The 144,179-nt window shown below is 45.1% G+C and overlaps 2 protein-coding genes across 3 annotated transcripts; one reads left to right on the top strand and one right to left on the bottom strand.

The window, feature by feature from the left end:
* The first annotated feature begins 49,150 nt into the window (after positions 1-49,150).
* Positions 49,151-55,053, top strand: rpp38 (ribonuclease P/MRP 38 subunit). The gene is made up of 2 exons (XM_070880059.1): positions 49,151-49,245; positions 53,843-55,053. The coding sequence occupies exon 2, from the start codon at positions 53,891-53,893 to the stop codon at positions 54,830-54,832; it is 942 nt and encodes a 313-aa protein (XP_070736160.1). The 5' UTR covers positions 49,151-49,245; positions 53,843-53,890; the 3' UTR covers positions 54,833-55,053.
* A 3,832-nt stretch (positions 55,054-58,885) lies between these two features.
* Positions 58,886-125,018, bottom strand: nmt2 (N-myristoyltransferase 2). 2 transcript variants are annotated; one of them, XM_070881334.1, is made up of 12 exons: positions 124,900-125,018; positions 103,506-103,644; positions 96,362-96,506; positions 83,539-83,657; positions 81,984-82,075; positions 81,770-81,886; positions 79,843-80,013; positions 74,933-75,041; positions 74,338-74,508; positions 65,004-65,171; positions 63,299-63,436; positions 58,886-60,573 (listed from the first exon to the last, which is right to left on the bottom strand). In XM_070881334.1, exons 1-12 carry the CDS (start codon positions 125,010-125,012, stop codon positions 60,553-60,555), a joined length of 1,503 nt encoding a protein of 500 aa, XP_070737435.1. In that variant the 5' UTR covers positions 125,013-125,018; the 3' UTR covers positions 58,886-60,552. The 2 variants fall into 2 exon arrangements, with proteins under 2 accessions (XP_070737435.1, XP_070737436.1); XM_070881335.1 differs by having other exon boundaries at positions 103,506-103,641.
* Between the last annotated feature and the right edge of the window lie 19,161 nt (positions 125,019-144,179).

Here is a 144,179-nt window from a genome sequence, read left to right as displayed (position 1 = left end):
CTCCCTTTTCCAAATCTGCCACCATTCAGATAATATTCTGTCTTTGTGTTTTTGCCCCCAAAGTGGATAACCTCACATTTATTCACATTATACTGCATCTGCCATGTATTTGCCCACTCACCTAACCTGTCTAAGTCATCCTGCAGCCTCTCAGCGTCCCCCTCACAGTTCACACCACCACTCAGTTTAGTGTCATCTGCAAACTTGGAGATATTACACTCAATTCCTTCATCCAAATCATTGATGTATATTATAAAGAGCTGGGGTTCCAGCACTGAGCCCTGTGGCACTCCACTAGTCACTGCCTGCCATTTTGAAAAGGACCTGTTTATCCCGACTCTCTGCTTCCTGTCTGCCAACTAGTTCTCTATCCACATCAGCATATTACCCACAATACCATGTGCTTTGAATTTGCACATCAATCTCTTGTGTGGGACCTTGTCAAAAGCCTTTTGAAAGTCCAAATACACCACATCCACTGGTTCTCCCTTGTCCACTCTACTAGATACACCCTCAAAAAATTCCAGAAGATTTGTCAAGCATGATTTCCCCTTCATAAATGCATGCTGACTTGGACCAATCCTGCCACTGCTTTCCAAATGCACTGCTATTTCATCCTTAATAATTGATTCCAACATTTTCCCCACCACTGATGTCAGGCTAACCGGTCTATAATTACCTGCTTTCTCTCTCCCCTTTTAAAAAGTGGTGTTACATTAGCTACCCTCCAGTCCATAGGAACTGATCCCGAGTCGATAGACTGTTGGAAAATGATCACCAATGCATCCACTATTTCTAGGGCCACTTCCTTAAGTACTCTGGGATGCAGACTATCATGCCCTGGGGATTTATCGGCCTTCAATCCCATCAATTTCCCAAACACAATTTCCCGCCTAATAAGGATATCCTTCAGTTCCTCCTTCTCATTAGACCTTGGTCCGGTTATTTGTGTCTTCCTTCTTGAAGACAGAACCAAAGTATTTGTTCAATTGGTCTGCCATTTCTTTGTTCCCCATCATAAATTCACCTGAATCCGACTGCAAGGGACCTACATTTGTCTTCACATATCTATAGAAACTTTTTCAGTCAGTTTTTATGTTCCCGGCAAGCTTCTTCTCATACTCTATTTTCCCCCTCTTAATTAAACCCTTTGTCCTCCTCTGCTGAATTCTAAATTTCTCCCAATCCTCAGGTTTGCTGTTTTTTCTGGCCAATTTATATGCCTCTTCCTTGGATTTAACACTATCCTTAATTTCCCTTGTTAGCCACGGTTGAGCCACCTTCCCCGTTTTATTTTTACTCCAGACAGGGATGTACAATTGCCGAAGTTCATTCATGTGATCTTTAAATGTTTTCCATTGCCTATTCACCGTCAACCCTTTAAGTATCATTTGCCAGTCTATTCTAGCCATTCACGCCTCAAACCATTGAAGTTACCTTTCCTTAAGTTCAGGATCCTAGTTTCTGAATTAACTGTGTCACTCTCCATCCTAATAAAGAATTCTACCATGTTATGGTCACTCTTCCCCAAGGGGTCTCGCACAACAAGATTGCTAATTAGTCCTTTATCATTACACATCACCCAGCCTAGGATGGCCAGCTCCCTGGTTGGTTCCTCGACATATTGGTCTAGAAAACCATCCCTAATACACTCCAGGAAATCCTCCTCCACCACATTGCTACCGGTTTGGTTAGCCCAATAGATTAAAGCCACCCATGATAACTGCTGTACCTTTATTGCATGTATCCCTAATTTCTTGTTTGATGCTGTCCCCAACCTCGCTACTACTGTTTGGTGGTCTGTACACAACTCCCACTAGCGTTTTCTGCACTTTGGTATTTCGCAGCTCCAACCATACCGACTCCACATCATCCAAGCTAATGTCCTTTCTTACTATTGCATTAATTTCCTCTTTAACCAGCAATGCCACCCCGCCTCCTTTTCCTTTCTGTCTATCCTTCCTAAATGTTGAATACCCCTGGATGTTGAGTTCCCAGCCTTGGTCGCCCTGGAGCCATGTCTCCATGATGCCAATTACATCATACCCGTTAACTTCTATCTGCGCAGTTAATTCGTCCACCTTATTACGAATACTCCACGCATTGAGGCACAGAGCTTTCAGGCTTGTCTTTCTAACCCCTTTAGAATTTTGCTGCAATGTGGCCCCTTTTGCTTTTTGCCTTAGGTTTCTCTGCCCTCCACTTTTACTTTTCTTTTTTTTATCTTTTGCTTCTGCCCCCATTCTACTTCCCTCTTGTCTCACTGCATCGGTTCCCATCCCCCTGCCATATTAGTTTAACTACTCCCCAACAGCGCTAGCAAACACTCCCCCTCGGACATTGGTTCCGGTCCTGCCCAGGTGCAGACCATCCGGTTTGTACTGGTCCCACCTCCCCCAGAACCGGTTCCAATATCCCAGGAATTTGAATCCCTCCCTGCTGCACCACTCCTCAAGCTACGCATTCATCTGAGCTATCCTGCGATTCCTACTCTGACTAGCACGTGGCACTGGTAGCAATCCTGAGATTACTACTTTTGAGGTCCTACTTATTAATTTAGCTTCTAGCTCCCTAAATTCGTCTTGTAGGACCTCATCCCTTTTTTTAACCTATATCGTTGGTACCTATATGCAGCATGACAACTGGCTGTTCATCCTCCCTTTTCAGAATGCCCTGCACCCACTCCAAGACATCCTTGACCCTTGCACCAGGGAGGCAACATACCATCCTGGAGTCTCAGTTGCGGCCGCAAAAACATCTATCTGTTCCCCTTACAATGGAATCCCTTATCACTATAGCTCTCCCACTCTTTTTCCTGCCCTCCTATGCAGCACAGCCACCCATGGTGCCATGAACTTGGCTGCTGCTGCCCTCCCCTGATGAGTCATCCACCCCACAACAGTACCCAAAGCGGTGTATCTGTTTTGCAGGGGGATGACTGCAGGGGACCCCTGCACTACCTTCCTTGCACTGCTCTTTCTGTTGGTCACCCATTCTCTATCTGGCTATGTACCCTTTTCCTGCAGTAAGACCTACTCACTGAACATGCTATTCACGTCATTCTCAGTATCTTGCATGCTCCAGAGTGAATCTACCCGCAGCTCCAGCGCCGCAATGCGGTCCGTCAGGAGCTGCAGCCGGACACACTTCCCGCACACGTAGTCGTCAGAGACGCTGGAAGCATCCCTGACTTCCCACATAGTACAGGAGGAGTATAACATGTGTCTGAGCTCTCCTGCCATGACTTAACCACTAGATAAACTTAATTTGGCAACAACAAGGCTAAAAGATTACTTACTGATAAAGAAAAAGAAAAACTACTTACCAATCACCAGCCAATCACTTATCCCCTTGGCTGTGATGTTCACCTTTCGATTTCTTTCTAATTCTTTTTTGCCTTCTCTCCTTGCTGCAGCTGCACCAGTTGGCCTTTATAGGCCGCTCTGACGTCCCCGGAATCCCTGCTGCTCGCACTCCCGCCTCTCCTCTCCAACGTTGGGCCTCTTGTAGGCCTCAACGACGTCCCCGGACTCCCTGCTGCTCGCACTCCCGCCTCTCCAATGCGCTGGGCCTCTTGTAGGCCTCACCGACGTCCTCGAACTCCCTGCTGCTCGCACTCCCGCCTCTCCTCTCCAACATTGGGCCTCTTGTAGGCCTCACCGACGTCACCGGACAGTGAGGGTGAGGTTTTGCTCTTGAATTTGAATAACCTCATTTGCTTCCTATCTGCCACATATCTGTTATTTTCAGTGGGACTGAGATTCTCAGTGTATTTCGGACATTTCTGTTGAAGTCAGAGTCCAAGTTCACATTCCTGGAGTAGGCAGTGTTAATTGAATCCCAAAGAATTAATCTTAGTATTTATGAATCTGATTCTAAGAAGTGTAATAGTTTGTACGTCCTTCTGAACTCCATATTGCACCTCCACCACCAAGTTATGATGTCGTGTTGTCTAGAATTTGTTAGCATAAATAATGTGCTTTGTTGAGCCAATTCATTTTAATAATTCCAATTAACTTCCAATTGAGTGTTTCAATTTGTGCAAATGTTTATCAGAAATTGGAATGTTCAACCTGTGGTGTTAAATGTCGGAATTTACTGCTGAATTATTGTTTTACGACTAGTATGATGAAATCACTCTTGCTGCTCCTTTGAAAGTGTCTCTCAGTCATCTTTTAGAATTCGATCCCTTTTATTAACAATTCAACTTGCTCACCAGCACAAATTCCTGAAATTTTCTCTAATTGTCCTCTCTTGTCGACACCAATTTAAAGTAAAGTATGGTTCCATGAGCTATGGCCCTCTAGCCCCTCATCCAAATGGTGATTTCCTGGTGTCAAGCTGCACAGTCAGTCTGCACCAGGCATCAACATGTACACAATTGAGCACATGCCACTAGTTAGCAATTAGAAATGGAATCCAGCCTTTTTTTTCTCATCCCATCACAGCCAGTGACTTCATATACACATTCAAGTACCTGCCACGGGGCAGTAGTCAGTGAACCTGGCATTTTTTTCTTCTCCTCTAACCCATCATCATCATCATAGGCAGTCCCTCTAAATCGAGGAAGACTTGCTTCCACTCAAAGTGTATTTTCAGGTGACTGTACAGGCCAATACAGGAATTCCAGTCTTTGTCACAGGTGGGACAGTCGTTGAAGGAAAGGGTGAATGGGGAGTCTGGTTTGCCGCACGCTCCTTCAGCTGCCTGTGCTCTGCATGATCTCGGTGACGAAACTCGAGGTGCTCAGCGTCCTCCCGGATGCTCTTCCTCCACTTAGGATGGTGTTTGGCCAGGAATTCCCAGGTGTCAGTGGGGATGTTGCACTTTTATCAAGGGAGCTTTGAGGGTGTCCTTGAAACGTTGCCTCTGCCCACCTGGGGATTGCTTGCTGTGTAGGAGATCCGAGTAGAGCACTTGCTTAGGAAATCTTGTGTCGTGCATGCGGACGATGTGGACTGCCCAACGGAGCTGGTCGAGTGTGGTCAGTGCTTCGATGCTGGGGATGTTGGCCTGATTGAGAACACTGACGTTGGTGCATCTATCCTCCCAGGGGATTTGTAGGATCTTGCGGAGACAGCATTTGTCATGTATTCAACTGTCATTGTAACCCATGTATAAACTGACCTAAGTTGTGCACTGTGAGAACATTGACCACTAGGTGGTGAACTTGTGGGAGACATTCCTAACCTGGACTTTCAGGTATAAAAGAGGAAGCTCCACCCACCTTCATCACTTCAGTGCTGGTTAATAAAGGTTACTGGTCACAGAGTGACCTTCTCTCAAGTCTGGGCCTCGTGTGCATTTATACTGTATAGTAAGGACATATTATTGGCGACGAGAAACTGGGATTTAAACCACGCGAGCATGGCCACTAGCAGCACAGACAAGAGGTACTGTGTTGGTGATGATTGGGACGATTTTATTGAGAGACTACAGCAAAGTTTCGTCACTAAGGAATGGCTGGGACAGGATTCGGCCGACAAACGCAGGGCTCATCTCCTGACGGTTTGTGGATCCAGGACGTACTCCCTGATGAAGGACCTTCTAGTGCAAGAGAAGCCGGCAGACAAGACTTTTGAAGAGCTCAGTAAATTGATCGGGGAACACTTTAAACCGGCGAGCAGCATGCACATGGTGAGACACCGGTTTTACACGCACCGGCGGCGAGAAGGGCAAAGCTTTCCAGACTTCGTTGCAAACCTCTGGAGACGGGCAAACCTATGTAAGTTCCCAGATGCATGCAGAGCGGAGAAGCTGTGAGACTTTTTTATTGAAGGAATCGGGCACGCTGGGGTTTTCAGGAAACTGATTGAGACCAAAGACTTGACCCTGGAAACAGCAGCTTTGATGGCCCAGTCATTTATCTCAGGGGAGGAAGAGACCAGAATGATGTTTGACAAAAATCTTGGTTTAAATGCAGCAAATGGACAGGAAGTCAACATTGTTAACGTGGCACACAGTTCTCCAGGCAGACAGGGGCAATCGGACATGCCCGAGCATGTAGTCGAACCCAAAGGGGGAATTCAACAGAGACATGGCTCGCTGAACGGTGGTTCATGCTATCGCAAGGGACAATGCGGCCAGTAATGGGGCCATCAACACCTGTTAATGGTGTGCTTAAGGACAGTTACAGAAATAGTCAGAGATGATCGACTGGTAATGGACCTTTTGTTTCCAACAACGGCTCATGTTGGAGATGTGGAGGGAAACACACAGCCAGAGTTTGCAGCTATCAGCAATATACCTGCAGAATCTGCAACGTCAGTGGTCACTTGGCATGTATGTGCAGGAAGCCTACAGCCAGGTTGATGTATGAGGAGAACAGGGACGATGTAAGCCCTACAAGGCCAAATGGACACCGGGGGAAATCGCTGGAAGCTGAAGTTCAGCGAGTTCATGTGGAGCACATATACAGTTCATACACCAGGACGCCACCGATAATGATGAAAGTGCTCCTCAATGGCATCTCAGTAACAATGAAGCTAGACACAGGGGCCAGCCAGTCCCTGATGAGTATCAAACACTTCGACAAGTTGTGGGCGTCCAAGGCCAGGAGGCCAAAATTATTGCCGATTGACCCACAGCTACGGACATACACAAAGGAGAGCATTCCGGTGCTAGGCAGCGCCATGGTAGTAATGACCCACAAAGATTCGGAGAACAGGTTGCCACTCTGGATTGTCCCAGGGGATGGTCCTGCACTGCTGGGGAGGAGTTGGCTGGCTGTCGTGAACGGGAAATGGGGCGATGTCAATGCAATTTCTTATGTGGAGCGAATATCATGCTCACAGGTCTTAGACAAATTTGACTCACTATTTCAGCCCGGCATTGGCACTTTCATGGGGACCAAGGTAGTGATTCACATAAACCTGGATGCCAGGCCAGCACAGCACAAGGCCAGAGCGGTGCCGTACGTGATGCCGGAAAAGATAGAAGGCGAATTGGACCGCCTGCTGAGGGAAGGCATCATCTCGCCAGTCAAATTCAGTGACTGGGCGAGCCCGATTGTGCCAGTGCTCAAGGCGGATGGGTCGGTCAGGATATGTGGTGATTACAAGGTCACCATCAATCGGGTGTCACTCCAAGACCAGTACCCGCTACCAAGAGCGGAGGACCTCTTTGCGACGCTATCCGGTGGCAAACTTTTTTCAAAATTGGACGTGACCTCAGCTTACATGACCCAGGAGCTGGCGAGTGAGTCGAAGAAGCTGACCACCATCACGACACACAAGGGGTTGTTTGAGTACAACAGATGTCCGTTCGGGATTCGCTCGGCCGTCGCGATCTTCCAACGAAATATGGAAAGCCTCCTCAAGTCGATTCCAAGGACAGTGGTTTTTCAAGACGACATCCTCATCACGGGTTGTGAAACTGAAGAACACCTCCACGACCTGGAGGAGTGCTACACAGACTGGACTGGGTAGGTCTGCGACTGAAAAAGGCGAAGTGCATCTTCCTAGCTCCAGAGGTAGAATTCCTGGGGATGAGGGTAGCAGCCCTACTGCGTCCAAAACAGAAGCGATCCAGAGAGCACCGAGACCCCGTAACACGACGGAGCTGCGTTCGTTCCTGGGGCTCCTGAACTATTTTGGTAACTTTCTTCCCAAATTGAGCACGCTACTGCAGCCGCGACACGTGCTCCTATGCAAAGGTCGCGAATGGGTCTGGGGGGGACAGCCAGGAAAGGACTTTTGATAGAGCATGAAATTTGTTATGCTCCAACAATCTGTTAACGCTATATGACCCATGTAAGAAATTTGTTTTAACGTGCGACGCTTCGTCCTATGGGGTCGGATGTGTGTTGCAGCATGTTAATACCAAGGGTCAGTTACAGCCGGTAGCTTATGTCTCCAGAAGTCTGTCCCAGGCAGAACGGGGCTACGGGATGGTAGAAAAGGAAGCGCTTGCATGTGTATATGCTGTAAAAAAAATGCACTGGTACCTGTTTGGCAGGAAATTTGAGCTGGAGACAGATCACAAACCCCTAACGTCCCTTTTGACCGACAACAAGGCCATAAATGCAAATGCATCGGCCCGCATACAGAGGTGGGCACTCACGTTAGCCGCCTATGACTATACAATTCGGCACAGACCGGGCACTGAAAACTGCGCCGATGCACTCAGCAGGCTCCCACTCGCCATCACCGAGGGGGCAATCGAGCATGCTGCTAAGATGGTCATGGCTGTTGAAGTTTTCAAAAGCGAAGGCTCACCCGTGACAGCCCGTCAGATTAAAATCTGGACAAATAGAGACCCGCTACTCTCTTTAGTCAAGAAATGTGTCCTTAATGGGGACTGGGCAGCCACATACGGGGCATGCCCTGAGGAATTCAAACCATTTCACAGGCGCAAGGATGAACTCTCGATTCAGGCCGATTGCCTACTATGGGGAAACCAAGTAGTCATGCCCCAGATGAGCAGAGACATGTTCCTCAGAGAACTCCACAATGAGCACCCGGGCATTGTCATGATGAAGGCAATTGCCAGGTCACACGTTTGGTGGCCAGGGATAGATGCAGACCTGGAACTTTGTGTTTGCAGGTGCAACACGTGTGTCCAGCTGGACAATGTGCCCAGGGAAGCCACCCTTAGCCCCTGGTCCTGGCCCGCCAAGCCATGGTCACGCATCCATGTTGACTATGCAGGTCCTTTCATGAGAAAAATGTTTTTGGTTGTAGTAGATACCTACTCCAAATAGATCGAGTGTGACATTCTTAATTCAAGCACATCCTCTGCCACGGTAGAAAGTCTACGGGCAATGTTCGCCACCCATGGTCTACCGGACATCTTGGTCAGCGACAATGGCCCATGCTTTACAAGCATTGACTTCCAGGACTTCATGGCAGGAAATGGTATCAACCATGTCAGAATGGCACCGTTCAAGCCGGCCTCAAACGGCCAGAAGGAACGAGCAGTGCAGATAATCAAACAGGGGATGCTCAGAATCCAAGGGGGTTCCCTACAAAGCCGCTTATCACGCCTCCTGTTGGCCAATAGATCTCGACCACACTCGCTCACAGGGGTCCCAGCCGCAGAGCTGCTAATGAAAAGGACGCTCAAAACCAGGTTATCCCTTATACACCCCACCATGAAAGAAATTGTTGAGAGCAGGCACCAGTCACTGTGACTACCATGACGGGAATGCGAGGGTGTGATGTATTGATGTCAATGACCCTGTCTTTGTCCTCAACAATGCTGCAGGGCCTAAATGGCTCGCAGGCACTGTGATTGCCAAAGAGGGGAATAAGATTCTGGTAGTTAAACTTACCAATGGACAAATCTGCTGCAAACACGTGGATCAAACAAAAAGGAGGTTCAGCAACCCCACAGAAGAAGCAGAGGAAGAACACGATGTAGAGTTCACTACTCCACAGGTGACCGAACACCGGAACCAAGCGGAGGAGAGCCCAGTCACTGTGGGCAGTCCGGACAGGCCAGCACCCAACAACCGGAGCCCCAATTCAGGTGCTCTACAAGGGAGCGTAAACCACCAGAGAGCCTTAACCTATGATCCCAATAAGACTTTGGGGGGGAGGTGATGTAATGTATTCAACTGTCATTGTAACCCATGTATAAACTGACCTAAGTTGTACACTGTGAGAACATTGACCACTAGGTGGTGAACTTGTGGGAGACACTCCTAACCTGGACTTTCCGGTATAAAAGGGGAAGCTCCACCTACCTTCATCACTTCAGTGCTAGTTACTGGTCACAGAGTGACCTTCTCTCAAATATGAGCCTCGTGTGCATTTATACTGTATAGTAAGGACATATTAGCATTGGTGGTATTTCTCCAGCAATTTGAGGTGTCTACTGTATATGGTCCCCATCTCTGAGCCATCTAGGAGGGCGGGTATTACTACAGTCCTGTAGACCATAAGCTTGGTGCCAGATTTGAGGTCCTGGTCTTCGAATAATCTCTTTCTCAGGTGACCGAAGGCTGCACTGGCGCACTGGAGACAATGTTGGACCTCATCATCGATGTCTGCCCTTGCTGATAGTAAGCTCCCGAGATATGGAAAGTGGTCCACGTTGTCCAAGTCCGCACGTTGGATTTTGATGACCGGGGGGCAGTACTGTGTGGCGGGGTCAGGTTGGTGGAGCACCTTTGTCTTACGGATGTTTAGTGTAAGGCCCATGATTTCGTACACCTCAGTGAAGATGTTGATGATGGCTTGGAGTTCAGTCTCTGAATGTGCGCAGTCGCAAGCGTCGTCCATGTACTGTAGTTCAATGACAGAGGATGGGACGTCTTGGATCTGGCCTGGAGACGACGAAGGTTGAACAGTTTCTCGGTTCTATAGTTTAGTTCCACTCCAACAGGGAGCATCTCGAGCGTGAGATGGAGCATTGCAGCGTGGAAGATCCTCTAACCCAAGGGTATTGAAGCCAACTGTAATGCCCCTACTGCCTCTCCAACTGTAGAACAGGCCAAGGATCAAATCTGGAACCTTCCTTCTCTGCATAGCTCAGTACCCCCTGATGCAGTGCATTTTGAAGATAGTCATTGCAAGTAGAGAGAGATATCTAAATTAAGTTTGTCTAAGAAAAAAAGTCACTTTTTAAAGAAAAACTTGCATTTCTGGCCTCAAGATGGCAGATGGGATAGCAGCTCCCTAGGGAACTCTCCCCGAACAAACCTTCCTCTGGCCATCTGCTGCCATCCTTCACCTCTTTATCCCTCAACACCCACCCCCCCCCCCCCAACACTGTCTAAGCACCCTCTGGCCCTAACTTCGACCCCAAAAGTATTTTTCCTACCTCTAAAACCCATGCTGCAAGGGTTCACTGCCCATCTCCCAATCTCGACTAACCTTCCAGGTTGACCTCCCTACTACAAGTCCCTCCAACTGGAACCTCACTTCTTGCTCCCCATTGGCCAATTCAGCTGCTCCAACCGACCCTCAGCGATCTCAACGAAGGTGGGCCTCCGACCAGCTTCAACTACAGGTTTGGGCCCAACCTTTACTCCTTCACTCCTCGCCCTCACGCACAAACCTTTCCTCCAGCAATGTTCGGGCCTTCACTCCACCGGCGACGTTCGGGCCTTCAACCCTCTGCCGACGTTTGGGCCTTCATTTTTATAGCATTTTTTATGACCTCAAGACATCCCAAAACACTTTGCAGCCAATGAAATATTTTTGAAGTGTAGTCATTGTTGTAATGTAGAAAACATGGTAGCCAATTCGTGCACAGCAAATTTTATACCTGTACTGGAAATTATGCATATTTGATAAAACATAGATTTGTTTTATATTGAATTTGAAATCATGGTACATTGGTGAAATCTGAACATGACAGCCCTTAGCTAGATGCTTTTAAGGACATTGAGAGTCTAATAGCACATCATAAGTTCTGAGACGTAGACATCTTCCATTAACTCCATCAATCAAAATGTATTAAGCCGTATACAGAGTACCAGTGTCCTACTAAACCCTAGACCAGTGTCTGACTGTGAGCTTTATACCACTATGGTACAACAGTAACAGCTTACATTTAAATAATGAAGAAAAAAAGTGTCATAAAAAGGCAATCATGAAAGCTCGGTGCCTCAATGCAAGGAGTATTCAGAACTCAGGAGAGGGCTCTGAGCTAGTTAGAGTGGGTGAGAACTCAGATGAACAGGACTCCAAGAAAGAATGCAAAAGGCAGGAGGCAACAGAGCAGAGTAGCACTGGGGTAAGTGTAAACCACAAGGTGACAGGAAGGGACAATATGTATGAATATAAAGGGGCTGCAGAAGGAGTCAAAACTAAAAATCACGGTTTAAAAACTAGTATTAAAACACTCTACCTAAACGCACGCAGCATTCGAAATAAATGAGTTGACGACACAAATCATTACAAATGGGTATGATTTGGTGGCCATTACAGAAACGTGGTTGCAGGGGGGCCAAGACTGGGAATTAAACATACAGCGGTATCTGACAATTCGGAAAGATAGACAAGAAGGGAAAGGAGGTGGGGTAGCTCTGTTAATAAAGAAAGATATCAGGGCAGTTGTGAGAGACGATATTGGCTTTAATGAACAAAATGTTGAATCATTGTGGGTGGAGATTAGAGATAGTAAGGGGAAAAAGTCACTGGTGGGCGTAGTTTATAGGCCCCCAAATAATAACTTCATGGGGCGGGCAATAGTCAAGGGAATAATGGAGGCATGTGAAAAAGGAACGGCAGTAATCATGGGGGATTTTAACCTACATATCGATTGGTCAAATCAAATCGCACCTTGAGGAGGAATTCATAGAATGCATATGGGATTGTTTCTTGGAACAGTATGTTACAGAACCTACAAGGGAGCAAGCTATTTTAGATCTGGTCCTGTGTAATGAGACAGGAATAATAAACGATATCCTAGTAAAAGATCCTCTCGGAATGAGTGATCACAGTATGGTTGAATTTGTAATACAGATTGAGGGTGAGGAAGCAGTGTCTCAAACGAGTGTACTATACTTAAACAAAGGGGACTACAGTGAGATGAAGGCAGAGTTGGCTAAAGTAGACTGGAAATACAGACTAAACGGTGGCACAATTGAGGAACAGTGGAGGACTTTTAAGGAGCTCTTTCATAGCGCTCAACAAAAATATATTCCAGTGAAAAGTAAGGACGGTAATCGAAGGGATAACCAGCCGTGGATAACCAAGGAAATAAAGTAGAGTACCAAATTAAAAAGCAATGAGTATAAGGTGGCCAAGGTCAGTGGGAAACTAGAAGATTGGGAAAATTTTAAACGACAGCAAAGAATGACTAAGAAAGCAATAAAGAAAGGAAAGATAGATTATGAAAGTAAACTTGCGCAAAACATAAAAACAGATAGTAAAAGCTTTTACCGATATATAAAACGGAAAAGAGTGACTAAAGTAAATGTTGGTCCCTTAGAAGATGAGAAGGGGGATTTAATAATGGGAAATGTGGAAATAGCTGAGACCTTAAACAATTATTTTGCTTCGGTCTTCACAGTGGAAGACACAAAAACCATGCCAAAAATTGCTGGTCACAGGAATGTGGGAAGGGAGGATCTTCAGATAATCACTATCACTAGGGGGGTAGTGCTGGATAGGCTAATGGGACTCCTCAAGGTAGACAAGTCCCCTGGTCCGGATGAAATGAATCCCAGGGTATTAAAAGAGATGGCGGAAGTTATAGCAGATGCATTCGTTATAATCTACCAAAATTCCCTGGACTCTGGGGAGGTACCAACGGATTGGAAAGCAGCTAATGTAACGCCTCTGTTTAAAAAAGGGGGCAGACAAAAGGCAGGTAACTATAGGCCGGTTAGTTTAACATCTGTAGTGGGGAAAATGCTTGAAGCTATCATTAAAGAAGAAATAGCGGGACATCGAGATGGGAATCGTGCAATCAAGCAGACGTAACATGGATTCATGAAGGGGAAATCATGTTTAACCAATTTACTGGAATTCTTTGAGGATATAACGAGCATGGTGGATAGAGGTGTACCAATGGATATGGTGTATTTAGATTTCCAAAAGGCATTCGATAAGGTGCCACACAAAAGGTTACTGCAGAAGATAAAGGTACGTGGAGTCAGAGGAAATGTATTAGCATGGATCGAGAATTGGCTGGCTAACAGAAAGCAGAGAGTCAGGATAAATGGGTCCTTTTCGGGTTGGAAATCAGTGGTTAGTGGTGTGCCACAGGGATCGGGGCTGGGATCACAACTGTTTACAATATACATAGATGACCTGGAAGAGGGGACAGAGTGTAGTGTAGCAAAATTTGCAGATGACACAAAGATTTGTGGGAAAGCGGGTTGTGTAGAGGACACAGAGAGGCTGCAAAGAGATTTAGATAGGTTAAGCGAATGGGCTAAGGTTTGGCAGATGGAATACAATGTCGGAAAGTGTGAGGTCATTACCTTGGGAAAAAAAACAGTAAAAGGGAATATTATTTGAATGGGGAGAAATTACAACATGCTGCGGTGCAGAGGGACCTGGGGGTCCTTGTGCATGAATCCCAAAAAGTTAGTTTGCAGGTGCAGCAGGTAATCAGGAAGGCGAATGGAATGTTGGCCTTCATTGTGAGAGGGATGGAGTACAAAAGCAGGGAGGTTACTGTGTGCAGTTTTGGTCACCTTACTTAAGGAAGGACATACTAGCTTTGGAGGGGGTACAGAGACGATTCACTCGGCTGATTCCGGAGATGAGAGGGTTACCTTATGATGATAGATTGAGCAGACTGGGTCTTTACTCGTTGGAGTTCAGAAGGATGAGGGGTGATCTTATAGAAACATTTAAAATAATGAAAGGGATAGACAAGATCGAGGCAGAGAGGTTGTTTCCACTGGTCGGGGAGACTAGAACAAGGGGACACAGCCTCAAAATACGGGGGAGCCAATTTAAAACCGAGTTGAGAAGGAATTTCTTCTCCCAGAGGGTTGTGAATCTGTGGAATTCTCTGCCCAAGGAAGCAGTTGAGGCTAGCTCATTGAATGTATTCAAATCACAGATAGATAGATTTTTAACCAATAAGGGAATTAAGGGTTACGGGGAGCGGGCGGGAAAGTGGAGCTGAGTCCACGGCCAGATCAACCATGATCTTGTTGAATGGCGGAGCAGGCTCGAGGGGCTAGATGGCCTACTCCTGTTCCTAATTCTTATGTTCTTATGTAAAAAAGAAAGAAATCCAATAATTTATAAAGTACCTTTCATGAGCTCAGGGTATCCCAAGCACTTTGCAGACAATTAAGTATTTTGAAATGTAGTCACTGTTGTAATGTAGGAAATGCAGCCGCCAATTTTTGCACCACAAGGTCCCACAAACAGCACTTCGATAATGATCAGAAAATCTCTTTTAGTGGTTGAAGGATCAATATTGTCTGGGATACCGAGAACATAAGAACATAAGAAATAGGAGCAGGAGTAGGCCATTTGGCCCCTCGAGCCTGCTCCACCATTTAATAAGATCATAGCTGATCTGATCATGGACTCAGCTCCACTTCCCTGCCCGATCCCCATAACCCTTCACTCCTTTATCACTCAAAAATCTGTCTATCTCCGCCTTAAATATATTCAATGAACCCAGTCTCCACAGCTCTCTGGGGCAGAGAATTCCACAGATTTTCAACCCTCTGAGAGAAGAAATTCCTCCTCGTCTCAGTTTTAAATGAGTGGCCCCTTATTCTGAGACTATGCCTCCTAGTTCTAGTTTCCCCTGTGAGTGGAAATATCCTCTCTGCATCCACCTTGTCGAGCCCCCTCATTATCTTATATGTTTCGATAAGATTACCTCTCATTCTTCTGAACTCCAATGAGTATAGGCCCAACCTACTCAACCTATCTTCATAAGCCAACCCCCCTCAACTCCGGAATCAACCTAGTGAACCTTCTCTGAACTGCCTCCAATGTAAGTATATCCTTCCTTAAATACGGAGACCAAAACTGAATGCAGTACTCTAGGTGTGGCCTCACCAATACCCTGTACAGTTGTAGCAGGACTTCTTTGCTTTATACTTCATCCCCCTTGCAATAAAGGCCAACATTCCATTTGGCTTCCTGATTACTTGCTGTACCTGCATACTAACTTTTTGTGTTTCATGTACTAGTACCCCAGGTCCCTCTGTACTGCAGTACTTTGCAATTTTTCTCCATTAGTAATTTGCTTTTCTATTTTTTCTGCAAAAGTGGATAACCTCACATTTTCACCCATTATACTCCATCTGCCAAATTTATGCCCACTCATTTAGCCTGTCTATATCCCTTTACAGATTTTTTGTGTCCTCCTCACAACTTGCTTTCCCACCCATCTTTGTATCATCAGCAAACTTGGCTACATTACACTCGGTCCCTTCATCCATGTCATTAATATAGATTGTAAATAGTTGAGGCCCCAGCATCGATCCCTGTGGCACCCCACTAGTTACTGTTTGCCAAACGGAAAATGACCTGTTTATCCCAACTCTCTGTTTTCTGTTAGTTAGCCAATCCTCTATCCATGCTAATATATTACCCCCAACCCCATGTACTTTTATCTTGTGCAGTAACCTTTTATGTGGCACCTTATCGAATGCCTTCTGGAAATCCAAATATACTATATCCACTGGTTTCCCCTTATCCACCCTGCTTGTTACATCCTCAAAGAAGAACTCGCCTGCTCTTTGAAAGGGCAGGCTTGGTTTAACATCTCATCTGAAAGACGGCACCTCCAACAGTGCAGCATTCCCTCAATACAGCCTATATTTATGTTCAAGTCTCTGGAGTGACACTTGAACACACAACCTTCTGACTCAGTGGGGAGGGAATGCACAAGAGGCTAGTCAGAGAGACGGTGAGTTCGGGAGGGGATTGGAGGAGATTTCAGAGATAGGGAAGGACAAGGCCATGGTGGGATTTTAACACAAGGATGAAAATTTTAACTTTTAGACATTGGGGAACTGGAAGCCAATGTTGATCAGCCAGAATGGGTGTGATGGGTGATCATTACTTGATGTGGGATAGAATATGAGCAGCAGAATTTTGTGCAGGCACAACAAAACTTATGCCACAATCAGAATAATTAAACATACCACTGTGATCTTAAAACAATGTTTCCAATATGCCAATCGAATGAGGAGGATTGTACAGTACTAACCTCCCCCAGGATCTCACAAATAATTGTCCTCTACTGCATTCTCCATAACTTCACCCTGAAAAATGATGGCAGCGGTGAGATTGAAGAATCGGATGGGAAAGACATGGCAGGGCAGGAGGTTGAAGATGATGAGGAATTAGCTGCCAAACCAGCAATGCAGCAAGAAAGACTAGTGCACAAGCACTAGTTCAAGAAGCCTTCCAATGAATGGCAGGTCTCACCACTTTTTCAACTCCAGAGGTAAGTTGTGTGTAAGTCTAACATGCTGTACTCGTTTTGGTTCTGTGTGAATTTCTTTCTGGAAGTAATGTTCAGCCTGAACCATATGGTCAGACAGCGTGATGTTTTTCCAACTACTGAAGAAGTCAGAAGCTCCCTGTTCGAGATTGAGAAATAGTAAGGGAAACCAGTTGACCCGAATGAATCATAGAATTGTTACCGCACAGTAGGGGGTCATTTGGCCCAGTGAGCCCGTGCTAGTTCTCTGCAACAGCATTTTAGCTAGTCCTAATTCCCCTGCAATTTTTTTTCCCTTCAGGTACTTATCCAATTCTCCTTTGGAAGCCATGATTTAATCTGCCTCCACTACCCTTTCAGGCACTGCATAACCATTCGCCACGTAAAAAAGTTTTCCCTCATGTCGCCTTTGGATCTTCTGCCAATCACCTTAAATCTGTGTCCTCTGGTTCTTGATCCTTCCATCAATGGGAACACTTTCTCTCTATCTACTCTGTATAGACCCCTAATGATTTTGAACACCTCTATCAAATGTCCTTTTAATCTTCTCTGCTCTAAGGAGAACAACCCCAGCATCTCCAGTCTATCCACATAACTGAAGTCATTCGTCCCCGGAAGCATTCTTGTAAATCTTTTCTGCACCCTCTCTAAGGCCTTCAAATCCTCCCGAACGTGTGGTGCACAGAATTGGACACAATATTTCAGTTGTGGCCGAACCAGTGTTTTATAAAGATTCATCATAACTTCCTTGCTTTTGTTCTCTTATGCCTCTATTTATGCTTTTTTAACCGTTTTCTCCCCCTGTCCTGCCACCTTCAACGATTTGTGCACATATACGCCCAGGTCTCTCTGTTCATGCACCCGCTTTAGAATTGTACTCTTTAGTTTATATTGCCTCTCCTTGCTCTTCCTACCAAAATGTATCACTTCGCACATTCCTACGTTAAACTTCATCTGCCACGTGTCCGCCCATTCCACCAGCCTGTCTATGTCTTCTTGAAGTCTATCCCTATCCTCCTCACTGTTCACTATCCTTCCAAGTTTTGTGTCATCAGCAAATTTTGAAATAGTGCCCTGCACACCTATGTCCAACTCATTAATATATAGCAAGAAAAGCAGTGGTCCCAGTACCGACCCCTGGGGAACACCACAGTATACCTTCCTCCAGTCCGAAAAGCAACCGTTCAGCGCTACACTTTGTTTCATGTCACTTAGCCAATTTTGTGTCCATGTTGCCACTGTCCTTTTTATTCCATGGGCTTCAACTTATGTGGCACTTTATCAAACGCCTTTTAGAAGTCCATGTTAGCTGCATTGCCCTCATCAACCCTCCCTGTTATCTCAGCAAGCTCAGGGATTTACTGTCACAGCAGAAGAACCTGTTGCCTCTTAAGAATCACTTATGGTCGGTTCCATTTTGTATTCTGTAATTGAATCTTAGAATTAAAGATTGCAAAAGCAACTAACAGTACAAAGTCTGTACATGGGGGCACTATCAAAGTTCAGCTAGCGCACATTTATATTTAGATTCACTTTATCACTCCAAACTGTAGACTTTGTCTTGGCTCCTTCTGTGTCATGTGCCAAAAACACGAATGTTTTTCTGTGTAACTCAAGATCAAAGGTTATAAGAACATAAGAAATGGGAGCAGGAGTAGGCCATTTGGCCCCTCGAGCCTGCTCCACCATTTAATAAGATCATGGCTGATCTGATCATGGACTCAGCTCCACTTCCCTGCCCACTCCCCATAACACTTTATTCCCTTATCATTCAAAAATCTGTCTATCTCCGTCTTAAATATATTCAATGACCCAGCCTCCACAGCTCTGGGGCAGAGAATTCCATAGATTTACAACCCTCTGAGAGAAGAAATTACTCCTCATCTCAGTTTTAAATGGGCAGCCCCTTATACTGAGGCTATGTCCCCTATGTTATGCAATACAGATGCCTATCGAGTAGTGCAGCTAGAAACAGTATAAATGAAGTGACATCATAACCATAGGTTGGGAGGTAAAGAAAGGAGACAGCTGGAGGGTTGAACTCATCCAACTGTAATGTGTGTATCTTCTGTGACAAAGCATCCTTTGCAACCTCGGTGTTGGTTGTGAATACAGTATGTTCAGGTTGATTTGACCAAGCGTTTTATTGTATGTTGAATTCATCCTTGGAATATTAACACAGGACTGCAGCCTTTTGTCTATATTATTACAAAATTCACATTCCCAACACTCAAAATGAGTATGCTAGGCAACTTCCAGGGGAAACAAATCTCAATAAAAGGGTAGATTATTAATCCTGACACACACTTACTCCATTCACTCCGTGAATTTGGGTCTGCCTATGGTAACTGAATAAATTGAGTGTTTGAGAAATAGCCTGATTTGTGGCAGTCTTTACTAGGATGGATAATACCAACTATCCAATTTCTGTAGCACACACAATATGATGGAGGATTTAATGTAAGTGCAGCAGAAGTACTTGACAAGTTAGGAGGAGCTAAACCAAAAAGTAAGTGCTGAATGCCAGCAAAGTTACTAATCTGAGATTTGCTGGAAGCATGAGTAGTTTTAAATAGGTAAGTCAATAGTAAAATAAAATAAATAGTTATGTCAAAAGAAAACTGTCAGTTAAATTAAATGTTGTTAAGTTAATTAAAATGCTGCAATGGGTGGGGGGTGAGGAGGGGGATTGCGTTTTTCTCACTGTCATCAAGCTCAGGCATTTAATGTCACAGCTAAAGAACCTGCTGACAAGTGGTGTAAAAAGAAAAGCAGCAGTTCCATATCCCCTCTGGTGGAAGGAGTGCCAGAATTGCTGTTAAACAGTAAAGAAAGAAAGACTTGGATTTATATAGTACCTTTCATGAGTACTGGACATCTCAAAGCGCTTCACAGCCAATGAAGTACTTTTGGAGTGTAGTCATTCTTGTAATGTGGGAAATGCGGCAGCCAACTTGCGCACAGCAACTCCCACAAACAGCAATGTGATAATGACCAGATGATCTGTTTTTGTTATGTTGATTGAGGGATAAATATTAGCCAGGACACCAGGGATAACTCCCCTGCTCTTCTTCGAAATAGTGCCATGGGATCTTTTACGTCCAGCTGAGAGAGCAGACGGGGCCTCGGTTTAAGGCTGCGTCTGAACTAACTGAAAGACAGCCGTTTCTCTGATTGGCTCTCCATGTTCACATAAATTATTGCTGATTGGCCCCCTTGGAGGATAAGCCATACTCTGAAGTTCTTCTGGAATGTGTAACTGAAACCACCCAGCCACGTTCTGATTGACTTTCCAATTTGTCATTTGATCCATTTTGACTTCAGAGGCACAGAGGATAGATCTCCCCAAAAGCCACCAAGTTCCAGCCGAAGTCCATTACCCCAGCGTAAGTGTATCCCTCTGCCACTGAAGTCCCTTATCCCAGCACATGTGCTGCCTCCCACAGCCGAAGTCCCTTACCCCAACGCAAGTGCATCCCTCCCCCAGCTGAAGTCCCTTACCCCTCCCCCCAATCCCATCGATGGGGAATTTTGTGGGGATTGTTAACAGTTTATTGGGTACAAAGTGAATAGTGACAGTATCGTGTCTTCTGGATTTCATCTGCCACAACGATGTCCCTTGTAACAGACGCATCGAGCTAGCACGCACCAGGGGGTTGGAAGAAAATGATCCGTCTTCCCTGAGATCCCTCTCTCTCCCTGGTGCTGCAGCAGGCTCGGGGCTTGGCGGCTTAGTAGAGGCAACGTGGTGTTGGACGCATGTGCAGAAAAGGGTTAGTAGGAGGGGGGCAGAGTCAGTGATATTTGTCTTAACTCACGCAGAAGGGAAACTTAGCACAAATAGTTACTCCATCTGTTTAACATCTCATCTGAGAGACAGCACCTCTGACATGGGAGTGTAGATTTATGTGCTCAAATTCCTGGAGTGGGACTTGAACCAATAACCTTCTGACCCAGAGGCGAGCATGCTACCCACTGAGCCACAGCTAACATAATTATAAAGCCAAATTCATTAAGGGTAAACACAATTTAGAACAGCAGTGATTTTTAAAAAATGTTGTGGGGATAACTATAATATTTTGTACCAAAGCAGGTTAAGTGTCACCTTGGCTCAGTTGTTAGCATTCTCATCTCTGATATCTGATCATTGTGGGTTCAAATCCCACTCCACGACTTCAGCACAAAATCTAAGCAGATGCTTCAGTGGAGTATTGAGGGAGTGCTGCCTTGTTGGATGTCGACAAAAAATTGAACAGACTCCCTTCGAAGTTATTTTTTATTCATTTTCAAAATGTTGACGTCTCTAGCAAGGCCAGCATTTATAGGCTTGATCTTTGTACTTGTATACTAGGCACCGCCATTATTGAGAATGGAGATATTCATGGCGCCTCCTCCTCACGTTAGTTGTTTAATTGTCTACCACTATTCACGACTGGATGTGACAGGACTGCAGAGCTTTGATCTGATCTGTTGATTGTGGGATCGCTTAGCTCTGTTTAAAGCATGCAGCCTCCACAGATTAGCATGCATGTAGTCCTGTGTTGGAGCTTCCCCAGATTGGCACCTCATTTTTAGGTTTGCTTGGTGCTGCTCCTGGCATGCTCTTCTGAATTCCTCATTGAACCAGGGTTGGGCCCCTGGCTTGATGGTAATGGTAGAGTGAGGGATATGTCTTGTATTTCCCCTCTGATCCCTCCTATTTCTGAACTACTCATTATTCTAATGCTGTTTGTCTCTCCCAGTCTTTGTACACCTTATTTATGTACACCCGGAGATGAGGGGATTGACTTATAAGGAAAGATTGAGGAGGTTGGGCCTCTACTCATTGGAACTCAGAAGAATGAGAGGTGATCTTTGTAGTGTATGAAATGATACAATGAACTCCGTACTGTGAGCCAGTGACCAGGTATAACCTGGTCAGTCTTTAATGGCTTCCAGAAGTGAACATTCTGAAACGGGAGGGTGAACAGCCAGTTGTCATGGTGCACATTGGTACCAACGATATAGGTAAAAAAAGGGATGAGGTCCTTGTCGAGACGAATTTAAGGAGCTAGGAGCTAAATTAAAACGTAGGACCTCAAAAGTAGTAATTTCAGGATTGCTACCAGTGCCACGAGCTAGTCAGAGTAGGAATCGCAGGATAGCTCAGATGAATACGTGGCTTGAGCAGTGGTGCAGCAGGGAGGGATTCAAATTCCTGGGGCATTAGAACCGGTTCTGGGGGAGGTGGGACCAGTACAAACCGGACGGTCTGCACCTGGGCAGGACCGGAACCAATGTCCTAGGGGGAGTGTTTGCTAGTGCTATTGGGGAGGAGTTAAACGAATATGGCAGGGGGATGGGAACCAATGCAGGGAGACAGAGGGAAACAAAATGGAGACAAAAGCAAAAGACAGAGGCGTTACATTAGCTGCTTTCCAATCCGCTGGTACCTCCCCAGAATCCAGAGAATTTTGGTAGATTATAACAAATGCATCTGCTATAACTTCCGCCATCTCTTTTAATACCCTGGGATACATTTCATCCGGACCAGGGGACTTGTCTACCTTGAGTCCCATTAGCCTATCCAGCACTACCCCACTAGTGATAGTGATTGTCTCAAGGTCCTCCCTTCCCACATTCCTGTGACCAGCAATTTTTGGCATGGTTTTTGTGTCTTCCACTGTGAAGACCGAAGCAAAATAATTGTTTAATGTCTCAGCCATTTCCACATTTCCCATTATTAAATCCCCTTTCTCATCTTCTAAGGGACCAACATTTACTTTAGTCACTCTTTACCGTTTTATATATCGGTAAAAGCTTTTACGATCTGTTTTTATGTTTTGCGCAAGTTTACTTTCGTAATCTATCTTTCCTTTCTTTATTGCTTTCTTAGTCATTCTTTGCTGTTGTTTAAAATTTTCCCAATCTTCTAGTTTCCCTCTAACCTTGGCCACCTTATACGCATTGGTTTTTAATTTGATACTCTCCCTTATTTCCTTGGTTATCCATGGCTGGTTATCCCTTCTCTTACCATCCTTCTTTTTCACTGGAATATATTTTTGTTGAGCACTATGAAAGAGCTCCTTAAAAGCCCTCCACTGTTCCTCAATTGTGCCACCATTTAGTCTGTGTTTCCAGTCTACTTTAGCCAACTCTGCCCTCATCCCACTGTAGTCCCCTTATCCCAGGGTATTAAAAGAGATGACGGAAGTTATAGCAGATGCATTCGTTATAATCTACCAAAATTCTCTGGACTCTGGGGAGGTACCAGTGGATTGGAAAGCAGCTAATGTAACGCCTCTGTTTAAAAAGGGGGCAGACAAAAGGCAGGTAACTATAGGCCGGTTAGTTTAACATCTGTAGTGGGAAAAATGCTTGAAACTATCATTAAGGAAGAAATAGTGGGACATCTAGATAGGAATAGTGCAATCAAGCAGATGCAACATGGATTCATGAAGGGGAAATCATGTTTAACTAATTTACTGGAATTCTTTGAGGATATAACGAGCATGGTGGATAGAGGTGTACCGATGGATGTGGTGTATTTAGATTTCCAAAAGGCATTCGATAAGGTGCCACACAAAAGGTTACTGCAGAAGATAAAGGTACGTGGAGTCAGAGGAATTGTATTAGCATGGATCGAGAATTGGCTGGCTAACAGAAAGCAGAGAGTCAGGATAAATGGGTCCTTTTCGGGTTGGAAATCAGTGGTTAGTGGTGTGCCACAGGGATCGGGGCTGGGATCACAACTGTTTACAATATACATAGATGACCTGGAAGAGGGGACAGAGTGTAGTGTAACAAAATTTGCAGATGACACAAAGATTAGTGGGAAAGCGGGTTGTGTAGAGGACACAGAGAGGCTGCAAAGAGATTTAGATAGGTTAAGCGAATGGGCTAAGGTTTGGCAGATGGAATATAATGTCGGAAAATGTGAGGTCATCCACCTTGGGAAAAAAAACAGTAAAAGGGAATATTATTTGAATGGGGAGAAATTACAACAAGCTGCGGTGCAGAGGGACCTGGGGGTCCTTGTGCATGAATCCCAAAAAGTTAGTTTGCAGGTCCAGCAGGTAATCAGGAAGGCGAATGGAATGTTGGCCTTCATTGCGAGAGGGATGGAGTACAAAAGCAGGGAGGTCCTGCTGCAACTGTACAGGGTATTGGTGAGGCCGCACCTGGAGTACTGCGTGCAGTTTTGGTCACCTTACTTAAGGAAGGACATACTAGCCTTGGAGGGGGCACAAAGATGATTCACTCGGCTGATTCCGGAGATGAGAGGGTTACCTTATGATGATAGATTGAGTAGATTGGGTCTTTACTCATTGGAGTTCAGAAGGATGAGGGGTGATCTTATAGAAACATTTAAAATAATGAAAGGGATAGACAAGATAGAGGCAGAGAGGTTGTTTCCACTGGTAGGGGAGACTAGAACTAGGGGGCACAGCCTCAAAATACGGGGGAGCCAATTTAAAACCGAGTTGAAAAGGAATTTCTTCTCCCAGAGGGTTGTGAATCTGTGGAATTCTCTGCCCAAGGAAGCAGTTGAGACTAGCTCATTGAATGTATTCAAATCACAGATAGATAGATATTTAACCAATAAGGGTTACGGGGAGCGGGCGGGTAAGTGGAGCTGAGTCCACGGCCAGATCAGCCATGATCTTGTTGAATGGCGGAGCAGGTTCGAGGGGCTAGATGGCCTACTCCTGTTCCTAATTCTTATGTTCTTATGTTCTAAGATACAAAGGTGAAGTTCAGGTTATATACCAGGCCCAGCACGAGTGTACCTCCGATGGTAGTGCCCCCCTGGTGGTGGGCAGACCTGATGTACATACATTACATAATTTCCCCCCCCCTCCACAATTCTTGGCACAAGTCCATATTACAAGGTCAGACGGTCCAGAGCCCTTCGCTCCCTGGTTGACCGTCTCAGTACAATCCCAGTGCTTTCCGAGTCTCTCACGACTTGGGGCTGGGCATTGACCACAGTGGGTTCTTCTGATGGCTGGAAGTGAGTTGATTGGTCATGGTGTCTTCTTTCAACTGTTCCAGTTCGTCAGTGTGTCTTAGCTTGATTTGATCAATGTGTTTCCTGCACATCTTCCCATTCTTGAGCTTAATCATAGACACCCGGTTACCTTCCTTATCAGTAACATTGCCCGGGAGCCACTTGGGTCCTTGACCGTGGTTAAGTACATACACTGGGTCATTTACAGATATGTCACGTGACACTGGTCGTGATACCACTGCAGGCGTTGACATCGGGTTTCGACATGATCGTTAAGGTCAGGATGGACTAGAGAGAGCCTGGTTTTGAGGCCTCTCTTCATCAATAGTTCCACAGGCGGGACCCCGGTGAGCGTGTGTGGCCTTGTCTTGTAACTGAGCAGTATGCGTGACAGGTGTGTCTGCAAGGAACCGTGAGTTACGCGTTTCAGGCTCTGCTTGATGGTTTGAACTGCCCGCTCCGCTTGACCATTGGAGGTGGGTTTGAACGGGACTGACCTCGCGTGTTTTATGCCATTGCGTTTCATGAACTCTTGAAACTCCAGGCTCGTGAAACGCGGTCCGTTGTCGCTGACAACGATGTCTGGCAGACCATGTGTGGCAAATATGGCTCTCAGGTTCTCAATGGTGGCAGTGGAAGTGCTGAATGACATGATCACGCATTCTATCCATTTGGAGTATCCATCCACTGTCATGTATGTAACCACAATGTAACACCACTGTATTACTGTATACACACAACCTAGATGCACACCTTGACCACAAGAGGTAAACTTGTGGGAGACACTCCTTACCTGATCTCACAGGTATAAAAAGGGAGGTCACACGCAGGGTCATCGTCTTTGGAGTGCTGTGAACAAAGAGTTAAGGGCACAGGGTGACCTTGTCCCCAGAATGTGCCTTGTGTGGTTTCATACTATAGAGTAAGGACTTTACATTGGCGACGAGAAACGGGAATTCATGACCCACGAGAATGGCCACCAGTAATACAGAGGAACGGTACTGTGTTGGGGAAGACTGGGACGATTTTGTCGAGAGGCTTCAGCAAAGCTTCGTTACGAAAGAATGGCTGGGGGATGCAGCGGCCGACAAGCGAAGGGCTCATCTTTTGACCAGCTGCGGACCAAAGACTTACGCACTCATGAAGGACTTACTAGCACCCGAAAAGCCGGCGGACAAAACTTTGAAGAACTTACCAAACTGATCGGGGAGCACCTCAAACCGGCGAGTAGCACACATATGGCCCGACACAGATTCTACACCCACCGACGTCGTGAAAGACAGAGCATACCGGATTTCGTAGCGGACCTCCGGCATTTGGCCAGCCTCTAAGTTCACAGACGCCTGCAGTGGGGAGATGCTAAGGGACTTCTTTATCAAGGGCATCGGTCATGTGGGAATTTTCCACAAATTAATTGAGACCAAGGATTTGACCTTGGAAGCGGCGGCGTTGATAGCTCAAACTTTCATGGCGGGGGAGGAAGAGACGAAAATAATATACGCGCGCAATTCTGCCTCTAACGCGGCGATGGGTCAGGGAGTCAACATCATCAATGCAACTCAGAGCCCCGCAGGCAGGCAGGGGCAGTCCGACATTCCCCAGGCAGCAATAGACCCCAGAGTAGGACTCCAACAGAGACAATGGCAGGCTGTACGGACATTCACGCCTTCACAGCGGACAATGCGGCCCGGGATGGGGCCATTGACACCCACTAATAGGGTACTTAAGAACAGTCAAAGGGACAGTCAGCACGGAATGCTTGGCCATAGTCCCTTTGTCCCCAACAATGGAAACTTTAACTCATGCTGGAGGTGTGGGGGAAAACACTCAGCCAGATCTTGCAGATTTCAAAAGTTTGTCTGCAGAAACTGCAATCTCAGTGGCCATTTAGCTCGAATGTGCAGGAAACCTGCAACCAGACTAATATATGAGGCGGATGCATCAGAAGAGGGTCCTTTGAGGCAGGATGAATTTTGGGGCAAATCATTGGATGCCGAGGTTCAGCGGGTCCATGCGGCGAACAGTTCATACACCAAAACGCCACCAATGATGATGAGGGTCTAATTAAACCGCATCCCAGTTCGCATGGAGCTGGACACTGGGGCCAGCCAGTCACTCATGGGCATTCAGCAATTCGAGAAGCTATGGCCACTTAAAGCCAGAAGACCCAAATTAGCACATATTGAGACACAATTACGGACGTACACTAAAGAAATCATTCCGGTGCTAGGCAGTGCAATGTTGGCTGTCACACACAATGGGTTAGTGAATCGGCTGCTGCTCTGGATTGTCCCGGGTAATGGTCCCGCACTGTTGGGGAGGAGCTGGTTAGCCGAGATGAACTGGAAATGGGGGAATGTTCACGCAATGTCATCTGTGGAGCGAAGTTCGTGCTCACAAGTCCTACAACAATTCGATTCACTATTCCAACCTGGCGTCGGGACTTTCAAAGGCACCAAAGTAATAATACACAGCACCCTGGACGCCAGGCTAGTGCACCACAACGCCAGAGCAGTCATGTATTTCACCATCTTGCAATGACAATAGTTATGTAACTAAAACTCATGCACACTGTACCTGTACCCTTGAAATGCACACCCTGACCACAGGGGTTGAGCTTGCAGGAGACACTCCTTACCTGGGTTTCCAGGTATAAAAGGGGAAGTCCCACCCAGGGTCAGCACTCCTTGGTCCTGGGAATAAAGTGAAGGTCACAGAGTGACCATGTCTGATATATCCATGCCTCGTGTGAGTTTATAACAAGGTGCGGAGACACTACATTTCGCGACGAGGAACGGGAATCACCGAACCACGAGGATGGCCACCGGTGGCACAGAGGAACGCTATTGTGTGGGTGAGGACTGGGATGACTTTGTGGAAAGACTCCAGCAGAGCTTTGTCACAAAGGACTGGCTGGAAAAGACAGCGGCTGACAAGCGGAGGGCGCATCTACTGACCAGCTGTGGTCCACAGATGTGTGCGCTGATGAAAGACCTGCTCGCACCCCAAAAGCCAGCAGACAAGTCCTTCGAAGAGCTCAGCCAGCTGATCAGTAAGCATCTCAAGCCGGCAAGTAACGTACACATGGCCCGGCACCGGTTCTACTCTCACCGGCGTAGGGAGGGTCAAAACATCTCGGACTTCATGGCGGAACTGTGGTGTTTGGCCAGTCTCTGTAAGTTCTCTGATGCCTGCAGGGGGGAGATGTTAAGGGACTTTTTCATCGAGGGCATTAATCATGCCGGCATTTTCAGGAAGCACATAAAGACCAAGGACCTGACTTTAGAAGGGGCGGCGTTGATAGCTCAGACCTTAATGGCAGGGGAAGAGGAGACCAAGCTAATTTACGCACGCAGCCCTGGTTTTAACGTTGCGATGAACCAGGGAGTTAATGTTGTAAAAGTGATACAGAACCCCGCAGGCAGGCAAGGGCAATTCGACACCGCCCAGGCAGGCAGGCAAGGGCAATTCGACACCGCCCAGGCAGTAACAAGCTCCAGGGTGGGCCCGCAACAGGGACAATGAAAAGCGGATCGGCAATTCATGCCATCACGAGGAACAATGCATCCCGTGATGGGACCAATAACACCTTCCATCAGAGTGCTTAGAAACAGCCAAACGGGCCATCAGAGAGGAATGCCTGGGAATAGTCCTTTTGTTAACAGCAATCTGAGCTCATGCTGGCGTTGTGGGGGTAGACACACTACCAAAAGCTGCAGGTTCCAGCTTTACACCTGTAGGATTTGTAATGTCAGTGGACACTTGGGCCAGGATGTGCAAAAAGGCAGTAGCGAGGCTAGTGTGCGAGACAGAGGAACCAGACGAGGGGTCTGCAATGCAGGATGAGGTCTGGGGAACAACCATGGATGCTGAAGTTCAGAGAGTTCATGTGGCTGACGTCCACAGCTCATACACTAAAACGCCACCCATGATGATGAAAGTCTTACTGAATGGCATCCCGGTGCACATGGAGCTGGATACGGGAGCTAGTCAGTCCCTCATGAGTGGCCAACAGTTTGAGAAACTATGGCCACACAGAGCTAGCAGGCCCAAAATGGAATGCATTGAGACGCAGCTACGTACGTACACCAAAGAGATAATCTCAGTGCTGGGCAGTGCAAACTTGGTGGTAACGCATAATGGATTACAGAACCGGCTGCCACTCTGGATTGTTCCGGGAAATGGCCCCGCGCTCTTGGGGAGGAGTTGGCTAGCTGAGATGAATTGGAAATGGGGGGATGTGCAGGCCATTTCATCCGTGGAGCGAAGTTCATGCTCGCAGGTATTGCAAAAATTCGAGTTACTCTTTCAACCCGGTGTCGGAACGTTCAAGGGCACTAAAGTAGTGATACGCATCACTCCGAACACCAGACCAGTGCACCACAAAGCCAGAGTGGTGCCGTACGTGATGCGTGAGAAAATTGAAAGTGAACTGGACAGGCTGCTCAGAGAGGGCATAATTTCGGCCATTGAATTCAGCGACTGGGCAAGTCCCATCGTTCCCGTCGTCAAAGCAGATGGCTCGGTTAGGATTTGTGGCGACTACAAAACCATCATCAACCAAGTGTCGCTGCAAGACCAATACCCGCTTCCGAGAGCGAAGGATCTTTTTGCCACGCTGGCAGGTGGAAAGCTATTCACGAAGCTGGACCTCACTTTAGCCTACATGACTCAGGTACTGGCAGAAGATTCCAAGCTTCTGACCACATCACGACGCACAAAAGATTATTTGTCTACAACAGGTGCCCATTTGGCATTCGTTCGGCGGCGGCTATCTTTCAACGAAACATGGAAAGCTTGCTCAAGTCCATCCCTGGGACGGTCGTATTCCAAGACGACATCCTTATAACGGGTCGAGACACTAAGGAACACCTCCACAACCTGGAGGAGGTGCTACGCTGATTGGATCAGGTAGGCTTGCGGCTGAAAAAGGCCAAGTGCGTGTTTTTGGCCCCAGAGGTCGAGTTCCTGGGCAGGAGGGTTGCCGCAGACAGGATCCAGCCCACTGAATCAAAACTGAGGCGATTTGCCGGGCGCCCAGGCCCGGCAACACGTCGGAGTTGCGATCATTCCTGGGACTTTTGAACTATTTTGGGAACTTTCTGCCGAACTTAAGCACATTACACATGCTCCTCCGTAAAGGTTGTGATTGGTTTTGGGGGGATTGTCAAGAACGGGCTATCAATAAGGCGAGGAACCTGCTGTGTTCCAACAAACTGTTGACTTTGTATGACCCCTGTAAAAAACTGGTTTTAACATGCGATGCGTCATCCTACGGGGTTGGGTGTGTGTTGCAGCAGGGTAACGATGACGGCCGACTCCAACCGGTGGCTTACGCCTCCAGGTCGCTCTCCCAGGCAGAGCGTGGACACGGCATGGTCGAGAAGGAGACACTCGCGTGTGTGTATGGTGTGAAAAAGATGCACCAGTACCTTTTCGGTAGACAGTTCAAGCTAGAGACGGACCACAAGCCGTTAACATCCCTGTTGTCCGACAGCAAGGCTGTCAGCGCTAACGTGTCAGCTCGCATACAGCGATGGGCCCTCACGCTGGCTGCGTATGACTACACCATACGGCACCTGCCAGGCACAAAAAATTGCGCTGACGCACTCAGCAGGCTCCCACTGGCCACCACCGAGGGGGCGTCGGAGCAGAGCGCCGAGATGGTCATGGCCTCTGAGGCTTTTGACACTGCGGCTCCCCCATCACAGCCCGACAGATCAAACTCTGGACCAACAGGGACCCCCTCCTATCCATGATAAAGAAATGTGTCCTGACTGGGAATTGGGTGCCCGCACACAGGGCGTGTCCCGAGGAAGTCAGGCCATTTCAGAGACGGATGGATGAACTCTCCATCCAAGCCGACTGCCTGTTATCAGGCAGACGGTAAGTCATGCCCCAGAAAGGAAGGGAAGCGTTCATCAGGGAACTCCACAGCGAGCACCCTGGCATCGTGTTAATGAAGGCCATTGCCCGGTCACATGTATGGTGGCCGGGGATTGAGTCAGACCTGGAACACTGGGTTCGCAGGTGCACGACGTGTGCCCAGCTGGGCAATGCCCCCAGGCCATGGTCACGTATTCACGTGGACTATGCGGGCCCGTTCATGGGGAAAATGTTCCTGATCGTTGTCGATGCATACTCGAAGTGGATCGAGTGCATCATATTAAACTCGTGCATGACATCCATCACTGTGGAGAGTCTGCGTACGGTTTTCACGACCCACGGCTTGCCGGACATCCTGGTCAGCGACAATGACCCGTGTTTTACCAGCCATGAATTCCAGGAGTTTATGTCGGGCAATGGGATCAAGCACGTCCGGACAGCGCCGTTCAAGCCGGCCTCCAATGGCCAGGCGGAACGGGCAGTCCAAGTCATAAAGCAGGGCATGCTACGTATCCAAGGACCCCCCACTTCAGTACCGCCTATCGTGCCTCCTGCTGGCCTACAGGTCCCGGCCGCACTCGCTCACGGGAGTCCCGCCAGCGTAACTCCTCATGAAACGCACGCTCAAGACGCGGCTGTCCCTCATTCATCCAGACCTGGCAGACATTGTTGAGGGCAAGCGCCAGTCCCAAACCGAGCTCCATGATCGAGGCTCAAGGGGGAGGTGTATAGAAATAGATGACCCGGTATTTGTTCTTAACCATGCTTTGGGACCCAAATAGCTTGAGGGCACTGTAATCGGCAAAGAAGGAAACAGGTCCATGGTGGTCAGACTTATCAATGGGCAGATATGCCGCAAACACTTGGACCAAGTAAAGACAAGGTTCAGTGCAGACACGGAGGAACCGGAAGAAGAGCATGATGAGATAGCACCCACACCACTGCCAGCGTACGAGCCCTCAGCGTGCACAGTCCCTGCGGCCAGCCCGGACAGGCCGGAATCACCTCAAGTGACAGGGACACGTGTTGAGGCTCAGCCACCAGAGCCACAACTGCGGCGCTCCACGAGAGAGCGTCGACCACCCGATAGACTTAACCTCTGAAACTAAAAGACTTAAGGGGGGAGGTGATGTCATGTATTTCACCATCTTGCATTGACAATAGTTATGTAACTGTAACTCATGCACACTGTACCTGTACCTTTGAAATGCACACCCTGACCACAGTGGATGAGCTTGTGGGAGACACTCCTCACCTGGGTTTCCAGGTATAAAAGGGGAGATCCCACACAGAGTCAGCACTGTTTGGTCCTGGGAATCAAGTGAAGGTCACAGAGTGACCGTGTCTGATATATACATTCCTCGTGTGAGTTTGTAACAAGGTGCAGAGACACTACAAGAGCGGTGCCGTATGTGGTGCAGACACCATCAATCGGGTGTCCCTACAAGATCAATACCCGCTCCCGAGAGCGGAGGACCTTTTCGCCACGCTGGCAGGCGGCAAGCTGTTCACCAAGTTGGACCTCACCTCAGCCTATATGACCCAGGAGCTGGCCGACGAATCTAAACTACTGACCACCATCACTACGCACAAGGGACTGTTCGTTTATAACAGGTGCCCGTTTGGCATTCGATCAGCGGCCGCAATTTTTCAACGAAACATGGAAAGCCTGCTTAAATCCATTCCTGGAACGATCGTATTCCAGGACGACATCCTCATCACCGGTCAAGACACTGAGGAACACCTCCACAACCTGGAGGAGGTGCTACGTCGACTGGACCAGTAGGCCTGCGACTCAAGAAGTCAAGATTTGGATTCAGCCCACCGAATCCAAATCAGAGGCGATTCAACGAGCACCCAGGCCCTGCAACATATCGGAGCTGCGTTCATTTCTGGGACTGTTGAACTATTTCGGGAACTTTCTGCCGAACTTGAGCACGTTGTTGGAGCCGCTACATGTGCTCCTGCGTAAGGGTTGCGATTGGTTTTGGGAGGACTGTCAGGAACGGGCTTTTGATCGGGCGTGAAACCTACTTTGTTCAAACAAGTTGTTGACCCTGTACGACCCCTGTAAAAAATTGGTTCTGACATGTGATGCATCGTCCTATGGAGTTGGGTGCGTGTTGCAGCAGGGCAATGCGGAGGGTCAACTACAACCTGTGGCTTAAGCCTCCAGGTCGCTCTCTCAAGCAGAACGGGGATATGGGTCGAGAAAGAAGCGCTCGCATGTGTCTATGGTGTAAAAAAAATGCATCAGTACCTCTTTGGTAGGAAGTTTGAATTAGAGATGGGCCACAAGCCATTAACATCCCTGTTGTCAGACAGCAAGGCTGTCAATGCCAACGCATCAGCTCGCATACAGCGATGGGCTCTCACGCTGGCTGCTTATGACTACTCCATCCGGCACCGGCCCGGCACTGAAAATTGCGCTGATGCACTCAGCTGGCTTCCACTGGCCACCACTGAGGGTGCAGCGGAGCAAAGCGCTGAGATTGTCATGGCTGTCGATGCCCTTGACAGCGCAGGCTCCCCCATCACAGCCCGCTAGATCAAAATCTGGACAAACAGAGTTCCCCTCCTATCCCTGATTAAGAAATGTGTCCTGACTGGGGATTGGGCGCCCGCACACGGAGCATGCCCTGAGGAGGTCAGACCGTTCCACAGACGGATGGATGAGCTCTCCATCCAAGCCGACTGCCTACTATGGGGCAGCCGGGTAGTTATGCCCCAGAAGGGCAGGGAGGCCTTCATCAGGGAACTCGACAGCGAGCACCCGGACATTGTGCTGATGAAGGCCATTGCCCGGTCACACGTTTGGTGGCCTGGAATTGATTCAGACCTGGAACACTGTGTTCGCAGGTGCACGACGCGTGCCCAGCTGGGTAATGCCCCCAGGGAGCCCCAGCTCAGCCCGTGGCCCTGGCCCACCAGGCCATGGTCATGCATTCATGTTGACTACGCGGGCCCGTTCATGGGAAAGATGTTCCTTATTGTTGTAGATGTGTACTCAAAATGATCGAGTGCATCATTCTGAATTCATGCACGTCATCCACCACCGTGGAAAGCAGTCATGCGATCTTTGCAACCCATGGCTTGCCGGACATCCTGGTTAGTGATAATGGTCCATGCTTCACAAGCTACAAATTCCGGGAGTTTATGTCGGGCAATGGCATCAACCACATCAGGACTGCCTCCAAAGGCCAGGCGGAATGTGCGGTCCAAATCATTAAGCAAGGTATGCTCAGGATTCAAGGACCCTCCCTACAATGCCGCCCATCGCGCTTCCTGCTGGCCTATAGATCCCGACCGCACTCGCTCACAGGAGTCCCGCCCACAGAGCTACTTATGAAACGGACACTCAAAACCCGGTTGTCCCTCATTCACCCAGTCCTAACCGACATAGTTGAGGGCAAGCGCAAGTCACAAAACGAGTACCATGACCGCAATTCGAGGGGGAGATGTATAGAAATAAATGATCCTGTATTCGTCCTCAATCATGCCATGGGGCCCAAATGGCTTGAGGGCACTGTAATTGACAAAGAGGGGAATAGGGTCATCGTGGTAAAATTCAACAATTGTCAGATATGCCGTAAGCATCTGGACCAAGTAAAACAGCATCGACACGGAGGTACCTGAAGAAGACCATGAGATGGAGCTCACACCACACCGCCAGTGAACGAGCAACAAGAGCAATCAGAAGAATGCACAGTCCCCGCGGTCAGCCCAGACAGGCCGGAATCACTCATGTCAATATCCAACAACCAGAGCCCCAACTGCGGCGCTCCATGAGGGAGCGTAGACCACCTGAAAGACTAAACCTATGATCCTAACAAGACTTTGGGGGCGGGGGAAGATGATGTCATGTATGTAACCACAATGTGACACTACTGTATTACTGTATACACACAACCTAGATGCACACCTTGACCACAAGAGGTGAACTTGTGGGAGACAATCCTTACCTGATCTCCCAGGTATATAAAGGGAGGTCCCATACAGAGTGATCACTTGTGGAGTGTTGTGAATAAAGAGTTGAGGTCACAGAGTGACCTTGTCCCCAGAATGTGCCTCGTGTGGTTTCATGCTGTAGAGTAAGGACTTTACATCCACCACCACAAAAAATATTTTACCGAGGAAGGGGCCCAACTGGATGGAAAGCTCATCTTTGCGATGGCTGTACGGTTTGGTTTCATCACCCATTTCCTTGGTGATGGTCAACCAGCCCCGTTAAGAACGCAACGTTTTACAACCGATAGGGTCGGATCCTGGTTGGTCCAGGTCTTAACTTGTTGAGCAGTGACAGGCGACCCTTCACTCTCAAAGACATCCATGACCATGAGTAGCTCTGCGGGCATTGGCGTTTCCACCTCCGGTGTGGGCAACGGTAACAGGCTCAATGCATTAGCGCAGTTGTCGTTGCCTGGTCTATGGCAAATTTCATAATCATAGGCAGATAATGTCAGCCCCACCTCTGGATGCGGGATGACACGTTGGTATTGATACCTTTTATGTTCCGAGAACAACGATATAAGCGGTTTTTGATCGGTTTCCAGCTCGAAGCGAAGCCCAAACAGGTATTGGTGCATTTTTTTTTACCCCATAAACACATGCTGAAGCCTCTTTCTCTACCATGCCATAGGCTTGGATAGGCATCGAGACGCGTATGCAACTGGTTGTAGTTTGCCTGACTCACTGGCTTGCTGACCCCCTAGGATGATGCACCACAGGCCAAAACTAGACGCTTGCATGGGTCATTCCGTACCAGTAGCTTGTGGGAACACAACAAATTTCTAGCCTTCTCAAAGGCTCTGTCTTGAATTTCACCCCACACCCAGTCATCTCCTTTCCTGAGCAGCTTGTGCAAAGGCTCTAATACTGTGCTCAATTTGAGTAAGAAGTTACCGAAGTAGTTGAGAAGACCCAGGAACGAACGCAGCTCCGTGACATTCTGGGGCCTGGGCGCATATTTGATGCCTCTGTTTTCGCGTCTGTGGGCCTGATTCCATCTGCAGCAATGCTTCGTCCAAGGAATTTGACCTCTGGTGCCATGAAAACGCACTTCGAATGTTTCAGCTTGAGTCCCACTTTGTCCAGACGACACAGAACCTCTTCCAGATTGTGCAGGTGCTCGGCGGTGTCACGACCTGTGACTAGGATGTCACCTTGGAATACCACGGTCCTGGAGACGGATTTCAATAGGCTCTCCATGTTTCTCTGAAATACCACCGAACGATTGCCAAAAGGGCACCTGTTGTAAATAAACAGTCCTTTGTATGTGTTGATGCATGTAAGTTTCTTTGATGATTCAACCAGTTCCTGTGTCAGGTAGGCCGACGTTAGATCCAATTTGGTGAACGATTTTCCCCCGGCTAGCGTTGCAAACAGGTCATCAGCTTTCGGTGGCGGGTAATGACCTTGCTTCAAAACTTGGTTGATCGTGACCTTGTAGTCTCCACAAATCCTGACCGTGCCGTCGCTCTTTAACACCGGAACAATGGGACGGGCCCATTCATTAAATTCGATCAGTGAGATGACCCCTTCGCGTTATAGCCTGGCCAATTCAAGCTCGACCTTTTCTCTCATCATGTGCGGGGCCGCCCTGGCTTTGTGATGGATGGACCTTGCGTCTGGGCCTAGGTGAATCAGCCCCTTGGCTCCCTTGAAGCTGCCAATTCCCGGTTCAAACAGTGAGGGAAATTTGCTCAGCACTAGAGCACACAAATCATCATCCGCTGATGACAAAGCTTTGATATCATACCATTTCCATTTTATTTTCTCGAGCCAACTCCTGCCGAATAACGATGGGTCGTTGTCTGGGATAATCCATAACAGTAGATCATGAACCACTCCCTCATACGACACTCTTACTACTGCACTACCGATCACTGGTATGAGCTGTTTGGTGTAGGTACCCAACTTCGCATTTATCGGACTTAGCTTGCCTTGGTCTCCCACAGCTTTTCGAAAATCCTCTGGCTCATTATCGATTGACTCGCACCCGTGTCTAATTCCATGGATACCGGCACGCTGTTTAATTTTACCTCCATCATTATTGGTTGGCTCTTTGTTAGGAACGCACGTACGCTATACACTTCCTCCTCAGAGCTCTCAAATGCCTCGGGCTGCATCACCAGATCCACACTGAATTAATCATCATCCACGTGGTGTGTCGCAGCTCGCTTGCTCTGCTATGGACACATTCGCTGAAGATGCCCCGTCTTCCCACACCCTCTGCATACATGCTGCCTGAAGCGGCACAGATGGGGTCGGTGATTGCCCCCACAACGCAAACAATGTTGAGCTCGGATTTGCGCCTGATGGCGAACTTTGAGCGGCTCCCGTTCTCGCATACGCAGTCGAGTAGACCCTCGATGGCGAACTTTGAGCGGCTCCCGTTCTCGCATACGCAGTCGAGTAGACCCTCGATGGTAAACTTTGAGCGGCTCCCGATCTTGCAGACGCAGTCGAGTAGGCCCTGCCATTTGCAGCTCTGCCAGCCGTCGATACAATTTTGTACACAGTACTTGCCGTGGAGTTCCTGTTTTGTCACAATATCTGCTTCGTGCTTGTCTGCGTGGACATGCAAGCCTGGGCGATGGTGATGACTTTGCTGAGGTCCACCATCTTCGCAGCCAGCAGCTTACTTAAGATCACCTCATGGTTGACCCTGATCACGAAAAAGTCACGCAGCATGTTTTCCAACGCAGGCCCAAATTTGCAAGGTCCTGCAAGACGTCTCAGGTCGGCAACAAATGCCACTACGCCCTGGCCTTCTGGACGAACATGCGTATAGAAGCTATATCTGGATATGAGGATTCCTTCCGTGGGTTTAAGGTGTTCCCGAACTAGAGCACACAATTCTTTGTAATCCTTTTCTGTAGGAAGAGTGGGTGAGAGCAGATTCTTGATGAGTACATAGATCGTGGGGCCACAGACGGTGAGAAGAACTGCCCTGCGTTTCTCTGCATCCTCATCTTTGTTTAGGTCGTTTGCCACGAAATACTGGTCAAGACGATCCATGAAATTTCCCCACTCCTCTCCCTCATTGAATCTCTCGAGAATTCCAATAGTACTCAATCGTGCTATGCTCACCATACTTTTGCGTGGGTTCGTATTTGCCTCGTCGCCAGTTGTAGTATATGAAATGATACAATGAACTCCGTACTGTGAGCCAGTGACCAGGTTAATCTGGTTAGTCTTTAATGGCTTCCAGAAGTGAGGATACAAAGGTGAAGTTCAGGTTATATACCGGGCTCAGCATGAGTGTACCTATGACCCTAGGACCTCCGACGGTAATGCCACCTGGTGGTGGGCAGACCTTATGTACATACATTACAATCGTATCGAAACATATAAGACTATGAGGGGGCTTGACAAGGTGGGTGCAGAGAGGATGTTTCCACTGATGGGGGAGACTAGAACTTGGGGCATAATCTTAGAATAAGGGGTCGCCCATTTAAAACTGAGATAAGGAGGAATTTCTTCTCTCAGAGGGTTGTAAATCTGTGGAATTCGCTGCCTCTCTCTGTGGAAGCTGGGTCATTGAATAAATTTAAGACAGAGATTGACAGTTTCTTAATCGATAAAGAGAATAAGGGGTTATGGGGAGCGGACAGGGAAGTGGACCTGAGTCCATGATCGGATCAGCCATGATCGTATTAAATGGTGGAGCAGGCTCGAGGGGCCAACTTGTGTTTCATGCACAAGTACTCCCAGGTCCCACTGTACTGCAGCACTTGGCCTACTCCTGCTCCTATTTCTTATGTTCTTATGTTCTTATTTCTCCTCTCTAATGCTTCATCCTGGTGCCCCTCCCCCTGTCAAATTAGTCTAAAACCTTCCCCCGACTACGAGATAACCTCCCGCAAGGAGATTGTTCCCAGCTCTGTTGAGGTGCAACCTATCGATCTTGTACAGGTCCCTCCTGCCCCAACTGGTCCCAATGCTCCAGGCATCTGAAGCCCTCCTTCCTGCACCATTTTTCCAGCCTTTCATTAACCTGCCTTATCTTACTGCTCCTATACTCACACGTGGCATTGGGAGTAATCCAACTATTATCACCTTTGAGGCCCTGTTGTTTAACTTCCTCCGTAGCTCCTGAAGCTCTGTCTACAGGACCTCAAACCTTTTCCATCCTATGTCATTGGTTCCAACATGGACCATGACTTGTCTAAATGCACGTAGCATTTGTAACAAAATAGATGAGTTGACCGCACAAATTGAGACAAATGGGTATGATCTGATAGCCATTACAGAGAAGTGGTTGCAAGGTGACCAGGACTGGGAATTAAATATTCCAGGGTATTTGACAATCCGGAAGGACAGACAGAAAGGAAAAGGAGGTGGGGTAGCTCTATTGATAAAGGATGGAATCACTGCAATAGTGAGAAATGATATTGGCTCCAATGATAAGGATGTTGAAACAGTTTTGGGTGGAGATAAGGAACAATAAGGGGAAAAAGTTACTGGTGGGCGTAGTCTATAGGCCCCCTAACAGTAGCAACTCTGTTGGTCGGAGCATAAACCAGGAAATAGTGGGGGCTTGTAAAAAGGGAACAGCAATAATCATGAGTGATTTTAACCTCCATATTGATTGGACAAATCAAATTGGTCAGGGGAGCCTTGAGGAGGAGTTCATAGAGTGCATAAGGGACGGGTTCCTTGAGCAATAGTAACGGAACCAACCAGGGGGCAGGCTTTCTTGGATTTGATCCAGTGTAATGAGGCAAGATTAATAAACAATCTCCTAGTAAAGGATCCCCTTGGAATGAATGATCATAGCATGATTGAATTTCAAATTCAGATGGAGGGTGAGAAAGTTGGATCTCTAACCACCGTACTAAGCTTAAATAAAGGAGACGATGAAGGTTGGCGAAAGTGGATTGGGAAAATAGATTAAAATGTAGGACGGTTGATGAACAGTGGTGTACATTTAAGGAGATATTTCACAACTCTCAAGAAAAATATATTCCAGTGAGGAGGAAAGGGTTAAGAGAAAAGCTAGCAATCCATGGCTAACTAAAGAAATAAAGGACGGTATCCAATTAAAAACAAGGGCATACAAAGTGGCCAAAACTAGTGGGAGGACAGAAGACTGGGAAGCTTTTAAAAGCCAGCAAAGAGTGACTAAAAAAATGATTAGAAAAGGGAAGATAGACTATGAACGTAAACTAGCACGAAATATAAAAACAGATAGCAAGAGTTTCTATAGGTATATAAAAAGGAAGAGAGTGGCTAAAGTAAATGTTGGTCCCTTAGAGGACGAGACCGGGGAATTAGTAATGGGGAACATGGAGATGGCAGAAACTCTGAACAAATATTTTATATCAGTCTTTACAGTAGAGGACACTAACAATATTCCAACAGTGGACAGTCAAGGGGCTATAGGAAGGGAGGAACTTAACACAATCACAATCACTAAGGAGGTGGTACTCAGTAAGATAATGGGACTAAAGGCAGATAAATCCCCTGGACATGATGGCTTGCATCCTAGGGTCTTGAGAGAAGTAGCAGCAGGAATAGTGGATGCATTGGTTGTAATTTACCAAAATTCCCTGGATTCTGGGGAGGTCCCAGAAGATTGGAAAACTGCAAATGGGATGCCTTTATTTAAAAAGGAGGCAGATAAAAAGCCGGAAACTATAGACCAGTTAGCCTAACATCTGTGGTTGGGAAAATGTTGGAGTCCATTATTAAAGAAGCAGTAACAGGACATTTGAAAAAGCAAAATTCGGTCAGGCAGGGTCAGCATGGATTTATGAAGGGGAAGTCATGTTTGACAAATATGCTGGAATTCTTTGAGGATGTAACAAACAGGGTGGATGAAAGGGAACCAGTATTCGGTGTATTTGGACTTCCAGAAGGCATTTGACAAGGTGCCACATAAAAGGTTACTGCACAAGATAAAAGTTCACAGGGTTGGGGGTAATATATTAGCATGGATAGAGAATTGGCTAACTAACAGAAAACAGAGAGTTGGGATAAATGGTTCATTCTCTAGTTGGCAACCAGTAAATAGTGGGGTTCAGGGATCAGCACTGGGACCTCAACTATTTACAATCTATATTAACGACTTGGAAGAAGGGACTGAGTGTAACGTAGCCAAGTTTGCTGACGATACAAAGTTGGGTGGAAAAGCAATGTGTGAGGAGGACACAAAAAATCTGCAAAAGGACATAGACAGGCTAAGTGAGTGGGCAAAAATTTGGCAGATGGAGTATAATGTTGGAAAGTGCAAGGTCATGCATTTTGGCAGAAAAAAAATCAAAGAGCAAGTTATTATTTAAATGGAGAAAGATTGCAAAGTGCTGCAGTACAGTGGGACCTGGGGGTACTTGTGCATGAAACACAAAAGGATAGTATGCAGCTACAGCAAGTGATCAGGAAGGCCAATGGAATCTTGGCCTTTATTGAAAAGGGATGCAAGTAGGTATAAAAGCAGGGAAGTCTTGCTACAGCTATACAGGGTATTGGTGAGGCCACACCTGGAATACTGCGTGCAATTTTGGTTTCCATATTTACGAAAGGATATACTTGCTTTAGAAGCAGTTCAGAGAAGATTCACTAGGTTGATTCTAGAGATGAAGGGGTTGACTTATGAGGAAAGGTTGAGTAGGTTGGGCCTCTACTCATTGGAATTCAGAAGAATGAGAGGCGATCTTATCGAAACGTATAGGATTATGAGGGGGCTTGACGAGGTGGATGCAGAGAGGATGTTTCCACTGATGGGGGAGACTAGAACTAGAGGGCATGATTTTAGAATAATGGACCACCCATTTAAAACAGAGATGAGGAGAAATTTATTCTCTCAGAGGGTTGTAAATCTGTGGGATTCGCTGCCTCAGAGAGCTGTGGAAGCTGGGACATTGAATAAATTTAAGACAGAAATAGACAGTTTCTTAAATGATAAGGGGTTAAGGGGTTATGGGGAGCAGGTGAGGAGGTGGAGCTGAGTCCATGATCAGATCAGCCATGATCTTGTTGAATGGCGGAGCATGCTCGAGGGGCCGTATGGCCTACTCCTGTTCCTATTTCTTATGTTCTTATTTTCTGGTTGTTGCGCTTCCCCTGCAGAATATTCTGCACCTGTTCCCTGATATCCGTTACCCTGTAATTGGGGAGATAACGCACCATGCAAGACTCACGTCGGTGGTTGCAGAAACACCTGTCTGTCCAGAAAATAACATACTTTCCCTGATTCTCCAGATCACTGAAAGAGATTGGATGTCTGATATGTATGCAATAAAGGTTCAAACAGAGTACTGTTTAACTAAGCAAGGTACAACCTTGCTTCTGCTTTATTTAGGACCAAAGTGCCTGACTCACAAAATGGCTGTCCTTTTACCAGAGCAGCACCATGTGCGTGCTGCTCAGTGGCCTCCAACAATGACACCATCTGGTGGCTACAAACAGCATGTACAAACAAGACAATACCCTCCTCTGAGATCTTATCACAGTTTTTCACAGATTGAGATGGTCCAGCGCTTTACGCTCCCGGCTTGATCGTCTCAGTTTGATTCCGGCCTTGGGTGAATGTGCGGAGTCTGTTGTGGCTGGTGGCTGGATAACTGACTTGTTGGGGGTGGCAGTGGCCATGTCAGGAATTGCAAGTCCATTTTTATTGAACAAGTCCGCGATGGAAATTCCGGGTTCACTGATGACCCTTGAGTCCACTGAAGGCTGCTGGTAGGTGGGTTGGTCATCGACAGTTTCTTCGTCCGACTGCTCTGGCTCGTCTGTGTGCCTCAGCTTTGTGTGATCCATGTGTTTCCTGCTAGTTTGCCCATTCTTGAGCTTAATAACAAATGCTCTGTTGCCCTCCTTGGCCATGGCCATACCAGTGACCCATTTGGGACCCTGACCATAATTCAACACATATACAGGATCATTAACAGAAATCTCGCGTGACACAGTTGCGCGATCATGGTACCCTTGTTGACTCTGTCTTCCGTATTCAACGTGATTCTTAAAGCCGGGTGTACAAGAGATAACTTGGTCTTAAGACCTCTTTTCAGCATGAGTTCAGCAAGCGAGACCCCTGTGAGTGTGTGGGGTCTTGTCCTGTAACTCAGCAGTATGCAAGACAAGCGGGTTTGAACTGACCCTTGGGTTACTGTCCTGATGCTTTGCTTGATAATTTGTACTGCATGTTCTGCTTGCCTGTTGGACACAGGGTTGAACGGTGCTGACCTTACATGTTTTATGCCGTTAAGTTTTACAAACTCCTAAAACTCCTGACTGGTGAAGCACGACCCATTGTCGCTCACCACTATGTCAGGCAGACCATGTGTTGCGAACATGACATTGAGATTCTCTGTGGTTGCCGTGGACGTACTGGATGACATGATTATGTATTCTATCTCCTTCGAGTAAGCATCCACTACCACTAAAAATATCTTACCTAGGAAGGGACCTGCAAAATCTACGTGGATCCTGGACCAAGGTTTGGATGGCCATGACCACAAACTCAGCGGCGATTCCACTGGTGCTTTGCTGAGCTGCATGCAGGTGTTGCACTGATGCACGCATGCTTCCAGCTCAGAATCAATTCTTGGCCACCATATGTGGGACCTGGCGATGGCCTTTATCATCACTATACCAGGATGTGTGCTGTGTAACTCATGCACAAACTTCTCTCTCCCTTTCTTAGGCATTACAACTCGATTGCCCCACAATATGCAATCTGCTTGAATAGACAGTTCGTCCTTGCGACGAATGTACGGTTTGACCTCCTCGCACATTTGCTTAGGTATAGCAGACCAATCCCCTTTGAGGATGCAACCCTTTACCACTGATAATATCGGGTCCTGGCTAGTCCAGGTCTTAACTTGTTGAGCCGTGACAGGGGTTCCTTCGCTCTCAAAAGCATCCATGATTAACATTAGATCTGCCAGTTGTGGCGTTTCCACCTCAGGTGTGGGCAACGGCAACTGGCTCAAAGCATCGGCACAATTCTCTGTGCCAGGTCCGTGGCGAATGACATAATCATAGGCAGATAATGTCAGCGCCCACCTTTGGATGCGGGATGAAGTGTCGGAATGGACACCTTTGCTCTCGGAAAACAACGAAATGAGCGGCTTGTGATCGGTCTCTAATTCGAACCTGAGACCGAACAGGTATTGATGCATCTTTTTAACACCGTACACACACGCTAAAGCTTCTTTTTCTACCATACTGTAGGCTCTTTCTGCTTTAGACAAACTTTTGGATGTATACGCGATAGGTTGAAGTTTCCCCGACTCATTGACTTGTTGTAACAGGCAACCAATTCCATAGGACGATGCATCACAGGCCAAAACTAAATATTTACATGGGTCATAATGCACCAACAGCTTGTTCGAGCAAAGCAGATCGGTGGCTCTCTTGAAAGCTCTGTCTTGCAATGCGCCCCACACCCAGTTGTTGCCTTTTCTCAATAGCATGTGCAGTGGTTCAAGTAAGGTGCTCAATTTAGATAGGAAGTTACCAAAGTAGTTGAGTAGACCCAGGCTCTATCATGTTCTGCAGCTTGGATGCATTCTTGATGGCTTTGGTTTTCACGTCAGTAGGTCTGATGCCATCAGCGGCAATTTTCCTCCCGAGGAATTTGACCTCCGATGCCATGAAGACGCAGTTCGAGCGTTTAAGTATGAGTCCCACTCTGTCCAAACGCAGTAGAACCTCTTCCAGGTTGTTCAGATGTTCCTCGGAATCACAACCAGTGATCAGGATGTCATCTTGGAACACGACTGTTCTGGGAACAGACTTCAGTAGACTTTCCATATTCCTCTGGAATATTATTGCAGCCGAGCGAATTCCAAATGGGCACCTGTGGTAAATAAACAGTCCTTTATGTGTGTTAATGCAAGTAAATCTCTTCTACGTCTCGACGAACTCCTGCATCATATATGCCGACGTCAAGTCCAGTTTTGTGAACGACTTCCCTCCGGCTGGCATCGCAAACAAGTCATTAGCCTTCGGTAATGGGTACTGATCTTGTTTTGAAACCCTGTTGATCGTAGCCTTGTAGTCTCCACAGATTCTGACTGTGCCATCACTTTTCAGCACAGGAACAATGGGGCTGGCCCATTCATCAAATTTGACCGGTGGTATGATCCTTTCACTCTGGAGTCTGTCCAGTTCAATTTCGACCTTCTCCCTCATCATATACGGCATTGCCTGAGCTTTATGATGGACGGGTCTTGCATCTGAGTCCACGTGGATCTGCATCTTGGCTCCCGTGAAGTTGCCGATACCCGGTTCGAACAGCGAGGGGAACTTGCTCAATACTTGGACACATGTATCTTCCTCCAACGACAATGCCTTTATGTCGTTCCAGTTGCATCTGATTTTCTCCAACCAGCTCCTGCCGAGCAGCGTTGGGCCATTGCCTGGAACAATCCACAGCAGTAACTCGTGAACCACACCGTTATACGACACATTAATTTGTGCACTGCCAATCACCTTTCTCAGTTCTTTGGTGTACGTGCGCAGTTTGCCGTTAACAGGGCTCAGCCTGGGCCTCACAGTCTTAGTATCCCACAGCTTATTAAATGACCTCTCGTTCATGATCGATTGACTCGCCCCGTGTCCAGTTCCATCAATGCCCGTATCCCGTTAAACTTCACGTTAATCAAAATTGGTTTACTCTTGGTTATGAAAGAGTACAGTCCATACACTTTTTTCTCTGGCATCTCAGATTGTGTATCCGGATCTATGCTAGTCTGACTCTCATCCTCCACATGGTGTGTCGCAGCTCACTTGCTCATCTGCGGACACATGCGCTAGAGATGCCCCACTCTCAGACGGTCTTTGCAACTATATTGCTTAAATCGGCACTGCTGGTGCCGATGATTTCCCCTACAACGCCAACACGGAGAAGTCGATACATTCCCGCTGCAGACTTTGGGCAGCCACAGTTTTCGTGAATGTAGCTGGATAGGCCCTGCCATGTGCCGCTCTACCGAACGCCGAATCAATCGCATTTACAGTACTTGCCGAGGTTCGGTTCTTCACCGCTATTTGCTTTAGACTCTGTCCGTCGTCATACATGATTGAGCGATCTGGATGGCCCTTTTTAAATCCAACTCTTCCATCGCCAGTAGTTTGCGCAGGATCACCTCGTGGTTGACGCCGATAACAAATAAGTCCCGCAGCATGTCTGCCAACACCGTCCTGAACTTGCACGGTCCCGCTAGACGTCTTAGGTCGGCAACGAATTCCACCACGCTCTGGCCCTCCGATCGAACGTGTGTATAAAACCTGTATCTCGAAATGATGATGCCGTCATCTGGCTTGAGGTGCTCCCATACCAATGTACACAACTCCTCGTACGTTTTCTCTGTTGGATCACTAGGTATGAGTAGATTCTTTATCAGACCGTAGATCTTTGAACCGCACACAGTGAGGAACACAGCCCGGCACCGATCTGCATCGTCGACCCCCTTCATTTTGTTGGCCACAAAGTACTGGTTCAAATGGCTCACAAAGTCTGACCAATCTTTTCCCTCCTCGAATCGCACTAAAAATCCAAGCGTGTTTATTTTGCAAACAAATGTTCTTGTATTCTCGTCGCCAAATGTTATGTATGCAATAAAGGTTCAATCTGATTACTGTTTAACTAAGCAAGGTACAACCTTGCTTCTGCTTTATTTAGGCCCAAAGTGCCTGACTCACAAAATGGCTGGCCTTTTATACCAGAGCAGCACCATGAGCGTGCTGCTCAGTGGCCTCCAACAATGACACCATCTGGTGGCTACAAACAGTGTACATACATGACAATGTCCAAGTACATGACTGATCTAAACTCAGTTCTAATGTTGAGTAAGTTCAGGCAACACCAGAAACTATTTTCATTTTACAAATCAAGGAAAATTAGAAAGAAATTAAATAACACTGAGACCTTGAAAAAAGATACCCAGAAAGAATTGAGGATCCCAAATGTAAAAAAAAATTAAAAGAACATTTTCAATCAATCATTTTAACAAAAAAGTATTAATTAATTTATGACAGAAAACAATCTAAGGTACTTCACAGAAAAAAAATGGACATTGAGCAAGAGTGTGAGGTTTTAAAGACAGAAAAAAGATAGCAAGATGGAGGGGTTTAGGGAGGACGTTTCAAAAGTAGTGATAAGACATTTAGGGGCTGAAATTCAGGGTCTAGTTAAGACCCGTTACCGCCCGTTTGCGGCAGCCATGTGGCGGAATCCCATGGCTGCCGCTTTGCCATCAACTGGCCGCTGCGACAGAAATTAGGCCCGGAAGGTTTTACGGCAGTGTGGACCTCCGCCCCGATAGATGGACTTTCATGGCAGTATAGGGCTTGTGGCAGTGGTGACGCGATCAAAGTGCACACCACTGCCGCTCTGTCCCCGAACCCATTTTCAGTTTTAAAAAGCCGGTCCTTTTACTGACAGTGCCCCCGCCAGCTTTTTTAGTCGGTGAACTTTTACACAACGGGCTCGTTCCAGTCTGCAAGTGCAGACACCTCCAACATTTCCCAACTCTCCGCCATCGCTCCATCCAGCAGGTCACCAGTGCACTGTACAAACGAAGAGTGCAATATATCTCCTTACCCATGACCAGGGAAAAACAGGTGGACCACCAGGCTGGCTTTGTCCGGATTGCAGGGTACCCCAGGATGCAGGGAACCATCGACTGCACACACATTGGCCTGAGGGCGTCACAACACCATCCCGAACTGTTTATCAACAGAAAAGGGTACTACTCCCTGAATGTTCAGTTGGTGTGCGACCACCAGCGAAGGATCCTGGCAGTTGATGCCAGAAATCCAGGCAGCAGCCATGATGCCTTCATCCTGTGCCAGAGCAGTGTGCCCCCCTCTTCACCAGGACTGCGAGTGGCTGCTTGGGGATAAGGGATATTCCCTATCCACTTAGCTGCTCACTCCACTTTGCAACCCCAGAACTGCGGCCGAGCATGCCTATAACGACATTCATTCTGGGACCAAGTGCATCATTGAGCACTGCATTGGGATGCTTAAACAAAGGTTCCATTGCCTTGACCGCTCTGGTGGCGCCTTGCAGTACTTGCCTGAACGGGTCTCCATCTTTATGATCGTCTGCTGCAGACTGCAGAGATTGTGGATAGTTGTAATCTAGCAAAATTCCCTGGATTCTGGGCGGTCCCAGCAGATTGGAAAACCGCAAATGTAACACCCCTATTTAAAAAAGGAGGCAGACAAAAAGCGGGAAACTATAGACCAGTTAACCTAACATCTGTCGTTGGGAAGATACTGGAGTCCATTATTAAAGAAGCAGAGCGGGACAATTGGAAGAGCATGGTTCAATCAAGCAGAGTCAGCATAGTTTTATGAAAGGAAAACCATGTTTGACAAATTTTCTGGAGTTCCTTAAAGATGTAACGAACAGGGTGGTTAAGGGGGAGCCAGTGGATGTGGTGTATTTGGATTTCCAGAAGGCATTCGATAAGGTGCCACATAAGAGGTTACTGCACAAGATAAAAGCTCACGGGGTTGGAGGTAATATATTAGCATGGATAGAGGATTGGCTAACTAACAGAAAGCAGAGAGTCGGGATAAATGGGTCATTTTCCGGTTGGCAAACAGTGACTAGTGAGGCAGGGATCGGTGCTGGGGCCTCAACTATTTACAATCTATATTAATGTCTTGGATGAAGGGATCGAGTGTAATGTAGCCACGTTTGCTGATTATACAAAGATGGGTGGTAAAGCAATTTGTGAGAACACAAAAAATCTGTAAAGGGATATAGACAGGCTAAGTGAGTAGGCAAAAATTTGGCAGACGGGAGTATAATCTGGGAAACTGTGAGGAGTCAGAGAATCAAAGGGTTATGTGAGCCCAAACCACGGAGAAATTTGTGAGATTGAGGATTTTATATTTAGTATGTTGTAGAACAAGGATCTAATGGACATTGATGACGGACAGCGTAAGAGGAGAGAAGACCTTAGTGCAGACAGGATACGAGTGACGGAGTTTTGGATGAGTGTGTGTAGGCTGAAGCTTGGTAAACTGGCATTTGGTTTGATTCTCATTTTAATTGTCTGTTTAACATTGCATGTTAATATGCCAAATTCTTCCCTTACACATTGGGCATCTTTTGTATTTGGAATTGTGAAAACCGTAACACAACAGTATGGCAAATAAGTGTTTTTTTCAATGAAAATATAAGGTAATTTTAATATCTATGTTTAATATGATTTTAAATATTGTAATTCTGATTTTCCAGCTTGTAGTTTGAGGTTTGTTTCTCACCAGAAAAGTTAGTCCTAACTGAGATGCTGCACATTTTAATTTCAAATTTGCAGTTTTTCTTTTTTGTAGTTGTTCTTTTTCTTGGGTTGTGGGTGTTAAAGAAGGCTGGACTGGAGCACAGAGCAGGCCTTGCACACCTCATTGTCATTGCGCGGTGCCAGCCAACGTGAGGCTGCGCATGCGTCGGTGTCAGCCTTTGACCCCTGATGCTGGATGGAACGCTGTGTCGGCGGGCGGGCGGGCGCGCGCGGTCCGGGAGGAGATGGCGCCCCTGACTGATCGCGGAGCCGGTTTGTGTATCCCGGCCGGTGAGTGATAGACCGCGAAGCGAGCCGCAAACAGCAGCGTTTAGGGAGAGGCTCCCGACCCGCGAGGATTTAAAAAAAAACACGGAAACAGATTATTCCTGCTTGTGGGAGCTTGCTGTGCACAATTTGGCGGCCACGTTTCCCATAATACAACAGTGACTACACTTCAAAAGTACTTCATTGGCTGAAAAGCGCTTTGAGATATCCGGTGCTCGTGAAAGGCGCTATATAGATGCAAGTCTTTAATATTGCACAGTAAATTACATCTGGGGTGTTAGGGATGACTGCAATATATTTAATACCTCTGGAGAACAAAGTGTTACTTGAAAAGAACCTGCAAAACCACATTATGGAAATATCAACTTTTGTTGGCTATGCTCACATTGATATTTTATAATCTAATATGTTAAATTTCAACATCATTTGCAGTTCATTGTATAGGAAGGTGTAGGTACAAAATGTATCATCGTTTAAGCAAGGCTAAGGATGGAGGGAGGACCTTTTTTATTCTATGGGACTTAAACTTGTGGTATTTGATCTGAGGTTAATGTGCATCTGTAAACTGGAAATGCATTGCTTTCTGTTGACCGTGTTGGTGTTTGTCTCTATCCAGGCCCCCACAAATCTAAGGCATAAGTCCTCCCTATTCTCTCCTGCATGTTGCATGACTTCCACTACTACTTAGACTAGAGCACCCCTGGCCTGGGCCCTGAACAATTGCCCTGGTGCTTGCCCCAAAAGCTGGTAGTGCCTGTTGAGAAAGGGGTTAGAAAGTTATTCTGGGTAGACATCACTAATGATTAAAATAAAATCGAAGCTGCACTTGGGGTAAGCTATAGATTATGTTAAGCACAATAATAAGTCACTAACAGAAACAAAGTAGACAGTTTGCACAAAGTAAGGTATCACAAGCAACAAGGTAAATAACTAATCTGTATTTTGGATAATTGTTAGCCAGGACACATTAAGAATTCCCTGCTCCTCTTTGAATACAGCCATTGGATCTTTTTTATATCCACCCGAGAGATTGGTTTAAAGTCTTATTCGAAAGACTGTAATCCCTCAGTGCTGCACTGAAGTGTTAGCCTAGATTATGTGCTCAAGACACGAGTGGGCCTTGAACCCATGACCTTCTGCCTCAAAGGTGAGTATGCTGTTACTAAGCCAAGGCTCACAAAGGTGTGATCCGAGGAGCAAAGAAAAATCTGGAAAAAGGTATAGTAGCTGCAGCTAAGGATAATGAAAAGATTATTTCAGTACCACAACAGCAAGAGGGCAGTCAGAGAAGATGTGGTAATCATGATGCAAATAGATGTGATACTGAGGTTGAGCACAAAATAATAAATATTCTGAATGACTACTTCCATGTAAGATGTGAGCAATATGCACTTACCAGACAAAAATATCCCAATTAAAATTAATTACTTTGGCCATTTCATTTATAACAATCATAGATAAATCCCCAGGGAATTTGGTGTTTAATTGATACTGAGAAGGAGATTTGTGATGCATTAATGATCATTATGAGGGAGTCATTAAATACAGGGGTGGTACCAGAAGATTGGAAACTGGCTAATGTGGAGCCCATATTCAAAAATGGGGATAAAACAAACACCTACCGACCCACTAATTTTACTTCAATTCAATATAAAATAATGGAATCAATTATCAAAAATAAACATGATCATCTACATTAATGACCTAAATAACATGGTTATTGAAGGTGAAGATTCTGCTTGACCCTGGAGGTGATGAGTTAAGTAGATTGTGGTAAGCCCTATGCTATGGTTACCTTGACTTCCAAAAGGCTTTTAACAAAGTTCCCCACAAAAGGCTATTAGTTAAACTCAAAGCTGTGAAGATTATGGATAAATCCTGGGAATGGATAAGAAACTACCTGAAGGTTATTAGCTACTCTTGCGAAAGGAGTTATGTCCGGGGGTGGAAATACTGAGTGGGTTGGGACTGCTGCTGTTTCTAATTTACATAAATGACGATTCAGGAACTTGATGCAAAGTGATCACATTTGCAAATGATACCAATCTTTGGAAGGGCAGTGGAATTGGAAGAAGCAGCTCAGAACTTAAGATATGTAAGTGGGCAAAAGAATGGCAGATGAAATTTAATGCAGATAAGTGTAAAGTGCTACACACAGGAAATAAGTAATAGGTGACACTCCATGAATTGTGTTGTAAGAGTCTTGGTGAACTTAATACTAAATATATCCAACCAGTGCAGAGGAACAATCAACAAAGCTCATAGGATGTTGAACTGCATTGACAAATCAGTAGAATATCCATTAGAGGATATAAATTCTATTGTGCTTGAATAGCATATCTAGTTCTAGACTTCAAGAAACGAGAGAGACATTCAAGCTCTGAAGACAGTGCAGAGAAGAGCCACAGGGCTGATACCCAGTGTCGGGGCTATGAGTTATGAGGAGAAACTGGGGAATCTTGGGCTTTTTAGCTTGGAAAGAAGGTATCGGAGAGACGATCTTGGAGGTGTAAAAAATTAAAGAAGCAGTAGCAGGACATTTGGAAAAGCAACATTCGGTCAGGCAGAGTCAACATGGATTTAAATTGCTGAGGATGTAATGACAAGGTGAATAAAGGGGAACCAGTGGATGTGGTGTATTTGGGCTTCCAGAAGGCATTTGACTAGGTGCCACATAAAAGGTTACTGCACAAGATAAAAGTTCACGGGATTGGGGGTAATATATTAGCATGGATAGAGGATTGGCTAACTGACAGAGAACAGAGAGTTGGGATAAATGATTCATTCTCTGGTTGGCAACCAGTAACTAGTGGGGTGCCATAGGGACCAGTGCTGGGACCCCAACTATTTACAATCTATATTAACGACTTGGAAGAAGGGACTGAGTGTAACGTAGCCAAGTTTGCTGAAGATACAAAGATGGGAGGAAAAGCAATGTGTGAGAACACAAAAAATCTGCAAAAGGACATAGACAGGCTAAGTGACTGGGCAAAAATTTGGCAGATGGAATATAATGTTGGAAAGTGCGAGGTCATGCACTTTGGCAGAAAAAAAATCGAAGAACAAGTTATTTAAATGGAGAAAGATTGCAAAGTACAGCGGGACCTGGGGGTACTTGTGCACAAAACACAAAAGGATAGTATGCAGCTACAGCAAGTGATCAGGAAGGCCAATGGTATCTTGGTCTTTATTGCAAAGGGGATGGAGTATAAAAGCAGGGAAGACTTGCTACAGCTATATAAGGTATTGGTGAGGCCGCACCTGGAATACTGCGTGCAGTTTTGGTTTCCATATTTACGAAAGGATATACTTGCTTTGGAGGCAGTTCAGAGAAGGTTCACTAGGTTGATTCCGGAGATGAGGAGGTTGACTTATGAGGAAAGGTTAAGTAGGTTGGGCCTCTACTCATTGGAATTCAGAAGAATGAGAGGTGATCTTAGCGAAGCATATAAGATTGAGAGGGTTTGACAAGGTGAATGCAGAGAGGATGTTTCCACTGATGGGGGAGACTAGAACTAGAGGGCGTGATCTTAGAATAAGGGGCCGTCCATTTAAAACAGAGATGAGGAGAAATTTATTCTCTCAGGTTTGTAAATGTGTGGAATTTGCTGCCTCCGAGAGCTGTGGAAGCTGGGATATTGAATACATTTAAGACAGAAATAGTTTCTTAAACGATAAGGGGATAAGGGATTATGGGGAGCGAGTGGAGAAGTGGAGCTGAGTCCATGATCAGATCAGCCATGATCTTATTGAATGGTGGAGCAGGCTCGAGGGGCCGTATGCCCTACTCCTGTTCCTAATTCTTATTTTCTTATTTTCAAGGATATAGACAAAGCTTGCATTAAATTGCTGGAGTAAAAGTAGGGGACAAGTTTAAACTCATGTAATTTTAGGACGGATGTCGGGAAGTTCTTCAGAGAGAAAAATCAGAGGCAAAAACCATGGAATAATGTAAAAAAACAATTAACTGCTACAAAGGCAGGGGTGTTTTGTGCATTCTCACAGCTGCAACTTGCTCTGCACTGCTGGCAGATAATGCAGGCTAATAGCCTGGGTGCAACTGTAAGTGTCAGCTGTGGCTCAGTGGGTAGCACACTCACCTCTAAGTCAGAAGGTTGTGGGTTCAAGTCTGACTCCAGGGACTGGAGCACATAAATCTAGGCTGACACTCCATTGCAGTGCTGAGGGAGTGCTGCACTGTCTTTCGGATGAGATGTTAAACTGACGCTCTCTCAAGTGGACATAAAAGTGGCATTATTTCGAAGAAGAGAGCAGGGGAGTTATCCCTGGTGTCCTGGCCAATATTTATCCCTCAGTCAATATAACAAAAAAAAACTTACCTGGTCATTATCACATTGCTGTTTGTGGGAGCTTGCTCTGTGCAGATTGGTTGCCACGTTTCCCACATTACAACAGTGACTACACTTCAAAAGTACTTCATTGGCTGTAAAGCACTTTGAGCTGTCTGGTAGTCGTGAAAGGTGCTATATAAATCCAAGTCTTTCTTTTTTTCTTTATCTATGAATCCAGTTTGGTTAGTCAAAATATTGGTGCTTTAATTTCCTTGCTTCTATAATGCACTCAAGTATCTTTTTTACAGGTTAGCAAGATTTTTGTACATTGTATCATATTCACGTTAAATCAAAACATGGAAAGTCCAGCACAAGTTGGGAAAGGAGGCGGCGTACGGAAAACAAGACCTCCGCCTGCGAAGACGTCTTTCAACAACCCTTACAGTATAGGGTGGAGACCTTTGGACGGGGAAAGCATGGCATTTGTTTTGCAGAAGTTACAGGAAACGTTTCAACAGACTGGCTTGTGTAAAATAGAACCTACTCAAAGGCCCAGGAAACCAAGGGCTTCCAAGGCACCAAAAGATCAGGAAAAGAGGGATACAGCAGGGAATGTCAAAGAAATCGAAGATGACCAAAAGAAGGCTGAGGAACTCAAAGAAGTGAAGGAAGACCGTACAATGATCAATATTCAAGAGTCTAAACAAGGATGGACTAATGTAGAACTTAGGAAACAGCTGGCTATTGGAATCAATGAAGTTACTCGGGCTTTGGAGAAAGACGAATTGTGTTTGGTTTTGGTGTGCAAGTCGGTGAAACCTACATTGATGACTCACCATCTCATTCAACTGAGCGTGAGTCGGGCAGTACCTGCCTGTCAAGTTCCCCGTCTGAGTGAAACTGTGGCACCTGTGCTGGGGTTAAAATCTACACTTGCACTGGGATTTAAAAAGAATTCAGAAACTTTTATTGAGACCGTTAACTCCATTACCCCACAAGTACCTCCTTTAAATATTCCATGGATGCAGCAAAGTAAGCAAATTGAGAGTGATGAAGGATTGGAGCCAAAGGAGCAAGAAGGCACCAGTGAAATGCCAAAGACTGAATTGGCAGATGCTGTGTTTCCACAAAGTCACAAGCGTAAATTCAATGATGTAGCATCTAGTGACTTTCCTTTAGAATTAGATAGTGCAAAAAGCACAAAACTAGGAGTGACATTGCTGCCTCTAAAAATAAAGAAGGTCGTTCCAAATCCAAATAAAATTCGGAAGCCAAAAAAGAATAAGAAAAAGAAATAAAAATCAGATGGATATCTGAAACAAAACCAGAAAATACTGGAAACACTCTCAGTTAGTATCTGATTAAACAGTTCAGTTAAAGGTTCGGGTGTAGATCTTTTGTCAGAATTGGAATAAATTGCAGATTAAAAAGGAACAGAACAAAGGGGAGAAGGGGAAAATAGTTTCCCAGTATTTTGTAATTTTGTTTTTTAAAAATAAATATTTCATGCAATAACTCATTCAAATCTTAAATTCATTTTCTTATCTGTACAGTGGATAGATTTTAAAATCACATGCTCAGGGATACTATTAGATGGTTGTTTATCAAATGATTGAATTTTTCAAGACTGGTATATTCAATTAAACTATTTTGTCTGAATATATTCAATAACACAGATATCACCACAGTGAGAAGCACAGGTAAGCAGAAAACATGAGATTTTTCATCATTTAATGAGTGAAATTGCTCTGATTTGTAGAGTGGCTTTCCTCTATCAATGTTTTATTTTACATGACAGTGGGTTATTTACCTAGCTTTCACATTTTTGAACTTGTTGGAAGTTTTTTTTAAAAACAGGAATTAAATTAGTTTTTGAATTTCCTCACTTTTCTCCTGTTCCTTCCAACCTCATCTCCAATATAAATGTGAGGAGCTCATTGATTTAAAAAAAAATCTTTTGAGACCATCTTCGTAACTGCCTCCTCCCTTTATCTGCCCTAGCCCTGATCCCTAGTCATTTTACTGTTTTCATGACCCCCATTCATACCTTTTAATAATTCACCACCTGCTTCCCTCTATCCCTATCCTGTTCATTACTAAGCCCTCCCACCCATGCAAACCTACAATTTAAAGTTGTTGCCAATCCCTCCATAGCCTTGCAGCACCCTGTTCCAAACTTAAATTCCCTCCCGCACCCCTCAATGTTGAATCTAGGCATCCTGTGCATCCTTTCCCTCCGCAAAATTGATGCATAGCTTTTAGCCGCCCTAGGTCTTGCCGTCTGGAATTCCCTCTGCCTCTCCACTCTTCTTTGATTTTAACCAATCTTCTATCACCCCCCTCCCAAGCTTCCTTTCCAACTCAGTGTTCTATTACTGCTATTCTGTAAAGTGCCTTTGGATGTTTTCTGTTAAAGATGCTATATATACATACCGTAAATGTAAACGCGCAGCATCAAGTTGAAAGATGGCAGTGCTGGGCAATGTCATATTTTCCCACTTTTAATTACCCATTGACTACATCCATCACTTCTAGCCAAGGTCGGTCTATATTCTCCCTAACAATGTCGAGTTACCAATAAATTTGTTGGTTCAAAAAGTTTCATATTTAATAATTAGGCCCCTTAACATTTCTATGCGCTTCTTAGTCAACAGCTATAATATTTAATTTGGTGTAGAGAAAACAGCAAATGAAATTTAAAAACATTTGTGCAAGGTGAGAAATGAAAACAAGTAGAGCAACCAAAGATAAACATGACAAAAATTGAAGACCCAAGTATTTAGTGGAGTACTGACTTTCCATGGTAAGATTTGAACTTGTAACTAGGTTACTAGTCCAGACCCCCTAATGGTTAGCCTGATGCTTAGTAATTCTTCTATCTGACATCATAGCACTGTTGACATGCCGAAACACCAGCTACTTGTATCTAGCTGCTTCTTAAAATTAGATACTTGTAAACCCACATATGTTACTATGCAAATGTTCCTGTAATTTTGCAGCTGAAGTGTCACACACTATTTTCAAAAGCCTCATCAGCACTGCTATTGGACCATTTAGTGCAATGGGCACTTCTTACACGAGGTGACCCTGTATGTTATAGAGGGAATCGGGGCATAAAAATGCACGTGACTGAAATCTAATTTGGAACTGCACATGTTGAATTTGCACACTGCATTATTCTGCACACATTCACTATATGCACAAATACATTACTTTAAATGGTGTGTATATATAAATCAATGAGAAGCATAAAGAAGAATGATTGTCATTACTTTGTGCGGTGATAGTTTATTAACTCCTAGGTAACATTTCTACAGAGGAAAAGGCATATTCTAAAGAGTTAAAATTAGATAACTAAACCATATTCCAGGAAAAATATTTTGGTAAAACTGCAAAGAATTTGAAGGGACCAATTTAAATAAAACCATTTCTGGAGCGGGAGAGGAGGCAACATTACTCACCCCTTTATAAACTTGAACCTTGACTACCAGGTTCTTAGAGAAAAAAAATCTACAAATGCAAATCAAATTCAGATTCCTGCTTTTTCTGTTTTGTAGAATAAGATGCTGCTGTTTCAATGGAAAACATGGAAGAACTGCTTTAGGGAATACTATTCATTCTAGCACTTATTTTAGTAGATAGATTTTTAAATTTGCAATTTGTATGATCAATCACATGAAAAAAATACATGGTAGCTGCTCAACAATGATTGAATTTTAATAAATGTTTAAGAATTCACAAGGTGTGGATTATACAAAAGTGAAGTTCAGTTCAAATTATCTTTCTCATACTCAAGTGATCATGCAGAGAATCAGTTTTCTGCTCTCATTGAAGTCCTTGTCTGAAATGTTATTTTCTAATTTCATTATGCACTAAATTGCATAAAATCATTTCTGCAATTTCAACTTGCACTCCCAACAAAATATCCTGCAATATGCAGCCATGTTAACAGTTCCTCACCACCTCCTAAATGAAACTTGTTACCCATACACTTGCTCTAATTCCGCGCACCTCTTTATGGAATAGAAAAATTTGATTTGTAAAACTATTCCTTAGGTTTCGATTCTATTCACACTTCCCTACTCCATTCATCCAATATTTTTTGCAGCCAGTAACTCGATGCTGGTTTCTGGTTCCACAGGATCTAGCAGCTCTCTAGCATCTCACCACAGTAGACAGTTTATATGTGTGAGCTAAGATTTTTAGCAGGTTATTCATTAAGGGTTGGTATAAGACTAATCCTGCCCTTATCTAACCTCTAGAACCATATACTTTTCCAGCAGATTTTACTGAATAGTAAAATAGAAACTGAATAGTAAAATAGAAACTGAATAGAACATGGAGAGAATGCAGGTTTACATCCACATTTCTTAAGTTTTCCAATCTCAGATCACAGCCAAGATGCCTGGGAGCAAAACACCAATTTCCATTGAGATAAATGAAAAATTGGATAACAAATGACCCCCAAATGCTTTTAAAATCAGCACATTGAGCAATCTGTCCTCCCAGCAAGACTAGTTAAGTGTGGAGGGAGACCTAGAAAGCGGGAGGGGAAAAAAAATCCATTCAGAAATATAAAGAAATGGTGTAAAGTTTAGGCTTTTCTGATGGGACAACTAATGCATTGTTAGTAGGTTTTTCCCCTCATGTTGGTTCTCGCCCCCCTGCTGCATGCAGCAAGAGCTGGACGACATTCAGGCTTGGGCTGATAAGTAGTAACATTTGTGCCACACAAGTGCCAGGCAATGACTATCTGACTATCTTCAATCAGCGTCTAACCACCACCTTTTGACATTCAATGGGATTACATTTGTCAAACCCCCACTATTAACATCCTGGGGTCACTATTGACTAGAAACTTAACTGGACCAGACACACAAATATTGTGGCTACAAGAGCAGGTCAGAGGCTGGGTATTCTGCGGCGAGTCTCTCACTTCCTGACTCCCCAAAGCCTTTGCACCATCTACATGGCACAAGTCAGGACTATGATGGAATACTCTCCACTTGTTGGATGAGTGCAGCTCCAACAAGAAACTTGACATCATGGGAACACTATAACCTCCAAGTTCCGCACCATCCGGACTTGGAATTACATTGCCGTTCCTTCATCGTCGCTGGGTCAAAATCCTAGAACAACCCCACCCCACCAGCAGCATGCTGGGAGTACCTTCATCTCACGGACTGTAGCGGTTCAAGGCGGCGGCTCATCACCTTCTCAAGGGCAATAAATGCTGTCCTTGCCAGCGACATCCCCATCCTATGAATGAATAAGTTTATATATTTTAAGTGACATCATTACATGTCATCTAAACTTGCACTAATTGAAAGAATGAAAGCATACACAAGTAATAACAAAGTTGTAATGATTTTTATTAATTCAGACATCAAACAGTCATGCTGGTGACCTTAAAACATTACTGAAATCAAAAAGTACATTCTTCTTCTGGCAACATTTAAACCATGTTGGTCCTCCATTCCAGAACCAATTTAGGAATGGATAATTTCTTGCACACATTTTCTAGTGTGGGGCCTTTTCAGTGAAGCATGCATAGCGATAATAGTAAACTGTACGTAACCTGTCACTTGACCAGGCAAAGTTTTAAGCTGCTGAACAGCTAAACATGCTTTAACAAACAAGGCCCAAATCCTTCCTCTTAACATAATTTGTGCAAAACACAACATAGAACAAAGCTTTTAGCTTTCACTTTTTTCTGTTTTTTTAAAAAAAAACATGTATTTCCCTTTGATTTAGTTTATTTATTGTCAGGTATTCATATGTGCAGTTTGTGCTAAAAAAAACACACACCTGACTCAATATCCAGGTATCTGGAGAAAAAGAAATACCCAAATGTTCATGTGTAGAGAATGAAAAAAGATTTGGCAGGAGAAAGATGTTAATCCATCATGATTTTTCATTTTAAATCTACATTTATCTGTGTGGTTGCCTCTACATGCAGCCTTCTTCAGCTGCTGTTCTCTTTAACTGCCACCAACTCAGCTACTCCTGTTATGGCTTGCCCAGAGACCTGAAAATTAGTCACAAACCAGGCTCACAGCTGAAATGTCAAGCAGCTCCAGGACTTCAATCCCTGATCTCTGAATTGTAAAGCGAGTACTTTTACGACTGCTATTGGGCCACACCAGGTGGCATTTAAAAAAGCTTAAAAACTAACAGTGACAAATAAAGCTTTGTCCCAACCTTACATAAAAAAATGTGGGGAATGCAGCCTCTTTCACAAATAAGCCATGAACACTATGAGCAGCCAGATTGCATTGCTGACAATTGAGGGTGCATATGGAATAGAGTGGGATAATTTCCAATTTATTTGCATTGATGGAGATTCTGGAATTTGTACTAATGCATTATTGCAAAAATTCCCACACTCTTGTCTTGCAAACGTGACACAATTGGGTAAAAATTAGTCAGTTCGTATCATAGATCCTTCAATGTTCCCATAGTGAACACTTAAAAAACACTGGTCAATAAATAGAAATCTGTCTGGCAGTACAAGACCACCTACTAGATATAACAGTTACAATTTTCTTCTTCACACAATTTACTACTGCACTTCATTCGTACAAAAGACTGAGTTGTCATTCTGCAAAAGAAGCTTCCAGTTCCTCGCTACATAAGGTAGCAGCAACATGTTCTTTATGAAAATCTAAATGTAGATTTGCCTCTTGAAATTAACAGAAGAAAGTGCGTACAAAATCCTCTCAGGCATTTTATGCGAATTCTCATTCAGGTTGCAAATGGTTAAGAGATAAAATTCTTCTTAGTGGTTTAAACTCCCAACAAAACGCCATGGAATTATGCAACACTTCACTGCACAGTAAAATCAAATCCTAAACAAGAATCAATGGTCTCCGCTCTGTTGAAAGCAAAACACGGTTGGAACTACTAGCTCCTTTTACAGAATTCTGTGTTGAGCTGGTAGATTTTTGTCACGGATCAAAGGCATGATATTGGACCCTGGGCTTCTATGAAGAGGCTTCTACAGTAGTAGTAGAGTGTTCTACTGTAGCACTAGACCAACCTACAGAAAAGGAAATAAAAACTTTCAGTAAAAGTAGGGTAAAATAGATAAGCTTTAGCCCTACTGTAATGGGGATGATTCATAAGGAACGACTGTAGAAATTCAAGCTCAACAGTTTGAAAATGCGGTAATTACGGGAGAACTTCATTGACTTTTACGTTCTTCACGTTTATCGTTCTAGCTTTCCAGCAATATTTGTAAGCTGTCCAACAGCTCATATCCAGTTTGCCATGAAATTACATTTATGAGCACAGAGTGCTATTATGGAAACTCTTCGGCAACTAGTTTTTAAAATCTTTTAAATCCATCAGTGTTACAAAGCAAGTAAACTACCATTGTTCTGAGCTTTAAGATTGGTTATTAAATCCCAGTACCCACAGGTGACTTCTGGGACTGCTTAATATTCCAGCTACTTGCTCCAGTTGTGCTGAGTTGTTACACCAGAAGCAACATTTGGAGTTTTCAGTTCGTAACGCGTAAATGTTAAATCTCAATCTAATATTAACAGTTGGATACCGACAAATTAGAGAAACAAACTATTGCATTGTTTCCTCCATTATATGTCTGTAACTGTCACATTTCAAAATATGTATATATAGGCTGCCTAAAATAAGGTTCAAAAAAGCAATGTTGTCATCTTCAATCAGACTGCCATTATTATTCAAGGATGAAATAGCAGTGCATTTGGAAAGCAGGGACAGGATTAGACCAAGTCAGCATGGATTTATGAAAGGGAAATCATGCTCGACGAATCTTCTGGAATTTTTTGAGGATGTAACTAGCAGAGTGGACAAGGGAGAACCAGTGGATGTGGTGTATTTGGACTTTCAAAAGGCTTTTGACAAGGTCCCACACAAGAGATTGGTGTGCAAAATCAAAGCGCATTGTATTGGGGGTAATGTGGATAGAGAACTGGTTGGCAGACAGGAAGCAGAGAGTCGGGATAAACGGGTCCTTTTCAGAATGGCAGGCAGTGACTAGTGGACTGCCGCAGGGCTCAGTGCTGGAACCTCAGCTCTTTACAATATATATTAACGATTTAGATGAAGGAATTGAGTGTAATATCTCCCAAGTTTGCGGATGACACTAAACTGGGTGGCGGTGTGAGCTGTGAGAAGGATGCTATGAGGCTGCAGGGTGACTTGGACAGCTTAGGTGAGTGGGCAAATACATGGCAAATGCAGTATAATGTGGATAAATATGAGATTATCTATTTTGGGGGCAAAAACATGAAGGCAGAATATTATCTGGGATGGCGGCAGATTAGGAAAAGGGGAGGTGCAATGAGACCTGGGTGTCATGGTACATCAGTCACTGAAGGTTTGCATGCAGGTACAGCAGGCGGTGAAAAATGCAAATGGCATGTTGGCCTTCATAGCTAGGGGATTTGAGTATAGGAGCAGGGAGGTCTTACTGCAGTTGTACAGGGCCTCAGTGAGGCCTCACCTGGAATATTGTGTTCAGTTTTGGTCTCCTAATCTGAGGAAGGACGTTCTTGCTATTGAGGGAGTGCAGCAAAGGTTCACCAGACTGATTCCAGGGATGGCTGGGCTGTCATATGAGGAGAGACTGGATCAACTAGGCCTTTATTCACTGCAGTTTAGAAGGATGAGAGGGGATCTCATAGAAACGTATAAGATTCTGACGGGACTGGACAGGTTAGCTTCTGGAAGAATGTTCCCGACGTTGGGGAAGTCTAGAACCAGGGGACATAGGATAAGGGGTAGGCCATTTAGGACTGAGATGAGGAGAAACTTCTTCACTCAGAGAGTTGTTAACCTATGGAATTCCCTGCCGCAGAGAGTTGTTGATGCCAGTTCATTGGATATATTCAAGAGGGAGTTAGATATGGCCCTTACGGCTAAGGGGATCAAGGGGTATGGAGAGAAAGCAGGAAAGGGGTACTGAGGGAATGATCAGCCATGATCTTATTGAATTGCAGTGCAGGCTCGAATGGCCTACTCCTGCACCTATTTTCTATGTTTCAAGTTTAGGGAAAATTTATGATTAATAATTAGCTTAATGCAAAAGGTTAGCTGATTACCTAATTCGGCTCACCTCAAAGACTCCAACATGTTACAAATTCAAGTGATAATGGACTTCAAGATAGGATAGTGATGGTGAAGACCTTGGAATCACTTAACAATTACATGCAGCATTGGACTTTTTTGCATGGATGATTATGAGCTGAATGCCTTCATCATCGAATATAAGTTGGTCAGGAGATTTAAAAAAACATTTAATTGCTTTAACAAATTACTTCCCTGTATAAGTCAGATCCTAAAACAATTCTTATGAAAGATGCTTTTTATCAGTAAAATGTTTCAATAAATAAAATATTTAATCTGTAAATTCGGATGGGACCCCAACATCTAGATCCCGAGGAGGGTGCAATTGGGAATCCTCAGGATGTCTGGGGCTGGGTCTGGACACCCCAGATGGCATGATCAGGAAAATGAACCCACTTACAAAGGGGAACAATTGCCAACGTTCGGAAAAGACTTCTAAGCCGAAACAACTGGCTTTTGTTCTCTCCCTTTCTCCCACCCAACCTCACCACCGCAAGTGACTTGCCAATGCCACATCTTCCTCTCCTGTCCAGGTATCTGCTGGCGATATCTAAAATACCTGAACTCACCTTAACTCTGAATTCTCTAGCAGAGTTAGAGTAGGCCCAAGAATTTTTGGCCCCAGTGTTTATATTGAAGGTATCAATGTTTCTCACCTTCTCAGGTTCCATATCTGGGCACCTCCAATTGTACAAATAGTACTGTAAATTGCCATCACCTATACCAAATTTTAGTTTTTCTAGGAATGTTTTGTTTTCCATTAGATCAAGTGCATTCAACACATCAAATCCTTTCTGTAAAGGAAAAATAACATTTTTGTTAGGAAATGAATGGAGCTGACGGTCAGAAAAATAAAATCTTCAGAAATTATTTCCTTGTTTGCTTGCTTGATGAACACTTTTCTTTCACCTTGCCTAAATAACTTTTCACTTGCCACAACTTTTATTTGGGCTTTAGTCACAGGAATATTATTTTTTTTAAGATAATGACAAGTAACTGTTTAGCAGGGTACATAAGAGCTGAAACAGACCACAAAGAATCAAATACAGCAAGAAAGCAGAAAACAAAATGAAGAACTGGAGATTGGGGAATGAACATGACACTAACACTTGAAAGCTAGTGAGTTGCTGTTTTTCAGCTCAAGATTGGAAATATCTCACCCTTGAGTACTTGAGTAGGTGGGAGAAGAATTTTCCAACTGCTGGTACATAAACAGGCACATTTCTTCTGTTACTAGGATTATTCTAAGGTAAGCCAATATAGTTACTGAAATTAAGTACGGTACTGTGAAGGCTAATCAAGAAAGAAATATTCAATAATGCACAAGAATTATAGTCCTGTCTTGAAAATGCTCACTCTTGCCGGGGTATAGTTTTATGGTGCCAGCCAGCCATTTGCCATTCCCTAGTACCTCACCCAAGCAGCTATTTTTTGTGTGAGAGCTAGACAGTGGTTGCTGGAAAGCTACTCGTCAATGGAAGGGATCACAGGCTAATCCTGCCTTCATATAATCTCACATAATCTTGGCATTGTCTCTGCCAAGATTTCTATCACTCTTCATCAGACTCTTTCTTGCCTGAAATGCTTAGCACTTTCTGAAGTCGATTAGGTTATTTGACTGCCACCTGGCAATTGGTGTTTAAACACATTACACTTGGTTATCTTTTTTTTTTTAAACTGCCCTTAATGCTTTTGCCCCAAACCATAGACTCCAATTTCCATAACAGCAAGAAATTTATGATGGACAACAGATGTGTCTACTAATTAGTGAAAATGTATAGGTATCTTCAAATCCTAATAGTCAGAAATTATGCTGTCTCAAATAAATCTAAAATGGAAAACCAATCAAGACCACTTTAGGGTGCACTGACACTACACGTTCTCCATTCCCTGCTCTCAAGTATTTAAATTTCAAGCTTCTGGCAGACAGCTCTGCTCCTTCATGTACATAGGCATGTGAAGAGCTCTCTCCTAAAGAGAACAGTTAAAAGTTCCAGCCGTGCACAAGCCAGCAGTGTATACAGAGTTACGCTTGGCTAGAACTCAAACTGTAGCTACCAATCTGAGACCAATAGCTCCAGTGTAAATTAACCCTTTGCTCAGTGACTATCTCCAACATTTCTTGGGACTGTTACTTCTGCCATATACTACATCTAATGCAATGTTATTTATTCTAGAAGCACATGCTATGAATGATATTACTGCACTTAACTAGAAAGCTGCTTAGTACTACACGACCCTCAAACATTCTATAGCTACTGTATTGCCCTCAAAATATCTTTGTAACATAGTTGCCCATGACTGATTTGATTGTGCTGTGACTGATACATATTTCAAGAGATTAAATAATGAAAAGTTTACCGATTTTGCAATTATTAGTGCATCATTCATAAGATCAATGAGTGGGGTCTCAGTGTGAACATTATAAAAGGAATAGGCAGCCTTAAGATTCTTATGAATAGGATGATGCATAACTGTGGAAGGTAAAGTGTAGAAGCTCACAAAGTCTGTCAGCACTCCATCAGAACCCTGAAAGAAAATAAATAATTGTTTAGAAGAATTAATCTGAAGAAATGTTGAAAACCATTTTGATTATCAGTTTGATCATCTATAAATAGAAAGGTTGCAGACAAAACTTGACCACAAATACATGGACAATCCAAATTTGGTAACAAATACAATAGCCATTAGTGCTACTTAAAAACACTTAGTACAAATTAAAATTATGATTGCATGTGATCCCAAAATCAGGGCAGGGGGAGGGGCACAGATACTGTGTATGATGGCTTGAGGAAGCCGAATTAATTTACACAAATACATGATTGCCGATTAAGTAATTTTACTCAGCCACTTTCCTAAAGATGTAATAGTCAATTAATGGTTAAGTAAAAAATGTAGGAATCAACAGAATGAAAAAAAGTCTGTTTCTCATCATTCTTTGTTAAAGGCATGCTTGATTTTGAGCGAATTTGCGGTTTTGTAATTTAAGCTACACCCTAAAATTCAAAGCAATTTACAAAAATGTACTAGGATCCTTCTATAATGAACTTTGGATATACCATGTTCATGACTTCAATTTCCATGTCAATGTATCACAGGCGGTCCCTCGAACGAGGATGACTTGCTTCCACAAGAGTTCACAGATGTTTCAATAAAGGACCCGATGTTCCAGTCCTGAACTCCAGTTGAGGGGGTGGAAGATGCCTGTGGATTTTTTTAAAAAAAAAACATGTGGTGACCATTGCACATCAGCCACCACATGGGCTTGACCAAGCAAGGCCTTTATCCAGTGGCAAGGATTAACCAGGATGACTGGAGACCTGCTCTGCTGCACGGACACATATCGCAGTGTGAGCAGCTCCGTGCTGCCCCTGGGCCCTCGACTCTTCTGGGCCACGTACCCTCATTTGCCGCACATCTGCCATGATGTTCCACGGCCCGGCGCTCCAGCTCTTATTTATAGACCCGACCTGCAGTGGTGTTCTCATATAGGTCGGGGTGGCCCGTGATGTTCCAGGGCCCGGCGCCCCAGCTCTTTTTATAGCCCCGACCTCATACAGCTATACAAGGTCTTGGTGAGGCCACACCTGGAACACTGCGTGCAGTTTTGGTTTCCATATTTATGAAAGGATATACTTGCTTTGGAGGCAGTTCAGAGAAGGTTCACTAGGTTGATTTCAGGGATGAGGGGGTTGACTTATGAGAAAAGGGGGAGTAGGTTGGGCCTCTAATCATTGGATATTTTTATCTTTCTGTATTAGCCGGAACCATTCTACAACTCCTCTCTCTTTCTACCAATAAGAAGTTTTTCCACAACACTCTACGTATGTGTTAATACTTTTTCAGCGATGAACCATAATAGCACCCAAGATGCATTTAAAACTGAAATGAAATTCACAATGCTTTTAATGGCAGAGTTATTCCTAGCATATATTTTATGACAAGGTAAAATCAATTTAGGAAAGACTAGTTTGCCTAGTTCGGAATGTATGGAAAGTACTGAACCAAACCAGAAATGTAGGTGCATAAATAATTATGTGTGCTAAAAGTCAAAAGAAGTTTTTCAAAACAATTTCTGTACTGTGGGGTATAAAGGACTGGATGAAATATGGCTATGAATTTAACAAATTGGCATTAATTTTTAAATATGCCACCATTATCTGTTTTGATATACAAGGTTGGGCATATTTTGGGAACAGATGTAATGGACAAAAATGTATATATCTAGATTTAAATCAAACCATATTCAAATTTCTGGAAATAGGCAGGTCAGTCAGTTTCTGTAAAGAGATCAGTTTTTGACATTTTGGTTGTATAACCTGTCATTAGAACGCAATTCTGATGAAGGATTTCTTCAGCTTTCACATCTGAGACATCACAACCCATCTTTTCTCTTTACAGCTGTTGGCGAACCTACTGTGCAGTTCCAACATATATATATTATTTTAAATTTAAATTTTCAGCATTGGTATTTTTTTTCTTTTTCAGACTGAAAATTTGCCAGATTATTTTGTCAAGTTGAGGGCATAATTGATTTTCTTGTCAATTTCTGAAAAGTACCAGTGTTCAACATATCTAAAAAAGTTAACAAGGTTCTCTACCAGCTGCCTGTCAAATATCATCAACTCTTTATTCTAGCAGTAAAAGCATTAATGTTCAAAATTACCTTTCTATTTCAGATTAAATACAGTCTAACTGGATAACGCAACCTAATTTCCCAAAGACAAATGTTAGTGGAATATTTCAAAGAAAACAAGAGCAATATATAAAATATTCTAATATAACCAAACTAATTTGAAGTAAATTGAGCATACAAATAGTAGTGTATTCTAGTTCTACACTCATTATCCAAGATAAGTAATTTGTTTAATTCCATCTCAGCTATGCTCTTTATTATTTGGAAGACGTGTATCATGTCTCACCTCAGTCTTTTCTTCAGTGAAAATAAATTTGGCTACTTCAGCTTCTTTTTATAACTTGGTCCCCACAAGGCCGGGAATCATCCTGGACACTTCTCAGAACCTCTTCTAAAGCATCTGTATCTGTTTTGATGCATTCCAACCAAAATTGCACCCCATCTTCCAGAATGGGCCTCACCATTGACTGTCATCATCATCATAGGCAGTCCCTCGAAATCAAGGAAGACTTGCTTCCACTCTAAAAGTGAGTTCTCAGGTGACTGTACAGTCCAATACAGAAATTATAGTCTCTGTTACAGGTGGGACAGTCAGTCAGTCGTTGAAGGAAAGGGTGGGTGGGGTGTCTGGTTTGCCGCATGCTCCTTCCGCTGCCTGCGCTTGTTTTCTGCATGCTCTCAGCGACAAGACTCGAGGTGCTCAGCACTCTCCCGGATGCTCTTCCTCCACTTAGGCCAGGGATTTCCAGGTACCAGTGGGGATGGTGCACTTTATCCAGGAGGCTTTGAGCGAGTCCTTGAAACGTTTCCTCTGCCCACCTGGGGCTTGCTTGCTGTGTAGGAGTTACGAATAGAGCGCTTGCTTTGGGAATCTCGTGTCGGGCATGCGGATAATGTAGCCCATCCAACGGAGCTTGTTGATTGTGGTCAGTGCTTCGATGCTGGGAATGTTGGCCTGATCGAAAACACTAATGTTGGTGCGTCTATCCTCCCAGTGGATTTGCAAGATCTTGCGGAGACAGCGCTGGTGGTATTTCTCCAGCGCTTTGAGGTGTCTACTGTATATGGTCCACATCTCTCAACCATATAGGAGGGTGGGTATCACTACAGCCCTGTAGACCATAAGCTTGGTGCCAGATTTGAAGTCCTGGTCTTTGAACAGGCTCTTCCTCAGGCAACCGAAGGCTGCGCTGGCACACCGGAGGCGGTGTTGGACCTCGTCGTCCTTGTCTGCCCTTGCTGATAGTAGACTTCTGAAGTATGGAAAATGGTCCATGTTGTCCAAGGCCACGCTGTGGATTTTGATGACTGGGGGAGCAGTGCTGTGTGGCGGGGTCAGGTTGGTGGGGGACCTTTGTATTACAGATGTTTAGTGTAAGGCCCAAGCTTTCGTACGCCTCAGTGAAGATGTTGACGATGGCTTGGAGTTCAGCCTCCGAATGTGCGCAGACGCAAGCGTCGTCTGCGTACTTAATTCGATGACAGAGGATGGGACTACCTTGAATCTAGCCTGGAGGCACCGAAGGTTGAACAGGTTCCCATTGGTTCTATAGTTTAGTTCCACTCCAGCGGGGAGCTTGTTGAGTGTGAGGTGGAGTATTGCAGCGAGGAAGAACCAAAACTGCACCCCATCTTCCAGAATTGGCCTCACCATTGACTGTACAATGTCAGTATAACCTGTTTTGATTTTAGTCCAATGCCCTCCAAGTACCTGATTTACTTGACCAGGTGCTTTCAAATAATCACAAGACAGTTACAAATGATGAAGGCATTCAGCCCATAAAGCTTATCCATCCAAATAGATACTAAGAAACATAGAAAATAGGTGCAGGAGTAGGCCATTCGGCCCTTTGAGCCTGCACCACCTTTCAATATGATCATGGCTGATCATGCAACTTCAGTACCCCTTTCCTGCTTTCTCTCCATACCCCTTGATCCCTTGAGCCGTAAGGGCCACATCTAACTCCCTTTTGAATATATCTAACAAACTGGCCTCAACAACTTTCTGTGGTAGAGAATTCCACAGGTTCACAATTCTCCGAGTGAAGAAGTTTCTCCTCATCTCGGTTCTAAATGGCTTACCCCTTATCCTTAAACTGTGACCCCTGGTTTTGGACTTCCCCAACATCGGGAACATTCTAACCTGTCCAATCCCGTCAGAATGTTATATGTTTCTATGAGATCCCCTCTCATTCTTCTAAATTCCAGTGAAGAGAAGGCTAGTCGATCCAGTCTTCACATTGCAGCACCCAATTATACCTCAAATGCTTCCAAGATTTTCACCTCCACTATTTTATATGGAAGTCTATTCTATACGTGAAGAACTTCCTGATAGCAATCCTAAATTTACCGTTTACCAGTTCGAACCTCTGTCTCCTTGTTAGAAGACACGGGTGAACAAGGGTTAAAATATCAAATGCTGACTCCAGTATTCTAAATAGCACACAAATGTAGCCAAAAGATTCAATTCTTAGCCTCATCAACATTCTTAAGATAGATTCTACATGCACTCTCTAAACCTTGAAAATATCCATATATGGCACTAACGTCGTTAAAATTTTAATTAAAGAATGGCGTGGAGACCTTGTGACAGCAGTCAAGAGAAACTTGGTTACTTTAGTTTGTAGAAGGGAGGTAACAGGGTGATTAAAGGTTGAGTCAGCTTCATGCATATCAAGGGACCACTAGCTCAGAAATGTAAAACTGCATGTGAATCAGGTGTGCTTGCCACATATATGGGCATTTTGTTTAAGAAACTAAGACATTTAAAAAGAAGTGCATCACCATGTTTCTGAATTTTCTTATATTTATTTTGGACGATGATCAATAATCACTCAGATTATTTTCCTGGAGAACCACTTACTGTGGTTCTCAATCTCCAACTAGCCTTTTGCAGGGCGAGGGAGGGGAACTCAACAAATAAACCTAACTTGCCTTCACAATGCTTCAAAAGTAATGCTGGCAGACAATAGAGCAGGTCAGTTACTTGCACACTTAGCCAGGGTGCAGAATAATGAAATATGGGGGGAAATATTGACATTCCAACATCACTGCCTATCCAGGGTTTTCGTGATGGTGGATTTGGATACTCCCAACCTGCAGTGAAGTAGTCCTGTTGCGTTTCTTTAAAAACAAAAACAAAAAAAAATATTTTTAATTTCCCCCCATATTTTATTATTCTGTTGGAAATTGGTTGGAAGGTAGGAAGCTGAGAGCGGGGATAAGGGGTATGTAAATATAAAGTGGCCAGAAAAAGCAGCAAACCTGAGGATTGGGAGAAATTTAGAATTCAGCAGAGTAGGACAAAGGGTTTAATTAGGAGGGGGAAAAAGAGAGTATGAGAGTAAGCTTGCAGGGAACATAAAAGCTGACTACAAAAGCTTCTACAGATATGTGAAGAGAAAAAGATTAGTGAAGACAAATGTAGGTCCTTTGCAGTCAGAATCAGGTGAATTTATAATGGGGAACAAAGAAATGGCAGACCAATTGAACAAATACATTGGTTCTGTCTTCACGAAGGTCTAGTGAGAAGGAGAAACTGATGGAAATCCTTATTAGTCAGGAAATTGTGTTAGGGAAATTGATGGGATTGAAGGCCGATAAATCCCCAGGGCCTGATAGTCTGCATCCCAGAGTACTTAAGGAAGTGGCCATCGAAATAGTGGATGCATTGGTGATCATTTTCCAACATTCTATAGACTCTGGATCAGTTCTTATGGATTGGAGGATAGCTAAAGTAACACCACTTTTTAAAAAAGGAGCAAGAGAGAAAACAGAGAAAATAGCTTGACATCGGTAGTGAGGAAAATGTTGGAATCAATTATCAAAGATGTAATAGCAGTGCATTTGGAAAGCAGTGACAGGATCATTCCAAGTCAGCATGGATTTATGAAAGGGAAATCATGCTTGACAAATCTTCTAGAATTTTTTGAGGATGTAACTGGTAGAATGGACAAGGGAGAACCAGTGGATGTGGTGTATTTGGACTTTCAAAAGGCTTTTGACAAGGTCCCACACAAGAGTTTAGTTTGCAAAATTAAAGCACATGGTATTGAGGGTAATGTATTGACGTGGATAGAGAATTGGTTGGCAGACAGGAAGCAACGGGTAGGAATAAATGGGTCCTTTTCAGAATGGCAGGCAGTGACTAGTGGAGTACCGCAAGGTACAGTGCTGGGACCCCAGCTATTTACAATATACATTAATGATTTAGACGAAGGAATTGAATGTAATATCTCCACGTTTGTAGATGACACTAAGCTGGGTGGCAGTATGAGCTGTGAAGAGGATGCTAAGAGACTGCAGGGTGACTTGGACAGGTTAGGTGAGTGGGCAAATGCATGGCAGATGCAGTATAATGTAGAGAAATATGAGGTTATCCACTTTGGTGCCAAAAACAGGAAGGCAGAATATTATCTGAATGGTGACAGATTAGGAAAAGGGGAGGTGCAACAAGACATGGGTGTCATGGTACATCAGTCATTGAAAGTTGACATGCAGGTACAGCAGGCGGTGAAGGCAGCAAATGGCATGTTAGCCTTCATAGCAAGAGGATTTGAGTATAGGAGCAGGGAGGTCTTACTGCAGTTGTACAGGGCCTTGGTGAGGCCACACCTTGAATATTGTGTACAGTTTTGGTTTCCTAATCTGAGGAAGGACATTCTTGCTATTGAGGGAGTGCAGCGAAGGTTCACTGGACTGATTCCCGGGATGGCAGGACTGACATATGAAGAAAGACTGGATCAACTAGGCTTATATTCACTGGAATTTAGAAGAATGAGAGGGGATCTCATAGAAACATATAAAATTCTGACGGGACTGGACAGGTTAAATGCAGGAAGAATGTTCTCGATGTTGGGGAAGTCCAGAACCAGGGGTCACAGTCTAAGGATAAGGGGTAAGCCATGATGAGGAGAAACTTCTTCGCTCAAGAGAATTGTGAACCTGTGGAATTCTCTACCACAGAAAGTTGTTGAGGCCAGTTTGTTAAGATATATTCAAAAGGGAGTTAGATGTGCCCCTTACAGCTAACTCAGCATGCAAGAGTCAGCTTACCATAGAGTGCATGATGACAGGAATAAACAGCAAGTGAGATCACAATGGAGAACTAGTTGTGAGGTTAGTAGCAGTACTTGCGGGTGTGAGTGCAAGCAGATAGGAGGTGCAGTAAAGATTTCCTTTCTGACTTATGGGCAGCCGTGGTGAAAGAAGGGAAGGATTGGCAGTGCTGAGGCTAAGACAAGGTCTTGCAGGACTGTGTAGAAAGCACGAGAGGTGGAACGAGAAAGGGAAGATGCCAACTAACCCTGCTATGTATTTCCGGTGAGACCATTTAATTTATTTCTGCATTGCAGCTAGATCCTGGATAAAATGCTGATCATATTCATCAATTTGTAACATAGGAATCGCTAGATGAAAAAAGACCAAGGTCCATCTAGTTCGTTTTCTACAATCCTGGTAGTCACACGATACAGATAATGGAGTTGTTGACTAATAGATCTCTATCAATTAGTCTACAACTGACCCAGAAATGCTATGAGGAAACCCCCAGTGATGGAGAGAAGGTCCAAAGTCACCTTTTTCCTACCAAATGCTACACTTACTACAGCTCATGTTTTAAATTACACATATACTTTATCCCAAAATGTTATTTACTAAAAAGAAACCTATCCAATTTGAATTTGAATGAACCAACACTAACTGCTTCCACTATCTTCCTAGGGAGTCTGTTCCATAGATTTGTCTTGGTATTCACCAGACATCGAAGGGGCGGGAGGACCTCCTTTCTATTCTCGACTTCCTCCACGAGAATCTATACAGGTATATCTGAAAATCTGAGGGCCCTGCTTCCTATCCCCAGACATCATCTTGCAGCTCCACAATGTTGCTTCCTTGTGTTGGCCACAAAAAATGTTCCCCCCCCCCCACTCAGTTTCAAGAACCCGTAGTCCTAATTAGCATGTTGCTTATGGTCACCTCTGTGGCCATTACAGCTAAACCCCCACCCACTGCATGAGTCTAACACAAGTAATAGCATCTTGCAGAAATGTGCATACTTGGGTCACTGGGGGACAAAAATAAACCCCGATGTCTCAAGCGCATTTCTTAGTAACAATTAGTGTTGTTATGTTCAATATGGAGATACTTGACAGAAAGATAAAACTAAATTTGTATTAATATCCTTAATTATGGAAATATACGCGAATCAAAAAGGCCTTAAATTTACTAATCCATTCTACTGTTTTACTACTAAACCACGGAAGATGGAAAGCCTATTTTCCCTTTCGAAACAAACATTTTACAAAAGGATGGTGCATCTGCAATAAATAATTTCCTGTATATTAGGGACACCATTTAAATTAATTTGAGTTAACTTAAAATTCTGGTATTTTCCATTCTTCTGCAGAAATATTACTGCATTGCTCAAGTGGCAATATACAATGTATTCTTCACTTCATTTCAATATTGTTGACAAGGCAGCAAGATGGTAAGACAGCCAATTCTCTGACAACAATACTCCATGTTTGCTATCAAATGAAGTGGTTGCTTTTTAAATATATTGCTAAAGGTTATTTGTAAATATTTCTGCTTGTTTAACAATTGGCAACATAGCTTGTTTTCCTGCAAACATTCTCAGCATGTCTAAATAGTGCCTACATTTTTGAAATAAACCAAATTCTGAATAAACACGTACTAGATTGTATTCTAAACATTACGTATGAACCACAACAATAAGCCTGCCTTACAAGCCATTCTTCTTTTCAAGTGCATAACTTAGAAAAACAAAATACCTGTTTCAACAAAAAAATCTGCTTAGCTTTGTTTAATGTAATTTATCTTTCCTTTCCCCCCAAAAGACCATGATTGGTGCTAAGATACAATTTCACAGGTGATAAAAGGCCTCCAACTTCTCATATAAGTGGCTATTTTTCATGTTGAGTCTAGATGATGGTCAAGAGATGGGGGGGGGGGGGAGGGAGTGTAAAGTGTTTTTATTATAATTTTTTTTTTAAAACAGAATGTCATTACGTATACAGACACACTACAGCATTGCATTACCTCTACCACATAAGTGTCAATAATGTTTTCACGGGGCAATAACCAGTGGATCACTTCTTCCTCACTCATCACTGGAGCAAGCTCAAACTGCTTTAGATAATTAAAGAGCAGCTCTTGTACTCTTTTTATATCCTTTTGCTCCATTGGCCTCAAACCTGTTGTCTTGGGAGTCTAGCAGAAAAGAAATATAATGGAATTGTCATTGAGATAAACAGAATTTGGTATTGCCATTTCTAACCGAGATGCAGTTTAACCTAACTTCATACCAAATGAAAAAATACAGAAGTACTGACCTTCCAACAATTGCACCACAGAATATTTTTAAAAGATGATTCTTTTAGTTGCTAGGAATTTTGCTTCCTAATAATATGACACAACAAATATTGCAGTGCACAAAATAAAAGTATGGTCTGTGTACAGTACAATTTAAGATGGACAACTGAACATAATGCAAAATATTATTGTTCTGAAACTGTTCAATTCTCCACTCACTGAAATAAATGCTGTATGAAAGGGACAATAAGAAGCCATTTAGAAAGGGCTTCACTATCTCCGTAGCATCTATTTTAGGATGCAAGTGGTTTGAGCTGCTTACATCTGGTAACCTGTAGAGCTTCATGGTTCTCTGTAAAGTCATGTTTCTGCTGAGATGAGAGAACTTCACTTCTACCAGCTTCCTGGGGTTCAGAGATCGATGCCAGTACCTTGGAATATAACAACAGTATTGATCTTAAATCAAATACATCAATGAAATCAAAGACACTTGGATCACATGCTTCCAAGTGTATTAACAGAAAACTAAATATAGCCTACTGGTGCTGTGACAAAATGGTGGGATATGAGTTTCTAACCACAGATGTGAAGTTCTCCACTTGGTCACAGAACGAAGTCTAGTGGGGTCCAAGCACTTCATCATAAATTGCAGGGCAAGCCACTTTGTGCAACTTTGAGTCACTTCCTTGTATCTCTCATCATCCATATTCCGTTAACCCCTTCCAACCCCATTTCCTTCAGTGTCTGCCCTGGAATACATTCTCCTCAGGATAAACTCTTCCATAAGCCACTTACAACTGCACTTACAAACTCCCAACTGCCTAGCCTTTGCTACTTGTGCAGTTGTCAATCTGCTCAATCACTTCCTAACCTCCACCTTTGATGCCCTTGCCCCTAGTAAAATGAGACCCACTTCCTGCTCTCTTGACCCCATTCTCACTAAGCTGCTGACCACCCAACAACCTTTCCTAGCTCCTATACACCCGACATTGTTCAATGCTTCACTCCCCTCAGGTAGTGACCCATCCCCTTGCAATACCACAATCATCATACCCTTCCTCAATCCTTCTGTCTTTTCACACTGTCACTCGAATCTCCAACCTCCCTTTCCTCTTCAAAATTCTTGAACGTGTCCTCACCTCCAATCTTTATTTTCCACCCCTGCCAGAGCACTGAAATGACCCGAATCAAAGTACAAATATCATCCTCTGTGACTGCATTATCCCGCATAATTTTTGAGCTCTCTGCAGCCTTCGATACCACTGACCATACCATCTTCCTCCAACATCTCTCCTTTATTGGTCTTCTTATTTAAAGATGGACATACTTGCATTGGAGGCAGTTCAGAGAAGGTTCACGAGGTTGATTCCTGGGATGAAGGGGTTGTCTTATGAAGATAGATGAGCAGGTTGGCCTATACTCATTTGAGTTTAGAAGAATGAAAGGTGATCTTATTGAAACATAAGATTCTGAGGGAGGTCGACAAGGTAGATGCAGAGAGGATGTTTCCCCTCGTGGGAGAATCTAGAACTAGTGGGCATAAAAGGGGTTGCCCATTTAAGATGAGGAGGAAGAATTTCTTCTCTCAGAAGATTGTAAATCTTTGGAATTCTTTATCCCAGACAGCTGTGGAAGCAGAGTCATTGAATATATTCAAGGCTGAGATAGACAGATTGTTGAACTATAGGGGAGTCAAGGGTAAGGAGGAACAGGCTGGAAAGTGAAGTTGAGACCAAGATCAGATCAGCAATGATCTTATTGAATGGCGGAGCACGCTCGAGGGGCCGTATGACCTACTCCTGCTCCTATTTCTTAAAACCCACCTCTTTGACCAAGCTTTTAGACACCCATCCCAGTATCTCCTTCTTTGGCTTGGTGTTGATTTTTGTCTGATTATGCTTCTGTGAAGTGTCTTGGAACATTTTTCTACATGAAAGGCATCATATAAATGCAAGTTGTTGTTCTTCTATGATATACATCCCCAGCATCGAAGCATTGACCACACCCCACCAGCTCCGTTGGGCGGGCCACATCGTCCGCATACCCGACACAAGACTCCCAAAGCAAGTGCTCTACTCGGAACTCCTACACGGCAAGCGAGCCCCAGGTAGGTAGAGGAAACGTTTCAAGGACACCATCAAAGTCTCCTTGATAAAGTGCAACATCCCCACCGGCACCTGGGAATCCCTGGCCCGAGACTACCCCGTAAAGAAAGAGCATCCGGGAGGGCTCTGAGCACCTCGAGTCTCATCGCCGAGAGCATGCAGGAACCAAACGCAGACAGCGGAAGGAGCGTGTGGCAAACCAGACTTCCCACCCACCCGTTCCTTCAACAACTGTCTGTCCCACCTGTGACAGAGACTGTAATTTCCGTATTGGACTGTAGTCACCTGAGAACTCACTTTTAGAGTGGAAGCAAGTCTTCCTCGATTTTGAGAGACTGCCCATGATAATAATGATAAATAAGGTACACAAACCTAGTAACAAGCAAGCCAATTGCTGAAATCAAACATGCAAGAGAGTTTTTTTTGTAGAATGTCACTTTTTTAATCTTATCACTTACTTCTAAGGAATTAAATTAACTTCATTTTACTAATTTGGAGTAGAGCATACAATTCATCATTTTGCATATAACACCTGGTATGGGAATCACTTGTTTGTGGATCACTGGTAAAGCAAAAAAAAACTACAAATGCTGTAAATCTAAAATTAAAACAGAAATGATTGGAAATGCACAGCAAACCTATCAGCATAGAATCATAGAAATTTACAGTACGGAAGGAGGCCATTTCGGCCCATCGTGTCCATGCCGGCCAACAAGAGGCTATCTAGACTAATCCCACTTTCTAGCTCTCGGTCTGTAACCCTACAGGTTACAGCACTTCAGGTGCACATCCAAGTACTTTTAAAATGTGATGAGGGTTTCTGCCTCTACCACCCTTTCAGGCAGTGAGTTCCAGACCCCCACAACCATCTGTGTGAAGAAATTTCCCCTCAAATTCCCTCTAAACCTTCTACCAATTACTTTAAAATTATGCCCCCTGGTTGTTGACCCCTCTGCTAAGGGAAATAGGCCCTTTCTATCCACTCCAACTAGGCCCCTCATAATTTTATACACCTCAATGAGGTCTCCCCTCAGCCTTCTCTGTTACAAGGAGAACAAACCCAGTCTATCCAATCTGTCCTCATAGCTAAAATTCTCCACTTCCGGCAACATCCTCGTAAATCTCCTCTGTACCCTCTCCAGTGCAATCATGTCCTTCCTGTAATGCGGTGACCAGAACTGCACACAGTACTCCAGCTGTGGCCTAACCAGTGTTTTATGCAGTTCAAGCATAACCCCCCCGCCCCCCTTGTATTCTATGCCTCGGCCAATAAAGGCAAGCATTCCGTATGCCTTCTTAACCACCTTATCTACCTGGCCTGAAAGTAGCAGGGATCTGTGGACATGCACTCCAAGGTCCCTTTGTTCCTCTGCACTTCTCAGTATCCTACCATTTAATGTATATTCCCTTTCCTTGTTAGCCCTCCCCAAATGCATTACCTCACACTTCTCTGGATTAAATTCCATTTGCCAATGTTCTGCCCACCTGACCATTTGATTGATATCTTCCTGCAGTCTGCAGCTTTCTTCTTCATTATCAACCACACAGCCAATTTAAGCATCATCTGCAAACTTCTTAATCATACCCCCTATATTCAGATCTAGATCATTGATGTATATCACAAAAAGCATGGGACCTAGTACGGAGCCCTGCGGAACCCCACTGGAAACATCCTTCCAGTCGCAAAAACACCCATCAACCACTACCCTTTGCTTCCTGCCACTGAGCTAATTTTGCCATTTTGCCCTGGATCCCATGGGCTTTTACTTTTGTGAACAGTCTGCCATTTGAATCCTATCAAAAGCTTTGCTAAAATCCATATACACTACATCATACGCTTTGCCTTCATCAACCCTCCTGGTTACCTCCTCGAAAAATTCAATCAAGTTAGTCAGACACAACCTTCACTTAACAAATCTGAGGAAAAAAAGTTCAGTAGTGAACCTTGTGTATTTTCAGCATTTTCTATAGTTTGTGCTTCAGCTTAGCTCAGTCGATAACACTCTCACATCTGGATCAGAGGGTTGGTTGGTCAAGCCCACACCAGGAGATGAACACAGTGCAGTACTGAGAAAGTGCTGCATTATCAGAGATGCCATCTTTCAGATGAAACATTAAAGCTAAGTACTGTTTGTTCTGATGGACATTAAAGAACCTTTGGCACCAAAGAAGAGTACTGAGTACTCTTGGGGACTATTTTCAGCAAGGCCTTCGCCCGCCGAGGTACCGGACGGTACTTTGGGCGGGATATTCATGAAGAAGATCCCCCGAAGGTCGGCGGGCGGCAAATGGAAGACATACGCCGCCAATCTGGGCGGCAGCGGGTGGCATTCTCGGTGGCAGAGGCACTTGCCGCCCAAGTGCCGCCGAGGATGGAGTCGGGCCCACGAAGGGTCGAAGACTTGAAAAAAAAAATCACAAATAAAAAATACAAAATCTATCCGAAGACTTTCAGAGGACCCCATGCAGGTAAGTCGCTGTTGAATTTTTTTTACAATGTTCACTTACCTTTTTTTCAGGTTCTTCAGACTTACCGTCGGGAACAGACCAGCCTGCACCCAGCGGTCCACCCCCGTTCTGCCGCTGACTCCCGCCCACAAGAATCTGGGAACTCGGTGGACGGGAGGCTCAGTTGCGCCACTCAGCCGTCCGCGGGCAGCTCCCGGCAGCTCTCCCCTCCCGACCGCTTCAGGCCACTCCGAAAGTGGCACCGGGCGGATCTTCAGGAGGAATGTCGGTGGCAGTGGGCAGTGAGATGCTGAAAGTCGGCCCCTTAGTCTCAATCACTTAAAGATAGGTTGACTGATCATTCTTTACATTTGAAATAGATTGGTTAATTCACCTCATGTCTATTTGTGGGACTCTGCTGCAGAAGAATGGATGCATTTGTCTGCATAACAGTTACTGCACTTTAGAAAGTAATTCACTTTAAGATGTTTTGATGTGAAAGGTGTTAAATCCATTACTTATTAATAAAACATTGAAAATAAAATCAGTGACTTCTATAATGGACAAAAATGTTTAAAGAACAAACAGTAATGTCAGCTCTGTCTAACAAATGCATTTACACAACCACTTAGCTATTAATCTAAATTGTACTTCAGAAATTAACAAAAAAATATGCTACCTGCATGTAGCTACAGGTTTTGGAAGAACCACTCCTGCTGTGTACACTGCCTGAAAGATTCCTTCCAAATTCACCCTTCGTGTAATTTCACGGATCAAAACTGGTGCAACACGTTTCGATCGCAGCTTCTTGTGTACACAAAGAAAATTGATCTCGACCATCTTCTTCTCACTGACAGAAACAATTACAAAACATTACAATATGCGTTTGAGGTAAAAATATTAGGAAACTGACCATAAAAATTCTTAGTGCCTTCACTAGTGATCTTAAAATTCTATTAAAAGACCCAACATAAACCTGTATTACTCTACATTAGACTATATTCCTCAGTGGAAATACTATCTTTCATCTGAGTGAAATTATTTTGAAACAAATGCAACGAAGTGTTTTCTAACAATGAATAAATGTCTATAAATGTAGGATTAAAGGAATCTATGGAATTAAAACATTTTATTTTATGTATCCTGCAAAGAAAATTGCGCAGTACATCTCACGAGCACCAGCCAGACTGCTGCATTGCTAATGAAAACCATTTTATAGATACTGGTGGAATTTGCGATGGGTAGTAACAGTAAACGAACAGCGTTCGCTGTTATTACCCCTTTGAAACTGACCGCAGCTTCAGAATTTAGCACATGCACACCTAATGTGGAAATCCTGAAGTTGCGGTCAGTCATTCACTGCTCTGACACTTGCTGCGCAATGGTCTCTTCCCTGCCGCCTCCCCTCAGTGAAATAGCCCATTAAAAGTTAGACCTTGTTGGATTAGGTGTAACTGGGGTCTTAACAGCATAGTGATTGCGAAACAAATCTTATGGCCCTGAAAAACAAATTTTAATTTTGTGGAGTGTCAAATTTCTCCATAATGATGAAAGGTACAATTTTTAAGAAAACTTTAAAATTATGTATTTTTAAAGTTTGTTCATTTTTATTTCAGGTTTACTTTTTCCCTCTGTGAGAGCCCCAATCTTTTGTTTTGCTCTCTATCACTTCTTGGATCCCTGTCTGAGAATACTGCATTGTGATTGGCTGCTTAGACTGCTTGTTGGCATCACAGCAGCTTGGACTATGGAATGCCCACTAAACTACACAGATGTCAATTGAACGTCGAAAAAGCCAAACTTCTTGCCACCAAGGTCGCTTTCTTCGGGGCCAGCAACAATGGTGTTACTGTTGCTATGTTATCCATACTACAAATATGGCTTAAGGCAGCATGTTTATCTTCCAACAAACTTTAAAAAAAATTATTACACATACATATATAAAAAATCTAGTCTTGGTATGTGCAGACAAAAGGGAATTTAGGCAAGGTGAATAATTTACATTTGACCACCATGTCCTTTGCAGTCAGCCCAGATTAAGGAATTTATGGTGGTGTAGGTATTTACTGAGTTTAGAAACATATTGCTAGGAAATGTTGTTGGAGTGAGGAACCATCCCCAAATGATTGCAAGCACATTACCATCAAGTTAGTTACTGTCCTAGTCAGAGGCTTCTGTCAGCGGAGTAAATGTTATCACAAACTGACACTAACTTGCATGGAAGCATTAGAAACATCACAATTGGGCAGGCTCCAATGCCAACAAGAGCTGAACGGATTGACACTTGAGTGAGTGCCAGTATCAAGTGCTCATAGATTACAAAATATGGAAAATGGCCATGTTAGGAAATAATCTGACAACAGCTTATAAGAGGTCCGAACCATACAACCTAAACACATACACACATGAAAACATTTTAACCTTACATGTTACTTCATCTCTCAAAAGATTAAAGAAAAATAAAAAAAGAATTCAATAATAAAAAAATGGCAACCTTACAGCAATCAAATTTTAGTACAGTAATAAAAAGATGCTTTCACAAATAAAACAGTCCAGTGAAACAATTAAAGGATATTCAAAACAAATGGAATAGAATGGGAACTTACATTTCATAAATACGAACATTGGCAGGAATGGCACTAATAAATCCCACTAATTTTCTGTTTGATGATACACGAACTCCACAGTGCCATTGTGGTAACCAGCCTGGAGGACGAAGAGCCCTGTAAGAATATGCATCTTTTAGATCAATAATCCTAATTAATCTTAAATTAAAGTAAAAGTCACAAAAGGCATCTTTAAGTAGAATTGTATACTCACCACTGTAAAAACTGAGGAGAGTAATCAAATCTAAACATATTGTCGTCATCTTCCACATAATTTTCATTTAACAATGTATACAATTCTTTCAACTGCAAACAAAAACAGCTAGGTAAAGCTTAATTCAGAAACAGAATACATTAATAATGTATGCCTCATACATACCAGTCACTGAATATGGAATTTTTAGAATTTGTGAAAAATGTTCAGTGTGCAAGTTTCATAACAATGGTCAGAAACTGTGATGCACGTTCCAATTTCATTAAAAAAAATTAATGGATAAATATTTTCCATAATGGCAGTTGAAATGTATAATTATGTGAGCTTATGGCAAAAAAGCTGGGTATAGTCAAGTTTATTACTACTTATTAACCTGGGTCATATAGGGAAAGGGGAGCAAATCAGTTTTTATTATGGATTAATCTTATTGATGTTTGAACTAATATTACAGATGGCCTTTTTATTTTTTTTAAATAAAATTTGGTGTGAATTCTATACTCAACAAGGAATCCCAGTACTGGGAATTATACAATTTCTACTTTGTGCACTAATGCAAGAATCAAGCACCATCAGGCACCGTGCAGATAAAACTCCCCTCACTACCCCCAATCATAAAACAGTAATTCCTGCTTTTGGAAGAAACTCACATTATAGGGTGAATTATTTCAAATTCCTTTAATTGATATTTACACTACAGCACAAATAATACTGAATCTGTACTATCAAGAGTAAGAAGCAAGCGATATATCTAAGACAAGGAGATTTATTCTTTCTGTTCATGGGGCCAATAACATTGTCTATTAAAATCCTTGAGACAAAATATATCAGCAATAGTATACCTTCCTACTAATGCGCTCAAAAATATATATGGGTGATAAGTTTGTGTAGATGAAGTTAATTTCACAGCCACATTTATAGGACAGGTTTATAAAATGGTGGTGATGGTTGAGAGATAAATGTTGTTAGCCAGGACAAATATAATTCAGTAATGACAAATGTAATTCAGTAATACTGCATTATGCTGGCTATGACTGTTTCTTGAAATAATTTACAAAGCCACTTTAGTACCACTATACAATACAGACTCCTAAACTTAATGATAAATCCTAATCCAACTTCACCTACACAATGTTGCAAGTGTTGCATTTCAATTCCCCACATGAATTATCCCAATGGCCTCTTCAATTTAACACCTTTGTGCAGTGGGCTCAAGATTGGGACATAGATTGTGAATTCTCAAAATAACTTCAATAGAACTCTTCCAGGCAGAGAGAAATGACTTTCATCTCAACAGTTTGGATTGGGTTCACATTGTGTTCGACATCGTCTCCGATTCTAACCCACTACAATATCCAGTCCCATGCCCCTCCTAGCTGAAGACGACTATGGCAAAATAAATTGCCCAAGCTGTCTTGCTCTCACAGCTTGCAACAAGGAAAGGGGAGAGAATAATATACAAATATGCAAAGTGAATTTTAGTTATGATCATATTTATAAGAAAAAGAAAACAACTAGCAGTGACCTTTTACAAATTTAACATGTTTGAACTACAAACCTCTTCAGAACTGCCCATATCCAGAGTATCCCACATGAAGCCCTGAGGTAAAGAATACGGCTCTTGACGGATATTCTCTTTATCTGGCTCAATGGAACCATGAGTTGTCACAACCTCATCTGTAGGGACCAAAACAGAAAACTCTTTCATAAATGCACTGCAAACACAATGTGCCAATTACTTACTGTAGATGTTAACATAAATCAACTATATTTAGATGGAGATGCAATGGAGACTAGGTAAACAGGCAATTTTTCTGAGACAAGCTGTTAAAGCATAAAATTAAATTTGTACAGCTGAATTTCACACAATTAAAAAACACAATTAACAGGCTTTTTAAACTTATTCTACTTTTAAAAGACTAATGTTCAATTTGGTAGCATTTGCAAGTTTAAAAAAGTGTATACACTTGGTGCTTCTGTAGTTCAGTTCGTGAGAGAGTAGCAGTCAAGTGTATTTTCTCCTTTTCCCCACCTTGTTCAGTGTTAAAATTAGTTCCCTTAACCAGATGATAGATTTAAAGACCTTTTTTTTTGCATGGATCTACAATACTGCAATCAAGATAAGGGAGCTATTTTAGCAATGTAAACAATGTAAGGGAGTCAGTAGACGGACATCACTTTTATGTTACCCGAATTACAGAAGTGCCCAAAAGAATTCCACCCACAGGAATATAATTTTGAGAAATAATTAATTTAGATGTTGGATACTTTCTATTTACATTTCTTGCTGAACTGTAAATATATATATTTCTAAATTCAGTTCTCCATAGGCCGATAAATTGATATATGAATTCAATGATAACAAATAATCCATTATGGAAAAGATATGGCCTGATTACACTTGTGCTTCTGAATTCAGTGACTGAAGATTAAATCAGAATTATAAAATAACTATATTTGACAGTCATATGTTAAAGTGTAAGGAATGAGAAAATAATTTAAGAATGGTAATCAACCAGTTCCTAAAAAGCAAAGGGTACAAAACTGCATTTAATAAAGGAAACCAAGTATTACGCTGCATTGAAAGCAGCACTGCATTAAAGTCCAAGCAAATTAGTGCAACCATACAACTGTTAGAATATTTGTTGTTTTACCTCCAAATAAAGTCTACTGATACACTTGAAATACAAAACCAAGCACCAGTCAAAAGTTCTGGATTCCAAATACTGCTACAATGGTAGACTTGTGGTTAGGTGGCACAGTAGAGGAAAAGTAGATTGAGATATGATGGGATTCAGGCCAGGAGGCCACAGAAAGGTTAGCTCAATGGGGATAGACAGTTGGCAGAAGCAACTTAAGATGGAAAAGTGTGAGGTAATAAATTTTGGGAAGAAAAACAAGGAATTAATACATATCCTCAATGGAATAACACTGAAGGGTGTGAATATACAATTGGGGTTCAATATACAATTTCCTGTAAGTTCAAGTGTGTAGTCAAAATCATAAGGCCGATAACATTTTGGGTTATAAATAGGTGCATAATGTGCATGGGTAAATAAGTAATGATAAATTGATAAAAATTTTTGCTTACGAAGAGTTATAATTTTGCATAAAGAGCATTAAGGATATGCAGAATGTACGATGTAGATTTGCCAGGGGCAAGAAATTATAGTTATGAGGAGGGACTTGAAATTGTGGGGCTATTTAAGAACATAAGAAATAGGCCATTTGACCCCTCGAGCTTGCTCCGCCATTTAATACAATCATGGCTGATCCGATAATGGACTCAGGTCCACTTCTCTGCCCACTCCCCATAACCCCTTATCGGTTAAGAAACTGTCTATTTCTATCTTAAATTTATTCAATGACCCAGCTTCCATAGCTCTCTAAGGCAGCGAATTCCACAGATTTACAACCCTCAGAGAAGAAATTCCTCCCTGTCATGTATCCAGGCATGTTTACTGCGTGTACTATTACATATGATGTGCCACCAGAGGGCACTGCAGTGGGAGACTTGTAGGTTACCTGTACAGGTGTGCCAGACCTAGTATAAAAGGCAGGCCACCATGTGTGATCATCACTCTGGAATTATATTAAATGGACTACGGTCACTATAGTTCAAGTGCAATACTTTGCCTCGTGGAGTCATTATCAGAGCATCTAAAGACATAACAATTGGAGATGAGATTACGGACTTTCACACGAAAATGGCTAAAACTTTGGTACATTGCAGCAGTTCGCCGATGGTGATGATTAGGATGCCTTTGTGGAGAGGCTCGACTATTTCTTCACAGCAAACAACCTGGCAGGCGATGATCCGGCCACGCTGGCTGATAAGCGCAGAGCTATCCTGCTCACCAGTTGTGGGCCCACCGTCTATGGCCTCGTCAGGGACTTGCTGGCACCAGCGAAGACAACGACCAAGATGTACGAGGGGCTTATTAAGCTGATCCAAGAACTCAAGCCCAAAGAGAGCATCCTCGCAGCCAGACAACGGTTTTACAACCAGCGACAGCCCGAAAGCCAGGAAATCACGAAATATGCTGCAGACCTCAGGAGGCTGGCGGCACCGTGTGATTTCGGTGACCACCTCACCGAAGCGCTGCGGGATATCTTTGTCATCGGAATCGGTCATGGGAACCTTCTTCACAGACTACTATCTGTGGATACCACAGTCACACTGCAGAAGGCCATCACCATGAGCCAGGCATTCATGACCTCGACCTGCGGCTCTAGGCGGATGACTCATCCTCAAGACTCAAAACCAGCAAGTACTGTACACAGACTGGCACCTTTTAGAGGCTGGACTGTAGAACGTGAATCTCCTCAGGGGAGAGAGAACAGGCCCCCGAGTCCCTTAACTCTGAGTCCGCCAAGGGCTAATCGGTTAGCACCATGCTGGCGTTGCGGAGGAAATCATTGGGCTCACCAGTGTCGTTTTAAGGACTATGTGTGCAAAGGGTACAGCACAAAGGGCCACCTCCAGCGAATGTGTAAAAGAAATAGGTCTCACTGTGTTGATGAAGAGTCTGCAGAGGGCCATAAATCCAGCGCGGATTATGAAGAAGTGGTCAGAGAGGCAGCTCAGTCCCACGATGAGGTGTACGGAATGTTTACCTGCACCACAATGTTCCCCGTTGAGAATGGAAGTTGAGATAAACGGCAATCTTCATGGAGGTTGGCACGGGGGCAAGCCGGTCAGCAATGAATCAAGAAGCCTTTGAGAGACTATGGGACAATCAAGCTGAATGACCCAAGTTGGTCCCGGTTCAGGCGAGGCTGCGCACCTCGACCAATGAACTTATCCCAGTTGTTGGTAGTGCGGATGTAAAGGTACTCCATGATGGCGCGGTGCACAAGTTATCACTGTGGATTGTTGCAGGTGATGGACCAACGCTACCCGGAAGAAGGTGGATGGAGAAGATCCATTGGAAGTGGAAGATTTCATCCCTCCAGCGATTGACGTCCCCCGTGCTCAGAGACAAAGCAAGCCCCCTCCTGAGGTTGGATCCGGCACCAGAGAATAGACCTATACAGCACCCGAGGCACAGACCATTCAGCACAACTGCGTGGAGATGATCCAGCTGAGACGACCCGAACGCACCTTCCAGGCTCCAGTGGCAGGACTCCGGAGGAAGAAAATCGGATCCAAAGGCGACTTCCTAGCTTCGGTGGCAGAACCCGGGGAGAAGAAGATCACAGCAGTCAACATCGTGGATGGAAGAAAGATGGCGCCCAAACCACGAGGTGAAGCGCTGAAGAAAAAGATGGCGCCGGCCAGACTATGAGGTGCAGCGCTGATAGAGCAACACGTAGTACCAAGCGAAGAAGATGGTTGGGGTAAAGATAGCAAGACTCTCTTAAAGGAGGCCAGCAACCCACCATACTTAAAGGGACAGTTCCACATTCTCAATCAACGTAACAGCAACTGTGAGTTAAATGTAAAGCTTGTAATTGATGATCAGAGTTTCATACATGTAATAAGCAAAGAAAAGTTGTGCGATTGCGATCGGAGCTACAGTTAATTTACAATGAGTAATGAAACGTTGTGTGATTCAGGATTTCAACTGTATTCAGATAATGTAGCAGGCAAACACCCATCGGTAGCACACAGGTCCAGCGGGCTACCCAATGCTGTAGCCTGGGTCCCTGGGACCAGAGTGATGCACCACGGAGTACGGCCACAAGCAGCTAATATAGGCAAGCTGCAGAGCAAGTGATCTCAGGATTGCAACGGCACCGGTATCGATACCCTGCCCCTGATCGGCTCCACCTCTCAGGCACCCGATGGCACCAACCGCCACGAGCCTGAAAGAGCAAACTGCGCCTCCCCAGACCCGATCACCACCAAGGCTACACCTGGGATCGAAGGGTCACCCGCAACGGTTCTCCCAAATGGGACCGGGACCAGCCAGGATCCCAAACCAAATAACGCCCAGGCAAGCGAGTCAGCAGTTCCCTACACACTGTGAGATGACTGCTCTTCAGGGAGCAGCAGCGACCTGGGGCATAAGGAAAGGACAGGGAGGTCACAAACATCGGTGAACCTGCCCGACGCTAGGAGCAACAGTAAAGGCCCCGAGAGCAGGCAACTTGAGCCAACCGGGTTCCCGCTGCCAGCACAGGGCACTGCACCGCCACCAGACTACCTGGACACCATCCAGCGGTTCTGGAACTAGCTTGCCGACACCAGTACTGATTCCAAGTATGTATCAAGAATGTATCTCATCAGTCAAATGTACTTGCCTCACAACTGTACCACAAATGTAATGATGTAAATGCAAATTTTTTTTTCTGGACTTGAATGTATATGATGGTAATGAGCCACCGGCATAATCTATATGTGGGGGGGGGGGGGGGGGGGGGAAAGAGAATGGACTGGTCATGGACTCAAACAGAAACCACCAGCACCTCTACTGCCAACGAAACACCACCTACTCACCCAAGATGGAAACGACCCTCCAAGGGTCAACCAGATAGAGCTAAGCCCAGAGAACAGTCAATGTATGAAGGCGATTTGCACTAAGGACTTGGGGGAAGAGTGATCTCATGTATCCAGACATGTTTACTGCGTGTACTATTACATATGATGTGCCACCAGAGGGCACTACTATGGGAAACTTGTACACCAGCTGTATGGTCACTAAGGTGTGCCACCAGAGGGCACTGCAGTGGGATACTTGTAGGTTACCTGTACAGGTGTGCCAGGCCTAGTACAAAAGGCAGGCCACCATGTGTGATCACTCTGGAGTTATATTAAATTTATACGGTCACTACAGTTCAAGTGCAATACTTTGCCTCTTGGAGTCATTATCAGAGCATCTAAAGACATAACAATTCCCATCTCAGTTTTAAATGGGCGGTCCATTATTCTGAGACTATGCCCCCTAGTTCTAGTCTCCCCTATCAGTGGAAACATCCTCTCTGCAGCCACCTTATCAAGCCCCCTCATAATCTTATACGTTTCGATAAGATCACCTCTCATTCTTCGGAATTCCAATGAGTAGACGCCCAACCTACTCAACCTTTCCTCATAAGGCAACGTCCTCATCTCTGGAATCAACCTAGTGGACCTTCTCTGAACTGCCTCCAAAGCTAGTATATCCTTTCGTAAATATGGAAACCAAAACTGTATGCAGTATTCCAGGTATGGCCTCACCAATACCCTGTATAACTGTAGCGAGACTTCCCTGCTTTTATATTCCATCCCCTTTGCAATAAAGACCAAGATTCCATTGGCCTTCCTGATCACATGCTGTACCTGCATACTATCCTTTTGTGTTTCATGCACAAGCACCCCCAGGTCCAGCTGTACTGCAGCACTTTACAATTTTTCTCCATTTAAATAATAACTTGCTCTGTGATTTTTTTCTGCCAAAGTGCATGACCTCACACTTTTCAACATTATACTCCATCTGCCAAATTTTTGCCCACTCACTTAGCCTGTCTATGTCCTTTTGCAGATTTTTTGTGTCATCCTCACACATTGCTTTTCCTCCCATCTTTGTATCATCAGCAAACTTGGCTACATTACACTCAATCCCTTCTTCCAAGTCGTTAATATAGATTGCAAAAAGTTGGGGTCCCAGCACTGATCCCTGCGGCACTCCACTAGTTACTGATTGCCAAACCCAAGAATGACCCATTTATCCCGACTCTGTTTTCTGTTAGTTAGCCAATCCTCTATCCATGCTAATATATTACCCCCAATCCCGTGAACTTTTATCTTGTGCAGTAATCTTTTATGTGGCACCTTGTCAAATGCCTTCTGGAAGTCCAAATATACTACATTCACTGGTTCCCCTTTATCCACCCTGTTCATTACATCCTCAAAGAATTCCAGCAAATTTGTTAAACATGGTTTCCCTTTCATAAATCCATGCTGACTCTGCCTGACCGAATTATGCTTTTCCAAATAACCTGCTACTGCTTCTTCAATAATGGATTCCAACACTTTCCCAACCCCAGATGTTAGGCTAACTGGTCTATAGTTTCTTGCTTTTTGTCTGCCTCCTTTTTTAAATAGGGTTGTTACATTTGCAGTTTTCTAATCTGCTAGGACATCCCCAGAATCCAGGGAATTTTGGTAAATTACAACCAATGCATCCACTATCCCTGCCGCTACTTCTCTTAAGACCCTAGGATACAAGCCATCAGGTCCAGGGGATTTATCCACGTTTAATCCCATTATTTTACTGAGTACCACCTCCTTCATGATTGTGTTCCTCCCCCTCTATAGCCCTTTAACTATCCACTGTTGGGATATTTTTAGTGTCCTCTACCATAAAGACTAATACAAAATATTTGTTCAGAGTCTCTGCCATCTCGATGTTCCCCATCACTAATTCCCCAGTCTCGTCCTCTAAGGGATCAACATTTACTTTACCCACTCTTTTCCTTTTTATAGAAACTCTTGCTATCTCTTTTTATATTTCGTGCTAGTTTACTTTCAAAGTCTATGTTCACTTTCTTAATCATTTATTTTAGTCCATGGGTGCAAGAAGACTGAGAAGAAATTTAATAAAAGTTTTTTAAATTATGAAGGTTATGATAGATTAAATAGGGAAAGGTCATTTCCTTTGATCGGGGAAGGGTCATCAATTTAAAATGTCACTAAGAGAGTGAGGAGAAAATTTAGGTCAAATGTTGTTGCCGGAACGGGTTATTTGGAATGCTTTGCCATAGGGCGTGATTGAGGTAGTAATCGTTGTATCTTTTAAGGGAAAATCGGATTAAATATTTAAAAGCGGGCAAAATTTGGTCAGGCTGAGTCAGCATGGATTTATGAAGGGGAAGTGATGTTTGACAAATTTGCTGGAATTCTTTGAGGATGTAACGAACAGGGTGGATAAAGGGGAACCAGTGGATGTGATGTATTTGGAATTCCAGAAGGTATCTGACAAGGTGCCACATAAAAGGTTACTGCACAAGATAAAAGTTCACGGGGTTGGGGTTAATCTATTAGCATGGATAGAGGATTGGCTAATGAACAGAAAACAGAGAGTCGGGATAAATGGTTCATTCTCTGGTTGGCAATCAGTAACTAGTGGGGTACCGCAGGGATCAGTGCTGGGACCGGAACTATTTGCAATCTATATCAACGACTTGCAAGAAGGGACTGAGTGTAACGTAGCCAAGTTTACTGACGATACAAAGATGGGAGGAAAAGCAATGTATGAGGAGGACACAAAAAATCTGCAAAAGGACATAGACAGGCTAAGTGAGTGGGCAAAAATTTGGCTGATGGAGTATAATGTTGGAAAGTGTGAGGTCATGCACTTTGGCAGAAAAAAATCAAAGAGCAAGTTATTATTTAAATGGTGAAAGATTGCAAAGAGTACAGCGGGACTTGGGGGCACTTGTGCATGAAACACAAAAGGATAGTATACAGGTACAGCAAGTGATCAGGAAGGCCAATGGAATTTTGGCCTTTATTGCAAAGGGGATGGAGTATAAAAGCAGGGAAGTCTTGCTACAGCTATACAAGGTATTGGTGAGGCCACACCTGGAATACTGCGTGCAGTTTTGGTTTCCATATTTATGAAAGGATATACTTGCTTTAGAGGCAGTTCGGAGAAGGTTCACTAGGTTGATTCCGGGGATTGACTTATGAGGAAAGGTTGAGTAGGTTGGGCCTCTACTCATTGGAATTCAGAAGAATGAGAGGTGATTATATCGAAACATATAAGATTATGAGGGGGCTTGACAAGGTGGATGCAGAGAGGATGTTTCCGCTGATAGGCAAGACTAGAACTAGAGGGCATAATCTTGGAATAAGGGGCCACCCATTTAAAACTGAGATGAGAATTTCTTCTCTCAGGGTTGTAAATCTGTGGAATTCGCTGCCTCAGAGAGCTGTGGAAACTGGGACATTGAATAAATTTAAGAAAGAAATAGACAGTTTCTTAAACGATATGGGATATGTTCTTATACAGGATATGGGGAGCGAGCAGGGCAGTGGAATTATATTGAACAGGGAAGTGAGATTAGTATTAACTTCGCTTTTAAAAAAAAACTGGCTGGACTCAACAGGCTGAATGGTCTCTTTTCTGTGCTATAAACTTCAATGGTTCTACGATATTACAAAAGGTGAGGTTTGATTGAAAGGCAGAAATATAAAGAGGTCACAACTGAAAACATTGGGATATTGTTAAGTGTCCTCTACCGTAAAGACTGATACAAAATATTTGTTCAGTTTCTGCCACCTCCATGTTCCCCATTACTAATATCCCCCAGAATCAGTCTTATACCTACACGTGGAACTTTATGATCCAGAGTGACTTTGCTAGAATGTGCATATTCTATGTTCCCTTAGTAATTCTAGAATTCTTTAAAAAGGTTGCGCAAAATAAATTGGGCTGGGTTTTCGGCTCCCTTGCGGCTCTGTTAGCACCCTGGAGGGGCGGTAAAGGGTGTTTTTAGGCGTAACAGCGGGTGTCAAGCGTTTACCGCCCAGTCAGCAAATTCAGCTCAGGTTTGCAGCGGCGCAAAAACTTACTGCCCCACCATCTAGTTTCACTGAGATTATGACGTCAATTGGCATGCAATGCTCCGCTCGCGCCCCGGATGCAAAATTAGGCCCCATCGCCCCATTATACGCCCGCCCCAGCAAACGCCTGAAAAACCAGGCATTCCCACGGTCCAGTAAGCGGTAATGCACCGTATGCAATTTGAGGGAGGAGGCTCCTACATTGGAGGCCACTGCAACATTTGCGCACAGCACGCCGCACGATGCCCTGACTTGAAAGTGGTACTTTATCTACCATTACAGTCTCCTTACATCTTCACTGAAAGAATTTTATGGCGGCATTACAAGTTCGCCAGCACATCATCCACCATAATGTCGGGCCACGGATGAGGAGAGGCCCAAGACGTCTAGGGAGGAGGGCTTACCCCCCACGGGTTTACAGGTACCAATGCTCATACCTCGAGCTCTCCGCCGACCAGTGTGTGAGAAGGCTGCGCTTCTGAAAGGAAATGCTGACAGAGATATGCCATCTCCTACAGGCAGACTGATGTCTGCATCGCTCTGGAGACAGCCTTCAATACTCCCCTCAACAGGTTTCCAAATTCATTGTGGCATGCTGCATGTTGCACAGCTTGGCCATCATGAGGGGCCAGGCATTGCCAGTGGGGATTCCAGGCCCACCTCAGGAGGAGAATGACAAAGAGGAGCCTGGCAAGACCTCCATTGGATAGCCACACCATCCACGGAGGAGGCAGTATGTCGCAAGCTCACAATTCTCCGAAATGGAGGAAACTGAGGGATGGAGCTAATACTGGATATGCTATGTGCCCCCATAAAGGCACATCTCCGGTTGGAATGATAGACACCAATGGCAAAGGATCAAACAGAAACGTTACTGCAACAAAGTAACAAAAACTCCCCCCAGCAAAAGAACACATACAATAAAAGAATAGACAACATTATTTTGCTGGACACTGAGCAATAATGAAGTGCATTAAATCAAATAAACTATTTACAAGTGTCATCAACAAAAATCAGGGCATCTGCACAACTTTGTCCTGCACATTATTCTGACTTGTTTAATGCCATGATTTTCGGCTGGGGTGCAAAAACTTCCTTGTGTAATGCCTGATTTTGTGCCCCCAATCCTGGGACCTCATTTTTGCTAAATTCTGCAGACGAGGGCACAAACCTTTTCCAGGCAGTATAAGAACATAAGAAATAGGAGTAAGAGTAAGCCATTCTCAGAACCGCTTCGCCACCATTTCAAAAGCCAAAAATACAGCTAGTTATGCCAAAACAGCTTAACTTGTAAAATCTGGCAAGCAAATCTTTCTTTTTAAAAAAAAAACTGTCATTAGCCCATCTCACGATTATGCTGGGTTTCAATGTTCTGTATGCAGTATGAACATCAGCATATTTGAACAAAAACAGGTTTAAGTTTAGTACATGTATTTTGGGGTAGGGTGTAGTCACGAAGGTAATCATATTAATGGTACAGAAAGTCCGCAATCACTGCATCTCTGACTGCGGCAACTACAGGAGAATCTCCCTGCTTTCAGCTACTGGGAAAGTTGTCGCTCGAGTTCTTCTCAATCGTCTTCTCCCTGTGGCCGAGGAGCTCCTTCCGGAATCACAATGCAGATTTCGTCCCCTACGGGGCACAACAGACATGATCTTTGCAGCGCACCAGTTGCAGGAAAAATGCAGGGAGCAGCGCCAGCCCTGAAACATGGCCTTTTTCGATTTTACAAAGGCCTTTGACACTGTCAACCATGAAGGTCTAAGGAGCATCCTCCTCCGTTTCGGATGCCCCCAAAAGTTTGTCAACATCCTTCGCCTCCTTCACGATGACATGCAGGCTGTGATCCTTACCAACGGATCCATTACAGACCCAATCCACGTCCGAACCGGGTCAAACAGGGCTGCGTTATCGCTCCAACCTTCTTCTCAATCTTCCTTGCCGCCATGTCCACTTCACAATCAACAAGCTCCCTGCTGGAATGGAATTAAACTACAGAACCAGTGGGAAGCTGTTTAACCTACGCCGTCTCCAGGCCAGGTCCAAGATCATCCCAACCTCTGTTTGAGCTGCAGTATACAGACGATGCCTGCGTCTGTGCACATTCAGAGGCTGAACTCCAGGATATAGTCAATGTATTCACTGAGGCATATGAAAGCATGGGCCTTACGCTTAACATCTGTAAGACAAAGGTCCTTCACCAGCCTGTCAGCGCCGCACAGCACTGCCCTCCAATCATCAAGATCCACGGCGCGGCCCTGGACAACGTGGACCATTTCCCATATCTTGGGAGCCTCTTATCAACAAAGGCAGACATTGATGTTAAGATTCAGCATTGCCTCCAGTGCGCCAGTGCAGCCTTCGGTCGCCTGCGGAAAAGAGTGTTTGAAGGCCAGGCCCTCAAATTTACCACCAAACTCATAGTCTACAGGGCTGTAGTAATACCTGCCCCTCCTGTATGGGTCTGAGGCATGGACGATGTACAGAAGGCATCTCAAGTCGCTGGAGATATATCACCAACGATGTCTCCGCAAGATCCTGCAAATCTCCTGGGAGGACAGGCGCACCAACATCAGTGTCCTCGACCAGGCTAACATCCCCAGTATTGAAGCACTGACCACACTCGATCAGCTTCGCTGGGCAGGCCACATAATATGCATGCCAGTTACAAGACTCCCTAAGCAAATGCTTTATGCGGAGCTCCTTCATGGTAAACGAGCCAAAGGAAGACAGCAGAAACATTATAAGGACACCCTCAAAGCCTCCCTGGTAAAGTGCGACATCACCACTGACACCTGGGAGACCCGGGCTGCAGACCGCCTGAGGTGGAGAAAGTCCATCCGGGTGGGCTTTGAGCTCTTTGAGTCTCGACGCAAGGAGCATGAAGAGGCCAGGCGCAGGCAGCGGAAGGAGCGCACGGCAAACCAGCCCCACCGACCCCTTCCCCCGACGAATGTCTGTCCCACCTGTAACAGGGTCTGTGGCTCTCGTATTGGACTGTTCAGCCATCAAAGAGCTCACTTTTGGAGTGGAAGCAAGTCTTCCTCGATTCCGAGGGACTGCCTATGGTGATGACAGAAAGTCCACTAATTGTTTAGGGAAGCAATAAAAAAAAAGTGAGTTTTACCTCTCATGAAACCATGTTGCTGCAGAAGATGCATTTATAGGGTAGAAACTTGCTATTAGATTTGTTTTTTAAAAAAGCATTATCAATTAGGAATATATGACCACTATCAATCTCATTCAGCACCCACTGCACATTTTAGGGACAATTGTTATTTTGATGCTGTTATTTTTATTAAAAAAAACTTATGCCCAATTATGTTCCCTGTAATATTTTTTGGCCCTGTGCATGCCATTCAAAATAGAATGCATGCACGGTTTTTACATTGAAATGCCAGCAAGCAGTGTGCGGCCGCACACCTTACAAGGAACGCTGCTGCCCATCTCTAGTTGCCCCGAGGTGGTGATGGTAACTGAGTGGCTTGCTATACCATTTCAGAGGTTAGTTAAGAGTCAACTACATTGGTGTGAGACCAGAGTTACATATAGACCGAATCGGCGAATGATGGCAGATTTTCTTTCCTAAAGGACATTAGTAAACCTGTTGTGATTTTACAACAGTCAAACAGCTTCACTGACACCAGCTTTTTAAAAACTGAATTCAAATTCTCAAACTGTCATGGGAGATTTGAACACTTGTTCTCTGGATTACTAGTCCAGTAACATTGCATTGTTCATAACCTGTCTTAACCAACCAAATATTGGAGCTTTTCTGTGATAGGAACCCTCCTTTTACTGTTAAGAGTTCCTGAGCTGAAACTACATCCCTCACAATAACAGAAGACTCCTATATGTACTGTAGTCAGTCAGAATATGTGTTAAACGTACTAAGTTTGGGTACCGGTTGAGTGTCCCAGAAGTGGTATCTGTGTTGACTTGCCTCCTCCAGATTCTTTGCAGGGCCTTGGCATGCTGTGAGCAATTCCATGGCTCTTTGAATGTCCTGTAGTTTTTGCATTGGAACGGAGGGATTCTAGTGAGAAAGAACATCAGGTTAAAACATAGATGTTTAAGAAATAGTGAAGTGCCTCGGGATGTTTTCCTACATTAACTGCACTATATAAATGCAACTTGTAGTTATCTAAGTCAACCTGCAACCGACTCATTTTGTCTATATTATCTTACTTGTGTATACATCTTCATGCTATCTGCAAATTTACAAATAGTTCTATTAATGCCTTCATCTAAATTATTATTGAAAATAATAAACAGCAATGGGGTCAACACAGAGCTGTACAGAATCACACTTTGACCAAACCCCAATCAGATCCACTCCCATTAATGACAATCCTCTGCTGGGCCAAACAATCTGGAAGGCCACAAATTCAATCTGTATCTGAACTAACTGATCCTTGTCAGAACAGAAATGGAATACTATAATTGGCCTCAGCAACCCTAGATTTTCTTCCATTCCTGATTGTTATTCAACAACAGTCTTCTCTATTCCCTCCCTCCACTAAAGTGCACATCTAGGTGAGGCAAAGGTCAGGCTTAGCTACTTTGGTCCCACTGTCTATAAGCTCACAAATGAAAAATGACCGCTTCAAAGTGGAGGCCTGTGAAACCACTCTTGACATGATTCGCTCCATTCAGGCGAGGAAAGTTATAAAACTGAAGGAGAGATATCATATATAGTGCTCATATATGCATATTTCAGCAGCTGATCTCCATACACAGGGAAGTTAACACTGTGTTGGGGGGGGTGGGGGAGGGAGAAGAGAAGGGAATGTTGGGGATGCTAGTAGCTATATATTTTGGAACTTGGGATTCAGAAGTAAATTTGTTCCCCAAAGGCTATTGCAATGCCAAACTCAGGAGTAGGACTCTACTGAAATGAGTTTTGGGCAACGGCACATTCAAAAACACTTTTGGGTTTTCAAAAGGAAAATCAAATAAATATGTAAATCCAAAGTCTATCACAGACTGAACAGTTTGCCCAAAATCTTCCAAAGTGTGCTGGCAGTGAGCTTCCTTGTTGCTGCGCAAACTCAGAAAATCTATGACAACAAATTATATTGGTTTAATCAGCATCATTTTAACAATGACCAACTTTCTTTCTTCCTCTATTCAATTTAAAATCTAATAAAGCATTTTGACATACTGAGATGACACATCAGTGTATGAGACTATGTGGGGTTTCTATTTTCTAATGGGAACAATCCTGAGTAAATTCTTTTATCAAGTTTGGTGAAAGTCTAAAAAAATTTAGTATGCATCAGGCTTTGTACCCAATAACAGCAAGCACCCAGGTCAGTTGTTGTATCAAGTAGGTGCAGTAAATGTTTTAAATATTTAGAAAAATTGTACTTTATGAATTTGGGGAGTAGAACAGATTGTCCAATAACACCACAATATTGTAAAAGATGAGGAAACCCATGCAGTCCATCTAGTTTCATCCGACCTGAAGGATATTAACATCTCCCATTGCAGCATCTAATTGTCTCTTAAATGTTTCTAGCGTTTTTGCCAGCAGTACGTCATCTGGAAGTCCATTCTACATATTGAGCATTGTGTGTGAAGAACTTTCAATCCTAAATTTCTAGTTTGAACCAGTGCCCCCTTGTCCTACTCTCGCAATTTAATTTAAATTTAAAGTAATATTCCAGATTTACCTTTCCATTCTCTTAACCATTGTGTACAAGATTACTTCCCAAATGATTATTTTCCCGGCTGAAAAACTCACACATCTTAGTCTTTCCTTTTCACTTATATCTTTGATACTACGGATCAGCCTCGTGGCTCTTCTCTGCACTACATCCAGCACCTGAATGTCTCCTTTGCGTCTCAATAACCCGAAATGGACACAGTATTCAAACTGCAGTATGACCAAGTTATCATAACTTCCTAGACTTATAGTCTACTGTTCTGGCTATATAGTTTAACATTATATTGTTTGTTGACTGATGCTCTGGATTGGTTGAATGGTTGATTCAACTCTTTCTCTGCACTAGCACTCCTCGTGCCCCAGAGTTGCTCGAGAAACAAATGATGGAAAATGGGGCGGATGCCAAATTCCCACCAGTTACATGCCTTTTGAATATGCCAACCATTATTTAGGCAAATGTATTCTATGTTTCCTATCATTTTTGGTTATAAAATATTGGAAGTAGGGCATGGGGAAAAGAGCGCTCGGAGTCAGTGGAATTCACATCTCACTCGTCCCTTCTCTATGACACATACTGAGAGAGAGCGAGCAAGAGCAAATAAAGAAAAATAACTTGTATTTATATCGCATCTTTCATGACTTCAGGACATCCCAAAATGCTTTACAGCCAATAAAGTATTTTGGAAGTGTAGTCACGGTTGTAATGTAGGAAACGCAGCAGCCAATATGCATACAGCAAGGTCCCACAAACAGCAATGAAATAAATGATCAGATCTTCTGTTTAGGTGTTGGTTTAGGGATAAATATCGACCAGGACACAAGGAGAACTCCCTTGCTCTTTGTCTAATAGTGCCATGGGATATTTTACGGTCCAGCTGAGAAGATGGATAGGGGCTTCGGATTAACATCTCACTTGAAAGACAGCACCTCTTTCAATACTGTGCTCAAGTCTCTGGAGTGGGACTTGAAACTACGACCTTCTGACTCAGAGACGAGAGTGCTACCACTGAGCCAAGGCTGACACAGACGCACTTCTACGTATCTGTTCTCCTATCTATAGGCTTATTATTTACAATTTACAAAAATGTCAAAAAACAAATTCAGAGCATCCTAGCTGCTACAAGAATAATGGCACTGGAGTCATGACAAGGATGTGTTCAATTCCTAGTCTTACACCTGGTTACAAAGAGCAAAATACATCCACGGAATTTATGTTGCCTTGCCATAAAGCGAACCCAAATCTTTCATTGGTTATTATGGGCTCAAGTTTCGGCCTGAGTCGCTCCTGTTTTTTTTTTTGGAGCAACTAGTTTAGAATGGAGCATTGTAGAAATTGCAATTCTCAGCATTTAGTTTGCTCCAGTTTTAGTGACTTAGAATAGTTTCATTTTAGAACAGATTTTTTTTCCAAAACGGGGCGGGTCCAGCCACTTACGCCTGTTTTGCAAGTTTAGGCAGCGAAAACTTACTCCAAACTAACTTAGAATGGAGTAAGTGTAGATTTTTGTACGCTCAGAAAACCTTGCCTACACTTAGAAATCAGGTGTAGGGAACGAGAGATGGGGGGGGGAAAGAGTGGGGGGGGGAAAGAGTGGGGGGGGGAAAGAGTGGGGGGGGGGGAAAGAGTGGGGGGGGGGGAAAGAGTGGGGGGGGGGAAAGAGTGGGGGGGGGGGAAAGAGTGGGGGGGGGGAAAGAGTGGGGGGGGGAAGAGTGGGGGGGGAAAGAGTGGGGGGGGAAAGAGTGGGGGGGGGAAGAGTGGGGGGGGGGAAGAGTGGGGGGGGAAAGAGTGGGGGGGGAAAGAGTGGGGGGGGAAAGAGTGGGGGGGGGAAGAGTGGGGGGGGGGAAAGAGTGGGGGGGGGGAAAGAGTGGGGGGGGGGGAAAGAGTGGGGGGGGGGAAAGAGTGGGGGGGGGGAAAGAGTGGGGGGGGGGGAAAGAGTGGGGGGGGGGAAAGAGTGGGGGGGGGAAGAGTGGGGGGGGGAAAGAGTGGGGGGGGGGAAAGAGTGGGGGGGGGAAAGAGTGGGGGGGGGGGGGAAAGAGTGGGGGGGGGGAAAAGAGTGGGGGGGGGGAAAAGAGTGGGGGGGGGGAAAAGAGTGGGGGGGGGGGAAAGAGTGGGGGGGGGGAAAGAGTGGGGGGGGGGAAAGAGTGGGGGGGGGAAAGAGTGGTGGGGGGAAAGAGTGGTGGGGGGAAAGAGTGGGGGGGGGAAAGAGTGGGGGGGGGAAAGAGTGGGGGGGGGAAAGAGTGGGGGGGGAAAGAGTGGGGGGGGGAAAGAGTGGGGGGGGGAAAGAGTGGGGGGGGGAAAAGAGTGGGGGGGGGAAAGAGTGGGGGGGGGAAGAGTGGGGGGGGGGAAGAGTGGGGGGGGGGAAGAGTGGGGGGGGGAAGAGTGGGGGGGGGGAAGAGTGGGGGGGGGAAGAGTGGGGGGGGGAAAGAGTGGGGGGGGGAAAGAGTGGGGGGGGGAAAGAGTGGGGGGGGGGAGAGTGGGGGGGGGAAAGAGTGGGGGGGGGAGAAAGAGTGGGGGGGGAAAGAGTGGGGGGGGGAAAGAGTGGGGGGGGGAAAGAGTGGGGGGGGAAAGAGTGGGGGGGGGAAAGAGTGGGGGGGGGAAAGAGTGGGGGGGGAGGAAGAGTGGGGGGGGGGAAGAGTGGGGGGGGAGGAAGAGTGGGGGGGGAGGAAGAGTGGGGGGGGAGGAAGGTGGGGGGGGAGGAAGAGTGGGGGGGGGGAAGAGTGGGGGGGGGGAAGAGCAGGGGGGTTGGGGAAGAGTAGAGAGTGGGGGGGGGAAAGAGTGGGGGGGGGAAGAGTATGGGAGGGGGGGGAGTATGGGAGGGGGGGAGTATGGGAGGGGGGAGTAGGGAAGGGAAGTGGGGGGGGAAGGGGAAGAGGCTGAATGGGCACAGCCGCCGCCGCCACCGAAGAGGGAGCCGGGTCGCCGCTGCCAACACTTCGGGCAGTGCCCGCCCCCAGCGAGGTGACGGGCGTGCAGGCCCCGCCGCTGCCGTGGGGTGGTGGAGAGGAGGGAAGGTCGAGAGGAGGGGAGGTCAGAGGGGAAGAGGCTGAACGGGCCGGGCCGCCGCCAACACTTCGGGCGGGGCCTGCCCCCAGCGAGATGCCGGGCAGGCGGGCCCTGCCGACGACGTGGAGAGGTGGGTGGGTGGGGAGAGGAGGGGGAAGGGCTGAACGAGAGGGAGGCTGAACGGGAGGCGGCGGAGGAGCTGAACGGGAGGGAGGGAGACCAGAGTCCCGATCTTCGCCCGGGGAGCCCATTCGGCCAGGGCTAGTGCCAGCGTGCTTCGGGCGCCTCCCACGCAGCCTCGGGGGCCCAGAGCTACTGCATACCCTAGCGCGCATGTGCAGAGGTCCCGGCACTGTTTTCAGCGCTGTCCCTGACCCCTTGTGCTGCACCACGCAGAGCACGAAGACGTCCTGAGGAGACCAAAGAATCACAAGATAAGTTTTCGGCGCCCTTTTTATTTCAGAAAGTCGCCGCAACTTATGGAGATGCGCTGATTTTACAGAGGGCGGAAACTTGGGCCCAAAATGCTTAAAGTCCCTATTTTAGCAACCAATGGTTGTATTTTATATTGTGCTATCATTTCAGAGTTGGATACAAATACAAATAACAAGTATTCTCTTGGTTGGCTGCAAAGACCCTACATGAAATAATATGGGACAGTCTCAACAGTTCGTAGTGAGTGCAGCATATGATTATCAAAACCTGGTAATTACACTCAGAAAAGCTATAACGATGTATGTGTGGCAATGAAATATTCTAAACACAAGACAACTGCTTTTCTGAACATCACTTTACTGAGTGTCTGGAAGCATTATGGGATCACTTGACACTGGGTGGCAAAAGTAGAAATATGGGTTTTATTCCTAGCAGTGGCCTTTCTCTTTCTTTTTCTTTCTCTGGTGTGTGTGTCACAGAGAAGGGATGAGAGAGAGAAAATTAAACATAATTTGTCCATCGAATTCTGTATTTGCCTCCAGTAATTCAGGTACTGCTCAACAACCTTTTCTTAATAGAACATAAGAATTAGGAACAGGAGTAGGCCATCCAGCCCCTCGAGCCTGCTCCGCCATTCAACAAGATCATGGCTGATCTGGCCGTGGACTCAGCTCCACTTACCCGCCCGCTCCCCATAACCCTTAATTCCCTTATTGGTTAAAAATCTATCTATCTGTGACTTGAATACATTCAATGAGCTAGCCTCAACTGCTTCCTTGGGCAGAGAATTCCACAGATTCACAACCCTCTGGGAGAAGAAATTCCTTCTCAACTCGGTTTTAAATTGGCTCCCCCGTATTTTGAGGCTGTGCCCCCTAGTTCTAGTCTCCCCGACCAGTGGAAACAACCTCTCTGCCTCTATCTTGTCTATCCCTTTCATTATTTTAAATGTTTCTATAAGATCACCCCTCAAAGTAATAGATTACTTTGCTGGCTACAACTAGCAAACTGAAAATTTCAACAAAGAAAAGATTTCTTAGAAATAGATTTTGAACCAGTAAGTACATAAGAGTTTCTTGCTGAAAGAAAAGGAAAGGTGAATAAAACTCAACCAGCAGTACATCATCTAACAATTGATTATATACAAAATCCAACAGAGGTTTTAAAAAAACAGCTCGAGACTGAATGATTGGCCAAGACCACGGCTATCCTCACCCAGTGTGCACACTGCATTCTTCAACTGTGGAAATGGAAAATGTACAGAGCTGCAAGAACATCTGTAAATAGGAATACTTCAAAGATTGAAGCAAACTTAATTACTGGGTGTTCCCTGGAGCTTAAAGTTACATTCCTTTGAAGAAAATTATTTTTGGTTTTATTGCTGAAATGATGCATCTTCTTTAACCTGCTGAAAGCAACAATTGATGTATATAAAGCTGCATTTTTATAAGAAACTGTCCACGTCTACATCAAATTGTGCTCCCAACAGACAAAGACTGCAAATTAATTCAAAAATTTACTATTCTGATTTAATCTGCTGCATATTTTATTTGGTGAACTGAAGTACTGACACAACTGAATGAAATTAGGGAATAATGTTTGAGAGAGTCTCGGCAGTGAATCCAACTAAAAAAAGACAGTTGTGGGGTTATACCAAATCTGCAACTATGCTGTCAGTAGAAGCCTTTTATTGATGCATACAGCATCTGCACTAGCAGTCTTCTCACTTACTAGTCAGGAGTAAATTGGCAGATAATTTCATCTCGGTTCTAAGCATTAGTCAGTTTTGAAGTTTAGCAAACTGTGTTCATGTTAAAAGCTGAAATCAATTTAAAGGTACTTTCACTTAAGACATCGAGCATTTGAGTTTTTCTTTGATCCTCATACATTGTTAACAAATCAGGATTTAAAAAAAAATATGACCTCACTTTTGAAGGAGGCTGTTGAACTTTGATGTCTTGCGAATCTGAAGCAGAGTCTGACTTGGTACTAGCAGAACTAGGCTTCTCTTTCTTCTTTTTCTGCTTTTTCTTCTTCTTTCTGGCTCCAGTATCCCCTCCAGGACTTCTGTCAGCAATTTAGAAAATATAGAGAAAAATGGACATTACAACAGTAAATTTTATAAATTTAGTTATGTAATAATTAATTAACATTGCATGTATCAATATTCTATTGACACAAGAAATAAAGACTTGCATTTATATACTGCCTTTCACAACCACCGGATGTCCCAAAGCACTTTACAGCCCACAAATTACTTTTTGAAGTGTAGTCACTGTTGTAATATAGAAAACACTGCAGCAATTTGTGCACTGCAAGCTCCCACAAACAGCAATGTGACAATGACCAGATAATGTTTTAGTGATGTTGATGGAGGGATAAATATTGGCTCGGGCACCGGTTAAAACTCCCCTGCTCTTCATCAAAAATAGTGTCATAGGATCTTTTACATTCACCTGAGGGGGCAGACGGGGCCTCGGTTTAATTTCTCATCTGAAAGACGACACCTCCCTCAGCACTGCACTGCAGTGTCAACCTAGATTTTTGTGCTCAAGTCTCTGCAGTGGGACTTGAACCCACGACCTTCTGACTCAGATGAACATAAGAATGAGATAAGGCTATTTTAATCCATCAAGTTTCTATTGTTGCATTCTTTGTTCAGGATTCAAAATCAACCATTTTCATCTGTCTCTTGCCTTGGCACCAAGCTCATCTCTCCTCCTGCACAGCCAAAAAAAACTGTCCATTTCCTTTTTGAATACTTTAATTATACAACTCAAAATGTGTAGTAGTTACTCCTTAAATTACATTTATATTAGAACCCTCCTGTAGTTCTATACAAAATTGTTTTACATCTACCTATCCAGTTTATTTCATTATTTTAAAAACTTTGATTCTATCTCTTCGTATGTCCTAACATTTCCTGCTCAATCCATACTGGCAATGGGAAGAATTTAATGGAAACCCCTAATATAATAGATGAATTGCACCTCTATTCACATGTTCTGTCTCTGCAAATTAAGCAATTCTATATTTCAGTAGCATTGTACTGACCCCAGTACACCAAGTGAACTCGGCAGAGCTCAGTGAAAGCAACCTCCTGATGTTCATTGTTAAACAAGTCTATTTAATAGTGTAGGTTAATACAGGGAAATGTAAGATTATGAGATTCGGCAGAGAAAGTTGATGTGGATCATGTACTAAATGGGAATGTATTTGAGGTTTTGGAGCAGGAGAGAGATCTAGAGGTTTTGGTGGAAAAGTTACTAAAATCATCAGCGTAATGTTCCCACAATGTTAAAAAGCAAACAAAATGTTGGGATGCAGAGCAAGGGTTATAACATATAAATACAGCTTTGAAACTGTATTTGGCCATGTTGAGACCATATCATAAAATCATAGAAACTTACAGCACAGGAGGCCATTCGACCCGCCATGCCTGTGCTGGCTCTTTGAAAAAGCAGTCGTTCATCAGTCCCACACCCCCGCTTTTTGTTTGTAACCCTGTAAGTTCCTCATCCTCAAATCCCTGTCCAACTCGCACTTAAAATTATTTATGGAATCAGCTTCCACCACTGTTTCAGGTCGAGCATTCCAGATCCTGACAACTCAGTGAACCAAATTCTCATTTCCCCTCGAGATCTTTCACTATGCTTTTACATCTCTGACCTCTGGTTATTGACCCACTCGACAGAGGGAATAGGTTTTCTCTATCTACTCTATCCAAACATAGAAACATAGAAAATAGGTGCAGGAGTAGGCCATTCGGCCCTTCAGCCCTTCGAGCCTGCACCACCATTCAATATCATGGCTGATCATGCAACTTCAGTACCCCATTCCTGCTTTCTCTCCATACCCCTTGATCCCTTTAACCTCTCATCACCTTGAAACCCTCTTAACTGTCTCTGCTCAAAAGAGAACAGTCCTAACTTTTTCAACCACTGCTCATAACTGAAGTCCCTCATCCCTGGAAACATCCCTGGTAAACCTTCTCTGTACCCTTTCTAAGGCCTTTACATCTTTCCTGAAGTGTGGTGCCCAGAACGGTCATCAATACTACAGTTGAGGCCTAACTATAAAGTTCCAGCATGATCTCTTTGCTTTTATATTCTATGTCCCCTATTTATAAACACAAGTAAACGATATGCTTTTTTAACATCATATCAACTTGCCTGGAGTACTGCAGGCAGTTTTGATCTCCCTATTTCAAAAAGAATATTGAATTATTGGAGGGGCTATAAGGCTATACAGTTGATCCCAGAACTTAAAAAAATAATGTATGAGGAACGATCGACAACCCTGGATCGTTTCTCTCTTGAAGAGAGAACACAGAGAGGATATGATAATGTTGTTTAAAATTATGAAAGGTTAGACACATTGAATCCCAAGTAAGTTTTTCTGCCATGTACAGAACTTAAGTACAAAGGCTCATATTTATAAATTAAGGATTAATAAAAGAAAAAAGGAGAAACTTTTTTTTTTAAACTGAAAGAGTGGAACAGATTACCGGCACAGGCAGTAGAACAAGAAACCTTCATAGGTTTCAAGAAGGAACCAGACAGATCCAGTGTCAGTAATGGTGACCATGAAACTATCGGATTGTCGTAAAAACACATCTGGTTCACTAATGTCCTTTAGGGAAGGAAATCTGCCGTCCTTACCCAGTCTGGCCTATATGTGACAACAGACCCACAGCAATGTGGTTAACTCTTAACTGCCCTCTGAAATGGCCCAGCAAGCCTAGCAAGCCATTCAGTTGTAACAAACTGCTACAGAAAAATAATAATAAGAATAAAACCTGATAGACCACCCGGCATTAACCTTGGCACTGGCTCCAGACACAGTGGCACACCCAGCCTAGTCGATCACACATCACCATCCCTGGGTATGTCCTGTCCACCTACAGGACAGGTCCACCAGAGGAGGTGGCACAGTGGTATACAGTCGGGAAGGAGTAGCCCTGGGAGTTCTCAACATTGACTCTGGATCCCAAGAAACTTTGCGGCTTTAAGTCAAGCATGGGCAAGGAAACCTCCTGCTGATTACCACCTACACCGCCTCCCTCAGCTGATGAATTAGTACTCCTCCATGTTGAACACCACTTGGAAGAAGCATTAAGACTAGCAAGGGCACAGAATGTACTCTGGATGGGGGACTTCAATGTCGATCACCAAAAGTGGCTCGGTAGCACCACTACTGACCGAGCTGGCCAAGTCCTGAAGGACATAGCTGCCAGACTGGGCCTGCGGCAGGTGGTGAGAGAACCAATACTAGGGAAAAACCGACTTGACCTCGTTTTCAACAATCTACCTGTCGCAGATGCATCTGCGCATCACCAAACAGTAGTAGTGAGGTTGGGGACAGCATCAAACAAGAAATTAGGGATGTGTGCAATAAAGGTACAGCAGTTATCATGGGCGACTTTAATTTACATATTGATTTGGCTTACCAAAATAATAGCAATGCGGTGGTGGAGGATTTCCTGGAGTGTATTAGGGATGGTTTTCTAGACCAATATGTCGAGGAACCAACCAGATGGCTGGCCATCCTAGACTGGGTGATGTGTAATGAGAAAGGGCTAATTAGCAATCTTGTGGTGCGAGGCCCCTTGGGGAAGAGTGACCATAATATGGTAGAATTCTTTATTAAGATGGAGAGCGACACAGCGACTAGGGTCCTGAACTTAAGGAAAGGTAACTTCGATGGTACGAGACGTGAATTGGCTCGAACAGACTGGCGATACTTAAAGGGTTGACGGTGGATAGGCAATGGCAAACATTTAAAGATCACATGGATGAACTTCAACAATTGTACATCCCTGTCTGGAGTAAAAATAAAACAGGGAAGGTGGCTCAACCGTGGCTAACAAGGGAAATTAAGGATCGTGTTAAATCCAAGGAAGAGGCATATAAATTGGCCAGAAAAAGCAGCAACCTGAGGACTGGGAGAATTTTATAATACAGCAGAGGAGGACAAAGGGTTTAATTAGGAGGGAGAAAATAGAGTATGAGAGAAAGCTTGCGGGGAACATAAAAACTGATTACAAAAGCTTCTATAGATATGTGAAGAGAAAAAGATTAGTGAAAACAAACGTAGGTCCCTTGCAGTCAGATTCAGGTGAATTTATAATGGGGAACAAAGAAATGGCGGACCAGTTAAACAAATAATTTGGTTCTGTCTTCACGAAGGAAGAGAGAAAACGGGTAATTATAGACCGGTTAGCCTGACATTGGTAGTGGGGAAAATGTTGGAATCAATTATTAAGGATGAAATAGCAGCACATTTGGAAAGCAGTGACAGGATCGGTCCAAGTCAGCATGCATTTATGAAAGGGAAATCATGCTTGACAAATCTTCTAGAATTTTTTGAGGATGTAACTGGTAGAGTGGACAAGGGAGAACCAGTGGATGTGTTGTATTTGGACTTTCAAAAGGCTTTTGACAAGATCCCACACAAGAGACTGGTGTGCAAAATTAAAGCACATGGTATTGGAGGTAGTGTACTGACGTTGATAGAGAACTGGTTGGCAGACATGAAGCAGAGAGTCGGGATAAATGGGTCCTTTTCAGAATGGCAGGCAGTGACTAGTGGGGTGCCGCAGGGCTCAGTGCTGGGACTCTAGCTATTTACAATATACATTAATGATTTGGATGAAGGAATTGAGTGTAATATCTCCAAGTTTGCAGATGACACTAAGCTGGGTGGCGGTGTGAGGAGGATGCTAAAAGGCTGCAGGGTGACTTGGACAGGTTAGGTGAGTGGGCAAACGCGAGGCAGATGCAGCATAATGTGGATAAATGTGAGGTTATCCACTTTGGTGGCAAAAACACGAAGGCAGAATATTATCTGAATGGCGGCAGATTAGGAAAAGGGGAGGTGCAACGAGACCTGGGTGTCATGGTACATCAGTCATTGAAAGTTGGCATGCAGGTACAGCAGGCGGTGAAGGCGGCAAATGGTATGTTGGCCTTCATAGCTAGGGGATTTGAGTATAGGAGCAGGGAAATCTTACTGCAGTTGTACAGGGCCTTAGTGAGGCCTCATCTGGAATATTGTGTTCAGTTTTGGTCTCCTAATTTGAGGAAGGACGTTCTTGCTATTGAGGGAATGCAGCGAAGGTTCACCAGGCTGATTCCCGGGATGGCAGGACTGACATATGAGGAGAGACTGGGCCTGTATTCACTGGAATTTAGAAGGATGAGAGGGGATCTCATAGAAACATATAAAATTCTAATGGGACTGGACAGGTTAGATGCAGGAAGAATGCTCCCGATGTTGGGAAAGTCCAGAACCTGGGGAAATAATCTAAGGATAAGGGGTTAGCCATTTAGGACTGAGATGAGGAGAAACTTCTTCACTCAGAGTTATTAACCTGTGGAATTCCCTACCGCAGAGAGTTGTTGATGCCAGTTCATTGGATATATTCAAGAGGGAGTTAGATATGGCCCTTACGGCTAAAGGGATCAAGGGGTATGGAGAGAAAGGGCCGAATGGCCTATTCCTGCGCCTATTTTCTATGTTTCTATGGTGGCAATGACTATTGCACAGTTCTTGTAGAGACAAAGGCCCCTTTTCACACTGAGGACAACATCCATCGTGTTGTGTGGCACTACCACTATACTAAATGGAATAGATTCAGAACAGATTTCGCAGCACAAAACCGGGCATTATTGAGGCGCTGTGGACCATCAATAGCAGCAGAATTGTATTCCACCACATCTGTAACCTCATGGCCCGGCATATCCCTCATTCTACCATTACCATCAAAACAGGAGACCAACCCTGGTTCAATGAGGAATGCAGAAAAGCATGCCAGGATCAGCACCTGGCGTACCTAAAAATGAGGTGCCAACCCAGGAAAGCTGCACCAATCAGGAACAGGCAGAATCTGGAAACTTCCCTACTTAACAGGTATTGAGGATTTTGGGCTAAGGTTTTAAATAGCATCCAGGACATGGCATTGTTTCCAATGGATGAGATCCATGAATGACATTATCTGTATGACATAATCTAGGCAGACACTCCCAATGCACTACTGAGGCAGTGTGCACTGTTCAAGGTGCCAGCTTTCGGATGAGATGTTAAACCGAGCCCCGTCTGTCCTCTCAGGTGGATGAGAAACATCCCACGGCACTGTTCAATTCTGAACAGTGTAGTTCTCCCTGGTGTCTTGGACAAAATTTATCCCTCAACCAATGGCTAAAATAGATTATCTGGTCACTTATTTCATTGCTGTTTGTGGGAGCTTGCTGTGCGCAAATTGGCTTCCATGTTTCTTACATTACAATAGTGACTACACTTTAAAAGTACTTCATTGATAGTGTTAGCTGTGGCTCAGTGGGTAGTACACTCGCCTCTGAGTCAGAAGGTTGTGGGTTCAAGTCCCACTCCAGGGACATGAGCACATAAATCTAGGCTGACACTCCAGTGCAGTGCTGAGGGGGTGCTGCACTGTCGAAGGTGCCGTCTTTCGGATGAGGCGTTAAACCGAGACCCCGTCTGCTCTCTCAGGTGGACGTAGAAGATCCCATGGCACTATTTCGAAGAAGAGCAGGGGAGTTATCCCTGGTGCCCTGGCCAATAGTTATCCCTCAATGAACATAAAAATGAACATCTGATCACATTGCTGTTTGTGGGAGCTTGCCGTGCGCAAGTTGGCGGCTGTTTTTCCCACTTTACAACAGTGACTACACTTCAAAAAGTTATTCATTGGTTGTAAAGTACTTTGGGACATCCTGACACCGTGATAGGTGCTATATATATGCTAGCTCGTTTTGCATATATATTAGAGCAACTTCAGAATTGATAGATCTCCACACAGCTGAATAAATTACGTAAGTTTTAAGCAATATTTTTTCTTAAACAATCTCTCCCCTCACCTTCTTTTGCAAAAATAATGATGCCGGTAACCACTGAAATATAATATAACAATGGAGACTGGATATTAAAAAGATGCAAAATTAATGAAAAATAATCCATCTGCATTACATGGATTCAAATTTTAGGGTATTGTTAATTCAAAATGACAATAGAATGTATACATCACCCCAATGCTCGCTGACCTATATTGGTTCCCGGTTAAGCAACGCCTCGATATTAAAATTCTCATCCTTCTTTTCAAATCTCCCCCGTGGCCTCACCCCTCCTTATCTCTATAATCTCCTCCAGCCCCACAACCCTCTGGAGATATCTGCATGTATCTAATTCTGGCTTCTTGAGCATCCCCGATTTCAATCATTCCACCAATGGTGGCTGTGCCTTTAGCTTCCAAGGCCCTAAGTTCTGGAATTCCCTCTAAACTAATAACATAACAAAGTTTGTGTTAAATTTTGTTTGATAATGCGCTTGTGATGTTTTACTACATTAAAGGCACTATATAAATACAAGTTATTGTTATTATGAGTGAGTTACATCTAATCAGGTTCACAAATTGTATTAATGTTACCTTTTAAAATGTAATTAAGAAGGTTCAGCATGGCAACATCAGGTCACTGCCCTGGCATCTCATATTGTCAGCAGACAAGGAAGAGAGATCAGATAATAACTTTTATTTATATAGCGCCTTTAACGTAGTAAAACGTCCCAAGGCACTTCACAAGAGTGTTACAGATAAACATATAAATTTGACACTGAGCCACAGAAGAAATTAGGGCAGGTGACCAAAAGTTTGTTTAAAGAGGTAGGTTTTAAGGAGCGTCTTAAAGGAGGAAAGAGACGTAGAGAGGCGTAGAGGTTTAGGGAGGGAGTTCCGGAGCTTAGGGCCCAGGCAGCTGAAGGCACGGCCATTGATGGTTGAGCAGTTATAATGAGGGATGTTCAAGACGCCAGAATTTGAGGAGCGCAGACATCTTGTGGGGTTATGAGGTTGAAAAAGATTACAGAGATAGGGAGGGGCAAGTCCATGGAGTGATTTGTAAACAAGGATGAGAATTTTGAAATCGAGGCGTTGTTTAACTGAGAGCCAATGTAGGTCAGAAAGCACAGGGGTGATGGTGATCTTGACTTGGTGCGGGTTAGTACATGGGCTGCTGAGTTTTGGATGACTTCAAGTTTATCTAGTGTGGAATGTGGAAGGCTGGCCAGGAGTGAGTTGGAGTAGTCAAGTCTAGGGGTAACAAAGGCATGGATGAGAGTTTCAGCAGCGGAAGAGCTGAGGGAGGGGCGGAGGCGGGCAATGTTACGGAGGTGGAAAAAGGTGGTTTTAGTTATGCCACAGATATGTGGCTGGAAACTCATTTAAGGGCCAAATACGACACCTAGCTTGATGGACTATTTCATCTCAATGATCCCAAATGCATGTTGATGAAATCCAATTTGACCCATCGGCCCATCACTACTAAGCAGACATTAACTTTCGGTTGGGCGAGAACATTCTCTAGCTTAATATTAGCATAACCAAAGCCAGCCTGTGCAGCCTTCTGACAGAAACCCTCCATCTAAAAACAGTTAATACCCTATCCCAGTTATTCATGGGTTGATCGCAACAGTTGACCATGATCTGAGCTTCCAATCCCACATCCTTTCTATCACCAACATCATCTACTTTCACTTACAGAAAATCACCTACCTCTTTCCCTACCTCACCCATGCAGTGACTGAAACTCATCTACATCTTCATTAGCTTCAGGCTTTTCCCTCACTAACATTCTCCCCGACACCCTAGTCAAACTTTAACTTGTTCAAACTCTGCCTGCTGCATTTTAACCTGTGCCACATCTCACTTACTGTCCTCTAAGATTTGCACAGCCACCATGTCCCCAATGTAATTTATCAAAATACTACTCCTTCTTTACAAATCCCTCCATTGCTACACCCCATCCTACCTCTGCAACTTCTTCCAATCTTTTGTCCCAATTGTACTGTAATGGTATAAAGCTCACAGCCAGAAGCGGTGAGTTTAAAAAAATATAGTTAAGACACTGGTATACGGTTTAATACCTTATGGTTGATACAGCTAACAGAAGATGTCTAAGACTCAGAATTTATGTCCCATTTCTTAAAAGCTTCCAGCTAAGGGCTGACATTGATTTCAAACTGAATCACAACAAAAAACAAATCTACATTTTACCGAAGATGCATAATTTAGAGTTGTGACTAAAAGAACTATTGTGCCTGCTCTGCTCAATTAAAAATGTCACTGTGGCTGGTCAGCTGAGCTCTGCACACGTTTAATTATCAACACCTACAACTCTGTCTATTTCCAAGTGAACAATAAAGCAAGCTGGCAGTGTAGAGATGGCAGCTCACTCACACTGCTTTTAAACATCACTCCAACACTACCAATCTACCAAGGAACTCCATTTTCGTAACTCAGTGGCCTGCCTTTTATAACCTATAATTGCTATTTAGTACCAGTGTTCGAAGAAACAGGCTCGATGGGTTGAATCGCCTTTTCTCATTTTATAACTTCTTATATTTCAATATAAAAGTGTTACTTATATAACATTCAAAGCAGATTAGTATCATTTCCTGTCCTGGGCACCAATCAGGAACAGCCTGGAATCTGGAAACTTCCCTACTTAACAGGTATTGAGGATTTTAGCTGAAGATTTTGAACAACATCCAGGGCTCCAACACTGCTCCTCTTGGTCAAGTGTAAATGAGTCATTAGTACCAATTCATAAACAGTTTGATGTAGATCTATGCCTACTAGGAACTGAGTTGAAATTATTCAAAATCATGTCAAGTAGGATCATAGAAATTTATGCACAGGAGGCTGCTTGGCCCATCATGCCTGTGCCGGCTCGAAAAAAAGAGCTATTCAGTCTAATTCCACTTTCCTGCTCTTGGTCAATAGCCTTGTAGGTTACAGCACTTCAAGTGTCTATCCAAGGAACAAAGAAATGGCAGACTAATTGATCAAACACTTTGGTTCTGTCTTCACTAAGGAAGACACAAATAACCTTCCAGAAATACTAGGGGACCGAGGGTCTAGCGAGGAGGAGGAACTGAAGGAAATCCTTATTAGTCAGGAAATTGTGTTAGGGAAATTGATGGGAGTGAAGGCCAATAAATCCCCAGGGCCTGATAGTCTGCATCCCAGAGTACTTAAAGAAGTGGCCCTAGAAATAGTGGATGCATTGGTGGTCATTTTCCTTCATTCTATAGACTCTGGATCAGTTCATATGGACTGGAGGGTAGCTAATGTAACCCCACTTTTTAAAAAAGGAGGGAGAGCGAAAACAGGGAATTATAGACCAGTTAGCCTGGGGAAAATGATGGAATCAATTATTAAAGATGTAATAGCAGCGTTTGGAAAGCAGTGACAGGATCGGCCCAAGTCAGCATGGATTTATGAAAAGGAAATCATGCTTGACAAATCTAGAATTTTTTGAGGATGCAACTAGAGTGGACAAGGGAGAACCTGTGGATGTGGTGTATTTGGACTTTCAAAAGGCTTTTGACGAGGTCCCACACAAGAGATTGGTGTTAAAGCATATGGTATTGCGGGTAATGTATTGACGTGGATAGAGAACTGGTTGGCAGACAGGAAGCAAAGAGTAGGAATACACGGGTCCTTTTCAGAATAGCAGGCAGTGACTAGTGGGGTACCGCAAGATTCAGTGCTGGGAACCCAGCTATTTATAATATACATTAATGATTTAGAAGAAATTGAATGTAATATCTCCAAGTTTGCAAATGACACTAAGCTGGGTGGCAGTGTGAGCTGTGAGACAGATGCTAAGAGGCTGCAGGGTGACTTCGACAGGTTAGGAGAGTGGGCAAATGCATGACAGATGCAGTATAATGTAGATAAATATGAGGTTATCCACTTTGGTGGCAAAAACAGGAAGGCAGATTATCTGAATGGTGACAGATTAGGAAAAGGGGAAGTGCAATGAGGTGTCATGGTACATCAGTCATTGAAAGGTGGCATGCAGATGCAGCAGGCGGTGAATAAGGCAAATGGCATGTTGGCCTTCATAGCGATAGGATTTGAGTATAGGAGCAGGGAGCTCTTACTGCAGTTGGACAGGCCTTTAGTGAGGCCACACCTTGAATATTGTGTACAGTTTTGGTCTCCTAATCTGAGGAAGGACATTCTTGCTATTGAGGGAGTGCAGCAAAGGTTCAACAGACTGATTCCTGGGATGGCTGGACTGACATATGAAGAAAGACTGGATCGACTAGGCTTATATTCACTGGAATTTAGAAGAATGAGAGGGGATCTCATAGAAACATATAAAATTCTGATGGGATTGGACAGGTTAGATGCAGGAAGCATGTTCCTGATGTTGGGGAAGTCCAGAACCAGGGGTCACAGTCTAAGGAAAAGGAGTAAGCCATTTAGGACCGAGATGAGGAGAAACTTCTTCACTCAGAAAATAGTGAACCTGTGGAATTCTCTACCACAGAAAGTTGTTGAGGCCAGTTCGTTAGATATATTCAAAAGGGAGTTAGATGTGGCCCTTACAGCTAAAGGGATCAAGGGGTATGGAGAGAAAGCAGGAATGCGGTACTGAAGTTGCATGATCAGCCATGATCATATTGAATGGTGGTGCAGGCTCGAAGGGCCAAATGGCCTACTCTACTCCTGCACCTATTTTCTATGTTTACTTTTTAAATGCAATGAGGGTTTATGCCTCTACCACCCTTCCAGGCAGTGAGTTCCAGACCCCCACCACCCTCTGGGTGAAAAAAGTTCTTCTCAACTCCCCTCTAATACTTCTACCAATTACTTTAAATATATATCCCCTGGTTATTGCCCTCTCTGCTAGGGGAAATAGGTCCTTCTTAGCCACTCTATCTAGGCCCCTCATAATTGTATACACCTCAATCAAGTCTCCCCTTTCAAATAAACAACCCCAACCTTTCCTCATAGAATGTTAACAGCCAACAGAGAGGGGAAACTTGAATCCCATCAGACTGGGCTGAATCTCAATCCAAGTCCCAGAGGTGAAAGGATAATGTCACAGTGCAAATCAGTTCCATCACATTTGACATGTTTATTTTGACATTATCAAAATTCTGTTGAAACCAGGATTAATGCAGGTGCCAATATTAATATACTCCTGGAAAACAAACATGCAACACCATCAGCTAATCACACAAATCAAGTATAGATGCAGCGAAAATACTACTAAGTGAAACAGCATCTGCGTAAATATTGTATATTTATATGCTTTGATACTGCTAGTTATCCTGGAAACACATTTTATGTCACATGCCTATTATGAGACGTCCCATCAAGTTATGCTCAAAGCCTGTTCACAATCTACACCTAAATTAGTATTAAAGCATAAAACACAATATATGAACAGTGTTAATGCAGAAGGAGAACTGAGTAATGTCAACATATATGTGGAAGCTGACCGAATAAATGAAGACGATGCTGCCAAAGAGTAGCAGGTAGATGAGGAAGAGGAAGGGCCAAGAATAGATCCTTGGGGAATTCCAGAGGTGACGGTACAGGGTTAGAAAGAGAAGTAATTGCTGGAGATGCTCCCACTATGCTAGGTAAGAATGCATCCAGGCTAGGGGAGTTCCACTGCACAGGCCAATGGAGATGGCATGGAAGAGAATAGTGTGATTGACTGTGTCAAAGGCTAGAGATCAAAGAGAACAAAGTGGAATAATGCATCACGGTCCAGTCACAGAGTATGTCATTAATGACTTTGGTTAGGACCATTTCAGTGCTGCAGCAGGGACAGAAACTGGTGGGATTCAAACATGGAGTTACAGGTAAAATGGGCATGGATTTGAGAGGTGACAACATGTTTAAGGACTTTGGAGAGGAAAGGGAAGTTGGAAATGGGACGGTAGTTTGCAACAGAAGCGACAAGAATGTTTTTGTGAGGATGGAGTGATGATAGTGGTTTTGAAAGGGTGGGGGTCAAAAGCCAAGAGGGAACCATTTAAAATGTCAGCTAACATGGGGACCAGGAAGGTAAGTTTGGTGGGCAGCAGTTTAGCAATACTGGTGTCAAGGAAGCAGGAGATGGCAGAGTTGAACTCAGAAAGGTCATGAGGATCGGAAAGACAGTAGAAAAAGTGTGGGTCCAGGAGAAGCCTGGAGGGAAGTGATAGAGTATTCAAACAGGCTCATTTAGACAGACTGTGAAAATTCACAGATCCCCAAGTCAAGGCTGCTACATGCAGTTCGGCATGTTGCATTAACTCATCAATCAACTTGACATTTTCGGACCTTGGGTAGTGAGCCAATAAGGTCAAAGGCGGCGAGTTCTTTTCTGTAAATTGATCCAGGTATAAAATACAGCCATTTTGACCATGTGTCTCAGTAAGACAAAGAAACTGGCAATCAGCCAGCAGCTTGTTACTCTCTGCCAAGATTAAAAAGTTAAAACTACCATCGGAGTTCGTATTTCATTGGAAATTAAGAGATCTAACAATTTTGGCACTGCGAACAGGATTGCTGAGGAAAGAAACTGAATTTTGGACATCGGACCTACATATTGAGGTAAGGACTCCTCTTTTTAAAAAAAAGTCCTCGGTCAAAAGTCTAAATTCGCCTCTCCTTCTACGCGATTCCGAAAGCCTCCGGTTTGCGAACCCTCCGGTTGGTAGTCGGCTCGAGGTCCCATAGACGTCTAAACTTCGGCGGTGTGTTAGTTAATTAATCACCGACCTATTGATCGGCTAAAAGCCTACGACTCAAGACCCCAGTAAAGAAATGGCAGCAGGAGATAAGAACAAAGAATTGCCTACAACTGTTAAAGGTGGGCAGGTACCACCTGAAGTTTCACTAGATTTAATTCTCGAACAGTTGAAAGAATATATAGAGCAACAATTCAACTTATCTAAAACCTGTATTAAGATCGAACAAAAGTACGGAACCTCCAAAGGACAATGGTCCTTGGACGAGATTAAAAGGGTCTGGGGAAAAACGACCCGTATGAAAAATAAAGAGCGAACTAGATGGTCCCTAGCGGTTATGGGCCAGATCCGAAACCGGAATGAAATTATAATGCGTTCCCAACATGATCGAGAACTGACCAGTACAAAGGATCAATTGCAAGCTGTTTGTGCACAGCTGCGACAGAAAAAGCTTGAACTTGAAAATCTGGAAGCGGAAGTTAAAGATCTTAAAGGTGAAATTAAAGAATGGAAAAAATCATTAGGTCAAGAGACAGTAATAGGAAAAGGAAAATGTATTGATCAATTCCCAGGGTACCCATGTTTGGATAAATTAAAAGCGCAAACCCGAAGACACGAACGAGGAATAGATACGGTTTCCGAATCCTCCGACAATACAGTGTCGGAGGATGATGAAGAATTAGGGGTGCGCTTTGCCCCGTTTAAAAAAAGACGAGTTGTAGTCAAATCAGAAGAGACTGCGGATGAGGGCGGAACCAAAAAACAAAGAGAAGGGTGTATGCAGAATACTTAGTTCATGCTCCGGCAGACCCAGAGAAAATTGATAAATGGTCCTAGGAGTTGCCCAATCCAAAGAAAGGGGGAGTAAAAACGTGGGACCAATTGGACCGCTTAAGAAATATATATCAACTTCATCCCTGGGACGGAGTGCAAATTTTGACCATAATGGTGCCAAAAACACAGGGAAGAAAATTGCACGATAAGGTAGATGAAGCTTTGGGGCAGAATGAGCAAGAATTAGACGCAGGATGGGAGGCGATTAAACACTGGCTGCAAGCCTTCAGTCCAGCTAAGACAGACTGGGGAAAAATTGCAGCCTGCCAACAGAAAGAAACAGAGGAGGTCCTGGAGTATGACGAGCAGTTAGATGCACGTGGCTAGAACATTCGGGTATGAATAATACGGATGAGGAAATGGATGAACAAGCGTTTGGACCCCTGAAAGCAGCTTTCGTGGCAGGTCTAAAGCCAGAACTGTCCAAAATGCTTAAGGTAGTGTTACTGGACTGGGAAAGTAGAGGAACTACCTTTGCAGCATTGGTGGATCGATGTAACCAATTAGATCAGGATATGGGAGCTAAAGTCTGAGCTGTACAGGCTATGGGATGGAAATCCCAGGATTCCGATAAACAGTCATTAGGAAAATTACCCGGAAAATATCATTATTGTGGGAAAAAAGGTCACTGGGCAAAGACGTGCAGGGCAAAACAGCAAGGTCGTGGCTGGGGAAGAAGACGACACAGCCAGGGATACAATTCAGCCAACAAGCCAGGCTTGTCACAAGATAACGACCTCATAGAAGCATTTAAGCGACTGACAATACAACAACAGAAGGAGTTACTTGGGATAGCAAAAAACGATTAGAGCCCACCCTGGCCCCCCTCCTCGCACTAATACAACAAAGGGGAGATGGGCTATATATAACTGTGAGGGTGGGCGATAAGGATGTGGACTGTCTTTTAGACATAGGGGCGGAATTAACATGCTTACCCCTACAATATGGAGACTTTTTGCCGTTGGATGGTAGGGCACGTACAGCCTATGGAATTGGGGGCCATAAAATGGAAATTAAAAGGACAACACCGGTACTTATAGCGCTGGGTCCACATGAACTAACCACGCCGGTCTGGATAGGCCCAGTAGATCAACCCCTTTTGGGAATGGACGTTCTAATCCAAATAGATTCATCGTTGCATTTCGAGGATGGTCGGGTGACATGGTCAATTAGAACTTTGAAGAAAGAAGAATTGAAGGAACACCCGATATGGGCTAAAGATAAGAACGATTGTGGCCTACTCCAGATGGAGCCTGCGTCATTTACAGGGACCAAGCCTCCATGCACTAAACAGTATCCCATCAGTCCAACTGCCATCGCGGGAATCTTACCGGTTATTCAGCAATTGGGAGAAACAAGGGGTGCTTATTAAAACGCATAGCTCCTCCAATAGCCCCATGTGGCCGGTACAGAAATCTAATGAGACTTGGCGTTTGACTGTCGATTATAGGAAAGCTAACCAGTGTATTGATCAACAAGCTCCTTTGGTCGCAGATCCCTCCACCATTTTTAATGCCCTCAAACCGGAACATAAATATTTCTCGGTTATAGATATGGCCAATGGATTTTGGTCGGTGCCTCTGGCACCGGAGGTTCGACAGTGGTTTGCTTTCACTGTCCAAGGACAACAGTATACTTGGACCCGGTTACCACAGGGTTTCCACAACAGCCCTACGGTATTCTACATGGCTTTACAAAGCCATTTGCGAGAATTACCTCCCCTGTCATCCACAGTCATCCAATATGTAGACGATATCCTGCTAGCTTCAAACACGGAAGAACAGCATGAACAAGATTTACGAGCTTTGCTGGATCACCTTCGGCTGAAAGGACATAAAGCCAGCATCGACAAAGCACAAATATCCCAAGAAGAGGTTGTATACCTGGGACAAAAGATTTCACAAGGAAAGAGAGAACTTACCCAGGATAGAACTGCAGCCATTCGGGCTACTAAAAAAGCCACCACTATTCAGGAACTAAGGTCTTTTTTGGGATTGTGTAACTTTAACAGAAATTGGATTGACTCCTTCACACTGCTTGCTCAGCCACTGAATGATATTTTAAAGGGGAAACGTGCCTCTAAAGAAGCCATCACCCTCACTAAGGAACAGCAAGAGGCCTTCCTGAGTTTGAAAAAGGTTTTGTGTTCAGCACCGGCTCTGGGAATCCCCGACAGTGGTAAGCCATTTACCCTGTTTGTCCATGAGAAAGAAGGATATATGACAGCTATACTGACACAAGAACATGGGGATCGGCAAAGACCTATTGGCTATTATTTGGCAAAACTGGATGCGGTAGCCCTCGGATGGGGAAGTTGCCTAAGGGCCATGGAAGCTACATGTCGAGCGGTAATGATCACTGCGGGTCTAGTCCTCGAACAAAAGCTGATGGTCAAGTGTCCCCACACCGTACACGCTTTGCTGTCTATGAATAGAATGTCTCAGGTGACAGCAGCAAGATGGACCCACTGGACAGCAGTTTTGGAAGCTCCTAATCTCCATATCGTCCGGGCTAGCCCGGTTAATCCCGCAACTATGCTCCCGATGTCAGAATCGAGGGAGCAAGAGGGGGGAGAATGTGAAGAGCATGACTGCGTGGAGATTTTAAAAGAAACAGAAGAAGCAGCCTTAGCAGCAGAGGAGCCTCTGCACAACCCAGACCTCATCCTGTTTACAGATGGTTCCTCCTTTGTTGACAATGGTACCAGAAAAGCAGGATGGGCAGTTACAATCTTATATGAGGTAGTGGCAAAAGGATGTTTACCCTCAGGAACGTCAGCACAACAGGCCGAGTTACGGGCCCTGTCAGAAGCATGTCGAATAGCAGAAGGACAGACAGCTAATGTCTAAACAGATTCGCGTTATGCTTTTGGAGTCACTCACGACTTTGGTATGTTATGGCGGAAAAGTTGGTACACCTATCCGAAATGGAAAAGAAGTCCGAGACTTACTGGAGGCCATACAATTACCTCAGGAAGTGTCCATCCTGAAGTGTAAGGCCCATACCAAGGAAAATACCACAGAAGCACAGGGAAATGCCCTAGCCGACCAGGCAGCTAAAGATGCTGCCTCACAGGGCGTTCCTCCAGAAGAACCAACACAGATGTGCAGATTGAAAGCACTCAGGACTCTGACACGAGATCTTCAAACAATGCAAGGCGAGTGCTCCCGAGAGGGAAAATGGACATGGATCGAGGCAGGAATTAAGCTATGCGAAGATGGTGTCTGGAGACAAAGAGTTACTGACAAGCCAGTCGCGCCACAAACGCTTATGCCTTTTTTAGCCCAACAGATCCACTCATGGGGACACTTGGCCTCACAACAGATGACGGCACGGTTCCAGAAAAGCTGGTGGGGTCAGGGATTTAAAAAACATGCCCAGCTGGTAACAGACCGCTGTGTGGTCTGCCAGAAAAATAATTCTGGACCCATCACGGTAATGCCCCAACTGAGGCCCCCTGCCCCTGTCGGACCATTCCAGCATCTGCAGGTTGATTATATATCTCTTCCTTCATGCCAAGGATACACTAACATTCTTGTCATGGTCAACAGATTCTCTAGATGGGTAGAAGCTGTCCCAACTAAAAGAGCCACAGCCAATCACACTGCAAAGGTCTTGTGCAAGGATTACATTCCCTGATGGGGAGTCCCGAGTAGCATTAACTCAGATCAGGGAACACACTTCACAGGTGCTGTCTGCCAAAAAGTCTGCAGGTTACTGAACATTACGTGGGATTTACACGGTCCTTATCATCCACAATCATCAGGACAAGTAGAGCGAATGAATCGAACTCTGAAACAACAGCTTGCCAAATATCACCAAGAAGGAACACCATGGCCCCAGGCACTACCAATAGTGCTATGTAGCATTAGGGCAACCCCAAACAGAACTACAGGTCTAAGCCCATTTGAAATTATAACAGGAAGACCCATGTCGCTGCCAGGAACTATCGATTTACGGAAAGCTGATGTTCACTTAATGAGTGACACTCTGTTATCATACTGTCAGAACCTAACCAATGCTATTAGTTCTGTTTCCCGACAGGTATCGGCAGCTTGGGGTAATCCACCCGAAGGAGGACACGACATCATCCCGGGCGTCTGGGTATATGTGAAAAAGTTGCATAAAGAACCTTTGGGTGCCAAGTGGGAGGGACCTTATCAAGTGTTATTGACCACCCAGGCAGCTGTTACAAGTCCAAGGAAAGAAAGCCTGGATCCACGCTTCACACGTTAAACGAGCACCCGTAACTGAAGCTGAAATCTAATAAGGACAATTACTTTTTGCCAAAATGTCTAAATTTACTGTATTACTGATTGTAGGTATTCTAGGCATAGGCCTACTTCTTACTAGCCGACCCTCTGCACCAAAGGGAAATAGTAGAGTACCAAGGGAATTACATGTAATTGTTTTACTTTTATATTGTTTGTTTATGTTGATTAAATGTTGTTGCGACCAGGCGGCTGTAGCTGCTGTTCCGCAGGTGAGACACCTTGCAGGTCCCAGCAGACCGTCTGTACGTGGCACAGGGGTATGTTATGCTTAAGGAAAGGTTGTTTACTGGTTGAATTAAGATATTGATTTGGATTAAATTGGAATAAGGTTAATTAACCTACTAAAACCAGACTTCCATTGTGGCCACGATGGAACTCGGGTTGGTGTAAATTTGTGTGGAAGCTACTAGTCCGGACATGTGGCGAAACACATCAACAAATTATAGAAGGAAACGCTGTTAACATGTATGAAATTATTTTGTAGAATGTTTAACTAGTGATACCTGAAGTTTTATGATTCAGTTTGTGAAAGAATCAAAGGGGGGATTGATAGAGTATTCAAACAGGCTCATTTAGACAGACTGTGAAAATTCACAGACCCCCAAGTCAAGGCTGCTACATGCAGTTCGGCATGTTGCATTAACTCATCAATCAACTTGACATTTTCGGACCTTGGGTAGTGAGCCAATAAGGTCAAAGAAGGCGAGTTCTTTTCTGTAAATTGATCCAGGTATAGAATACAGCCATTTTGACCATGTGTCTCAGTAAGACAAAGAAACTGCCAATCAGCCAGCAGCTTGTTACTCTCTGCCAAGATTAAAAAGTTAAAACTACCATCGGAGTTCGTATTTCATTGGAAATTAAGAGATCTAACAGGAAGTTTGGTTTGGTGAGCAAAGGGAAGACACAGGAAGCAGCAGAGGCAGCTCAAAGGATGGTCTCAATCTTAGTGACAAAGGAGTCATAATCAACAGATCATAATTAACTTGGCAATCAATTGCAAATTATTTCTTGATATCACTTGTAGCAATGACATTGCTATTAGTAATTCTGCGGTACAAGAATCCTTCAATAGTCACTGAAAAGATTTCATCTTTGGTGGTTGGCATGCAGATGACAACCAGATCATGTAATTTAGTTGTGACATTTGACCAAAGCTCACTAAAAACATTAAGTTGACCACATATTTGGCTACAGTTAGGGAATAAATGTACATGGGTAACAGGCTACTGTAGCCTTATTAAAAGCTTAGATGCCACAAAGAGTGACACAAACAAAATAATGCAATATTGGATCTGTAACTGTACTGTTGCTTTACATATTCAGTTATGAAAGAAATAATTTTTGACTGCTAACTTATATTCATGCTTTTTAATCTCTACTTAGATCAGATTAGATCAGATTTTTCAGGATCAGACCAGCATGCAGCTCTGTGCTACATATGGTGACAAAACATTAATTGTTTATCACTTTAATAAGTTTATATGATGAAAAACTTAAATATTTCCACTAATGCTATTCAAATGATAGCTACTACAATGTAATTATAAAATAAATCTATTAAATCTAACTATATTTTAGTAGGACAGTACTGGATATAGTAATTACATAGAAACATAGAAAATAGGCGCAGGAGTAGGCTAACGGTATTTAAAATAACTGCACATTTTAAACCGCTAACAATACAGTGAGAATTTGAAAACATGCACACAGCAGGCTGGAGGCGGAGGAGGGAATGGAAGAGGAAGATGCCTGCACATTCACACTAACGTGTTGATAAGAAAAGCTCTATCGATGTTCGTACCTTTCAAGCCACCAGCCAGATAAATAGCGCAAGTGCAGGAATGCTTGATTCCGGGAGGGTCGCCCACCCGATTTAGCTGCCAAACTTACATGGAGCAGGGGATTGACCCTCAGATAAGGAGCCCCCCAACTCGATCTACCTACCGAACCAAAATAGTTTAGGGGCAATCCTCAGCTAAGTACCAACCTCAAGCTCCCCCCGCCATTTACCTCCCAAACCTACACAGCACAGGGGATCAACACCCTCCTGATTCACCTTCTATAGACCTACACAGCACAGGGGATCAACACCCTCCTGATTCACCTTCTATAGACCTACACAGCACAGGGGATCAACACCCTCCTAATTCACCTTCTATAGACCTACACAGCACAGGGGATCAACACCCTCCTGATTCACCTCCCAAACCTACACAGCACAGGGGATCTACACTCTCCTGATTCACCTCCTAAGCCTACATGGTGCTGAGGATCAACATCACCTTTCTGATTTGCCTGTCAAACCTGCAAGACTCAGAGGATCATCCCGCAGGCAATGACCCCCATCTCCTGATTTACCTGGCAACCTGTACAATACGGGAGCTCGGCCCTCAACCAGAGCTTCCCACCACCACGGGCGGCGGGCTCCAGATGCTGCCCTCTCACCGTTACCCGGAGCGGGATGTTTGCGTTTGGCTCCCGCTGTATCCCCGGCCTGATGAGGAGGTACCTTCTTCCCCCCCTCCCCGCGCCCTCGGCCTGTCTGCCTGGCGGGCCCCGGGGTTGGTGAAGGTCTCTCCCCGGCTCTCACGCACACACAGCACGGCCCGTCCCTCCGCCCAGCCCGGGGTTGCCCGGCCCATCGCCCGCCCGCTACCTGTGCGTTTGCTCATTTTCCTCCTCGTTGTCTCCGTCGATCCCGCAGGTGTCGTGATCGTCCAGCTCCAGGCTCTGCTGGCTGGCCGCCGACTCGCTGTCCTCCGCCATCATGCAACCGCCGCCGCGCGAGCCCGAGCCCGCGATAGCGCCCCCGCGCGACAGCGATCCGGCAACCTCGAGCATCTCCGCCTCCTGCACCCAGCCCGGAGCTCGAGCATCCCCTGCTCCCAACCAGGAGCACCATCTGCAACCAGACCGGTGCCCTGGCAAACCTGCACCTCCCTCAAACAAACTCCTGCACCGGGAAACCTGCATTTCCCACAAACTCATGCATTAGGAAACTTGAGACGACCGCAACCACACACGTATATGGGAAGCCTGCACCTTCCACAAGCTCTCACACCGGGAAACCTGCAACTCCCACAAACAAACTCGTGCACCGGGAAACCTGTACCTCCCGAATACAACCAACGCATGCCTTCGGCATTCATTATACAATTGACGATTCTTCAACCAAATGTGCAGAAACCTCTTGAAAAGAGACACTATAGGATACGTGGTAGCCAATTGTGCACAGCAAGGTCCCACAAACAGCCATCATCATCATAGGCAGTCGAGGATGACGTTTCCATGCTAAAAGTGAGTTCTGGGGTGATTGCAGAACCCAGAGTCTCTGCCACAGGTGGGGCAGACAGTGGTTGAAGGAAAGGGTGGTCGGGGAGCCTGGGTTGACGCATGCTCCTTCCGCTGTCTACTCTTGAAAGTGCTAGACTTTCCACTATGATCGTTTTGGGCGATATTTCTAGGCTTAATGCTTTTTTTATTTTTCAGGATCGCTAGAATATCGGCCATTTTAAAAAACATTAGTTTCGCCTTTTTAATTTGGGCAATAGCCTTCGGGATGTGAAATGGGCCTTAGCGATGTATTCAGTCATGCAAGGCTGGCATCTATAGCAATGGCTGTTCTGAGCAAGTGCGTTTTTTTTCAGGCAAATAACTTTTCTCACGGGGGTTGACAGAGAGAACAGGGGACCTGGTCCCCATCAATAATAATAATCATGAACCTTTTATTATAGCCCCTGTTAGTTTATAAAATAAAATCTATCAGCCAACTGAGGTGAACTCCATTTCCTTCCTCATGGGATGACATACTCTAGTTCTGCTTCTACTTGTACTGTGAACCAGAGGGGGAAAAAATCCATGATTAATATTAACCCTGACATTACAGCAATGTACTTGTATGTAACTTTTCTCATTTTATTTTTAACTTACATCAAGGAATTGTCCTCTCCTGATTGCTAGGTTATGCAACATGCAGTACACCACAATGAACTCAGCAACCTGCTCAGGGTGGTAGGTTGCCTCCTGAGTGGTCAGAACTCCAGCTGTCTTCGACAATATTGCGTGTGGCTATATGGCTTTCGTTGTAGCGCTTCTCGGCTTCCGTCTGGGGCTTACGCAGGGGGGGCCATGAGTCAGCTGGCAAGGCCATATCCTTTATCCCCCAGTATCCAACTGTGACCTTGTGACTGACTCTTAAACAGGTCAGAAACAATGCTCTCACGCAAGATGTGCGCATCATGGATGCTCCCTGGAAAATTTGTATTTACTGCCATGATTGTACAGCTCGTTGTCGACCACAAGTAAATAATCAGGGAGTGGAATCCCTTTCGGTTCCAAAACACCTTTGCATTCTGTAAAGGTGCTCGCTGGGTGATGTGCGTACAGTCTATTGCTCCTTGCACATTGAGGAAGTTTGCTATTCTCGAGAAACCCAAAGCCTTCTCAGTCTGTGCCTCTCTGGTCATAGGGAAGCTTATAAAATCCATCCTGCATGCGTAAAAGGCTTCTGTCACCTGTCGAATGCAGCAATGTGTGGCGTGCTGAGAGATACTGCAAATGTCGCCAGCTGAGGCCCGAAAAGAGCCTGATGCGTAGAAGGAAAGTGCCTCAGTAACCTTAATCTCAACGGGCAATGTGATCCTGATGGTGCAGTAGGCTGCAGATCTCCATTAATTAGCTGGCATATCTCACTGATGATCTCCTTTTTGGAATCGCAGCCTTCTAACGCACATGTTATCGAACAAGTTCAGGTATGATTGCTTATCCCTGTAAATGCGTTTGGTGTAACGTCGCCTCCGCAGCAGCAGTCTGCCACCTCTTTGGGCACATAAGGCTCTTCAATATACCTTCTCCCATCTCTATTCAGCAGCATGTGATTAGTGATCAATACTGGTTGAGAAATTACAGGCCCCATCACTATAAATGCCCTTAATTTGTCCACAACAAATACAAATGTGCTTAGATGATTGGCAAGAGTTAAAAAGGCCCTTAAAATCACTCACAAATTGATTCTCCTGACAAGCATTTGAAGCAGCCTTTTACTACAGATCTGCCCTGCAGTGCCGGGTTATGGTCAGGTGATTGCAACTTTTCTTCAGCGTCTTTTTGGGCCAGCGATCATTTGGGCGAATTGCAGAAAGTAGCGCTTGGCGATAATCTGGGCCATAATTCGGCGCAAGTTTCCATTATAAATACTATTCTCGGCCTTGCACAAGGATGTCGTCATTTTTTTTTTAAAATAGGCTGGGCGATGCAGCTCATTCATGTATGCCGAAAGTTGGACTGACAATAAATGGGCTATAATCGGGCGCTAGTTTCCACTTTTCAGCAAATATGGGCGATGATGTGCTGAAAGTCTAGCTGTAGGTTTCTGCATGTTCTTGGTGATGGGACTCGAGGTGCTCAGCACCCACCCGGATGCTTTTCCTCCACTTTGGCTGGTCGTGGGCCAGGGATTCCCAGGAGTCAGTGGAGATGTTGCACTTTGTCAAGGAGGCTTTGAGGGTGTCCTTGAAACATTTCCTCTGCCCACCTGGGGCTCGCTTACTGTGTCGAAGCTACGCATAGAGCGCTTGTTTTGAGAGTCTTGTGTCGGGCATGCGGACGATGTGGCCCACCCAGCAGAGCTGATCGAGCATGGTCAATACTTAGATGCTGGGGATGTTGACCTGAGCGGGAACACTGACGTTGGTGCACCTGTCCTGCCAATGGATTTGCAGGATCTTGCGGAGGCAGCGCTGGTGGTACTTCTCCAGTGTTTTGAGGTGTCTGCTGTATATAGTCCACATCTCTGAGCCATATAGGAGGGCGGGTATCACTAAAGCCCTGTAGACCATGAGCTTAGTACCAGGTTTGAGGTCCTGGTCTTCAAACACTTCAAACACTCTTCCTCGGGCGTCCGAAGGCTGCGCTGGTGCACTGAAGACGGTGTTGGACCTCATCGTCAGTGTCTGCTCTTGCTGACAATAGGTTCCCACGTTGTTCAAGGCCTCGTCGTGGATTTTGATAATCGGGGGACAGTGCTGTGTGGCGGGATCAGGTTCATAGAGGACCTTTGTCTTCTGGATGTTTAGCGTAAGGCTCATGCTCTCGTACGCCTCGGTGAAAGTGTTGACGATGACTTGGAGTTCAGCCTCCGAATGTGCGCAGATGCAAGCGTCGTCTGCGTACTGTAGTCCACTCACAGAGGATGGGACAACCTTGGATCTGGCCTGGAGGCGGCGGAGGTTGAACATTCCCATCTGTTCTATAATTTAGCTCCACTCCGGCAGGGAGCTTACTAAGGGTGAGATGTAGCATTGCAGCAAGGAAGATCGAAAAGAGCATTGTTGCGATGACGCAGCCTTGCTTGACCCCAGTCCAGACGTGGATTGGGACTGTGGTGGATCCATTGGTCAGGATCACGGCTTGCATGTCCTCATGGAGCTGACGGAGGATGGTGACAAACCTTTGAGGGCAGCCAAAACGGAGGAGGATGTTTCACGGTTGACAAAGGCCTTTGTGAGGTCAAAGAAGACCATGTACAAGGGTTGGTGTGTTCCCTGCATTTCTCTTGTAGTTGTCGCGCGGTGAAGATCATGTCCGTTGTACCTCTTAGTGAATGGAATCTGCATTGCGACTCTGGGAGGTGCTCTTCAGCCAAGGAGAAGATGATTGATAAGGATTCTTGGCAATGATTTTCCCTGTGGCCGACAGCAGGGAGATTCCTCTGCAGTTACCGCAGTCGGACTGCAGCAATGTGATGACCACCATGTTTTTAGTGATGTTGGTTGAGGGATAAGTGTACGCCAGGAATTCCCTGCTCTTCTTTGAAATAGTGTCATGGGATCTTTTGCATCCTTCCGAGAAGGCAAAAGGGGCCTCTGTTTTATGCTTTATCCAAAAGATGGCAGGGCAGCACTCCTTCAGTGCAGGTGCCTGTCTAGATTTTGTGTTCAAATCTCTGGAATGGGACTTGAACCCACAAGCTTCTGACTCAGAGGTAAAAGTACGACCAACTGAGCCAAGGCTGACACCTTAAATATTAATCAGGTAACCTTTGCCTTCCACAACCAACACACAGAATGGGCAACCTCCACAACCATACATGTCCATGTCTGCCTTTCATGACCATACAGGTCTATCTGTACCTCTCACAACCATATGGGGCCAAGTTTCGGCCTGAGTTGTTCCTGTTTTTTTGGAGCAACTGGTTTAGAATGGAGTATCTTAGAAATTTGAATTCTCGGCATTTAGATTGCTCCAGTTCTAGTCAGTTAGAACAGTTTCACTTTGGAACAGAATTTTTTTTTCAAAAGGGGGCGTGTCCGGCCACTTACGCCTGTTTTCAAAGTTTAGGCAGTGGAAACTTACTCCAAACTAACTTAGAATGGAGTAAGTGAAGATTTTTGTACGTTCAAAAAAACCTTGTCTACACTTTAGAAAATCAGGCATAGGTTACAAATTAGGCGTAGGGAATGGGGGGGGTTTAAAGGGAAGTTTACAAACATTAAACACTTCAGTTTTACAAATAAAGAGCCATCATCAATAATAAATGATAAATACATCAATAAATCAACCAATAAATCAATCAAAAAAAATTAATAAAAAATTTAAAAAATTAAAAAAATCAATAAATAAAACATTTTCTATTTACCGACTGCAGCACCGGGAGCCCTCCAACAGTGTGCTGGGACAGCCCCCCCCAGTGTGTGAGGAAGGGGAGGGGTGTAGGGGGAGAAGGGGGGTGGGGGGCGAGGAGGGGGGAGAAGGGGTGTGGGGGGGAAGAGGAGGAGGGAGGTGGGGGGGAGAGGAGGAGGGAGGTAGAGGGGGGGGAGAGGAGGAGGGAGGTAGAGGGGGGGAGAGGAGGAGGGAGGTAGAGGGGGGGAGAGGAGGAGGGAGGTAGAGGGGGGTGGGGGTAGGAGGGGAGGTGTGGGGGGTGGGGAGGGGAGGTGTGGGGTGTGGGGAGGAGGGGTGTGGGGAGGAGGGGTGTGGGGTGTGGGGAGGAGGCGTAGGTGTGCGGAGGAGGCGTAGGGGTGGGGAGGAGGAGGGGTGTGGGGGTGGGGAGGAGGAGGGGTGTGGGGGGTGGGGAGGAGGAGGGGTGTGGGGAGGAGGAGGGGGGAGGAGGGGGAGGAGGGGGAGGAGGGGGGAGGAGGGAGAGGGGGAGGAGGAGGAGGAGGAGGAGGAGGTGTGGGGGGAGGGAGGAGGGGTGGGGGGGGGAGGAGGAGGTGGGGGGGAGGAGGAGGAGGAGGAGGTGTGGGGGGAGGAGGAGGAGGGTGGGGGGGGGAGGGGAGGAGGAGGAGGAGGTGGGGGGGAGGAGGAGGAGGAGGTGTGGGGAGGAGGAGGAGGTGTGGGGGAGGAGGAGGAGGAGGAGGTGGGGAGGAGGAGGAGGGATGGTGTAAGGGGGGGTGTGGGGGGTAAGAGGAAGGGGGGTGTAGGGGGAGAAGGGGGGTGGGGGGAGAGGAGGTGGGGGTGGGGGGAGAGGAGGTGGGTGTGGGGGTAGAGGAGGGGTGGGAGGGAGGAGGGGTGGTGTTGGGGGAGGAGGAGGGGTGGTGTTGGGGGAGGAGGGGTGGTGTGGGGGAGGAGGAGGAGGGGTGGTGGTGTGGGGGAGGAGGAGGGGTGGTGGTAGAGGAGGGGTGGGAGGGAGGATGGGTGGTGGGGGGGAGGAGGAGGGGTGGTGTTGGGGGAGGAGGGGTGGGAAGGAGGGGTGGTGTGGGGGGGGAGGAGGGAGGGGGTGGTGGTGTGGGGGAGGGAGGAGGGGTGGTGGTGTGGGTGGGAGGAGGAGGGGTGGGGGGAAGAGGAGGGGTGTGTGGGGGGGGAGGAGGGAGGGATGGTGTGGGTGGGAGGAGGGGTGGTGTGGGGGGGAGGAGGAGGGATGGTGTGGGTGGGAGGAGGGGTGGTGTGGGGTGGGAGGAGGAGGGGTGGGGGGAAGAGGAGGGTGGGTGGGGGGGAGAGGGGTGGTGTGGGGGGGAGGAGGGGTGGTGGTGTGGGGGGGGGAGGGGGTGGTGGTGTGGGTGGGGAGGAGGAGGGGTGGGGGGAAGAGGAGGTGGGTGTGGGGGGGGAGGAGGAGGGATGGTGTGGGGGGGGAGGAGGAGGGATGGTGTGGGTGGGAGGAGGGGTGGTGGGGGGGGGAGGGAGGGATGGTGTGGGGGGGAGGAGGAGCGGTGGCGGGGGGAGGAGAGGTGGTGTGGGGGGGGAGGAGGGGTGGTGCGGGGTGGGGAGTAGGAGGGGTGGTGTGGGGGGGAGAGGAGGGGTGGTGTGGGGGGGGGGAAGGAGGAGGGGTGGTGTGGGGGGGGGAAGGAGGAGGGATGGTGTGGGGGGGGGAAGGAGGAGGGGTGGTGTGGGGGGGGGGAAAGGAGGAGGGGTGGTGTGGGGGGGGGGAAAGGAGGAGGGGTGGTGTGGGGGGGGACAGGAGGAGGGGTGGTGTGGGAGGAGGAGTGGTGTGGGAGGAGGAGGGGTGGTGTGGGAGGAGGAGGGGTGGTGTGGGGGGAGGAGTGGTGGTGGGGGGAGGAGGAGGGGTGGTGTGGGGGGGGGGAGGAGGAAGGGTGGTGGGGGGGAGGAGGGGTGGTGTGGGGGGGGGAGGAGGAAGGGTGGTGGGGGGGAGGAGGGGTGGTGTGGGGGGGGAGGAGAGGTGTGGGGGGAGGAGGGGTGGTGTGTGGGGGGGGCAGGAGTTGGGGGGGTGGGGGGAGGTGGAGGGGGTGTGTGGTGGGGGGAGGAGGTTGTGGGGGGGAGGAGGGGGGTGTGTGGGGGGGAGGGAGAAGGAGTGGGGGTTGTGGGAGGAGAGGAGGAGTGGGGGGTGTGGGGGGGGAGGAGTGGGGGTTGTGGGGGGAGAGGAGGAGTGGGGGGTGTGGGGTGGGAGAAGGAGTGGGGGTTGTGGGGGGAGAGGAGGAGTGGGGGGTGTGTGGGGGGGAGGAGGAGTGGGGGGGGAGGAGGAGTGGGGGAGAGGAGGAGTGGGGAGTGTGTGGTGGGGAGGAGGAGTGGGGGGGAGGAGGAGTGGGGGGTGTGTGGGGCGGAGGAGGAGTGGGGGGGAGGAGGGGTGGTGTGGGGGGAGGAGTGGTGGTCTGGGGGGGGAGGAGGGGTGGTGTGTGGGGGGGGGGGGGAGGAGGAGGGGGGATGTGGGGGGGAGGAGTGGGGGGGAGGAGGAGTGGGGGTGTGGGGGGGAGGAGGGAGGGTGTGTGGGGGGGAGGAGGAGGAGGGGGTTGGGGGGAGGAAAGGAGACAGGATGGAGGGAGGGAGGGAAGGAGAGAGGATGGAGGGAGAGAGGAGGGAGGGAGGGAGAGAGGAGGAAGGGAGGGAGAGAGGAGGGAGGGAGGGATGGAAAGAAGAGGGAGGAAAGGAGAGTGGAGGGAAGGATAGAGAGGAGGGAGGGAGTTAGTGGAGGGTGGGGTGGGGGTAGAGGGGGTTGGGGTGGGGGTAGAGGGGGTGGGGTGCTGTGTGGGGAGGAGGGGGATGGGTTGGGGGGAGTAGGGGGGTGTGTGGGGGGAGGAGGTGGGGTGTGGGGGGGAGGAGGAGTGGGGGGTGTGGGGGGAGGAGCAGGGGGGTGTGAGGGGGTGAGGAGGGGGGTGGGGGGGGGAGAGGGGGAGGAAGGAGAGAGGATGGAGGGAGGAAAGGAGAGAGGATGGAGGGAGGGAGGGAAGGAGAGAGGATGGAGGGAGGGAGGGAAGGAGAGAGGATGGAGGGAGGGAGGGAAGGAGAGAAGATGGAGGGAGGGAGGGAAGAGGAGGGAGGGAGAGAGGAGGGAGGGAAAGAGGAGAGAGGAGGGAAGGAGAGAGGAGGGAGGGAGGGAAGGAGAGAGGAGGGAAGGAGTGAGGAGGGAGGGAGGGAAGGAAAAAGGAGGGAGGGAAGGAGAGAAGGGGAGGGAGGGAAGGAGAGAGTGGGGGGAAGGGAGAGAAGGAGGCTGAACGGCCGGGCCCAAGACTTCGGGCTGGATTTACAAGTAGGTGGCGTCGGGTATCGGGGGCGGGAGGCGGGATCGCGGAGGTCCGGGGGGCGTGGTGGGGGGGGAGAGAGAGTCACGGAGGTCCGGGGGCGGGGGGGACGCGGAGGTCGGGTCGGGTCCGGTCGGGTGGGAGGAGCCTTATCCACGCAGCCCCAGTGAGGCCATTCGGCCAGGGCTAGGGGCTGCGTGCTTCGGGCCCCTCCCACAGTTTTGGGCGCCTGAGAGCTACTGCACATGCGCGCCCACTGTAGCGCGCATGTGCAGAGGTCCCGGCACTGTTTTCAGCGCAGGAACCTGGCTCCGCCCCCCACAGCTCGTGCTGCGCCGCGCCCAGCTGCAGAGGACCTGCAGGGAGCCGGAGAATGGATAAGTTATTTTTAGGCGCACTTTCTGGAAATGGCGCAGCCCGAAACTTGGGCCCTATATGTCCACCTGTACCTTGTAAAAACATACGCACCTGACAATCTGTACCTCATACAACCAAACACTTGCATTGGGCAATCTATGCCTTTCACAACCAAATATATGCACAGAAAAACCTGTGCCTCCCAAGAACAAGTGTACGAGGAAACCTGCACCTCTCAGTCAGAAACCAATACATGCCCATGGCAAATGGGACCTCCTACAAGCAAACATATGCATCAAGCAATCTGTGCACCCTGCAATGAAACAATTTTTTTGGGGAAACCTATGCCTCCCAGCCAATGTTCCCTGTAATTTTTTTTACCATGTGGCTTATTTAAAAGGCTGTACATGCATGCTTTTTTCAATTTAAAAGCCAGATCACCGGCTGAGTGGGACCCCGGTGAGCTTAGAGGGAACATTGCTTCCAGCCACAGTTAAATATGTGCTCTATGCAGTCTGCACCTCTCACAACTAAACGCATGCACCAGACAACCTTCACTGCCTACAATCAAAGAAAGAAAGACTTGCAATTATATAGCGCCTTTCACGACCACCCGACGTCTCAAAGCACTTTACAGCCAATTAAGTACTTTTGGAGTGTAGTCACTGTTGTAATGTAGGAAACACGGCAGCCAATTTGCACACAAGCAAGCTCCCACAAACAGCAATGAGATAATGACCAGATGATCAGTTTATTTTATTATGTTGATTGAGGGATAAATATTGGTCAGGACACCGGAGATAACTCTCCTGCTCTTCTTCAACTTAGTGCTATGGGATCTTTTACATCCACTTGAGAGAGCAGACGGGGCCTCAGTTTAACGTCTTATCTGAAAGACAGCACTCTGACAGTACAGCACTCCCTCAGCACTGGAGTGTCAGCCTAGATTTTTTTGCGCTCAAGTGCACAGATTGGGTAAGTTATATCTCACACAACTCGACATGTGTACTAGGCACAATCATACATATGCACCAAGTAATTTGTTGCTTCTCACAACCAAGTCCATGCATTGGCAACCTGCACTTTCTACAGTCGACTACATAGAATGGGCACTCTTGCACGTTGAACATGTGCACCAGGCAAGCTGAATCTCCTAAAACCTATCACATGAACCCATGGTGCCAATCTGCACCTTCTGCAACCAAAACATCTGCACTGGGAAAATTGTACCTCCTGCAACAAAACACATCTATTGGGCTATCTCTGCCACTTGCAATCACACATACAAGAGACTTGTACCTCTTAGAATCAAACAAGTAGACCAAGCAATCTGTGCTTCTCACAACCAAATATGCATCTGAAAACAGCATGTACAAGTTAGATTTCTAAGGATAGGTTTACAGATGGAAAATCCTATGAGGCCAATTTCCCTGCCAAATTTTCAATATGGGCTCTTGTTGCATGAAGGTCCATGTTGGGATTCTGAGTGTGTAATATCTACTATATACAATGCTCCTCGCATAGAAAAAACAATGGAAAGGTCTCTACAAGAGGAAAGTTGGATGCTGAATAGTAGTGAAGGAATTTTGTGGAGAGACGAGACCAAAGGTATGGTTGAAGAGATGGATTTTCCAAAGAATTTGGAAGCAGGGAGAGAGAGGCAGCATTACTAAGTGATTTTGAAAGGATAGTCCACAGAGGAAGAGCATAGTGTCTCGAAGGTCTGCTCCAATGGTGGATTACACACAAAAACGCACAAATCAAGAGTCAGTGACAGGGTTGATGGAGACTGAGGTATATGAGTGTAGAAGATTTCACAGATAGGATGGAGGGAGGCTGAATATCTTGAAGTCATTTCACTAAGACTCAATAAGCCAGTGAGGAATGGGGTAATGACTATAGCACTTTGTGGGAAAGGAATCAGGTCACAGATTTCTGAACTAACAGAAGTTTGTGAATAGTGGAGAGCATTTGAGAAATCAGTCTTTCAGGTAAGAAAAGCATGGATAAAGGTTACAGAAACAGTGGGGTGAAGTAAAGGTGTAAGCATGCCAGAGATACAAGAAGATGGTCTTGATGACGACAATGGGATTCAATACTGAATTCAACATTTAAAAGAACACTAAGGTTGTGTACTGAAGTAAAAACAGAAATTGATTAAAACTGAGGTCACATAAGAAGAAATAGAAGCAGGAGTAGGTCATTTGGCCCATTGAGCCTGCTCGGCAATTCAGTAAGATCATGGCTGATCTGATCTTGGCCTCAACTCCACTTCCCTGCCCACTCTCCATAACCCTCAACTTCCTTATCATTCAAAAATCTGTCTATTTCCACATTAAATATATTCAATGCCCCAACCTCCTCAATTCTCTGGGGTAGTGAATTCCAAAGATTCATGACCCTCTGAGAGAAGAAACTCTCCTCATCTCCGTTTTAAATGGGCAGTATTCCTTTGCAGATTCTTTGTGTCCTCTTCACAACTTGCTTTTCCACCTATCTTTGTATCATCTATCCATGCTAATATATTACCCCCAGCCCCGTGAGCGCTTACTCGTGCAGTAACCTTTTATGTGGCACCTTATCGAATGCCTTCTGGAAATCCAAATACACTACATCTACTTGTTCCCCCTTATCCATGCTGCTAATTACATCCTCAAAGAATTCCAGCAAATTTGAAAAACATGATTTCCCTTTCATAAAACCATGCTGACTCTGCTTGATTTTCTAAATGTCCTGCTACTACTTCCTTAATAATGGACTCCAGCATTTTCCCAATGACAGCCGTTAGGGTAACTGGTCTATAGTTTCCTGCTTTCTGTCTCCCTCTGTTGGGACCTCTCCAGAATCCAGGACGTTTTGGTAGATTACAACCAATGCATCCACTATCTCTGCAGCCACTTCTTTTAAGACCCTAGAATGCAGGCCATCAGGTCCAGGGGACTTGTCCACTTTTAGTTTGCCCAGAACTTTTTCTCTAGTGATAATGATTGTTTTAAGTTATGCCCTCCCTATAGCCCCTTGATTACCTATTATTGGGATGCTTTTAGTGTTAATTTTAGATACAAAATATCTGTTCAAAGTCTCTGCCATTAGCCTCTTTCCCATTATTAATTTCCCATTATTAATTTCCCAGTCTCATCCTCTAAGGGACCAACGTTTACTTTAGCTACTCTCTTCCTTTTTATATACCCGTAGAAGCTCTTACTGTCTGTTTTTATATTTCTTGTTAGCTTACTCTCATAATCTACCTTCTCTATTATTTTTTTAGTCCTTTGCAGGTTTCTAAAAATTTCCCAATCCTCTGGCCTACCACTAATCTTCGCAACATTATATGCCTTTGTTTTCAATTTGATACCATCTTTAACTTCCTTAGTTAGCCACGGATGGTTCATCCTTCTCTTAGAATCTTTCTTTCTCACTGGAATATATCTTTGCTGAGAGTTATGAAATATCTCCTTAAATGTCTGCCACTGCTTATCTACTGCCTTCCCCTTTAATCTATTTTCCCAGTCGCTTTAGCTAATTCTGTCTTCAATTTGATTGAACTCTGTCTTTAATTTGTCTTCTGCCAATTTGATTTGTCCAATCTATATGAAGATTTAAATCGCCCATGATTATTTAAATTGCAGTACCTTTCTTATAAGCTTCCATTATTTCTTGATTTATATTCTGCCCAACAGTGTAGCTACTGTTAGGGGGCCTATAGGCTACTCCCACCAGTTGACTTATTTCCCTTATTATTACTTATGTCCACTCAAACTGATTCTACATCTTGATCTTCTGAGCATCACTCAGCATCTGCAAAGAGAAAAGTCTGATTATGATGTAGGTGTGTACCCTTAATCAGAATAGAATTCTGAAAGATAAATAAGCATTCCAGTAAGTTTGGAAAAAATGCAGAGAAAAAGGGAGATTGAGGAGAGATGGAGAGAATCAACAAATACATAAGAACATTTAAAGTATCTTTTTATTGCCTGTGTTTTGGATGTTTTTCAATTTTTGGTTAGCATCAAAATGTGGGGCAAAATGGGAAAAAATTAATGTTCATAAATCCAGGCTAAATTTGAACAAATTCAGTAAAACTTTTCATTTTGAATGTTACTAAACCACAAGTGAGAGACTAACAAGATGCAGTTAAGCTAAATGACAACCCACAATTATAAAGAAAGAAAAGACTAGCATTTATTTAGTGATCTTAATGTTCGTTATCCATTATTTTGTACAGCAACTTCTTCACCTCACAAGAAAACCATTGGCAAGATTTGTTTAATTTACGTTGATGCGGAAATTTTGAGCGATTGAACTTCGCTGCCAACAATTCCAACATAAACATAAATCGCCTGGAAAATAACATGAAAACGTACAATTATATAGCACCTTTAATGCAGGAAAACATCCAAGGTGCTTCACAGAAGTGTGGTCAGATAAAAAAGGAAAATGAGCCAAAGAAGGAGATACTAGGAGGGGTGAATAAAAGCTTCATTAAAGAGGTGGGTTTTAAGGAGAGCCTTAAAGAAGGAGAGGGAGTGGAGAGGTAGAGCGGTTTAGGGAGGGAAATCCAGAGCGTAGAGCCTAGATGGTTGAAGGCATGCCCACTAATGGTGGGCTGAAGGAAGGGGAATGGATAAATAGAGCTGTTAAAAAAAAAAATTGTAATAAGTCAAAAAGTATACCAAGAGCACCATCAGTGTATATGGGCATGGGACAGTTGTCTAAATAGGAATTATGTACATGAATGCACAGACCATAAGGAATAAAACCAGCGAGATAGAAGCACAAATTCAGCTTAAAGGGTATGATGTAGTAGCCATTATAGTGACTTGGCTACAAGTTGGGAATGACTGGGAGCCAAATATTCCAATCTATAAGATCTTTAGAAAGCATTGTGAAATTGGGAATGGAGAAGGAGTGGCAATATTGATACAAGACACAATTACAGCTGTAAAAAGAAGGGATTTTAATAAGAATCATAGAAGTTTACAGCACAGAAGGAGGCCATTTCAGCCCATTATGTCCGCGCCAGCTATCCAGAGTCTATACAGCCGAATCCCACTTTCCAGTTCTAGGTCTGTAACCCTGCAGGTTACGGCACTTCAAGTGCACATCCAAGTACTTTTTAAATGTGGTGAGGGTTTCTGCCTCTACCACCCTTTCAGGCAGTGAGTTCCAGACCCCCACAACCCTCTGCGTGAAGAAATTTCCCCACAAATCCCCTCTAAGCCTTCTACCAATTACTTTAAATTTATGCTCCTGATTGTTGACCCTTCTGCTAAGGGAATTAGGCCCTTTCTATTCACTATATCTAGGCCCCACATAATTTTATACACCTCAATGTGGTCTCCCCTCAGCCTCCTCTGTTCCAAGGAGAACAAACCTAGCCTATCCAATCTGTCCTCATAGGTAAGATTCTCCACTCCCGGCAACATCCTCATAATTCTTTTCTGTACCTTCTCCAGTGCAATCACGTCCTTCCTGTAGTGCGGTGACCAGAACTGCACGCAGTACTCCAGCTGTGGCCTAACCAGTGTTTTATACAGTTCAAGCATAACCCCCCCCCCCCTGCCCCCTGCCCCCACTCTTATATTCTATGCCTCAGCTAATAAAGGCAAGCATTCTGTATGCCTTCTTAACCACCTTTGCCATTTAGCTCACTTTCCAAATTGAAATTATTTAATTGGACTATTTCTAAAAATCGGAGAGCGGTCTCTGCCAAAAGTGCTATGTTTTCTGCATATGCCAATCTGACAAGAGTTGCTTCATCCTGAGCTAAGTGGGCAATACCCGGTAAAATGAATTTGGAAAGTGAACTAAATGGCGAGGAAACAGAAGAAATGTTACACCCCAATGAAAACTATGACTCAGAATTGCAAGCTCTTCATGAGATGGTTCAGCAAAAGATGGTGACGCTGTTGAGTGACCCAGAAAATATAGTGAAGCAGACTTTGGGAGAATGGTATAACTCGGCTTTGTGTGTTTTTTGGACGTCAAAAGGCTAATGATGTCCTGTTGTTGCACATGATCACCTTCTTGAATGATAAGAATGATTGGCATCTTCGAGGTGCTTTCTTTGATAGTATTGTTGCCTGCATCACATGTGGTGCCAGCACTTGTGCATGAGCAGCATGGAGGCCACTTCAGGAAGCAGCACGAGCTGCGACAGTAGCGAAGAGTGATGTCATCAAGGTCCAGGTCGGTGATTGGAGTGTGGGCAGATACAGCAGGAGCGGCGAGAGACTGTGGAGAGACGTGAGTTCAGGGCCAGGGGCCCAGGGGCAGCACGGGCCAGCCCACACTGCGATATGTGTGCGCACTAGGTCCGTGCAGCAGAGCAGGTCCCAGTCGTCTTGGGTAATCCTTGCCACTGGACCAAGACCTAGCTCTGTCAAGCCCGTGTGGTGGCTGGTATGCAACGGACACCACACGTTTAAAAACCTCGCCCAGTCATCTTCCATCTTTCAGGATGTAGTTCAGGACCTGGAATTTTAGGCCCTTCATTGGAACACCTGTGAACTTATCCATTTTTTTGGCGTGGAAGCAAGTCATCCTCGTTTCGAGGGACCGCCTATGATGATGATTAACCACCTTCTACCTGGCCTGCTACTTTCAGGGATCTGTGGATATACACTTCAAGATCCCTTTGTTCCTCTGTACTTCTCAGTGTCCTACCATTTAATGTGTATTCCCTTTCCTTGTTAGCCCTCCCTAAATGCATTACCTCCCACTTCTCCGGATTAAATTCCATTTGCCACTGTTCTGCCCACCTGACCAGTTGATTAATATCTTCCTGCAGTCCGCAGCTTTCTTCTTCATTATCAACCACATAGCCTATTTTTGTATAAACTGCAAACTTCTTACTCATACCCCCTATATTCAAGTCTAGATCATTGATGTATACCACAAAAAGCAAGGGACCGAGTACTGAGCCCTGCGGAACCCCACTGGAAACAGTCACAAAAACACCCATCAGCAGTGTTAACACTTTAGGTAGAATTGAGGAACAGCAAAGGATACAAGACTCTGGTGGGAGTTGTATACAGACCTCCTGCTAGTATGATGTAGTAGCGGGATGTATAAATACGGAGATCAGAGAAGCATGTATTACATACATAGGGCTCAATTTTCTACAGTAATTTACGTCTTATTTTGGCGCACGCTGCTTTTTTTGGCCCAAATTTTAAAATCCAAGTTTCCCCAAAGATTGTATGCCAGCGTAACTCAGTTAGTTATGATTTTTTAAGGGTTTTTTTTTTGCGTCATGGGGGCGTAACCTGATGTCTGCGCCAGTTTTTCACATTTATGCAAGTTTGGCCAACTTACATTGCTCCTAGCACGGCGTATGTGGCCACTCCCAAAACACCTTCTGAGCACTTAAAAAAACCCAGCGGACATCAAAAAGTCGGCGCAGAAAGACACCATTGTTTTCATGCGAAGTTTTGGATGGAGTCAAGAGTATATTAAATATGCATCATCAAGCTTAATTTTTTTCCAACTGAAAACACAGAAAATGGAAGTTTCATAAAATTCTTTAATTTTGGATTTTTTTAAAAAGTGCCACGCCACCACCGAACGTCTCCAAACCGGGCTCGAGGGTTGGAGCGTTGGCTGGCAGAATCGCTCCCTCGCCCTGACACAGGGGCTCGGGGCTTGACCTAAAAAGAAGCGTGGGGCAAGGTGGGAGGGGATGTGGAAGCCGAACTGAAGGGATGAGAACCCTAAAACTATGCAGCAAGCAACATCAAATGAAGCCTGGGGGGGAGGGGGGTGGTGAGGTGGAAGCCAAACTGAAGGGATGAGAACCCTTACACGAAGCAGCAAGCAGCATCAAATGAAGCCCGGCGGGGGGGCGGGGGTTCCCGATCTGAGCAAGTCTATTGCGCATGCTCAGACCTGGGTGTGATCCATACTGGGGCATTGACTTTGGGGAGAGAGACAACTAAAAAGCTTGTCCTGCTGTTTAGAGCTTCTTGCAAAGGTACAATTTAATCATGGGGACAATACTGAGAATGCCATACCTCGTGCATGATGGTGCTCTGAGGAGACAATTGATTCGACGTCATCGTATGAGGAACCTCAGAGCACGTAGGATGATGGGCAAGAGGCCTTACCCATGTTGGGTATATCGAGACAGGCATTCATACCTGCATCTGAGTGATGCAGACTGTGTGAGAAGGCTGTGTTTCCACAAAGAAGTTGTAACCGAGATCGGTGAGTTAGTAAAAGCAAATCTGCAACCAAGAAGCATCAGGAGGACTGCTTTGTCAGTTGAAGTGAAGGTTACAACTACACTTCCATTCTATGCATCTGGATTGTTCCAGGCCACAACTGCAGATGTGTGTGCCATTTCTCAACATGCAACACATATTTGCATTCGGCAGGTGACTGCTGCACTATATGCCCGGAGGAATAACTATATAAAGTTCCCCATGACCGCCCAGGCAATGCGTGAAAGGGCTGTGGGCTTCTTCAGGACGGATGGCTTCTCAAAGGTACAGGGCTGCATTGATTTTACCCACATCGCCTTGCGAGCAGCTTTGGAGGATTCCAAGAGGATTCCAGGAACAGAAAAGGCTTCCACTCTGTTAATGTGCCACTCGTGGAACAACATGCATCGCATCATGTCTGAAGCAAGATACCCTGGGAGCACCCATGATGCATTCATCCTACGCAAGAGTGCTATATCTGCCATGTTTCAACAGCAGCCAGAAGGGCAGAGCTGGCTTCTGGGAGACAAAGGGTACGGTCTCGCCACTTGGCTCATGACGCCCCTATGCGTAACCCGGATGGAAGCCAACCAGGAATACAACCCGTCGTGCCCCTTTAACGATTGCTCAAGCCTTGCGCCAGCAGCTCATCCAGAACACTTGAAGGCTCAGCGGCAACTATTCCAAATGGACCATGTTTACTGCTTGGACCTGTTCCGTATTGTTATGTTGTGTTAATAGAACAAATAATGGCAATGATTCTTCTTTACTTCAAAAAGTTGTGTTAATAATGGAAATGATTCCGTTATAATTTAAAATATATTTTATTCAAAAGTTTAACAAACATTTGTTTGTACTTAACTTTAATAAAAATATTCTTGTAATATTCAAACTTTAAAGTTTTCAGTTAAGATCACTTACAAACTTTATCACTTACAAACTTTTAAACTTGTAAATTTACATCGTTTACAAAAAATTTTAAATTTGAGAACAGTTACAACAGTAACAACAACAGCAGCAAAGAAAGGCTGCACCCATCTCTCCTCCACCTTATTCTAAGATTGCCCACTGCGCTTGGTCTTGTTGACTCCACCCCTGCCCGCAGGCGGTGGCGCAGTGTTTCTCGGGTTGATACCAAGTTTATTCTTTCGAACATCTCGGGTAATGCACACTTCTTGATGGGGTGGGGGGGGGGGGGTGGGCAGGAGGTAATATGGAAGGCCCTGCTTGGGCTTCTTCAGAGGCTGGTCTGGGGATTGGAGTGGGAGTGGCAGTTGATTCTGTCAATGGCCGCAGGCGTGTTCCCTTATTGCAGCAGCTATCTCCGACATTCCCTCCCTCATGTGCCCTGACAGTGTCTCAACTACCTCCAACATTCCCTCCCTCATGTTCGCCAACAGTGTCTCAGCGACCTGTGACATTCCCTCCCTCATGTTGACCAAAAATGTGTCAACTACCTCCAACATTCCCTCCCTCATGTGCCCTGACAGTGTCTCAACTACCTGCGACATTCCCTCCCTCATGTGCACCGACCTTGTATCAGCTGCCTGAGACATTCCCTCCCTCATAGTCCCGGACAGTGTTCCCATTTCTCGTGAGAGTGTTGTTACTTCTCCCGATAGTCCCGATACCTCATCACCCACTCCACTGATGGTGGCCAGGAGTGATTCTGTAAGGTCAATGCTCTCCGCACTCATTGCCTTCATCTGAACGTCATCTGTTAGATCCTGCACCTCAGGAGAGCGCTGTCAAGCTCTCCTTCCCCTCCTCACCCTGAGTGTGGCTCGCTGTATCCCACTGGGACCTACAGCCTCGGACGGTGGGGCCTTGGGTATGCCTCACTGCACCCCACTGGAATCCCCAGCCTCGGACTGTGGGAAACCCTGGAATGTCCCAATAGCACTCGTACCACTCAGAAAAGGGGCTGGCACCTCAATGGGCGGCACCTGTACCTCCTCTAGAGTGAGTACAACAGTGGGGGCTTCATCCATCACCTCCCCCTCACCCGCACCCTCCCCCCCCACCCTCATGCTCGGTCTGAAATGTGGAATTGGAAGATGTTCTCCTCTTCAGGTTTGTCCGCATCTGAATCTTCTTCTGCATTGTCAGGGTTAGCCTCAAGTTTTGCAAGATATAACAACAAACAAATGGTTAGCAGCAGAGGAGGGGGCAGGGTGGGTGGCATGAGTGGGTTCACACAGCGCAGGCAGCAGGCTAATTTGAAAGACCATGATGAATCATACCACATTGCGTCAACTGAAGCGTAGCTGACGGAGACATCACCAGGAACTGAAGCATGGCTAGCCCGCACAGTACTTAACATTTAGCAAAGCCAGATTGTGGAATTTGCAAGCCTTACCCTCTCCCTCGAGTGTGGGCCCAGCTTGTACAGTGGTGGTTGCTTTTCTCCAGGCAAGACCCATCAACGCAGCGACCTTCTCTTCCAAAGGTGCCAGTGGCTGCAGATTTGC

Source organism: Pristiophorus japonicus, chromosome 5 (genome assembly GCF_044704955.1).
Source record: "Pristiophorus japonicus isolate sPriJap1 chromosome 5, sPriJap1.hap1, whole genome shotgun sequence".
Classification (NCBI taxonomy): domain Eukaryota; kingdom Metazoa; phylum Chordata; class Chondrichthyes; family Pristiophoridae; genus Pristiophorus; species Pristiophorus japonicus.
The sequence above is the reverse complement of the archived record's forward strand: the minus strand, read 5'-3'. Positions and strand labels throughout refer to the sequence as shown.

Bases quoted from the DNA above. Each gene is read 5' to 3' on its own strand.
- rpp38 (XM_070880059.1), top strand. From the start codon at position 53,891: ATGGAAAGTCCAGCACAAGTTGGGAAAGGAGGCGGCGTACGGAAAACA.
- nmt2 (XM_070881334.1), bottom strand. From the start codon at position 125,012: ATGATGGCGGAGGACAGCGAGTCGGCGGCCAGCCAGCAGAGCCTGGAG. The intron at 103,645-124,899 runs GTAGCGGGCGGG...AATTGCTGACAG, and splicing joins GAAAATGAGCAAACGCACAG to AAGTCCTGGAGGGGATACTG. The intron at 63,437-65,003 runs GTAAACTTTTCA...TTTCCTTTACAG, and splicing joins CACTAATAATTGCAAAATCG to AAAGGATTTGATGTGTTGAA.